At 40.3% G+C, this 144,179-nt stretch overlaps 1 protein-coding gene across 1 annotated transcript; it reads left to right on the top strand.

The window, feature by feature from the left end:
• Window positions 1-47,344: 47,344 nt before the first annotated feature.
• On the top strand, window positions 47,345-133,084 carry LOC126272581 (F-box only protein 28). The gene is made up of 5 exons (XM_049975507.1): window positions 47,345-47,567; window positions 88,066-88,314; window positions 121,276-121,471; window positions 121,551-121,648; window positions 132,597-133,084. The coding sequence occupies exons 1-5, from the start codon at window positions 47,448-47,450 to the stop codon at window positions 132,924-132,926; spliced, it is 993 nt and encodes a 330-aa protein (XP_049831464.1). The 5' UTR covers window positions 47,345-47,447; the 3' UTR covers window positions 132,927-133,084.
• The last annotated feature ends 11,095 nt before the right edge of the window (window positions 133,085-144,179 follow it).

Here is a 144,179-nt window from a genome sequence, read left to right as displayed (position 1 = left end):
GTCAGTCAATCATTATGTGGTAATCAACAGCATACTAGTGGACAGATGGGACTGAAAAGACATCACCGATGTACTGTAATAATAAGCATCACTGTTGATAGTGTGATCAATTTTAGCAGTTTTATAAGTTTTTTTACATTGCCGACCAGTGACGTGGCAGCATGCTTCCCAATTTTGTTATCACTGTTAAACCGCCCCTCCACTACTTTGCGAGTACAATGCCAATGCAGATAGATGACTGTGCAGTACGTCCATTCATCGTTAATTCTCGAACATATACACCAAAGTATACCAGACAGTGATCTACATATTTCTAGCACTTCGATCATAGTGGGTAGTTTACAATCTTCCCTATGCGGATGGAGGTCACAAAGCATTCTCGCATTCTGAGGATAAAGTTGCTTACCAATCTTGCTCACAGTACCCATCCAAGTGCACAATATTCCACCAGATGAGTACATGCCGAGGAGGTTAGCACACTTCATCGGTGTATGAAAGTGGTGTGATGTATGAGCAGACGGTTAGGAAGGAGGAGAAACGGATGGTTTTTATGCATGATAGAGCTCTAGTCGAACAGAGTTTCAAACATTCAAAGTATGGTTCTAATGCCTGGGATCAGGACCAAGAAGGTACTGGTAAGACAGAAGAGAAGCTCATGCACTTCCAAGGCTGCTCATTCAGCACTTGAAAGACGCTATAGTGTTAGAGCTGTGCGTTTTCTAACCTCTCAGTCGTGTGAACGGCGACGCTGTTAATACTCCAATGTAAGAAATATATTTATAGTCCATGACATACATTCTCCTTGTAGGTTTCTCTATAATAAACTATGGTGACATTGTAAAATGAAAAAACTGCTTCCTTGAAACCTCGCCACCCGGGATTAGCCGAGCGGTCTTGGGGCGCTGCAGTCATGGACTGTGCGGCTGGTCCCGGCGGAGGTTCGAGTCCTCCCTAGGGCATGGGTGTATTTTTTTGTCCTTAGGATAATTTAGGCTAAGTAGTGTGTAAGCCTAGAGACTGATGACCTTAGCAGTTAAGTCCCATAAGATTTCACACACATTTGAACATTTTTGAAACCTCGATTCTTTGTGATACATGCACAATATAGCTTTGCATCGGTGTATAGCGCTCACTATTCACAACCGATCAGCGTTCAGAAATTATACTATGCTCACGTCACTCCTATAAAATGATCGTTAGTAACAAAGAATACCTTTTACAAGGCAACAGGCAAACGCATATGAGCGATGTTTGACATGTGAAATTTCACACCATACTTTATTAATTCCGTAAATAGGACATCTATCAAGCAAGTATATACATGGGGATTGCAGTACCTCATAAACGCCTATTGCTAACTTTAGAATGATCGTAGTTGTTAAACTGAAGACTCGATTTTAAGCCTAAGATGCGGCAGGGGGATGGAGTAAGTCGCATAAATCTTCGTTCATCTGGAGGAAAGTGTCGAAACAGGATGGACACGTTTCATCGTCATCACACATGGGATGGAAGTCATCTGATGACTGAGAGGTTTGCTGTTAATGATAGCAAGTAGACACTGCTCTAAGTCACACACAGAACGCACAGTTTCATACGAGTCAAACGCAGGTTATGTCACACAACTGATGCATCCCGACTGAACAACGTAAAAAATGGTCAAATGAGCTGCAGCAACATCTCCCTCTTCCTTTAGAATGCAACATCAGTCTACCATTAAATCACCTCGTTGCAAATCCATCTTAACCGATCACTCCAGCCTTTAATGCAGATGCAAGTACGAGGGTCACTCCAAAAGAAATGCACGTTATTTTTTTCTAAATCCATCTTTTATTCTACACGTTTGAAAGTTTTACAGTATGTAGATACATCCTTTAGGAACAATATTTTCATTTCTCCACATAATTTTCATCCCTCTCAACTGCCTTACACCATCTTGGAACCAGCGCCTGTATACCCACACGGTAAAATTATGGACCAACCTGTTGGAGCCACTGTTTGGCAGCGTGCACAAGGGAGTCATCATCTTCAAACCTTGTTCCACGAAGAAAGTCTTTCAGTTTCCCAAAGAGGTGATAGTCACATGGAGCTAGGTCAAGACTGTAAGGCAGGCGTTTCAGTGTTGTCCATCCGAGTTTTGTGATCGCTTCTTGGTTTTTTGACTGACATGTGGCCGTGCATTGTCGTGCAACAGCAAAACATCCTGCTTTTGCCGATGTGGTCGAACACGACTCAGTCGAGCTTGAAGTTTCTTCAGTGTCATCACATATGCATCAGAATTTATGACGGTTCCACTTGGCATGATGTCCACAAGCAAGAGTCCTTCGGAATAGAAAAACACCATAGCAATAACTTTTCCAACTGAAGGTGTGGTTTGACTTTTTTTTCTTGGGTGGATTTGCATGATGTAACTCCACTGACTGTCTCTTCGTCTCTGGTGAAAAATGATGGAGCCATGTTTCACAAATCTTCCAAGAAATTCATCTCCACCATTCTCATACTGTTACAAAAGTTCGCTGCATACCGTTTTTTTGTTTCTTTGTGAGCCACTGTCAACATCCTGGGATCCCACCTGGCACAAAGCTTTTTTAACGCCAACGCTTTCAGTATTCTGCAAACACTTCCTTCCCCTATCTCATCGTAGTGTGACAATTAGTTCACTGTGATGCGTCTGTCAGCAGTCACCAATTTGTTAACTCTCTGCACATTGTCTCGAGTGTGTGCAGTACAAGGCCTGCCGCTGCGAGGACAATCCTCAATATTACCTTGCCCGCTTTCGTCACGTAACCTGCTTGCTCACCGACTAACTGTACTGCGATTGACAGCAGCATCTCTATACACCTTTTTCAACCTCTAGTGGATTTTTTCCACTGTCTCGTTTACACAGCATAGGAATTCTGACAGCACGTTGCTTCTGACGAACGTCAAGGGTAGTAGGCATCTTGAAGAAATGCTGTGACGGGAACAGGTTGAACTAAATTTGAAAACAAGCGGGAAGGATGTATGTACACACTATTAAACTTTCACACATGCAGAATGAAAACTGTATTTTTTAAAAATAGTGTGCATTTCTTTTGGAGTGACTCTTGTAAGTTTAGAGACAGACAGTGCTTTTTTTTTTCAGGAAAGCACCAGACACAGTAGTCAGCTCGCATGTAACACTATTATCTCAACAGAAATACAGTAGAATAAGGCCTCGACGAAAAATGACTGTTTCCCTGGTTTCCAGTGATTCCATGTCAACCTTTTCTTGTATTCCTCTCACTGTCGCATACTTGTTCCCATGTACAAGAATTGTTGTGCACCAGCCAAAAGATATGCAAGTACTCCCTCAACTTCGCCACATCTCGACGTTTTATCTCTCAATTTATGGGTATTTTCGTCACTTTTCGTAATTTTATCGATTTTATGTCACTTCTACCTATGCACTTCTCGTTCTGTATTCTAAAATTGCTTGTAAATGTAGCACAGCTGCCAACATATAGGGAAAATGTACTATCTTTCTGATTGGGATGCATGGTATAGCACTATACTCGAATGCATCCAGTCACCTCCAACAGCAAATTCTACAGTTGCAGAACGTTTGCTCTGTTTTTAGAATGTCTGTCTCTGTGCATATATCGCGGCTGACTCTGCACAGATTGAAGCAGGTGGTAGATATTATGCTCTCCGACTTCTGCTCAGTCCCGATTTAAACTGCAGAGACGGCAGGGCAGTGTCTGAGGAACAGTTATAAGGTGTTTAGGGACTGTCTAAGTCTCTAAGACCACGCTGGAAATTTACTGTGGCGGATAGGCGCGAAATGACTGACTCGTTTCGAGATATAACAGTAGGACGACTATTATTCACCAGTGGCTGTAATCTTTAAAAGACGTCGCCATAGTATGTGGTTGAATGGAGATACTTTATTCTAAATTGGAGACAGCATTTCTACCAAAAGGCATCACACTGTCAGCAACTCGTGTGTGCCTGTAGAACCAAGACCGCTTTTTTATGCAGGATGACGGTAAAACAGACGTTGTGGTCGTGTTTTTAACGGCGCGGTCCTTAAGTATAATGTATGTTGCCGCAGTAGAATCTTTCTGTGCTCAGTTTCTAATGTCTGTTCTCAATAGAGGTCCTCGAAAAGAACATCGTCTTCTCTACAAGGCTTTCCATTTGAACTACCTGGTGAGTTTAATCCGACTGCTGAAAAAGAACAATTACTGGTCATACAGAGTGACTCTCATGATAAATTTAATTAATTAGCCTATCAATTTGTTATCAGTGACATGCCGCCCAGCGGGTGTAAGTGGTGGCTAGTGTAACGGTACTTTGACTACCGCGCTTCCGCCAGAACAAAGATGTGATTTACGATCGCGCATGCAGAAGAGCGCTGCGCCAGCGACAGATTTTTTTTTAACTTTTGCGTAGGTGCTTGTTTTAACAACTAGTTCGTTACTCTCTTGTTATCTTGTCTTCATACGTTTAAGACGTGTAATTTTCGGCGCTGATGTTAAAGAATGATTTTAAGTGGAAATTAAAACTATATTACGAAACGAACACACGGCGTCTTCAAATTATTTCAGTAGTGATTCGCAATGGTTATCGCCAAATTTATAAATTAATCCAGACAGTGAGAACTTCAATAAATTTTCATCAGACGGAGAACAAGAGGACCAGCGAACAATGAAAAAAAGGACATCCTACAAGAAAATTAAGAAGTATTCCAGACGCAGCCACGAAGAATATATTATAATAGATACTATGTTTCTGACAGAATTATAAGATAAATTTCAAGTTATTTCTGATGCTATTTCCTTACAGTCGCTTTTTGTAGTGTTGCCGAACCGGTCTGCCATTCACGGTCAAATTACAGCACTATCTCAATCAGTAATACGAAGTCCGCCTTATCCGTAACTTGTTGTTGTTGTTGTCTTCAGTCCTGAGACTGGTTTGATGCAGCTCTCCATGCTACTCTGAACTGTGCAAGTTTCTTCATCTCCCAGTACTTACTGCAACCTACATCCTTCTGAATCTGCTTAGTGTATTCATCTCTTGGTCACCCTCTACGATTTTTACCCTCCACACTGCCCTCCAGTGCTAAATTTGTGATCCCTTGATGCCTCAAAACATGGCCTACCAACCGGCCCGTTCTTTTTGTCAATTTGTGCCACAAACTCTTCTTCTCCCCAATTCTATTCAATGCCTCCTCATTAGTTATGTGATCTACCCATCTAATCTTCAGCATTCTTCTGTAGCACCACATTTCAAAAGCTTCTATTCTCTTCTTGTCCAAACTATTTATCGTCCATGTTTCACTTCCACACATGGCTACACTCCATACAAATACTTTCAGAAACGACTTCCTGATACTTAAATCTATACTCGATATTAACAAATTTCTCTTCTTCAGAAACGCTTTCATTGCCATTGCCAGTCTACATTTGATATCCTCTCTACTTCGACCAACATCAGTTATTTTGCTCCCCAAATATCAAAACTCCTTTACTACTTTAAGTGTCTCATTTTCTAATCTAATTGCCTCAGCATCACCCGACTTAATTCGACTACATTCCATTATCCTCGTTTTGCTTTTGTTGATGTTCATCTTATATCCTCTTTTTAAGACACTGTCCATTCCGTTCAACTGCTCTTCCAAGTCCTTTGCTGTCTCTGACAGAATTACAATATCATCGGCGAACCTCAAAGTTTTTATTAGTTATCCATGGATTTTTAAACTTACTCTGAATTTTGCTTTTGTTTCCTTTACTGCTTGCTCAATATACAGATTGAATAACATTGGGGCAGGCTACAATCCTGCCTCATTCCCTTCCCAACCGCTGCTTCCCTTTAATGCCCCCCGACTCTTATAACTGCCATCTGGTTTCTATACAATTTGTAAATAGCCTTTCGCTCCCTGTATTTTACCCTTGCCATCTTTAGAATTTGAAAAAAAGTATTCCAGTCAACATTGTCAAAAGCTTTCTCTAAGTCTACAAATGCTAGAAACGTAGGTTTGCCGTTTCTTAATCTAGCTTCTAAGATAAGTCGTAGGGTCAGTATTGCCTCACGTGTTCCAACATTTCTATGGAATCCAAACTGATCTTCTCCGAGGTCAGATTCTACTAGTTTTTCCATTCGTCTGTAAAGAATTCGCGTTAGTATTTTGCAGCAGTGACTTATTAAACTGATAGTTCGGTAATTTTCACATCTGTCAACAACTGCATTCTTTGGGATTGGAATTATTATATTCTTCTTGAAGTCTGAGGGTATTTCGCCTGTCTCATACATCTTGCTCACCAGATTGTAGAGTTTTGTCAGGATTGGCTCTCCCAAGGCCGTCAGTAGTTCCAATGGAATGTTGTCTGCTCCGGGGGCCTTGTTTCGACTCAGGTCTTTCAGTGCTCTGTCAAACTCTTCACGCAGTATCGTATCTCCCATTTCATCTTCATCTACATCCTCTTCCATTTCCATAATATTGTCCTCAAGTACATCGCCCTTGTATAGACCCTCTATATACTCCTTCCACCTTTCTACTTTCCCTTCTTTGCTTAGAACTGGGTTTCCATCTGAGCTCTTTATTTTCATACAAGTGGCTCTCTCTTCTCCAAAGGTCTCTTTAATTTTCCTGTAGGCAGTATCTATCTTACCCCTAGTGAGATAAGCGTCTACATCCTTACGTTTGTCCTGTAGCCATCCCTGCTTAGCCGTTTTGCACTTGCTGTCAATCTCGTTTTTGAGACGTTTGTATTCCTTTTTGCCTGCTTCATTCCGTAACTTATTCCATCAAAATTCAAAAATCAATCAGATTTTCTATTTTGTATTTTTACGGCAAACCCCGAGGAAAGGAAACACTACACTAGGGCGCCACGGAAATTGTTCTTCGCCTACACAGGGAGAGACAACCATCGTAATAAAATCAGATGTGTTACCGAATTTATAAAGTGATACGTAGTATAAAACTTATGTTTACAACATCTTGTGCTGTTACCTTAAGGGACTTCGTATGTGGGAAGACATTTGGTTACCTTAAGAGAGAGTTCGAAAGTGAGGAGGCATCCTATGACAGTGGTAGAACTTAGCATTCCGTCCTGAGCCAAGAGTGAGTTCGTGTGAGAAATTGGTGTATGGTCAACAACATTGCTGATTCGGATTGGGTAAAATAGAGTTTTTAAATTGGTGGGTCTACGTCAGTGTGGAATTGTTTAGAACTACCTTTTATGTCCAAGCTGAAGCTGCCTGCAAGAGTGCTCACGAAGAGTTGGCAAACGGAAGTAACGGACTAGCTCAGCCTTGGTGTATACGAAGAATACATCACCTGTCTGATCTTGCCCAAGGCAGTGAGGGCTGTTGAAGTGACCAGTGCGCTGGGTGAGCGCGACAGAAGCGGACGTGTGCGCGTTGCGTATAGATAACATCTGAATTCCTACCGCTCCAATCATCCCCGGATGTCCTCCATCACTTGATGTGGTGCACTCTGTCAAACAAGCATGTCCACGACTGCGGCTGCGGCCTCGGCGGTAACTTTTACTGAACTCTTACGTCGGTGCTGGCGGTATTTGGGGGGGGGGGGGGGGGGGGCACGCTATGTGTGGACCTCGACACATGAGCGGGCATGACGTGCAATTGTTTTCAGCTGTTTCTGACATCTGGCCACAGGAGCTTCCTGCTACAGACTGGATTGTGGTTTAAGTGTGTCGTGTTTAGCGCTTCGCAGTATACAGGGTGTTACAAGAAGCTCCGGCCAAACTTTCAGGAAACATTCCTCACACACATATAAAGAAAAGATGTTATGTGGACAAGTGTCCGGAAACGCTTAATTTACATGTTAGAGTTCATTTTAGTTTCGTCCGTATGTACTGGATTCACCGCCAGTTGGCCCAATTGAAGGAAGGTAATGTTGACTTCGGTGCTTGTGTTGACATGCGACTCTTTGCTCTGCAGTGCTAGCATCAAGCACATCAGTACGTAGCATCAACAGGTCAGTGTTCATCACGAACGTGGTTTTGCAGTCAGTGCAATGTTTACAAATGCTGAGTTGGCAGATGCCCATTTGATGTATGGATTAGCACGGGGCAATAGTCGCGGCGCGGTACGTTTGTATCGAGACAGATTTCCAGAACGAAGGTGTCCCGACAGGAAGACGTTCGAAGCAATTGATAGGCGTCTTAGGGAGCACGGAACATTCCAGCCTATGACTCCTGACTGGGGAAGACCTAGAACGACGACGACACCTCAATGGACGAGGCAATTTTTCGTGCAGTTGACGATAACCCTAATGTCAGCGTCAGAGAAGTTGCTCCTGTACAAGGTAACGTTGATTACGTCATTGTATAGAGAGTGCAACGGGAGAACCATTTGTTTCCGTACCATGTACAGCGTGTGGAGGCACTATCAGCAGCTGATTGGCCTCCACGGGTACACTTCTGCGAATGGTTCATCCAACAATGTGTCAATCCTCATTTCAGTTTCAGTGCAAATGTTCTCTTTACGGATGAGGCTTCATTCCAATGTGATCAAATTGAAAATTTTCACAGTCAACATGTGTGGGCTGACGAGAATCCGCGCGCAATTGTGCAATCACGCCATCAGCACAGATTTTCTGTGAACGTTTGGGCAGGCATTGTTGTCTTGATTGGGCCCCATGTTCTTCCACCTACGCTCAATGGAGCACGTTATCATGATTTCATACGGGATACTCTACCTGTGCTGCTAGAACATGTGCCTTTACAAGTACGACAGAACATTTGGTTCATGCACGATGGAGCTCCTGCACATTTCAGTCGAAGTGTTCGTACGCTTCTCAACAACAGATTCGGTGACCGATGAATTGGTAGAGGCGGACCAATTCCATGGCCTCCACGCTCTCCTGACCTCAACCCTCTTGACTTTCATTTATGGGGGAATTTGAAAGCTCTTTTCTACGCAACCCCGGCACCAAATGTAGAGACTCTTCGTCCTCGTATTGTGGACGGCTGTGATACAATACGCCATTCTCCAGGGCTGCATCAGCGCATCAGGGATTCCATGCGACGGAGGGTGGATGCATGTATCCTCGCTAACGGAGGACATTTTGAACATTTCCTGTAACAAAGTGTTTGAAGTCACGCTGGCACGTTCTGTTGCTGTGTGTTTCCATTCCATGATTAATGTGGTTTGAAGAGAAGTAATAAAATGAGATCTAACATAGAAAGTAAGCGTTTCCGGACACATGTCCACATAACATACTTTCTTTCTTTGTGTGTGAGGAATGTTTCCTGAAAGTTTGGCCGTACCTTTTTGTAACAGCCTGTATAGCAGTGGACTCTGTGTTGCAGTGGTATTTGCTGTTGTCTCTGCTCTGGCTCTGTCACGCAATAGAACCCTCCTACCTCCTTTCGGACATAGTGGAGAGAACCAGTTTAGGAAGTGTACAGTACTTTTAAGAACCCAGTCACGGCGTCGAATTCCCGATTGATCAATTTATTGTTTGCAATAGTTATACTGCGTGCACGCATTCGTGGGTGCAGACAGGCATGACCTACGCAAGTTTGGGTCTCTCTCTCCCAGCAGGCTGGACGGGTCTACCTTGCAGTCGGCAGATGGTGCACTTCGTGATCTCGAGTTGTGTTATCGTTAGGATTTTTTTTTTCATTAGATACGTTTAGTAAGATTGTTGTGGTGGAGGAGGGCGCGTGTAAGACCTCGGATATATTTACCGCTACGATCTACACTCCTGGAAATGGAAAAAAGAACACATTGACACCGGTGTGTCAGACCCACCATCCTTGCTCCGGACACTGCGAGAGGGCTGTACAAGCAATGATCACACGCACGGCACAGCGGACACACCAGGAAACGCGGTGTTGGCCGTCGAATGGCGCTAGCTGCCCAGCATTTGTGCACCGCCGCCGTCAGTGTCAGCCAGTTTGCCGTGGCATACGGAGCTCCATCGCAGTCTTTAACACTGGTAGCATGCCGCGACAGTGTGGACGTGAACCGTATGTGCAGTTGACGGACTTTGAGCGAGGGCGTATAGTGGGCATGCGGGAGGCCGGGTGGACGTACCGCCGAATTGCTCAGCACGTGGGGCGTGAGATCTCCACAGTACATCGATGTTGTCGCCAGTGGTCGGCGGAAGGTGCATGTGCCCGTCGACCTGGGACCAGACCGCAGCGATGCACGGATGGACGCCAAGACCGTAGGATCCTACGCAGTGCCGTAGGGGACCGCAGCGCCACTTCCCAGCAAATTAGGGACACTGTTGCTCCTAGGATATCGGCGAGGACCATTCGCAACCGTCTCCATGAAGCTGGGCTATGGTCCCGCACACCGTTAGGCTGTCTTCCGCTCACGCCCCAACATCGTGCAGCCCGCCTCCAGTGGTGTCGCGACAGGCGTGAATGGAGGGACGAATGGAGATGTGTCGTCTTCAGCGATGAGAGTCGCTTCTGCCTTGGTGCCAATGATGGTCGTATGCGTGTTTGGCGCCGTGCAGGTGAGCGCCACAATCAGGACTGCATACGACGGAGGCACACAGGGCCAACACCCGGCATCATGGTGTGGGGAGCGATCTCCTACACTGGCCGTACACCTCTGGTGATCGTCGAGGGGACACTGAATAGTGCACAGTACATCCAAACCGTCATCGAACCCATCGTTCTACCATTCCTAGACCGGCAAGGGAACTTGCTGTTCCAACAGGACAATACACGTCCGCATGTATCCTGTGCCACCCAACGTGCTCTAGAAGGTGTAAGTCAACTACCCTGGCCAGCAAGATCTCCGGATCTGTCCCCCATTGAGCATGTTTGGGACTGGATGAAGCGTCGTCTCACGCGGTCTGCACGTCCAGCACGAACGCTGGTCCAACTGAGGCGCCAGGTGGAAATGGCATGGCAAGCCGTTCCACAGGACTACATCCAGCATCTCTACGATCGTCTCCATGGGAGAATAGCAGCCTGCATTGCTGCGAAAGGTGGATATACACTGTACTAGTGCCGACATTGTGCATGCTCTGTTGCCTGTGTCTATGTGCCTGTGGTTCTGTCAGTGTGATCATGTGATGTATCTGACCCCAGGAATGTGTCAATAAAGTTTCCCCTTCCTGGGACAATGAATTCACAGTGTTCTTATTTCAATTTCCAGGAGTGTATTTATGACGGAAATTTCATTACTTGATTTGCATAATGAGTGCGTGAGATACTCAAACGTTGAAAATAGGTTTTATTATTAAGAAAGACCATCGTAAGCTGGAAGTGAGTGTTTTAAGCAATCTATTTGACTCCTATAAATTGTTAAACAGTTAATTTCACAGCGTAGTTCAAACATATTATTTCACTCTGTTTTTGATATCGAAATTGCGCAGCTTTCTCTTTGTCTCCAGCATTAGCCAATAGGAATACAGAGTTCTGAAGAGAGATGAGAACCTCCATCTTAGTGTCTGGATACAATGGTTCACACAGACAAGCTGGGAGCGGCTTCTTGAGAGCGACATAGACAGGAGGCGAATCTGGAATTTACTGATCAACAGAATGCCGCCACTTGATGCTCTTCTTGGTGCCTGCGCGACCAAAGGAGATCAATATACGGTCCGTGGTGGGTTATATTTTGTAACATGGCGTGCAATCAGGACATTGGTCTGAGTTGATTCATGGCGGCGCCCTGACTAAAGACACACATGCAAGATACCCAAGATGGTGGCTACTATACCGCACTTTATTCCATTCCATTGTAATTACAGTTAATATGTCACGGGGAGCATGGGTGGGGGGTGCAGTCTTGATGTCTACGCAAGAGGGGGGCAAACCCATCTCCTGCAAACTGATTAAATAAAGAATATGTATCAATATGTTATTTAATTTGATTTGAATTTCTTGTCGTGAGGTCCTTCCTCTCATGCACAGTGTAAGTCTGTTTCCTACCATATTTTGTTGTAGGATTGGTGAGTGAGGGGGCATGGGTAGGGGATGTGTGACATCCTCTGTTGGTGGCACTGTGCATTAGCCGAGTCGATCCCTGCATATAAAGGTGAGAGTACACACGAAAATTTTCTAATAAGACGACACCTCCAATCTGTGGCAGTGCAGTTATGCAATTATTACATGTAGTTGCTGGCTCTGAGTCTTTCCCACCATATGAAAGTGAGATCCAGCGCTTGTGATTTGAATTTTATAAATAAAAGTATATCCTATGCTGCACAGACAGCAGCTTATAGCCTTTGACAGAATCCATTCTCAGTCAGGCATTTGTCTGGAAAGGAGTTCTCGCGTGCTTCGGTATTCTGCAGAGGTTTACTGGGTAAACACTGCTTTGTTTGTGGTTCGTTTCGACCACGACCGACGGCGCATGCATGCCCGGCAGTGCTACCTTAAGTGTGCGAAGTGTCTCAGGGGCTGTTTCACAAGTGTGCCACGATCTTTTTTTAGAGTCAGTGGTGTTATACATCGCAAAATTGCAGCAAACTACTGTGCACGATTATTTTGATGGTGTATTTAAACACATATTTGGTAACTCGTGAAGCATCTCGTGCTCAAACATAAGGCTATGTCCTAAAAAAGCACTCGAAGGGCCTCAGTGATGGTTTCCCAAATATGCCTGTGTTCAAATATGGCGTTGGTGGTATTCCTCAGAACTGTTTAAATATTCTCATATCATCTGCAAAGCAGTCTCTCTCTCTCTCTCTCTCTCTCTCTCTCTCTCTCTCTCTCTCTCTTTGTGCAGCCATACATTTAGTCCCTGTGACATCTTCAAGTTATGTAAGTGACAATTACCGCAACTCCAGATGTAGTAACACCCTTAGCAGTTTGTGAAATGCAACACAAGAAATTGCACTGACAGGACTGGGGCAGCTTAGAGCCCATGGCGGAATCTATATTCAGACAGGTTTTGCCTTGGAAGAACTTCTTACGTGCTTCGGTATTCCACAGGGGTCTAACAGATAAAGGCTGCTTTGTTTGCGATTCGGTTCGACTGCGACCGACAGTGCGTGTAGGCCCAGCAGTGATACATTACAGAAGGAGAAATAGAGAGAGAGTACATGTTTCGACAGGAATTTCTCGGGAGCTTTTGTTCGGGGATTAGTGTGACGTTTAGTCTGCCAATCGCAGGTCTGAAGCAGCCGCCTCTTGGACACCGACGCATGGCACGGCCACTGACGGACACGTCACTTCAGTCTGTGCGGGTGGCATTCTGTGTGGGCAATCGAAAGACTTTTAAGAGTGTGATTACATGTGACGGGTGTTTTATCACAGTATTCCATGTGCGATCACAATAAAAAGGTGATCGATTTGATTACTTCTTTTCTATGTATTTTACAAGACCTGCATCTTGCCAAACAGCAAAGTATGATGAGCATGAGAGATTCAACCTCTGCAAACTGGGTTTTTAATAAATAAACAATATACCACACGCTTTCTAAATTGTTTAAACAATATTCCAGACACAGCAATCGTTTCTCCACCAAATTCTTTAAATAGGTAAATAAACTAGCTTGTCTAAATTGCTTAGGCAACATTCCATACTCTGCATTTGATTTCCCGCCAAATGGCCGATTAACTCAGTCTTTTTCCCGCCAATTTCCGGGAGAAGGAGGAGTTGGGGTGGAGCGGGGGAATTTCCCAGAGGGGGGATTTAATTGACTGATCGTTTTAATTAGTTAGTCAATCAAATTGATATCAGAAGCGTGCTTTTATCAGTGAGGAGAGTTCCCAGTGGGGGGAGGGGGAGCGAAGGAGGAGGAGGAGGAGGGGGAGGAGGAGGAGAGAGAAGGGTGGAGTAACAATAGGTTAAGGACCTGTCAGTTAAAAGGAAGGATTATCCCCAGGGGGTCAAAACCTCTATGTCTTACATAGCCCTGTTGCCCATAAAAATTTCCACGAGGAATCATGTTTTTCATGAAACGATGAGGACCAAGGAAATTAAGGCTCAAGAGATGTAGAAACAACTTCACATTAATAGTGGTAATGGAGGGACACTAGCTCCTAGCCAAGCATATTGAATAACCTAACTGATCAAAACTATAACTTACTAAGGATTTGCAGAAAAATAGTTGTGAACGTATGTTTGTTTCAATTATCACATTGCTGCTCAGAAATAGCTGACATTAACTCAAGGGCTACAATTGCAATAGAACTGAGCAGTAAGACGCTTACAATATGTATTCAACCAATTTTCATGTACGTTCTATAGGACAAGAGTTGCTAAGGCCATTAACATGATTCTTAAACATCAATAAGCGAAAATAAGTCACAAAACTTCTATGATATATCAAAAGATATGGTGTACACATAACCATAAGTTAGGGTTAAGGTTTGACATACATTGGTAATAACAAGTGTAAACAGTGTGACAGCCAGTGATCTAAAAGTGCAGATTTGTATTACATCTATACAATGCACAATATGAGGAGTTACATTAATCAAGGCATAGTTAAATTGAGTGAAAATAACTATAGACAACTCATCATCTGCACAGTGAAAAACCCAAAATAAAATTAGATCATGTAGAAACACTTGATTATTACGTAAATTGAAGGTGGAGAGGATAGAAAGGAAAGGAAAGTTAGTTAGTTAGTTATGTGTTCCATTGATGAATAACATGGAAAAACCGTTATGATGTGGAACGTGTCAAATGCACACAAAATGCGCACAGGAAACAAGTTTTTTTGTTTACATTATTGTGTTATACCTAAATATTTCTATTATCTATCCCATTCCCTTTAATGGCATAAAATGCATATATTATATCTCCAGATTAATTTACTCATATCCAAGAATTCATCTATGGTACAGAAGGAGTTGTCAAGGAGGTATGATTTCAATTTGTTTTTGAAACTATTACTGCTGTCTTTCAGACATTTTATTTCATCTATTAATTTATCAAAAAATTTTATAGCAGCACATTTTACCCCTTTCTGTGCCAAAGATAGGTTAAGTATTGGATAGTGTAGGTCTTTCTTTTTTCTGGTATTGTAATCATGAATGTCGCTGTTGATTTTAAACTGGTCCATGTTTTTGAGAAAAAATTTCATTACTGAGTAAATGTACTGTGAAGCAGTTGTAAGAATTCCTAAAATTTTAGACAGATGACTACAAGATGTGTGGCTATGAAACCCACACGTTATTCTAACTAGTTTCTTTTGAGCAGTGAATACCTTTTGCCTAAGTATTGAGTTGCCCCAGAATATTATTCCATATGACATCAGAGAGTGGAAGTATACAAAGTATGTTAGCTTACTAATTTCTACATCCTCAAAATTGGCAATTATTCTGATTGCAAAAGTTGCTGAACATAGTCGCTTTAGGATATTCAAAATATGAATTTTCCAATTAAGATTATCATCTATATGTACACCTGAAAACTTAATATGCTCTAGCTACTGACTTCTTTTGATGTGTTATGTTTATTGAAGGAATTATACTTTCTGCAGCAGAAAACCGGATGTACGGTTTCAAAGTTCAGAGCAAGCCCATTCGCAGAAAACCAATTAATAACTTTTCCAAAGACCTTATTTGTATCGTTTTCTATTGGACTTTCTTTTACTGCATTAATAATTATGCTTGTATCATCAGCAAACAGAGTCAGTTCAGCATCTTGTTTCACATAAGAAGGGAGGTCATTCATATATATCAAGAACAGGAGGGGACCAATGATCGAACCTTGTGGAACACCTAATTTAATTTCACCCCAGTTAGATGAAATGGCTAACTCCTTTGAATCACTTGGAGCATATAAAGAGACTTTTTGCTTCCTGTTCTGTAGATATGATTTAAACCACTCATATGCTGTTCCATTTATACCACAGAATTGTAATTTCTCTAACATAATGTTATGGTTCACACAATCAAATGCTTTGGATAAGTCACAGAATATTCCTACTGGTGACATTTTACTATTTAAAGACTCTGTTATGTGGACAGTGAAATTGTATATTGCTGTTTTAGTGGAACAGCATTTCTGCAATTCGAACTGTGATTTACTAAGTATCCCATTACTGTTGAGATGGCTAACCGCTCTTGAGTACATTACTTTCTCAAAGATTTTTGAAAATGCTGTAAGCAAGGATACTGGCTGGTAATTACTGACATCTGTGGTTTCCCCCTTTTTGTAGAGAGGCCTGACAATGGCATATTTTAACCTGTCTGGAAAAATACCCTGAGTCAGTGATGCATTACAGATTTGACTCAAAACATCAGCTGTAATTGCTCCACATTGTTTTAATAACTTTTTAGAGATGTCATCTGCTCCAACAGAACATTTATTTTTCAAAGATTTACTGATTTTCCTTTTTTCACAAGAGGTTGTTAGATGAAACTTAATCTGACTAAAATTTTTCAAAACTGACTCTTCCATGTACTGCCTGGCATTTTCTTTTGAACTATTCTCACCATTTTTTTCTCATGCACGTAAGTAGTGATTTCTGAATACATTGGCTACTGTTAAGATGGTCTCATTCTATTTAACAGTATTACTACCTACCCCAGTGGTTACTATTCCTGTCTCTCTTCTAACAACATTCCATATTGATTTGATTTTATTGCTGGGGTTGTTAATTTCTTCTCTAACATACATATTTCTTGATTTCCTTGCAACTTTTCTCAGTGTATTACAATAATTTTTGTAGTGTAAAACTACTTCTGTATCTTTACTAGTTCTTATTGACTCATACAGTTTTCTTTTTCTTTCTGAAGACACTTAAATACCTGTAGTAATTTCTTTGAAAAGATGTGTTGTTACATTCAGTAATTTTCTTTGGAAAACAGTGTACTAAAAGGGATATAAATTTATCAAGAAATATGCTGCATTTATCATTAGCATTTGGTTCATTGGATACACCTCCCCAGTGTACATTTCCTAAACTTTCTCTGAAGGGATCTATAAATACTGGGCTGATCACCCTCACACTTTTACTTAATTGTTTCTGAAGTGTACTCCTTGTTAGGTTTTGTAAGGTAATCAGTTGTGCATCATGGTCAGATAATCCATTTACCACAGGGAAAGCATGTGTTTGTTCTACATCCTCTTACTGTACAAATACATTATCTATTAGAGTACTACTGTCCTGAGCAATACCTGTAGGGAAATTGATCAGTGATTCTATGTTATTAACAACACTTCTACTTTACTTTTCCTATCAGAATTGCTTAGAGAGTTAACACTGAAATCACCACAGATTAATAACTTCTTCTTTTTGTCTGACAGACAGCATAATAGGGAGCCAAACTTTTTTATGAATAGCTCCCAATCTCCTAGTGCAGATCTGTACACTGTTGCTAATATCAACACAACATTATCTAGCTGAAGTTCACATGTACAAACCTGAAAGTGCTGATCAACACAAAATTTGCTTATTTCAACAGTTTTGTATTTATACCCTTGTTTTATGAAAGTGGCAACTCCTCCTTTATCCATACTAGATCTAAAAGTGTAAGATGCTAAATTATACCCATTTATACTGACATTTTCCATCGCCACAGTTACATGGTGCTCAGACAGACAAAGTACGTCAATCTCATTGTTATTTTTGAGATCATCTAAACACATTATCAGCTCATCTACTTTATTTTATTACCATGATATTTTGGTGAAGTAAGTTGATACTGTCCTTAGCTTTATCCCAATTTGCTGTGCATGAAGTTGCTTTTCTTCTATTTTCCTTTGTTGTTGTCTGTCTGGAATTTGGCTTTAATCTAAAAAACCTGTCTGCCTGGTCCCAATAATCACAGGGATCACCCCTTGTGTGACAATATCTGCTAATAGAGAAGCTAACTTATCTTTCCCCTTCTTATTAAAGTGCAGGCATTTGTAGTGCCATGTGTTGTGCCATGTGTAGTAAAAGGGAAGGAACCTCTGATATCAGCTGCAGATTCCACGTAATGCCTGTTCTTTCCGACATGTCTGAAAGAACAGACACCATCCACTCATATGACCATAAATACGACCAACTGATGGTGTAAATTGGATAAAATGAAATTAAATGATGATATGTAAATTGAGGTATGTGTGAATTGGGTGTGGATTAATGAATCAAGTTGGGGTGTTCTGAGAGAGGGATTCAAGTTGAACTGCTGTCCTTGCAGCATGCCATTATTTAGCCACAAACTAGTGCTTACCAGTTGTCAATACAGTGATGCATGGTGTGCTATCCACCACCTACCAGTCCTTCTACATCATGGTCAACTAACTTATTCATCCACGCAATTAGAGTCAAGACCATCTACAAACTCCTGAAGATTGGTCTAAGAAATTACAAAAAAAGAAAAAGTACAATGTAGCCAACATAATAATACATTTTTACGGAATACTAGCTTGGTGCACGCTTATTAGTACAACCTATCTACAAGACATCAAGGTTAATTGTCCTTTACATCATTTTTTCTGAACTACTACACTTGTTAAGAAAGCCCATTTCTCAAGGAATGGATCCAGGTGGCGAACCTGAAACAAAGACTAGAATCACTACAAAAGTACTAAAAATCCTAACAAAGCAGCAATGATGACGATGTGTGGTTTGTGGGGCGCTCAATTGCATGGTCATCAGCGCCCATGCAAAGTCCCAATCATTACAGAGTCCAATCTAGCCACTTTCACAAATGCTGATGATGAAATGATGAGGTCTGCAGGAACGCCCAGTCACAGAAAATCCTCAACCCGGCCGAGAATCGAACCCAGGACCCCGTGATACAGAGGCAGCAACGTTAGCCACTACACCATGAGCTGCGGACCCAAAGCAGCAAGACACATTCTTATCTTAATACTTTGTTAACATGAGGAGCGAGGCATACCTGGTTCTGGCGTTCTGGTATTCGTGATATTTGTTTCCAGTCAGTGCTTGACCCTTCTGGACATCTGTTCCCATTCACGTGTGGCTAGAAGTTCTTTATTGTAACAGAGTGCCCTATTTTAGATATTAATACAGAACGCTCAAGAATACTAGCTACTATCCATCGACCTTATCAGCCTATCACATGTCTCGTGTGTAGCCATTATCTGTACATCTCAACTTCCACAAAGCTCAATCAAAATTCCGATCATTCAGGCGCAACTCCTGACTTAGTTTAGTTGAAGATTCCAACTAAAAGATATACATCAACTATGTGAACAAGACCTACCACAACAACCAGAGTTCTGGTTGACTGAATGTCAACAATTATAGTACCATTAACAAACAAGTACCTGATACGGTCATCAAGTTGGGAACCATTTGTCTCCCTACCTCTAGTTCCGTGCCTCATTCCGAGATTTCTTTTGAGTGTTAACATGTTGTAAGCCCTTTTGCATCTGGTTATAAAAGTCTCCACCACAACAGTTAGGATGGATAATCCTTTTCCTACTGAAAAATACCACTGAAAAATTTACTAAAAATAAAGTGATACTTCCTTGAGAAATGACTTGTTTTAATTAGGACCTTCTGTTCAATACTTAAGTTAGGGTTCCTTATTTTTTCCTGTATGTGTTTGCTTTCTTTTGTTTGCTTGGCCCTTATTCTCACAACAGCCAATCTTATGACATACCAGTGCCTTTGTTTCTGAGCACTGTGGTACGCCACTTCCTCCTAGTCTGTTCTATTGCTCTATACTAAACACAGACAACATATCTCTCCTTCTACTCAAAGTCTTTTTGTAAAACAAATACTGCGTTATCTAAGGACTACGAACACCTTCTCCTAATATTTCTAGCCACATTCACAGATGATGTTGATGAAATGATGAGGTCAACAGAAGCCTTCCCTCATGTAGGCCATTGTGACGGGTTTCTGAATCACTAATGTCTACTCCTTTCTCTACAACTTCGTCTAATCGTACCGCACCACAGCGCCCAAAGTTTCTTTGGTCATTGTACCAGTTTCACTGCTATCCAGAGTCTCTCCACGCCCATTATTACATCTAGAATAATGTGGCTGCTAACATCTTTATGTTTCGCAGGTCCCACAGGAATAGCCAGATTGATTTCTCTTTGGTGGTAATGGGGAACGACCGAGCGAGGTGGCGCAGTGGTTAGCACAATGGACTCGCATTCGCGAGGTCGACGGTTCAAACCCGTCTCCAGCCATCCTCATTTAGGTTTCGCGTTATTTCCCTAAATCGTTTCAGGCAAATTCCGGAATGGTTCCTTTGAAAGGGAACAGTAGGTTTTGTTCCCCATCCTCCCCTAATCCGAGCTGGTGCTCCGTCTCTAATGACCTCGTTGTCGACGGGACGTTAAACACGAATCTCCTCCTCCTCTCCTCCAGTAAAGGGGAACATGGTGTTGCATTTCGGTCATACTCCAATTCTTGTACTAGAGACTGAAAACCTTGGATATCGCTCATATTCCTGTCAGCAGTCATGATTTCTCCTTCCACTCTGTGCGGCAGCTTGGTAAAACAGATTCTAATTAATTCCAGAAAGTAGAGTGGCGCGACGAGATATTGCTTACATGGAACCATATCATTGAAATATAGTGTTGGACTCTGGTGTCTCACATCGTGATATGTGTCACTCATCAGAACGCCAAGCTTGGCTTGATCCTCCTTACTCTTCGACCAATATTCGGCCAAGAACGCATATGATTTACAATCTTGCATGCGAGTGCGCATCTGTGCCACAACTGCATTTGTCGGGTGTGCGCACGCGAAGTTCATCTTTAATGATGGGCTCCACGTTAATGGATACGAGCTCTGCAGTCATATATTATCGGTCTCTGGATTCTAACCAAACTCTGCTCTTTCCTCAAAGTCTCTGAGCTCATGTGGATGGTGTTTTCTCTTCATCATATCAACATTTTCGGAGTACTCTACTCCCTACGATTTCCGCACTTCCTCATCGGTGAATGGCTAATTTACCCAGTTCGTCTGGAGCTTCAAGGTGTCTCCTATTAATTTCAACCTGATTTTTCTTAAAATTAAACACAGATTGTCCTTTTTGCGTTTCTGCTGTTTCCTCATGTAACATGTAACATGTTGTTTGTTGACTTCTTCCAGCATTTAGTGTATAATGGATGGATCAAAGGCAACATTAACCACACAGCTTTCCTCATTACTTTCAATCGCTAAAATACGGTCCTCTAGATTTTCAGCTACTTTTGCATTGTCTTTCCTCATTTCGTCTTGCCACTGGTTTGTTACGTATAACCCCAATTCAACACTTTGTACTTCCTGCCAAAGGTTTTCAGTTATCTCTCTTGTTAGTGCTATTTCTATGATCTTCTACTTTCTTGGAATTTCCTACTGTTTTTTTTCCGAGAACTTTTATAAATTTATTTATTTGACGTATTTTCTCCTTACGATTTTATATCCGACAGTAAGGCTTTCAAACAAAGCAGATCAAAGACAGATGATGGAATTTGTGCCACTTCTGACCTCTCCTCTCCTGCTATTTATTCTTAGAAATGGTCCGTAATTTATTCCCATGCTGCAGGTGGTAAGCAAACCTCTGGACCCTCATTTCTCGAGATAGTCATTTGTGCATTGACCCTGATTTCTTGTGTCTGTCATTTATGCATTGGCTAGCTCACTTACTCCGCCTGCTCACACAAAACCGATTGGATTGGCGCCTGCTGTTCCTACATCCATTACACTCTCAGTTGGCATCACTTCTTGGGGTGTGTCAGCTTCCCCAGAGACTGAGCCCATAGAGCATTACACTCGCGATCGTGTGGCTACAATCATTGTTAACCTTTACCATTTAACACCAAGAGGTGATATAGCTCATTTGAAACCTGAACCACTATCAACGCCTAATTCAATCCCAAATTTACCACAATACATTAAGTGTCGACAAAAAAGAAACATCACAAACAGGGCTGCATAATCGTCAACGCTGTCTTACAATGTTTATCAGTTCAGAGTCCAGGCAAGACAGAATTTTCTGATGTGTGTTGAAAAGGAAGAATCGCACACTGCATGAATAAATTTACGTTTAAGTTATCTTACTTTCTTGATCTGACTATGGAAAGCAGAGATGTCACAAAATTCTGTCTTAAGATTGGAAAGCCACAGTAGTGGGACAAAGTTCGTATCACCCCACTCTGCAGTGTAGCCAAATTTATTCAAGATGGCGGATCCAAAATGGCGGCGGTAGATATGGCAACGTTGCAATGACATCAAGGCGGGAGGTTCAAATTTTGGCAGGAAAATAGGTCAACTGGGCTATCTCCACTAACCTAACTCCTCCTCTCCCCCCTCCCATTCCCCATAAAATGGCAGGAAGTCCAAATTTCGGCGGAAACAAGTCACTTGGGCTACCTTCACTAACCTAAGAAAATGGCGGAAAAATATGTCACTTGGGCTACCTTCAATAACCTAAGTCATCCAACTGCCAGCTATTCCCTGGAATTGGCAGGAAAAGGACTCAGCCCGTGTCCAGCTGATGGGGGAGGAAGGAGTGTACTTTATTTAGCTCCATCCAGTGTGTTCACCATGAGGTCCAGAGTCCAACTGACCTAGTACACAGTACTGCCATTAGAGTGTGCTGTTGTCCCTTTTGTGACATAATCCAAGATGGCGGTCTGTGGGAAAAATGCTGGGAACCAATAGGAATCTTTAATCCAGTCACGTGTTAGACTACAAACATTAGGAAGGGGATATCTGGTAATGTCATTGGAGGCGTATAAGTAGGCTCGGTAGCTCTGGGATCTCAGTCTTGCTTAGTAAACTAACAGCAGCAGCTGCTGCAAGAGAAGAAGAAGAACCATGAAGTGTCAACGGTAGTCACAATCCAGCACGGCCCTGCAGAACAGGAAGAAGTGGAAAAGTAAATATCCCGTATCACATCTCTGTCTGTGGTTAGCACTATCATCGTTATTGGTTGTTTCTGCATCTTGGACCATATGTAACGCTTCCTCCTCTTCGTTCAGCAGTAGCCCTAAACACGTACAGGCCTGCAGGGTCGATCTCTGCCGCCCCCAGACCTACAGTAACCTCAGCTGCCATCTTTTCAAGACATACACTGGCTTCTGGACCTGTGGCAGCAACAACCTCCAACACATCTCAACCTGTAGCGACCACATGGGATCCACCAGCGCACATAGCCCACTTGCTGGAGCAGGACAAGAAGGTGTTATTGTCTGTCCCACTCATCGATTTGTTTCCGAGTTCGACGGGGACGAAATATGTCATGCAGAGCGCTACATCAATCAGCAGATGACTACAGAACATTATCCAACTCGTACCTCTACAGACATTCGCCTTACTGGTGTGGCACTACATATTACAACAGTGTATGATGGCTGTGCACTATGTGTGAAATTGGGTGACAAGTATGTTTGTCTATGCCACACCTCAGTTATGAACTTATACGATCTGGATGTTAAGCTATGCTTTCCATTGGAGAGACTGAATTATTGGTTGCCAAACTTAGACTCTGCATAGAGTGGTGTTGTGAACTTCCTATGTGTGCTTAGTGTACATGTTGATGATTTGGAGCAGTAACTTTATTTGTATATGAACGCTGAATCAGAAGAGAAACAGATTAAATGTGTGTGTGAAAAACTCAAGTACTGTGAGGTATCCATTGGCTTGAGGGATATATGCGCCGAATTTATTGCATATGAAAAAGCTTTGTTTGGGAAGTACTGTACAGGTGTGATAAGAAGACAAAGAAAAAGTCTGATGCCTTTTTGAAATTCTGCATCCTATGTATGATATTTAAATAAATAATGTATGTATATATAATCTCAAACTGTGTTTGTGTTTTATTTCATACCTCTCTCATTATAGTTCAAGCATTATGCTTATTAATATCATTATTTTTCAATGCTACACCTACAACGATGCAGCAGCAGCAAACAATTATCAAGTTACTTTTCATGGGTAAAATATATATGGCCGATTTCTCTGTGTAGCCAGTATAGTTCAGTTGGTTAAGTGATGGAGCAATAGTGGCTATACTATTACTATCCCTTCAAGTGTATCATTGTATATATGCCAACTACTTGTCAGTATCTGGTGTAGTTAGAGTCATGGCAGGGTGGGTGAAATATCCTCATCACAAGGACTTTTTTGTCGGTGACTGGTCCTGTGAAGATGCAAAAGAAGATCAGAAGAAGAAGAAGAACAGAATTTCTCTTCCTGATAATATACAAGCAATAAGTGTAGGTCCATCCAATTGGGGCAAGATATTGCACAGTCTAAAGGGTGTTACATACACAACATTAAGTAAAAGCGGTGGTATCCTCCCACCTGAAAAAGCAAAGCCAAACACAGTCTTCATATTGGATGATGTTGCTGTGGAACACAAAGACCAGATTCGAAAATATTTTTGTTACGGTCGTGATATGGGTGCTAAAGTATTTTACCTAAGCCATAAATATTCCAGAATCCCGAAACAGTTGATTAGTAGGGAAAATGCAAACCTCATTATAGCAACAATCTGAATTTAAAACACGTTTACCAAGCACACATTTTGACTGAAATGTCGTCCAATGATTTTGTAAAGATATGTGCTGATTGTTCGAATCACTCACTGTATGGGTTTCTCGTTATTGATAAAACAGGAAACCTGAATGATGGTAGGTACAGGGGAAACTTTCAAAAGTTTCTGCATATATAGCCTGGTAAGAGAGGTTAGCACATCACTATATGATGTACCATGGACAAATTCGGGTGCATGTCTAGCTCTCAACATGAGAGAATGGATGTACACAGACAGATCATTCGCCTGTACATGGATGCGAAAATTCAGACTATTGTGCATAAAGTTGGAGGTATCTGCAGGGTTCTGGAGACCTATTACCTGACTCTTCTGAGAATGATCAATGCGTTAAATGAGTTAGTTAATGAAATTGGTAAGAAAGTAACCAACTTAACTGATGGTAGGTACAGGGGAAACTTTCAAAAGTTTCTGCATATATAGCCTGGTAAGAGAGGTTAGCACATCACTATATGATGTACCATGGACAAATTCGGGTGCATGTCTAGCTCTCAACATGAGAGAATGGATGTACACAGACAGATCATTCGCCTGTACATGGATGCGAAAATTCAGACTATTGTGCATAAAGTTGGAGGTATCTGCAGGGTTCTGGAGACCTATTACCTGACTCTTCTGAGAATGATCAATGCGTTAAATGAGTTAGTTAATGAAATTGGTAAGAAAGTAACCAACTTAACTGAAAGGGTCGAGGCTATTGAGGGGAAAGACGTGAAGATTAAAAAACAAGAATATTGTTTGTGTTACTGCAAATTATTTATTGTAAGTTCAATGTTACTGTAGACAAATAATGCAAAGTGAAAATAATAATGGCTTTTATGTATTCTCCATCATATACTGATAATAAACTTCCTGAGAAACAGTTCTCTTGCTTATAGTACTCATTGAATAGCACTGACACACATTCCCGTAGCTTGTTCCGTGTAATCTGTATTTATAAAGACATTATTATCATACTTGGCGAATCTTAAATGTGATAATATTTCTTAAAGTTGCATATTAGTTGTTTGATGTTAATATGTTATACATCAGCAGCCATTAAGTTAAGAATCGGACAAACGTAACTACTTGCATAATTTCATAAACTTTTTCATTAGTATCCATATAGTGACTAGAATATGTAACACTGTCAATGAAGTACACTTTTTATTTAACATAGAAAGGTTTGTGAAAAACTGTTGGAAAGTACTCAGTTTTTTCGGCAAAATTTTTAAATCAAATTATCTCAAAACACTGTTTTCGGAGTTATGTTTCTTTGATCCTAAATGGGCGCATTGTTCCAGATGCAGCACAGGGGAGGTATATAGAAATATTGGACTGTCTGGATGCATGGCAGAATATAAAACGAGCATATTCCAGCAGAACTCATTGGCGCGCTTGGAGAACGCTACATTCTGTGGCGTTTGTTTAAATAGACACATTGCAATTGTTTGTAAACTATTCCAGCAATTTGCGTTGTATCATATATCGATACCATCCACTTCGCTGTGCAGACACTGATAGTCCTGTCTCTGATTACGTCTTTCGTGCCTTACTACAGTGAGCCTCATCCTCGTTGAGATTGTGATAGCTGGAATCTGTTTCTCGCTGCATTTTTTTTTTTGCAAAGTATCAACAACGATATAAAGTTGTAGTAACTACATCGCCAATGCACCTACATCTAAACACGCGTTCCACAAGCTGCTTAAAGTACACAGTGGAGCTATGTGACAGCAATATTTTACGTCGCTATTTAATGACTTGTAGATAGGATGTGTACTGTATTTGCCGGAATACACTCAGTCCATTTGAGAGTTCTCAGAACCTCCATATATGGAAATCCGAGGTAGGTTTCTCCTGTCTCTGAATTATAAATGCTACTGTATGCGTTTTAAGTGGTTTTAAGTGATATTCTGTTCGATTTTAAAATGATTCTGTATGATTTCTATCATGAACAGCGCCACCATTCCATTAGATACAATGCCATCTCCACCTGCAATCCATCGCTGACTATGTAAGACTGATAGCATGGTGAGGAAAAAATAAAGAGCAAAACTCTCTGCAATTCGCTACTCCCTCTGCTTTTATAGCCCTCCTATATCTAAACACACATGCACCACAAGCCACTGTGTACTGTATGCTGGGAGGTACATCGCATTTAATATGCTGTATAACGCAATTGCCCATGAAATGTCGATTCTGCACTGAAAACTGAACTTCTGCTGGTGCTATCCCTGCCTGCTCAATTTGTGAATGGCAAGTGAAGGATTGTTTTCTCACTGTAATCATTTCTTGAGACAAGTCTGGCATATTTTGATCAGCCGAAAACATCCTTTGTGGATGATACCGCTTTTCACCATATTCTCGCTTTCAACAATTTCTCCATTGAAACTTCAGCCATCGATATATAGCTGTACAACACAGCAATATTATCAACCTTTCTTTCCTAACCCACTCTAACATACTTATCGAAAAACACATTGACTGTGTACATGCCTCTGCACGTACACAAACTTTCTTTATGATCACTTCACCAGATATAGTTTTTTTAACACCAAGCATATATGGAGATAGTTACGCACAGCAATGACCAAAAAAGTACCCCATGAGTCACTGTACAACACAGCTGTATTATCGCTTTTCTTTCCTACTCCATCTAACATATTTATTGAGAAACAAATCGACTGTCTGTATGCCTCCATGTGTACACACTTCTCCTTTATGATCTATACACCAGATACGTCCGAGAGGGATAGTTCCCTAAGCAATGACCATAGAAGCATCACTGCTGCATCTTTCATTTACAAGAAAACCTGATGAATACACCTGCAGTTTACCACTTTCAAATGATTGTTCATGTATATGTGTCTGTGTATGTCCTAATCCCCTTTAATGTATTCCCATGATGACTACACTGAAAATGCTATGCTAGATATATGATGGTGAAGCCATAACAGAATCAGAGTCTTAGTTGATTCCACAGCATTTTGTGTGAAATTGAGTGTCTCTTTTTTTCCTAATGTGATATACTTACATTACACGATCCTGACAGTGCCACAGAGTTTTCAGCACTATCCATCAGATCATTCTTACGTTGTGCAGCTGTTTCACCGACCATACACAATTCAGAGGTACTGTAAGACTACAGAAACATTCTTGGTTTAACGACTGAATTGTTCATTTTTCTCCCCACAAGCTATTCAAGTGTTCCTATACATGCAGTTGCTACCTACTCTATCTGATGTCTATGTCTCATGATAACCTGTGTCAGCCTGGAGTGGTAGATTTGCTACCGACATGAAAGCCTGTCTGAATGCTGCACTTCTCATATTTCAAAGCACTTCTTATCAGATGACACTGAACTGTGTACCACAGGTCTTAACAATAGCACTCTGCTGGGGATAAAATGATGTTTTTTTTAACCCTGTAGAACACTGTACACATTAGTAAACAGTGGTAGTGTCTCGGTAGTACTACGTTTCAACACTAAAATCACGATTCTTTCATGCTGGTCAGTGCTTTTTGAAAAAGGAGGTGTTAAGATCATACAGTAATTACAGCTGTCATATTAAGAGCAGAGCCAAGTGTGGTTGTTTTCTGCAGAAAAAGAATGTATTTTAATGAAAGCACTTTATTTTCCATGATACATATTAACACCTCCCCCCATGAACCACGGACCTTGCCGTTGGTGGGGAGGCTTGCGTGCCTCAGCAATACAGATAGCCGTACCGTAGTTACAACCACAACGGAGGGGTATCTGTTGAGAGGCCAGACAAACGTGTGGTTCCTGAAGAGGGGCAGCAGCCTTTTCAGTAGTTGCAGGGGCAACAGTCTGGATGATTGACTGATCTGGCCTTGTAACAATAACCAAAACGGCCTTGCTGTGCTGGTACTGCGAACAGCTGAAAGCAAGGGGAAACTATGGCTGTAATTTTTCCCGAGGGCATGCAGCTTTACTGTGTGATTAAATGATGATGGCGTCCTCTTGGGTAAAATATTCTGAAGGTAAAATAGTCCCCCATTCAGATCTCCAGGCTGGGACTACTCAAGAGGATGTCGTTATCAGGAGAAAGAAAACTGGCGTTCTACGGATCGGAGTGTGGAATGTCAGCTCCCTTAATCGGGCAGGTAGGTTAGAAAATTTAAAAAGGGAAATGGATAGGGTAAAGTTAGATATAATGGGAATTAGTGAAGTTCGGTGGCAGGAGGAACAAGACTTCTGGTCAGGTGACTACAGGGTTATAAACACAAAATCAAATAGGGGTAATGCAGGAGTAGGTTTAATAATGAATAGGAAAATAGGAATGCGGGTAAGCTACTTCAAGCAGCATAGTGAACGCATTATTGTGGCCAAGATAGATACGAAGCCGACACCTACTACAGTAGTACAAGTTTATATGCCAACTAGCTCTCCAGATGACGAAGTAATTGAAGAAATGTGTGATGAAATAAAAGAAATTATTCAGATAGTGAATGGTGACCAGAATTTAATAGTCATGGGTGACTGGAATTCGGTAGTAGGAAAAGGGAGAGAAGGAAACATAGTAGGTGAACATGGATTGGGGGTAAGAAATAAAAGAGGAAGCCGCCTGGTAGAATGTTCCACAGAGCACAACTTAATCATAGCTAACACTTGGTTCAAGAATCATAAAAGAAGGCTGTGTACATGGAAGAAGCCTGACAGGTTTCAGATAGATTATATAGTGGTAAGACAGAGATTTAGGAACCAGGTTTTAAATTGTAAGACATTTCCAGGGGCAGATGTGGACTCTGACCACAATCTATTGGTTATGAACTGCAGATTAAAATTGAAGAAACTGAAAAAGGTGGGAATTTTACGAGATGGGGCCTTGGTAAAGTGACTAAACCAGAGGTTGTGCAGAGTTACAGGGAGAGCATAAGGGAGCAATTGACAGGAATGGGGGCAAGAAGTACAGTAGAAGAAGAGTGGGTAGCTTTGAGAGATGAAGTAGTGAAGCCAGCAGAGGATCAAGTAGGTAAAAAGACGAGGGCTAGTAGAAATCCTTGGGTAACAAAAGAAATATTGAATTTAATTGATGAAAGGAGAAAATATAAAAATGCAGTAAATGAGCAGGCAAAAAGTAATACACACATCTCAAAAATGAGATCGACAAGAAGTGCAAAATGGCTAAGCAGGGATGGCTAGAGGACAAATGTAAGGATGTAGAGGCTTATCTCGCTAGGGGTAAGATAGATACTGCCTACAGGAAAATTAAAGACACCTTTGGAGATAAGACAAAAACTTGTATGAACATGAAGAGCTCAGATGGAAACCCAGTTCTAAGCAGAGAAGGGAAAGCAGAAAGGTGGAAGGAGTATATAGAGGGTCTATACAAGGGCGATGTACTTGAGGACAATATTATGGAAATGGAAGAGGATGTAGATGAAGATGAAATGGGAGATACGATACTGCATGAAGAGTTTGACAGAGCACTGAAAGACCTGAGTCGAAACAAGGCCCCCGGAGTAGACAACATTCCATTGGAACTATTGACGGCCTTGGGAGAGCCAGTCCTGACAAAACTCTACCATCTGGTGAGCAAGATGTATGAGACAGGCGAAATACCCTCAGACTTCAAGAAGAATATAATAATTCCAATCCCAAAGAAAGCAGGTGTTGACAGATGTTAAAATTACCGAACTATCAGCTGCAAAATACTAACGCGAATTCTTTACAGACGAATGGAAAAACTAGTAGATTCTGACCTCGGGGAAGATCAGTTTGGATTCCATAGAAATGTTGGAACACGTGAGGCAATACTGACCCTACGACTTATCTTAGAAGCTAAATTAAGGAAGCGCAAACCTACGTTTCTAGCATTTGTAGACTTAGAGAAAGCTTTTGACAATGTTGACTGGAATACTCTCTTTCAAATCCTAAAGATGGCAGGGGTAAAATACAGGGAGCGAAAGGCTATTTACAATTCGTATAGAAATCAGATGGCAGGGCAGTTATAAGAGTCGAGGGGCATTAAAGGGAAGCAGCGGTTGGGAAGGGAGTGAGACAGGATTGTAGCCTGCCCCAATGTTATTCAATCTGTATATTGAGCAAGCAGTAAAGGAAACAAAAGAAAAATTCGGAGTAAGTTTAAAAATCCATGGAGAACTAATAAAAACTTTGAGGTTCGCCGATGACATTGTAATTCTGTCAGAGACAGCAAAGAACTTGGAAGAGCAGTTGAATGGAATGGACAGTGTCTTAAAAGGAGGATGAACATCAACAAAAGCATAACGAGGATAATGGAACGTAGTCGAATTAAGGTAGGAGACGAGATACTGGCAGAAGCAAAGCTGTGAGTACCGGGCGTGAGTCGTGCTTCCGTAGCTCAGATGGTAGAGCACTTGCCCGCGAAAGGCACAGGTCCCGAGTTCGAGCCTTGGTCAGGCACACGGTTTTAATCTGCCAGGAAGTTTCATATCAGCGCACACCCCGCTGCAGAGTGAAAATCTCATTCTGGAGAAATTTTTGTGTTTATGTCACGCAAAATTTTGGGTTCTGTCGCGATTATGGGAGCTTCAGCAAAAGAACAAGTTTTTTCAAGAACAAGCGCTGCAGGGGCGCTAATTCCTCAGTTGTGTGACAAGAACGGAAACTACAGCAGTTGTACAAAAGAAAGAAAATTTAAATTTGACACTATTTCCTCTTAAATAAGTTCTTTTAGCGAATGAAGAAAATACCTGTGATCTCACACGGCGGACATTTTTTTGACAACTATGGCCAGTGCACTACATTACATTTTTCTTTAACAGGTACTGGCCCCTTGGACCGCCTTGAACTACATTATCCTTATGCAATTCTAGAGTGATAAATTGTCGTAAGCGTTATAATCCCAAGAACGTGTGCCATCTTGTCTCTCAGCCTCTTACAAGTCGTGCATATCCTCAGAACTCCTTTCAGCACCTTTCAGCTTCTCAGCACCCTGCTGAAAACTATCAAGTACTTTCCCTAGCCGTCTCACCTCGTTCCACATCTTATATGCATTAAATACCACCTATACCACACCGCATTACCTAGTGATAACCACACATTCTAGGTTCACGAACACAACTTCCCCTTTCGGGCACAGGTCCCAAATGCTTCTACTCACGATGATCAATAGTAGGGCTACGGTCCACACCATACTGTTTCCTGAGGTACCTAACATGAGGACCGGTATAGACATTGCCCTTTCCTCCCCCTGAACTCCCCTGCTGCCCCACAGCAGCTCATCTCGCCTTCACTATCCTTTATGCTTTACTTATGCCTAATAGACACAAAAGCTAGTCTGCTTTTATCTCCCAGGCCTTAAAATGTACGGACTTCTTACCATTGGTTCGTCTGAAACTACTCGCTCGATCTCCTGCACTTTCATTTTAACTTTACCATTCCAGTCTAAAACTGTAATGCCTGGCATAACTGCCACACTGCCTCGAAATGGTTTCAAACTTCCCACGTGTCGTCCTTGGCTGCAACTGAATCTTAACGTTCATTGGAGATGTAGTTACTACAACTTTATATCGTTGTTGATACTTTGCAAAAAAAAATTCGACTTCCCGTTTGGAGTACAAGAATCTGATAACATTACCCATTTGCGAGTCTTGTATTTCAGTGGTCTTGCTGTACAGCCCACTGCTTCCTTTTGCGTTTCTAGCTCCCTGTTGTGTCCAAATGGGTGTGAAATCTTCTGGGACTTAACTGCTAAGGTCAACGAACCTCCGCCACGACCAGCCACACAGTCCATGACAGCAGCGACTTAGACCGCTCGGCTAATCCCCCGTGGCTAGCGCCCTGGTATTAGCTTTGTACTCCCTGTCCCACATTTTCCTTATTACTCTCATGAATTCTTTAACAGGCTCTCATCTCTTACCCTTCTTGTTTTGAAACACGTCGAATGGTGCTGGCATCTTACGACCATATACTGCCTCATAAGGTGACATGCTGGACATACCGTATTTATGTATTGTTTTAAGTTGTATGCTCAGACGAATACCTCAAACAAACATCCCAATTGGAATCGTGTGCGTCCACGTAGTACCTTATTGAAGAAATCCGACATAAAGTTGGTTCACTGATGCATCACTATCGTCTCAGGTACCCCAAACTTCAGTATCCACTTGTTTACTAGCGCTTATGGCATGTTTCTGGCTGTTGGCTGGCACTGCGATGATTTTCACGTACTTCAATAAATTTTCTATAATTGTGGGTGCATAACTCCGAAAACAGTGTTTTGAGATAATTTGATTTAAAAAATTTGTCCAAGAACGGAGTACTTTTTAACAGTTTTTCACAAACCTTTCTATGTTAAATAAAAAGTGTACTTCATTGACTGTGTTACATATTCTAGTCACTCAATGGATACTATTGAAAAATTTTATGAAATTATGCAAGTAGTTACGTTTGTCCGATTCTTAACTTAATGGCTGCTGATGTGTAAAATATTAACATCAAACAACTAATATGCAACTTTAAGAAATATTATCATATTTAAGATTCGCCAAGTATGATAATAATGTCTTTATAAATACATATTACATGGAACAAGCTACAGGAATGTGTGTCAGTGCTATTCAATGAGTACTATAAGCAAGAGAACTGTTTCTCAGGAAGTTTATTATCAGTATATGATGGAGAATACATAAAAGCCATTATTATTTTCACTTTGCATTATTTGTCTACAGTAACATTGAACTTACAATAAATAATTTGCAGTAACAGAAATAATATTCTTGTTTTTTAGTCTTCGCATGTCAAACATAGGAAAAATTATTGTAACGAAACACAGTGCTCCCTCATACCTGTTTTTGTTTTTGAATTCCTGTTTCAAAAATAATACAACACAGACATTTAAACGAGCCAAATTAGTGGTTTACATGAAATAACTCAGGTGATGAACTAGTAACAATAATAAAGAAGACAAAAACAAAAAATAAACATGAAGTCTATTCCAGTGATTCTTCCAAGTTTTCCTCATTTTCTAAATCATTACCAGTATTGAGTGCTTGATATAATGTGTGTTACCTAGAAGGTATTACATAAATCTATAAGATATTTTTCCTTTTATTTACTTATGCAGAGACGACTGTGATATGGTGGGTGCAGAGTATTGTCTTTAAGTGCTGATTTTGAAGAATTTCGTAGGCCAGGTCTTTTCTTGGTGTGCAAAACTTGAAAGTCACGATCACTGTAGGAATACTTGAAAAACATCACGTCAGGCTGATCCTTCAAATATTGCATCCAAACAATCTTAAGCCAATTCACAGATTCTCCATTCTCAGCAGTTTATCTGTCCCAAGTTATTTTCTTCTATAGCTGGTTGAAATCTAAAATTTGAGTGTTATCTGTTTCTGTCACTCTGTACTTTTTGGAGGTCATTCTTGCAATTGTATACCAGCCAATGGGATCAAACACATCCACATGTTTACTTTTTCTTGCACTAAGTCTACTTCTGCTTGTGAATGTCGAGTCTCAAAAAAGCATTCGCCGATAGTTGGATTGTACAGTGTATTCACTGCATGCAAACACATAATGCTCATGGTGTCATTCCTGTTCTGGCCCCCAAATGTTGAAAGGGGACTGTACCTCCCGACATTGAAAATAGGTACAACATTCTTCGTTATTCTTGCCAGAACTACATATTTTTTGTAATAATAACTCAATTTCACTTAATACACCGAAGCCGGATACTAGTGGAGGAAAGAATTACAATTTATTTATTTAACTGATCACATGTGCACTCCCACAGAATAAATGCCTACATCGAATTTGGTGAGATCTGTGAAATGAATGAATGTATGGTCATCTGCTAACTGCAGATAGTGAATGTGAATATATGATCATCTTTGAGATGGTCCATTGGTCACCTTTGGTGGAACCAAAGAGATGAAATTTATCGCAGCTTTGAGCGCCTGAAATGTGTCTGACCAATACGGTAGCAAGGTGCTGCCCCCCTTCGGCAGGGGTGCAAGATGACCTGAAGAACGGCCATGTTTTCAGAACTCTGCCCCTGGATCTTGTGTTGGTAAGACCTGTCTTAGGTGTGCTCCGTGAAGACAAAAGGGTGGAGACATGGTATACACATGAAATACTTAAGAGTAATTTGGAGTAATAATTTCTCTACTTCAGGAACTTTTGTGGGGAGAATTAAATGTCAGGCAGGTAATATTGAGGGAATCGTAGTAATCTTCGGAACTGACCAACAGTCACAATGAAACCACATGAAGCAATAAGTTGAAATACTTCCGAGTGCTTAAATTAAGCTGAATTACTGGCGTGTGTACTGTAAGTTGGAAATTTTTAAGAAATGGGTGTGCAGGACTTGAAATTAGAGACGAGTGCTTCCACGTTGTGAGTGCTGTGTGAGTCTCAATCTGTATGAGACAAAGGATAAAGAGAAGTACTCGTCCCTGGTATCAGTTGAGGACTCGAGTGTGTGATGAATATGTTCTTAATATTACTTTGCGTGTTATGTTTCCGTGTGACGCTTGATTCAAACTATAATACTCTGAAAGAGAAGCAAGGTGTGTCAGCCGTCTATCCAGCAACGCCACTTGGCTTGCATTGCGCAAGAAGACATGCTTATATCCTCCAGAGTTCATAGTAGGAAAGAAAAGTTACGAAGTGGGGCAGTGTCATGTGAAACTGGGGTAAATACTAATTGAAGTGGGAAAGCTGAAAGTGATGTGATTATAATGTTGTGACTATTCTTTGTATTCTATGTTCCCAGTGTGATGTATTTCATGAAATTTAAGTATATGTGATTGGCATGGGAGAGTAACAAGATAGTTTCAGAGGCAGTGGGTTATGCATGTTCCTTTTTGTACCACTTGGTCTGGAGGAAATTTTCGTGATGATGAGTGTGAGAGTCGAGGTGTGAGATATAGCAAATGATCCACCATTCTATCCAGAAAGTGCGCTGTAGCGTTAAATAATTATGAGACCATAGGATAGAGAATCACCATTGCAAAGCCATGCCCACTGGGCGGAATTTCTCATGTGTTATTGTTGTAGGGTATAGAATTTGTGTGTTTAGGTTACAGAATTTATCGGAAGAAATAAGATAGTGAAAAGAAAAAGATTGGAGGCCTTTTCCTTCGAATAGTATGTTGTCATGATACCCAGAATTTATAATGTGTGCGCCATTCATATTCAGTGCGATGGAATCATGTTGATCAAAGCCATTAAATAAGAAAGAAAATGTGGTATTGCCACTGCATAGTGAACAGTCAGTAAATTACTAAATTACTAATAGTCGGATGTGCGTTTCCGTTGCGTAGTATTCAAACAGGAGAATAACTTGTAACTTAATTGTGAGTACTAGAGTTCATGTTACTCGATAAATAACAATGATTCCACTCACTTGGCAGACCACTCATCTTGCAGGGCTGACTGCTTGATGCCTCAGTATGAGCAAGGCATGTGGGTGCTTCTCAATGTATCAGAAAACAAGATTATCGGTTTTCCTTGTGCATGATTTTTCAAAAAATCCTGCAGGCATGAAGCCACCTCTATGGACCGCCTTTATGCTGTTGTCTTGTTCCACATGTAGCAATCATTTATGTTTCCTCCTACATTATGAACTGTGAGATTGTATACAGAGGGCATTCTTTTATAGAACACTGCCTTTTCATTCACTTTAGGGCAATAAAGCACAGGATTTAAGTCAAATTCGCCTTTTTCTTGCACGTACTTTCTTAATGTTCTTAAATTCCCTTGCCTTTCTTTCCTTTTCAAATGCTCTTCCTGTTCTCTTTAAAAATCTTTGTCTTCCTTTTCTGCAACCGAATGGTGTGAAAATTTTAAACATTAATCACACATATCTTTTCGTGGCCTGTAGAAATTCAGATTAAATTCCTTTGTGAATATCTCCCAGTAAAGCTCAATTTCTTTCACTTCTCGACTGTCTTTTCTTCCTCATAACATTGTTCCCAATATAATTCATACATTATCTTAATACTCATATTGGCAGGTAAATAATCTGCTGTACGTTCTTTACTCCTGTAATGAGAAAAATGGATAAAAAACTCTTAATGAGTTTCATTACAGCCTCTTCATTTTCTTCTGGTTTCTTTATACCTGGCTCATGGCACCCTCTTCACTCCTTCTCAATTACATGATGTTCATCTCTTTTTTAATAGTACTTCTTAAGAAGGTTTCAGAACTGTCTAATGTCTTGAGAAAAAACTGCATACATACTTGAATCTTATCAAATCCCTTTATTAGATAGAATTTCTTGGTCCTCTTCCTTTGTGAGTTATCCAATTTGGTCCTCACATTTTGTTTCTCTTCTTCTTACACTAACTTATTTAGATAGTGCCTTTGAAGCTCAACTGATCCAAGGTCCCAGTAGGCTCTATGGATATTTTGTATGCCTTGCTCGGCAAACTTACTACTGCACTGTCATGGACATTTAAAGCAATATTTTGGCTTCACATTTATTGCATAAACTTAGGATTTCTTCATAGAAATGTATGACCTACCTTGGTGTCAATTTATTTTTCTTTGATTTCTTTTCCATTCCTTCTTAACCGCTACAATTTTTTCGTTTTCTTGTTTTGTTACTGTTCTCAATACCAGCATTCTCATCTGTAATTTCCGCATCCTGGTTGTGATGATTGACTTGAGCACTAGTTGCATCCTCAGCAGTTTTTGTGACATTCTTTAGAAGGGACATTCCTTGTTCAACACTGCTGTCTGTAACAATAACATGAGAAGTGTTCAGAGGAAGGGGAAAGAAAATTAACTGGAACTGCTATAGTGTCTAGTAATTGTTTCGCCACCCTCCAGAATCTGTACTGTTGTCTTGTTCATGGGAAGGATCATCATCTGTATCTGAACCAATGAATGTCCTGAGCATCTCCACATATCGTCCTTCCTCAGCTTTGAATATAAATAATAATAATAATGACAATAGTAGTAATAGCAATAATAATTATTATTATTATCATAGTACTTACTACCGAAATATATACAGTAAGAAACACGTCCTAATACTTACAAGATTCCATTAAATTCTGTTCCCTCTCTAAGCAGATTTTCACCATCCTTCTTCCACTGTACTCCATAGCGCTCCTACTTGTTTGTAAACCCATTCACAACTGAAATAATATTTATCTTCCTTGTCAGGAAGTCGCATTTCATTGTTGTCACAGAGAATTGGTGACAATGCATCTAAAGAGAAGTAGCGGGAAAAGCAACTTCTAACAGTTCTGTTAGGAACAGAGAAAGGTAAGAGCTGTTCCGTTTCACAAATTTAACACTGGGTCCTGTGGTCTAAAAACGGATCAGCTCTTTCGTAAAATGTAGATACGTTGACAACTAAACCGGAAACCACATAAACGTGGGTCTTCATTCCGTGTACCTTATGGTACTAACGACTCAAAAGTAGCAAAAATGTAGTTATGTCTATCTGATCCTAAACGGGCGAATGACCCTCTGTGTATAAGCGGCGCCCACCCGCCCCACCTACCCAGTCATAGACGTGTTGCAGAAGCCAGTTGCAGCGACCAGTGATGTATCAAGCTGCCTCATGTTCTTAAACGCACAGCGAGATGGCAATATGTGTAACAAAATCTCATTTAATCATGGAACTAATTCGAGCATTGCACAAATTTGCAATAAGCAATTTATATTCTACAAAACCTATCTAACCAATCTAACCTAATAATAATAATAATTGTTGTACCAGGTGAAAATACTCGTTGGTACAACGATGGGTTCTTTAGCTTCCTCTGGGAGAAAACATAGGGGCGCATGTATCGGTTTCCAGTGGGCATCGGGTGGAACATAAGCAATGAAAACCACCACAGTATAGAGCGGGTGGAGGAGAATCGGGGGGGGGGGGAGGGGGAGAGGTAAAGATATCACACCATAGGGATCAGTAGACATAAATTTTTGAATTTTTGCCTGGGTGAAGCTCGGTTCAGATGTTGTGTAGAGACTGTGTCACACATGAGTGGGGGCTGTGAAATGATTCTGGGTTTGGATTTCTTGCATCATCATTGTGCGAAAATTGATCTTATGCAACACATGTCTGAGCTTGATGGAAAAATGTTTCCGTTGGAGTTGGGTGAAACCACTGCCATTGTAGCAATGTCAGGAAGTAAGTTTATCGAGTATGATAGACCGTTCGAACCCTAAGCAATCACACTAAAACTTGATTCACACTATTGTGTACCTAAAAGTACTGGGAAATCACTTTTGGTTGATGTTGAGTCTAACTTACAGCTAGGTGTGTTGTGCATGGAGGAATATTTGGAAGAATATGGAGTATTGGATCAGGCAGGTTATGTGTGCATACAAGAGATCAATGGTAATGAAAAGATAGCTGTGTTTGTGAATAATTTTAGGACCGAGGATTCAAGATTACTTCAGGGGTTGTTGTTCATTAATGTGTATATCCTGGAGAAGTAAGAGTGGGACAAAAGCGGTATTGGCCATGTAAAAACGCCAAAAGTCATTGAAACTGCGTTATGAGTGAAAGTGAAGCACCTAATGGGAAGTAATATGGAATGAATGGAAGAGTTACTGTTGGAATTTAGAGCTTTGTTTTTTTTCCCAAAAGGACCAATGCCACCTACGCATATTACACAGCACTGAGTACCAACAGGAAATAAATCACTTGTTTCCACATACCATACTGAGTCCCAAGGTGCTTGCAGCCCACGAGGGGCCGGAATTGTCGTTGTGCCCAAGAAATCAACGGATGGATCACGGAAATATAGGTTTTGTTGCGATTAACGACACCTAATGCCAAAAGTATAGCGATTGGCTACCCACTGCCACACATTACAGAAACAATAGATTATTTAGCACAGTGAAAGTATTTTTCAACAATGGACATAACGATTAGTTATCATCAGCTAGAAGTCGCTCAGGAGGATGGACCGAAAACAGCATTTCCTTCGCTGTGGGGACTCTATCTATTCAGGATGCCCTTTGTGTTAAAGAATACATGTATGATGTTTCAGAGGTTGTCGGACAGAGTTTTCAGAGGACTCAAATTATCAATGCATGGTGTATCTTGATGATATAACCGTCTTTGCAAGTGACATGGAGCAGCAAATAAAAAGCCTAAGGGAGGTATTCTTAAGACTGAGAGCCGCTAATTTAAGGTTGAGAACAGAGTAGTGTAACTATGTGATGGTTGAGGTGGCATACTTTGGTCACATGATTTGTGTGGATACGGTTAGGACAGACTCAATGTTGGTTAAAGCCATACATGAATTTTCTGAACCTGATTCATGAAGGAACTAAAATCATTTCTTAGAGTCACAAATTATTGTAAGAGATTTGTGAGAAGGATTTGTGGATGTTGCCAGATAATTGAGACAATTACTAAATAAAGTTGAAAATTTGCTTGGTCAGAAGATTGTCAACAAACTTTTGTGAAACTGAAGAAATCTTTTACACATAGTTTGATTTTGGTGCCTACAAATTTCAATAAGGAATCCATTCTGTTATGTGATGCATCCAGCCATACACTTAGTTGTATGTTGCATCAAGAAATAGGTATGTAGAGCGCCCATTAGCCTACGCACCAAGGCAAATGAACTCAGCAGAGAAGTAGTACTCCACGTTGTGAAAGAAATGTTGAGCTTTAACTGTAAACTCATCTACTTCACTATGTGGGAAAAAGTTTCGAGTGATAACAGATCATGCAGCATTGAAGTGTTTGCTTGCGTTGAGGGAACCATCTAGTAGGTTGACACAATGGGCAGTATGATTGAGTGAGTTTTATGTTGAGGTCGTACATAAACCTGGGAAGAGACTGGGAACACAGGCAATTAAGTAGGAAAGTAGCAGTGTTACAAAAAGGACGCGATGAGCTTAAGAAATGGCATACAGCAGAGAAAGTGGAGAGTGAATATAAACAGTTTAGTACGCAGTCACAGTTTTGTATACAGGATGAGTTGGGACTATGGGTGGCAGTGCTGCCAAAACCAAGGAATAGAGTATTACATGAGACACATAATCACATGTTAGCATGTCATGGGGAATGTAGGTCTAGGAACAGGAGAGTAAAGGATAGAAGAATAGGAAGTCAGATGTGGGTGGTTTAAACGGTTTATCATACTCAATAAACGCACCTCGTGACATTTCTACACTGGCAGTAATTCCACCCAACTGAAACATATTTCCATAAAGCTCTATCATGTGTTGCCAAAGATCGATTTTTGCGCAATGCTCATACAAGAAATACAAACCCAGAGTCTTCTCTTAGGTCTGATTCATAGTGTTTGGGGACATGGTAGTGACGTCACACACTAATACTGTGAGAGATAAGTTCGTTTAGGTGAAATGTAGAACTGATGCTTATTTATTGCTAAAAAGAATTGTGTAATGGTGAAGATCTGTGCATATTTGTTAAATTATCATGCTATGATGATTGTTTAACCTATATTTTTTATGTGTGACTTCCTGAAAAAAGTGGCTGTTTGTATAACACTGGGAAAAATTCGGTAAAACTATATTTAGCCGTGGTGTGGTAATAGAATGTACATAGCAGGAGTTTGTTTGTTGCTAAATAATACAGTGTGGAAAGTTTTAAACATTCACAGTCCAATATTTACTTTCGTATTCTTCAAAAATCGGCTAAATTGTCCCATACACCATACTTATGTGCATCTTCTTAAAAAATCGGTAAAAATGCATCAAAACCCATATTAACATGTATCTTCTTGAAAAGTAGGGAGAAAATCTGAAAAATAGAAGCGAATCCTATATTTACATGTGCTGTCTTATAAAAAATCAGTAAAGTAAAGATGAAACCCATATTACATGCATCTTCTTAAAAAATCGGTAAAAGGCAAGGAAACTGTAAATTGCATCATATGTTGCAGAAAATGGCATTCAGTGTGACACTTTGCCAAAAATTTGCGAAGACTAAGCCTACAAGATTGGGACCCATACTACACTTGAAATTTCCAAATATCAAAGGTATTTGCTGTTGTTGCTAATGTAAGGTGCAGAATACAAACGCCTAGTTCCCTCTGAGGACGCTGGGGCACTAGAGGGGTCTGGACCAATAGGAGCAGGCTGCACCAGTGGGGGAAGGCTCACAAATTACCATTTTTATGATGTAAGTTATCAGTTCAGACTAAAAGCATTTGACTGTTAAGTAAGACCTGCATAAACATGAACACAAGTGCAATACTCACCTGCCAAGTTGGCTATAAATTATGATAATTGTAATGATAGCTACAGTCCATTAATTGAAATTATTATGACAGTTATAATCTATTAATTATTTCCTAAACAAAAAAAATAAGGGCCCAAGTGTATGGTTTGTTTACATAAGTATGCTAGGACAAGTGGCCGGTTTCTTTAAATAAGAAAACAATGGACCTTTTGTCACTAAACTCGCCTTGGTACTCTACTCACATTCACCTCAAAACGAGATAATATCAGAACATTTATCTGATGTACCAAAGTGAGAGAGTATATCTCGTACATGATGCTGATGATCATGTCTCTCATGCCACCCTTCTAATTGTTCTTCTGACGTTGACAAGTGAATCTCTATTTGTGAATCTGGATAACAAATATGCATGTTCATAATGTACACTGAATCAACAAGTTTTCCAGTTGCGACTGATTCGTTGCGCTACCGAATGATAAAATTTATATCATCATATATCATATTGTATCCAGGCTGAGCAACTTGTTGAACAGAGAAAACGCTGGTATCTGGCATCAGGTACATACTAAACATTTTCAAGCAAAACAGGCATCCACTTACTGTTTATGTACACTGATGAAAAAAAACATTATGACCATCTGCTTAATATCTTGTTTTCTCGTCTCTGGAACGAATACATCACTGATTCTGTGTACCAAGGGTCCGACAGTTCGTTGGTAGGTTTGTGGCGGTATATGGCACTAGATACCTATGCACAGGTCATGTTATTTGCGTAAATAACGGGCCGCCGATTCGCGTATCCGGCGATGGCGTGACACAGGTGGGTTCCATAGGATTTACATCATGCAAATTTGGTCACCGAGACATCAGCGTCAGTTCACCAGAATCCTTCTCAAACCACTATACCACAGTTCTGGCTCCAAGACATGGACAATTATACTGCTGAAAGATGCCATTGCCGTAGCAGAGGACATCAAGCATGAAGGGATATAAGTGGTTCACAACTATCAGAGTGTCTTCTATTACTGCCACGTATCCCACGCAAGAGCAGGAAAATGTCTCCCATACCATAATACTGCTCCCACCAGCCTGTGTCCGTGGCGAACTGCACGTTTGGAGCAGGCGTTCACTTCGATTACGCCATTTACGGAGACGGTCGTTGACCTAGTGTAACACAAAACGTTAACATTGATCGATGGTCGAATCCCGAAGGTCCCAACCCGACTGCAATCGTAACTGGCCAAGTCGTTGGGTCAACTTATGAACACCTAGGGGTTGTATTCTGCGGAGCCCCCTGTTCAACAATGTACGATGAACAGTGTGCTACAAAGCACTTGTGCGTGCACCAGCACTCTGCTCTTTCGGCAGCTTCCGACAAGACAAGATTCCGAACCCCACGTTCTGTGAAGAGTTGTGGACGATCAAACTTTTAGCGCCTAGTGGTAGATTCATAGTCCTTCTGCCTTTTTCTGTAGGTGTTCATGACAGTAGCATGTGAACATTCGACCAGCTTCTCCGTTTTCGAAGTACTCATTCACAGGCTCTGTGTAATATAATCTACACTTTGTCAATGAATTTCCTCATTAGCAGCCCATATCTTCGCTGGGGTGATCACCGTCCGTTCTGCTACGCTTACATACTCTTGTTACCGTGTCATGTGCCCGCGACGCCATCCAGCGTCGCTGTGGGCAATGGTCATAATGTTTCGACACATCAGTGTGTATTTCATTATTCATACTGCTAGTCCCATGTGAAAAAATGTATTTGGTCTGCTGTGCACTTTTCAGCTGGAACTATAACTTTTATTGCTAGCAGTCGCCTTTATTTCTTCTGTGGCCATGTGTTTTCAGCAGTTTGCAATAATATGTCCAACTTTTCTTGCAACAGAGACAGGTACGAGCTTCTTTCTTCTTCGAATGACTCCACTGTGTTGTTGATTTCTTCTGTTTTCGCTTTTGCTCATCCAATTTTCATTTTGAAAGTGCCAGCTGCCGAGTATTTCCATGTGTAGCTAGCAAATTCTTAGTCAAACGCAGATTCTCAATAAAAAGCTTTGTCATCTGCTAAAATTCAGGAAAGTGGTATTTAAGACACAATGTTTTGAGAATACGATGATGAAGTAGTGAAAGAGGCTAGCTTGCATTTGGATCACTCTTTTCTCAGTTCACTGCGTTAAGTCATAGAAAATGTCCGCAAGCAGCGATGTGTGTTCTGTTACAGACATGAAGTCATGTTTTGTCATTTCAAAAAACAGTCGAACAGCGTGCATAATCGTTGCAACGAAGGGTATTCAGATACTAATACAAGGATGTCCCAGATTTCAGTTTCATCTATTTTATTAGAAGAATGACAGATTCCACTTCAAGTGCCGTTCTGATGATACAACCTGCCCGTGTATTGCCCCGTTGCCTGTATTAATCACGAAAACAAAGTTGACACCTGGCGAGCTGACTTATGGGAGGTTGTTGATTCGATACAAAGCGAATGCATCCAACTGTCACTGACAAAAAATGGTTCAAATGGCTCTGAGCACTAAGGGACTTAACATCTGTGGTCATCAGTCCCCTAGAACTTAGAACTACTTAATCCTAACTAACCTAAGGACATCACACACATCCATGCCCGAGGCAGGATTCGAACCTACGACCATAGCAGTCGCGCAGTTCCGGACTAAGCGCCTAGAACCGCGAGACCACTGCGGCCGGCACCGTCAGTGACAGCTTACCCTCGCTGCCAACCTAACCCGAGCGCACTAGTAGAAAGCATTACAGTGTTAGTGTGTTGTGTGTTTGTTTATGGTAGCAGACGTGAGAGAGTTAGCGATAGCATCAGTGTTATATGTATTCTTTCAGTGATTATGGTTGAAGAAGTCTTAACTTATTGAACGTCATGCTTATTAACATTTCCACTGCTACAATTTGCGCAATTCTATAGCTATGAAATCTCTGTAGGAAGGTATTTAGGCAGATGTGATAAATGGAGTAGAAGTTCACTACTGATTTTTACTTATGTTCTTATATACACAATTTACAGTATGAAAATGAAACAATGAAGAAGAAACAATATGGACTCTGTGCAAAGTCATTCAAGGTCAGACACCCCACTAACATCTTCAGCTCTATCTGAACTGGATTCTGACGATTAACAGGAGTCACCTGTGCCAACAATAAAATTAATGTTATCAATGGTTCAAATGGTTCTGAGCACTATGGGACTTAACATCTAAGGTCATCAGTCCTCTAAAACTTAGAACTACTTAAACCTAACTAATATAAGGACATCACACACATCCATTCCTGAGGCAGGATTCGAACCTGCGACCATAGCAATCGCGTGGTTCCAGACTGAAGCGCCTAGAACCACTCGGCCACAGCGGCCGGATGTTATCAATGACAGCTTCCATAATACCATCGTTTGTCCAGTACTCCCTCTCCAAATGCTCCACCTTATATCAGTAGCCTACCCAGTCATCCTCAGTGACTGACATAAGGGAATCGTCCGCAAGTTTAAGGAGATCTTACGCAGACATGTCCCCAAAACATTTTTTCCCCTAAACACTCTCTTTACTTTCGCCCAAGCAAGTTTTATTGCACTTAGGTCACAGTTACAGGGTGGCAAGCGTATCTTTCTGTGACCTTTGCTTGCGGCTAACGTGTCGACAGCACAGCATTTATCCGCAGGCTTTCGTAGCCGAATTAACGAGAAGAGAGCCACCTTTCTCATGCTCGCGCCGCACTCGATGGTTTTTTTTTCCCCCTCAGCCACTCGAGCATTTCCCCTTGGAATCGTAGTATGTGGGATGTTTGTCCAGCTGCCTATTTTGATAGGACGCATTGTCTAACACAATAACTCAGCTACAGGAAAGATTGGGTAAAACCATTTCCTCAAAAAAGTTATTGGAGTTCATCTGCCCATGGTAATCTCCTTGGCTGGTTCTGGCCTCACAAAACCGTTCTTAGAACCAACATATGGTACTATTAATCTGTTAGAAGCTCTTCCCCAAGCTGTCACACCAACCATGTCTTCGCTTTACCAACATTTGCCGCAAGTAAGATTGTTATCGAGCCAAGATTCGTCTAGGTAGAAAATTTCGCTTCTTGCCTCCCTAAAGGCTTTCATCTCAACAAGAAAACGAGATCTCCACTCCACAATGTCCTCACGTTTGAGGAACAATGTCCTCTTGTTTTGAGACGTTTTACACATGAAACCCACTGACTTCAAAATTCTTCTAAGCGAAGTACCACAACAGTTCCATTCTATCTTGAATGTTACAGCTGGCAACAGTTTCGTTACGCTGGGAGCAACTTTCTGCATAGTATAAGTCTCCTATCAAGTCACGAATGACACGCTTGTCAAATTCATCTGGCTCCTCTTGAATATTACTACGTCTCCTATTAAGGAAAGAAATTCCTCAAAACTTTGATCACATTGTACAGTGACTATATCGAAATACAATACAGTATTTATACACAAAGTCATTTAAGTGTAATAAACGACACGTGAAAAGAAAAAATAACATCCAATAGAGGGTTGTACCGAAGGACAGTGGAACAGCAGACTACTAAATTAAACTAATCTTTTCTTTTTTGGCGTTCTTGGAGACTTGTCAGGATTAGTTTTCGTAAATTTTACCATTCTCTTCATACTCGACACACTTCGTCCTGTGTACTTAGCAGCTCTCTTCCCCGCCTGTGAAAGCGGGTGGAACAATTTCTTCTGCTATTTTTCTTCTTTGCTGCACTTTATGACAATCAGCACTATTTTACGTGCTTGGCTACGCAACATTTTCACCCCCTTTGCATTTAGGAGTGGAAGGAGTTAACAACCCCCCTAGAAGGACCAGCATCACTCATTACGAAACAAGTTTAAAAACAGTATTTACTCACAACATAAAACTCAACACACCGAAGGCAACACAGATTGACAACAACAATTACAATATTGCCCAGCACCTATATTAGACAAAGGTTAGCAAACATCCGAAACAAATGAATATCGGATCAAAGTCGTACACTGTCTTTCGACTTTGGTCGATTTCAGTGATCTCTTGAGCGATTAATATTGATATACATCAGACGATTCTTCTCCTCCCGCAAGTGATGGACACTGACTGATACAGTCGGAGAAAGAAATGTTCCTTTAAACAAAGTTCACTCTGCCATTTACAGGTTTCCCACTAATCTTCATCTGGCAACTTGGAAACGTTTGTACGGCAGCTGTCATCATACTGAAGTGTCACGCCTGCCACATTCCATCAAACTAATCGTTTTACCAAGATCCTTTGTAAACAAGAAATAATCCAGTGAACGAATGCTGCTCCAATCCTCGCAATCTGAAGTTGTTAAATTTGAGCCCTTAACCTCTTGTGGTGAACTGAGCGTATTTTTGTAGCAAGAATAGAACACGAAAGCCTTAAGAGAAAGGTGCACTTCATGTTCTATAACTTGGATAATATAAACAGTACAGTCCAAGCAGAAAGCAGAAACAATGAATGCATACTTTTAGAAGAGGGGTTTCACAGAAAACAGAACTAGGTGCCACAGTAGGAGGGAACAGAAAATACAAAGTTCAATCTGTCTACATAACTAAAGGGTACAGCACTGAGCCACATCCTCTACTGTAGATGTACACCTCTCTTCAGCTATTTCCAGCGCTTTTGGTTCGTCTACATTTTGTTTGACGAAAAAGGTAATTGCAAGTAAGTTGCAAAATAAAACTGTTGCTGAGAAACGGTGTTTGAATTATCAAATCTCACACATAAATGTAATAGGCCCCCTCAGCTCACTTAAAGGAACTAAAATACTGACCACGCCCCACGGTATAATGTACGCATGCGCTCACCAAACTTATACCAAATATTATCTTTGTCCGTGTGTTAAAGGGAAAGGGACGATGCATCTGCGACACATACACAAAAGAAATAGAAGTTGATGTTTTGCTAGATGTTGACGTTTTGATCATTATGAATGAACGTAAAGAAGTGTGTGCTGAAGAAATAAGGGCGTTACATGATTTGCCTGACATAGTGTTGGAAAAGATTTTTTTATATCTGAGTTATGATGAGATCGCAAAAAAGAGACAAGTGAGTCCTTCCAACAATTATTGATTTTTACTAAATGTTGGTTATGAAGACATTTCGGATAATCTGGCCGTCATTGAATAAAGAGTTACCGTGAATTTAATATAGAACAGTGACGCGTTTAGACAAAAATGCGAAGAATTTAATTATATTACCCAGAAGCATGACGCAGTTGTGTTTAAATTGTTCATGTGAAGTACCCTTCACCATCAAGAATTCCAAAACTATTTATAATTAATAAATATTTAAATTCTGCGCATAGCGACCTGTTTTGTTTATGCTGGTGTTTCCTACAGTATACCAGTGCCCTACAAAAACTGCAACTTTTGTTGGATTTTCAGTTCAAAGTGTAACAAGGCGTTTGTGAAGGCTGTCAGTTAAACAGGAGTGCAGTGGGCCAAAATTGCATGCGGATATCTTTTTTTTTTTTTTTTTTTAATCTTGTAGATGCATGCACTGTGTATTACGATTTGGAATTTAGCCTATCTACTTCAATGTGGCTAAGGCCTAACATTTAAAAAACTGTTATTATAAGGTGTGAAACATAACCTCTTTTTGTACGTATTTCCCACTAACTGCCTAGCCCTTGATCTAGGCTAGCGACATTGACAAGCCACAAAAATCTTAAACCCCCCCCCCCCCCCCCCCCCACACACACACACACAAAAAACACTAAACCTTTTTTCCTTAAATCTATCTTGAACTAGACTAACTCACATATGTTATGTTTAGTACCATTTTCAGTGACAGAAGTTGCTTAGGTAAGTGAGGATTTGAAAACCAACATCAATTAAAAAAAAAAAAAAAAAGATGTTCAGCCTGATACAGGCAATCTATTTTCCAACTATAGTTCAGAGAAAAAAACTGCACAGTTAGAAACCATATCATTATGTTAATTATTCTGTCATTGATTACTATTACCAAGTATTATGGGCACAGTTTTACAAAAATTAGTAATGGCTTATGTTGTTGTGACACAAAGATAGTAGCTAATACTGAAAGGAATCAAGGCAGAGGAATATCTCCAAGTACTTAACAAAATATTTAGATATAGTCCATTGTCAATGAAGACTTTTAAACCCACTCCTGAAGGACAAATTTGGTAACAATATAGACAAGCTTAATGACAAATATAATACATTTCTGCAGACTTTAATGTTTTTTCTTGGATAACTGCTTCTCATTAGAAAATTGCAGGCAGATACACAGTACTAGTAAGCAACCAGTCTACAATTGATTGCATTAGGATATCATGTAGAAGAAAATGGGAACTTCATGATAATATTAGGGACAGTCCTAGCCCAGTTAAATATTTACACAACTGACAGTACTGCAAATTGTGAAGAGAGTCGCCAGAAAGGTTAAATCAATGCATTGCACCTAGAGAATAAAAGTCTTTCAGAACAAAAATAAAACTATATGTTAAATTGTGAAAGAAGTATCAGGGCAGAATGTGATGGTGCTCAACATATTACCTGTGTTTTGTATGAGAATAAAATGTTAATGATGCTAGTCAGCCATTAAAAAAGTTTATTGGTAGAGATGAATATGCCACTAAACATGACAGATGATTCAGAAATTTTTCTCGTTGTCAATCACACAAGCATTATTGTGAAATATGTGAAATGGAATGTCAATGGTCTAGCTAAAAGGTAATTGATAACATCGGAATTGGGTTTCAGAGAACAGATAACACCTAAGTGCAACAAAACACTATGCATATTGTTTCTGACCTGGTACATTTATATAAGGGAAATTTTACAGTCACAAGGTGGTCAGTCATATAAATCAAACATTTAAATTCTTAGGAGTGAGGGTGAAAGGAAAGTTTTCTGGGAAGTATGACATGCCTGCAGATGGTTCTGGGTGAATAAGTATCATAAATAAACAAAAAAGAAGTAAGTGCTGTGAATGTTTTCTTAAGGTATTTGTCTGGACCATAGCCTTGTACAGAAGTGATATTAAACAAATCAGACAAGAAGGAAATATAAGCTTTTGAAGTGTGGTGCTGCAGAATAATGCTGAAGTTAGATCAAATGACTCGTCACAATTGTCAGCTGCAACTTGATTCCAAATATGCAGGACTTCTTTCTGTGTAGAATGAGCATTTCAACTCAGCTTATGGATGTGTTTCTGATGACTGGATGGACCAATCCTGTCATAAAACTTGCACCCACACAAATCACACTGAGTGGTTGGAGGAGAGCTTGCTTCTCACTTGATTTCTTCTTCAAACAAATTGACAGTGGTGGACGTAGTGTTCCTCCACAGTAAACTGTCAACAGCACATTCTTCCCATGTTTGTATATTTACAGCATTCATTTTCATGATGTGTTTCAGCTGGTCCTTAAAGCACTTACGTGGAGCTCCATGAGGTCTACTACTAGAGCAGAGTTTGCCATAAATGACTTGGCGTGGGTGCCTGGTAGTACTCATACGGTGAACATGGCCTGACCATTTCAGTTGATGAGAGATGATGGTTGACTCAGTGCTGTTTAGATGCCCTTTTTCAAGAAACACTGTGTTGGTCACATAGTCCTCCCACTTAATGTTCAAGATGCATCTCATTTTTTGTTGATGGAAGCACTCAGGTTTCTTGATATCATAGCGATATTGTGTCCAAAGTCACAGCCATTCAGGAGTGTGGAAATAGCCACAGCTGTGAACACTGTGAGTTTAGTATGCAGCTTTACGTTTTCATTCATGAAGACTCTGCATTAACTGTCCGAATGCCGCATAGGCAGCCCCAATTCTTTTATTAACATCCTGTTCATAGATAGGTCATCAGGCAAGATGTGTTCAAGATATGAAAATTGATCAACCAGCTTCAGTGTTGTATGTTAAGATGTAGGCATTGAACTCAGGAAGAGTTCATCTCAGGGCAGTTTGTGCGAGTACCTTCGGTATTTTTTCTCCTTTTCATTCTTTCTTTTATACATTGATGGTAATACTGTGATTCTGTCATCCAGGTAACCTGGGAACATCTTTTTGAACGAAGTCTTGCCAGAGTGAATAGACCTCCACCTAAACAAAACTTCATCTCCATGCTTTGATTGTTTATAGGTAATTCGTATAGCTATTTGTACAGCTCGATAGCCATGTACAGAGCAAATAATGTTGGAACAAGCACACAGCCGTATTTCAAAGTCTGAGTGGTTGAGAATGAATCCAATGCAGAGTTACTATGAAGAACCTGTCGAGACAAGCCATCATGAAGAGCTTGAAGCAATTCCATGTAGCATTCAGGACATCCAAAGTGTCTCAGTACTTTGCACATAGCAGATCTAGGTACTGAGTCAAAGGCTTTTTCCAGATCATATAAAAACTAAGTTTAGCGGCTTCTGTTGTTATCTGCATTTGTCATGATGTCTAGCACAGAAGGTCATATTTGTTGTGCCTCTGGAGATTCAGAAGCCGCATTGAGATTCAGGCAAAAACCTCTCTGAAATAATATGGGGCCGAATTAATAAAATTATTGCAAGAATTTTACCTGCAATTGTCACTAGCAATATACCATAGTAGTTCCTACATGCACCACAGTTGTCATTCTTGAAGCTAGTGATAACAGTGACATGCTTCAAGTTGTCAGGTACTTCTAAAATTTCCCTAATTAAGAGGATGAGTGTAAGAAGCTTAGTCTTCAAAGATATACCTCAATTTTGTATCAGTTCCAGAGGAGTGTTATCTATAGGACCAGGAACCTTTATTGGTCTTAGTCGATTGAATGCTTTGGTAAAGTTCCTGTATGTCGGTGGAACTGCCATCAATAATTGTTGCAGTTACTGACGGACATTACAGTGAAAGTCATAAGCAACTTTGGAGGCATGATTCAGAAGTGTGGAGAAATGTTCTTTCCAATGCTCCAAGATTTTTTTCACAATCAGTTAAGGTCATAGAGTTGTCAGTAGGTTTCAGTGTCCCTGATGAGGCTCATATTGGCTCTTATATCTCCTATCTGCGTGTATAGAAGTTTTGCAGTCTTTGGACATCAGGTAGTCTTTGCAGTTCTTCAACTTTTTAATGCTTCCAGTTACTCTTGATTTCTTTAATTTGTGTGTCACATTTACTTTTAAGTTCTATTAAGTATTATTGTTCCATGCTAGAAGGTGGATCTTGAAAAAAGGATAGATGGTTTTCGTGTTTGGCATTGATCAGACACAATTTTTTCATTATTTTTAATCAGACCAGTAGTGCCTTTTTTTCTGCACAGAACCAATTGTTTCCCCAGGTGACTCAGCAGTGACCTCCTGAAGTGTGGCCACTCCTGTTTTGCATTATTAGTGCTGGCTGGATGACTAGCTAGCTTATTTGAGACTACATTCCAGTAATCTCTAGTAGTGCATTTAATTTGAAGTGTAAAAGTGTCGTATTTCCGTCTGGCAGGTTGTTGATTGATCTTTTTGGGCTAAAAGGAACATATGATCATTGAAATTACTTGTGGTTCTAATGACAAGGACATCATTTTTTTTTTCACTGCCTGCTGATGCAGTAGCTCCATACTTAACAGTCATATACAACAACTCGCAACAGAAGATCTATACGCACAAACTGGAAAGTTACACAGATCACACCAATGTCCAAGAAAGGCAATAGGAGTAATGCGCTAAATAACAGCTCCATAACATTAAAATTGATATGCAGCAGGATTTTCTAACATGTTATGAATTACCTCAAAGACACATAGTCAACACAAATTTAGAAAACAACATTCTTGTGAAACAGTACTAGCTCTTTACTCTCACAAAGTGTTGAGTGGTATCGACGAGGGATTTCAGATTGATTTGGTATTTCTAGATTTCCAGAAGGCTTTTGACGCCATACATCACAAGTGGCTGTAATCAAATTGCGCATTTACTGAATATTGTTTTAGTTACGCGACTGTGATTTCCTGCCAGAGAGATACAGTTTATAGTAATTGACGGAAAGTCATCGAGTAAAACAGAAGTGACTTTTGACATTCCCCATGGTAGTGTTATAGGCCTTCTGTTGTTCCTTATGTATAAATGATTTAGAATACATGTCATCAGAAGATCAAAACCAATTGAAAAACCATTTAGATAAGATATCTATATGGTGGGAAAATTGGCAATTGATCCCAAATAATGAAAAGGGCGAGGTCATCCACATAAATGCTAAAAGGAATCCATTAAACTTCAGTTACATTATAAATCAATCAAATCTAAAGGCTCCAAATTCAACTAAATACCAAGGATTTACAGTTGCAAGCAACTTAAATTGGAAGTAACACGTAGAAAATGTTGTGGGGAAGGTGAACCAAAGACTGCATTTTATTGGCAGAACTCTATGAAGGTACAATAGATCTACTAAAGAGACTGCCTACACCATGCTTATCCATCATCTTTTGGAGTACCTGTGCTGTGGGGGATCATTACCAGGTGGGATTAATGGAGTACATTGAGAAAATTCGAAGAAGAACAGCACATGTTGTGCTACTGAGAAATAGGGAGAGGATATCATGGACATGATACAGGATTTGAGGTGGACATCATGAAAACAAAGGCATTTCTCGTTGTTGCTGGATCTTCTCACAAAATTTCAAATCAACAACTTTCTCTTCAGAATTCGAAAATACTTTGTTGACACTGACTCACATAAGGAGAAATGATCGTCACAGAATAAACAGGGGAAATCAGAGCTCACACAGGAAGATATAAGCACTCATTTTTTCCACACACTCTTCAAGAATGGAATAATAGGGAGCTGGTGTGAAGGTGACTCAAAAAACCCTGTGTCAGGCACTGAAGTGTGATTTGCAGAGTGGCTATACAGTTTTTGGATGTAGATGTAGAAGGGTGTGCCAGTGCTGCGAGCAGGGACGCATCCGAGTGCTCGTGTAGCACGTAGGCAGCAGCAGCTGAGTGTTAGGGATAGGGGGCTCATGTTTAGCATATAGAACAAGGAGCAATAGACCATTGGTATTGCAGTTGCCAGATCCTTTCTTCCTTATCACATTGCTCCCCAACTGATGATTCAACCAATTCTGGCATTGAAATCACCAAATACTAAGAGCTGGTCTCTAGGCGGTACTTTGGTGATGGTTGTGCTCAGCAGGTTGTAGAATTTGTCTTTAGTGTCTACATCAGCATTGAAGGTGGGAATGTATGCAGAGATAAGTCATAAATGCACCTTCAGAGAGTGGGATTTTCAAAGACTATTCTTTCGCTGACAGCAGTTGGAGTTAGGTGATGATCATTCACAAGTTAGTCTTCACAGCAAACTGAAGACCATGCGTGTGACATTCTCCTTCATCTTTTCCCATCCAGAAGATGGCATAAACTGAACTCAACTCTGTAATTTTACTTACACTTGACAACCTGGCAATGTTCATTCAACCAGGCTCATGTATGAAAAGTGCTGTTCTGCTCTCAGGCCTGTCATTTTATTTCAAATGTAAAGTAATATTTTATTAGTCTGTATCTTAGTCTCAAAATTGATGTCGCCTATGTCACAGTCTTTGATTGTATGAGGCATGTTATGTGGTAATAAAAATTTGATTTGAAACCAAATAATGTTCAATCATTCCAGGTTCCTATTAGTAAGGGCTCTGTAAATGATCAAACAATTTGTCAAATTTTATTATGTTTGCCAAATATTTGATTGTGTACAGCCCTGTTGCACATGTTTGTCAAACATAAAGTGTGTTCGACATATTTACCGTGAATTTTATTGGATGGAAAATTTGTCAAGGTGGTGAAAGTTGTTTGTGCTGATGTTTCACCACTTATGTTTAATGGAAAATAGTTGTATTACAATTTTTCTCACTGTATCAAAAGTTTTCACACCTATGGGAACTATGATCAAGGATAAAAACAAAATAACATTGGCAATTACTAAAATGGTAGAGCCTTCACATCTGTCCTTTAACATACAAGGAGGAGTCCAATAATAGGAGGAGTGCTGTAATAAAACTCTGGTTCCTCCATGGACAATGTAGGCTAAATGTTTCCACTTTGTGATATTTTAACTCGCAGAAAGTTGACGTATTCATCAGGTATCGAGTGCTATATTTCCTTTAACAGGTTTTCATGTGCATATTTCTCTCATTTTAAACCATTCTCTGGGACAGCATTTTGTTTTCTCCTCATCCTCCTCCAAACACAGTGCTAGAGTTAATGTTAGAAACCCTTTATCTGTGTTTGTAGCCATTCCCACTATTGTCAAAATACAGCATACATGAACAGCCTCTACTTGAAAAGTGAGGTTAAATTGACAAATTTTGTTGGAATGTGTGTGGGCTCGTTCGACAAATCCACAGCTAGGTAGAAGCAAATTTGAAAAACAAGTCTGATCCTTTATGAGAGTCTTTAGAGCTTTGGTAATCTTCATTTTTTCGAGTGCATGCGGGGAGACCCGCTGAGTGTGGTGCAGCCTCTCAGCCGGCTGAGAGTGTGACTCCCGATGTTTAGTCCACATTTTGTATTGCCTTCCCCATTCAGAGTGGGAAGTGGTGATCCTAGATAGGCCTGCCCAAACACAAATTCAGGAACTAATTCCTGAGTAGGCATTGGGACTCTCAAAAAAAGATGACTGTCACACATCTGCTGCCTATCTGATGAGCTAGAGTTTTCCAGTTTTACCTGAAAACCTGCTTCCACCATCCTTATCTCATTGCCATTTGACTTTAGTTGAAGTTTTGACAGCAGAAAAAATTGCCCCAAGTGGGTTTTGTTAAAAGTGGATCTCAGCTTGCAAGGAAGTGATCCACACACTATGATCTGAGAACTATACTCTGCAGCTCAAAAGAAATGAGATATACAGGTTCTAGGATTGGGACTGCTGCAGACTTGAAATGCAATTGACTTGCACCTTCACACCCAGTCCATCTGGTGTGACCCCATCTACCTCTATGACTGTTGAGAATCATAAAAAGGAGATTTCTCCTCCACCTGTTTGACCAAAAACACAGGCTTGCTTCATCTGTCAACTCCACCATTCTGATGTCTCTATCTCCCCTTTGCTGCCATTGAAGTCTTCACTGTACTGTGGCAAGGGGGCCCCATGAGGTATTGTTACCAAGGCCAGGTGAACTATGGTTTTTTAACTAGATGTTACTCCCGTCCCGCCTTTCTCAACGAGATTGAACTGGCTATGGCTGCATTAGATCAAATAAACAGCGAGAATGTAATGAATTAAACTGGGAAAAAAGGAAATTTATTGCACAACTTGAGTAAAAGAAGACTACAGGTGATAGGACACAGTGAGACATGTAGAGAGGAATAATCAATTTGGTATTGGTGTTGTATGTGGGATTTAAGAATAGTAAAGAGTGATGAGCACTTGCATACAGTAAGCATGTTCAAATGGATTTAGGTTGTAGTAGTAATGCAGAGATGAAGAGGCCTGCACAGGGTAGACAGATGAGGAGAGAGGCATTAAACCAGTCTTCAAACTTGAGACCACAGTACGACATAAAGCATTGTGCAAAAAAGTGAGCACTATTCAGCAGATGTCAACAGGATTCCAGCAGAAAAAAAGAGTGAGAAACACCCACGTCTTCAAAACTTATTTGAGCTGAAAGCTTTGTTGTGACTCACTCCTTTTCTGTACAAGAGGTCCTTGTAGTAGTTATGAAGTTTTCTCTATAATTTGTAACAATTTTATTGTGTTTTTCATAATTATTTATTTTCTTTTGTGTGTAAAAGTTCTAATTAGCATTTTGTAAACTAAGCCATTGTACTGACTCCTTCTATGACTGAGTAACTTCAGTTTGCTTGGTTTCTCAGGATGTGATAAATAAATAAAATTTATGAAAAGGATTAATTTGAGCTAATAGCCCTAACCTTTTCCATTTAGACCTACACTCAAACCTCCAGATATCAGACACTCAATTCGGTTGCAAACGTTGTATGTCGTGTCGATAGAGTATCAACTAAAACACCAATATAGTTTGTGATGTGTGCTGTTGTCCAGTAGAACATGTGCAAATGGTAATTAAAAGTAACACCAGAACTGTGGAGTGTAGGAAAAGCATATCTTTGAGCCATGAGTGGGAATGTCTCTGGTAGGTGAGTTGGTAGAACATCAGATGGGTCCCGAGTTTGAAACCCACTGATGGTGTTTTTTCAAAAAGTTTACTCATGAAATTGTTATATGGCAGAACATTTTTATGATATGTAAAATGACCTTTCGGAATTTGTAGCAATGTTCTTTTGGCAGTCTACTTTCGCTTAGTTAGTTGAAAGTAGCAAACCTATAACATATATTTGCAAAGGTAACAGCACTCCTATCTATACATATGTACTCTATATGTTTGCTACTTTCAACCAACGAAGCAAAAGGAGACTGGCAAAAGAAAATTGCTACAAACTCTGAAACATTCTCCCATATAACAATTTCACATGTAAACCGTTAAAAAAAAAGGCATCTTCAGTACGATGATCTGTTGTTCTACCAACTTGCCTACCTGATATCTTCAACTTCACAGCTCACAGATAGTTTTCCCTATACTAAGTAGTTCTGGTGTCACTTTTAATTACCATTTATTCATCTTCTACTGGAAGACAGCATACCGAACGAGCTAAATCAGTGTTTTGGTTGATCCCCTAGTGACACACAATATTTGGTACCGATCTGTGTCTGACATCTGGAGGTTTGGGTGTGACAAGACTGTTCATTCAATTGACTGGAATCTGTGCGCATTTAAACTGAAGCTTTGTTTGGAACCTATGAATTGAAAAGATTTTACACTAGGCTAGTTATTTGTTTGTTCTATGGATCATAATTATGATCTCAGACCGTGATGTGGAACAGGCCTGTTAGTATATATTCTTTGGAGTAGTTGTCAAGTAGATATGATTCCAGCTTGTGTTTGATGTTCATTTTATCATCTATTAGAGTCTTCACCATATTTTATGGGTAAATGATGAAATTCTTTTGTATCTGAGTTCCTCACTCCTCTCTGTGCCACACAAAGGCTAAATGATTAACAGTTTATATAATTCCTTCTTTTGATTTTAGTTGCATGAATGTTGACGTTATTTTTATACTACGATTGATTCTTCACTATAAACAAAAAATACATATTTTTTTTATCATGGGGTGGACTTTAAAATTACTAAAATGTTGAAGTAAGTTCTAAATGTGACTTCCTGACTATGCAGATGTGTGCAACGCCAGCTGTTATAAATGTAGTGTTTGATCTAGAGTAATTTCACAACAAGCAGATCGATTTTCCCATCTTGAATTTCAATGAATTTTTGCACAGAAGTTCCCAGTACAATAAAACTAACTAGTGAAAAATTTGAATTCAGGACATCAGAAATTCATGATTTAGGGGGCCAGGGGGTTGGGGCATTGAAAAGTCATGTGAGGACTACTATAGACTTAAATTGAAACTAATAGTGATGAAGTGCATCAAACTCAAGTATCACTCAGCACACTATTTAAATTTCAAGCTCTCTTCATAGACTTCATGCTACATAATATCAAAGTGTGACAAGAAATTAACTGTGACAATTTTTCAGTTATTTTGTTAGTGCAGTAACTTTTTTGGAAACATGAATATAGAGTGCCCTCTAGCAATTGCACAAGAAAGTTACTTGTTATCAGTTGTATCAAGCTGTGACAGTCTTACATGAATATTCTAGAAGTTACTGTCTAGAAATGTGCCATCTAAAATTTTCGCCGGTAATAAATACACATTTCGATATTATACTGTTAAACATTACCTATATTTACGTTGCATGATAAGAAGAAGAAGCTATTCTTTTATGAGAAAAGGTTTGTTTGTGTTAGAGATCGTGAGCTTAAGGTTAAAAAATGAGCTTGAAAATGATTTCAAATATTTGCAAATCATTGTTATACATAGTGTGTCTTCTCCTGCTGACATTTGGTGAGTAGATTTTTTTTAATCCATCCAGTATTTGATAGATTTTAGTTACATTCAGACACTGTATTTTTTAGATGTAGTAATTTTTAATATTGATCTCTATTTGATGATAAAGTAGAAATGTTTACATCTGTTGCAATTCAGGGTGGAGAAAATAAATAATAATAATAAAAAAATAGACCATGTTGTCAGTTTCCTATACATGATTGTCCAGATGGACTTCAAGTACTATGTATGCTGCATTTTAATTGTTAATGGCAGTCTAGTGTTCAAGGAAGTAGTTTTTGGTGTCTACCATTGACAATTAGTACACAGCGCACTTTAGCCAGTGTGTGTGTGTGTGTGTGTGTGTGTGTGTGTGTGTGTGTGTGTGTGTGTGTGTGTGTGTGTGCATCCGTGGGGGGGCAGATAACTTCATCTCCTTTTTTAATTGTAAGCAGTTTGTTGTAAAGCAAACAATGAAAATAGCACCATTCTATTTACTAGGATGTTTCAGGGTGTTCTAAACACAAGTGTGTCTAATTAAAATTTATTTGGTGTGAGGGTAAGTGGATCTAGAGTTAGGTCCTGACTTACCAATTGCAAAATTGGTTGTTTGGAAATGTTGGAATGTCATTTAACCTTTTTCAATAATTGTAAAAAATGGACCCTTTAACTTAATGCATTCCAGTCTGATCAACAAAGACTGCTGATATTATGTTGTGGTCATAGCCACAAATCAGATTCATGATCTGATTTCATAGTGAAACCTATTTCTCACTCAGTGACCTTACTAGCCTTTCATTGTGTGAATCATAAAATTCTACTTAACACACTAATGTTTTATGGCATTGGTTGCATCCCTCTTGCACAGATAGAATCTTAACTCCCTTACATTTAGCAGAGGGTCTCATTAACAGACTCTTATCACAGGCCTGAAAATAACCTAAGAATGGAGGAACATAACATGTGGAGTGCCACAGGGATCAGTACTGTTTCTTTCTAACCTGCACAAATGATCCTCCATTATCTTTAAATAAAGGCTCAAAAAATTTAATGTTTGCTAATGACACAAGCATGTTATCCAACAATTCAAACTCAGCCCCAAAGGATACTCAGATGATAGCCCAGCAGGGTTACAAATGGTACACAGCTAACAGTGTGGATCATAATCTCACAAAGACTTCTATTGTGGTGTTTCAAACAAGCTATTTTACCGTTTAATATGGAAAGTAGACATTAATGGTCATACACTGAATTTAACACATGGTATAAACCTTCTTTGGATCAGCTGGATAACAACTATAAATTGAGTTAGCACATGGATAAAGTCATCAAGAAGCATAGTTCAGTTTATTAAGCTCTTAGAATCACCTTTCATTGTATTGACCTAAAAATAAGAGTACAGCCTAATTTTTCATTTTATCATTCTCTGTTGTGTTATGGAATTATTTTCTGGATTATTACACCTTAGACATGGTTGAGCAATAAGAATGTTGTGTAAAGTGAACAACAGTACATCTTGCAGAAACATTTTTAAGGATCTTTGAATTCTTACACTCACTTCCCAATATATTCACCCCTTAAAGTTTTTTGTTGCTGATAATAAAAATTGGTTACAGCTGAAATTTGATACACATATTCACAGTAAATACACAAAAATAATTTTCATGTAAACTCCAGGTTCCAGAACAGAGTTATGTACTCTGGCGGTAACATATTGATTAAACTCCTGTCTAACATAATGCAAGAAACTGGGAATCACTACCAGTTTAAAAAAATTATTAAAAAATATCTGTGTGTCTGGACTCAGTGATATATTAGCTAGATTTATTTATTTATTTATTCTTTGCCCATGGACTCCAGCTGAAAATCTATCTGAGACTATTGTGCGTGTCATTCAATAGGCTATTAACATCAAACTTGATTTCATTATATATAAATGAAACGAACAATTAAACAGAAATAGTCCATAATCATACAAAGGTATTACATGTTTCACATTATATGTACACACAAATCCAAACAACGAACAGAAATGATAATTTTAAAGGTACATTTCAGTAATGATATAACATATTTAAACACCATCTTAGTATTCACTCAAACTATATATACATTTCTCTGTGAGATATAGTTTCAAATGATTTTTAAAACATTTTAGATCTGTTTCTTTTTTAATGATTTTGGGGAGTTTATTAAAAAAACCTTTTGCTTGCTTCTTCTGGGGCAGTCATAGACAGTTTAGATTTATGTTTATCATTTAGTAATTTTCATTTCCTCTTGTACCGCGTTTGTGTACATCTTTATTTAGGAGGTGTTTATCGCTTGACCTTACCGCCATTATGCTATGGTATATGTACAGTGAATATACTGTCATAATATTATAGTGTACAAAAGCTTGCCTACAGGTTTGTCTTGGTGGTATTTTTGCAATGCATCTCAACGGCCCTTTTCTGAATTGTGAATATTCTTTTTAGGTAGCCAGCTTGTGCACTTCCCCGTATATGAACTGAATAAGACAAGTCCGTAATACATTGATCTGAGGACTTTATCATCCACAGTCTTAGCTGTTTTATGCATGATGCAGATCTGTTTGTTTATCTTTTTACACAGTGCATCTATGTGCTCCCCCCATGCCAAATGTTTGTCTATTATAGTTGCTAGAAAATTTGTGCTGGTTACTTGTTTAATAATCTTTCCATTTTTATTAACATTTATATTATAATTTTCACTATGCTTGGTCTGAAATACTAAATTCATTGTTTTAGACTGATTCATAAACAGGTTGTTTTGTGTTAAATATTTATTTGCATTTTCAATAGTCAGGAGTGCTTCCTTCTCAAGCTCCTCCTTTGTGTCAGCTGTACAAATGATTGTTGTGTCATCAGCATACATTATAAGTTTCTGATTTATATAGCTAGGGAAGTTATTTACATAGAGTATAACTAGTATTGGCCCAAGCACAGACTCTTGCGGCACACCGTGTTTAACTGTTTGTAATTCTGATCTGTAGCTTGTTATATTTCCCCCACTAGTATGTCTGATTTCTGTGCATTGTTTCCTATTTGTAATGTATGATTTAAGTATGTCATAACATTTTCCTCTAATTCCATACTGATATAATTTCATCATTAATTTTGAGTGGTTCACACAATCAAATGTCTTAGATAGGTCCATAAAAATCCCACAAGCCTTTTGTTGCCTGTCAAGTAAATTAAGAATGTGCTCTATTATATATGTTGATGCTGTTTTTGTTGACTTCCCTTCTCTGAAACCATGTTGTGATGAATGCAGTATACTGTACTTTGTTATAAAACTTACAATTCTATTCTTTACTATCATTTCATAGATTTTAGCAAATATTGAAATCAATGATATTGGCCTGTAATTTCCTAATTCACCCCTGTTCCCTTTCTTAAATATTGGCTTCACTTATTTTCAGTGAATCTGGAAATATACCTTCTTCTATCGCAGCATTCAGCATGTGTGTCAATGTTTTTAATATACATTCTCTGCATTCCTTTGTGAGATGTGATGTGACACCATCCAAGCCAGATGAATGTTTAATTTTAAGTTGTTTTATTAGGTTTGACACTTCTGTATCTGTTGTAGGTATGAAAACCATAGTATGATTTGTATGTGGGGGGTTTAACAATTTACTTACTGCATTTGTTTTATTTTGTCTTATTAATTTGTCCGCTACAGTAATATAATATCTGTTAAAAGTATTGGCTATTTCTAGAGGGTTTGCGTTGCTTTTCCCACTCATCAGTGGGCAGATGTCCTCTGCCTGATTTGTTACTTTTCCTCTCTCTTCATTAATGAACGACCATAAACCTTTTGAGTAGTTCTTTCCCTTATCTATAGACATCTTGATGAATGATGCTTTAGTTTCTCTAATAAAACTACAGTACTCTTTCTTTTTTGTTTTATACAGTGTGTAGTAGGCCTCAGTATTTTTTTATTTTTATTTTTATTTTTATTTATTTTTTTTTTTTTTGTTTGTTTGTTTGGAGAGGTCATAATACACATTTCTGGCATGGATTACTTCTCCAGTCACCCGGCTTTTCTTTTTTTGTTGCTGTTTGACAAGCCTTTTACTAACAGGACATATAACATCATAGTAATAATAATTGAATAAAGAAAAAAACTGGTTCCATTTGGTGTTTGCATCTTTAGCTGCATTTATTGTTTCCCAGTTTTCTGCCTGTTAACATCTTTTTTTAGCAGATTTATGTTATGTTGGCAGTTCTGTCTTCTCATCTCCCATATCTTCTGCACCAAATCACTAGTCTTTATATTTATGTCTATCATGATTGCAAAATAGTCTGCTAATGTGGAGTTTATTACCTGTGTGTCACAATAGCATGTAGGAATATTTCTTATTACATGATCAATTATAGTTTCACTATGCTTTTTACTCTGGTTGGTTTATCTATTTTGATTTTTAGATTGTATATGCACAATAAGTCCAGTAGAGTCTTAGTATTGTCTGTATTTTTACTCGTGTCTATGTTCAGATCTCCTGTAATGATCAAATAAGCATATGTTTTTGAGAGGTGTTGGACTATATCTTCCAGCTGTTCAAAGAAGGTTTTAATTACACCATTGGTGATCGATACAAACCTAATACACAACATAAATTCCCAGCAATTTTAGTTTCCAGTGCTGTAGCTTCAAAGCTCAAGTCTTATTATAAAGCTATATGACAATAATGTGCTGTAAATAGGACTTACTATTTATAGATGTGGAAATATATTATTTGAAAAATACTTTTGGAATCAAGTAAATGTTAAGCTATGAATACAGCTAAATGGCAACTATGTAGTAAAACTGATGAGGCAACAGTTTTCTTATTAATTTACTTGATCCATCTTAGATGGCATTAGTGTGAGTAGCATTAAGCAGTATACTCATGCAGGTTAAGTTCCTGTATCTTTGCTTTATGTTAATATGTACCGTGACTCATTCGGCTTCCATAATAGTTCTTCTTCTTGTTGAGATCTAACTAACACAGTCAATGAAGTAACTCAGTTGTAACTCTTGCAAAAGCACATACACAGTGAATAAAAAGTTCTCTGTTAAGTTGCCACATCAAATTTGCATTAAATCCAAAGTTTTTGACGGTGTTGACATCGGGGGCTACGACTGACTGTCATGAAACTGACGGGGCGAAATGACAGAATCAATTATGTCATGTTGACATCATGGAAATGGCCCATCTGTAGATTATGCTCCATCCACTCCAGTTTCTATATCTACATCCATACTCTCTAAGCCACTGCAAAGTGCATGATGGAGGGTATGTCCGATTGTACCAGTTATTAGAGTTTCTTCCCATTCCATTCACATATGGAGTGAAGGAAGATTGATTGTTTGAATGCCTCTGTGCATGCAATAATTATTCTGATCTTGTCATCACAATCCCTGTGTAAGCGATACATAGGGGGTTGTAGTATATTCTTAGAATCATCATTTAAAGCCAGTTCTTGAAACTTTGTTAGTAGAATTTCTTGAGATAGTTTACATCTATCTTCAAGAGTCCCCCGCTTCAGTTTTTCAGCATCACTGCAACACTCTCAAACAGGTCAGACAAACTTGTGACCATTCATCCTGCCCTTCTCTGTACATGTTAAATATTGCCCATTAGCGGCTCCTTCTACTGACCCCAAGACTCTAATGAAATAGTTGCTGAACAGTTCAGTGAGTAACAAATAAATACCCCCCTCATACGGTTATAGTTGGTGGGGACTTAAACCTTCCCTCAATATGTTGGCAAAAATACTTGTTCAAAACCGGTGGTACGCTGAAAACATCTTCCGAGATTGTCCTGAATGCTTTCTCCGATAATTATTTCGAGCAGTTAGTCCACGAACCCACGCGAATTGTAAATGGTTGGGAAAACGCACTTGACCTCTTAGCCACAAACAATCCAGAGCTAATAGAGAGCATCATGACTGATACAGGGATTAGTGATCCCAAGGTCGTTATAGCTAGGCTCAATACTGTTTCTTCCAAATCCACCAGAAACAAACGCAAAATAATTTTATTTAAACTAGAAGCCTTCCTAAGAGACAATCTCCATTCCTTCCAAACTGACTATGCAAATGTAGATGAGATGTGGCTCAAATTCAATGATATACTAGCAACAGCAATTGAGAGATTCATACCTCATAAATTGGTAAGAGACGGAACTGATCCCCCATGGTACACAAAACAGGTCCGAACGCTGTTGCAGAGCATGCGAAGTTCAGAAGAATGCGAAATCCCGAAGATTGGCTAAAATTTACAGACGCACGAAATTTGGCATGGACTTCAATGCAAGATGCCTTTAATAGGTTCCACAATGAAACATTGTCTCAAAATTTGGTAGAAAATCCGAAGAAATTCTGGTCGTATGTAAAGTACACAAGTGACAAGGCGCAGTCAATACCTTCGCTGCGAAGTGACGATGGTACTGTTACTGACGACTGTGCCACTAAAGTGGAGTCATTGAACGCAGTTTTCCAAAATTCCTTCCCCGGGGAAGACGAATGGAATATTCCAGAATTTGAAACACGAACAGCTGCTAGTATGAGTTTCTTAGAAGTAGATACCTTAGGGGTTGCGAAGCAACTCAAATCGCTTGATACGGGCAAGTCTTCAGGTCCAGATTGTATACCAGTTAGGTTCCTTTCAGATTACGCTGATAAAATAGCTCCCTACTTAAAAATCATATACAACTGCTCGCTCATCGATAGATCTGTACCTGCAGATTGGAAAATTGCGCAGGTCGCACCAGTGTTTACGAAGGGTGGTTGTTGTTGTTGTTGTTGTTGTTGTTGTGGTGGTGGTGGTGGTGGTGGTGGTGGTGGTGGTCTTCAGTCCTGAGACTGGTTTGATGCAGCTCTCCATGCTACTCTATCCTATGCAAGCTTCTTCATCTCCCAGTACCTACTGCAACCTACATCCTTCTGAATCTGTTTAATGTATTCATCTCTTGGTCTCCCTCTACGATTTTTACCCTCCACGCTGCCCTCCAATACTAAATTGGGTAGTAGGAGTAATTCATCAAACTACAGACCTATATCATTGACGTCGGTTTGCAGTAGGGTTTTGGAGCATATACTGTATTCAAACATTATGAATCACCTCGAAGGGAACAATCTATTGATACGTAATCAGCATGGTTTCAGAAAACATCGTTCTTGTGCAACGCAGCTAGCTCTTTATTCGCACGAAGTAATGACTGCTATTAACAGGGGATCTCAAGTTGATTCCGTATTTCTAGATTTCCGGAAAGCTTTTGACACCGTTCCTCATAAGCGACTTCTGATCAAGCTGCGGGCCTATGGGGTATTGTCTCAGTTGTGCGACTGGATTCGTGATTTCATGTCAGGAAGGTCGCAGTTCGTAGCAATAGACGGCAAATCATCGACTAAAACTGAAGTGAAATCAGATATTCCCTAGGGAAATGTCCTGGGACCTCTTCTGTTTCTGATCTATATAAATGACCTGGGTGACAATCTGAGCAGTTCTCTTAGGTTGTTCGCAGATGATGCTGTAATTTACCATCTAGTAAGGTCATCTGAAGACCAGTATCAGTTGCAAAGCGATGTAGAAAAAATTGCTGTATGGTGTGGCAGGTGGCAGTTGACGCTAAATAACGAAAAGTTTGAGGTGATCCACATGGGTTCCAAAAGAAATCCGTTGGAATTCGACTACTCGATAAATAGTGCAATTCTCAAGGCTGTCAATTCAACTAAGTACCTGGGTGTTAAAATTACGAACAACTTCAGCTGAAAAGACCATATAGATAATATTGTGGGGAAGGCGAGCCAAAGGTTGCGTTTCATTGGCAGGACACGTAGAAGATGCAACAAGTCCACTAAAGAGACAGGTTACACTACACTCGTTTGTCCTCTGTTAGAATATTGCTGCGCGGTGTGGGATCCTTACCAGGTGTGATTGACGGAGGACATCGAAAGAGTGCAAAAAAGGGCAGCTCATTTTGTATTATCACGTAATAGGGGAGAGAGTGTGGCAGATACAATACGCGAGTTGGGATGGAAGTCATTAAAGTTAAGATGTTTTTTGTCGCGGCGAGATCTATTTACGAAATTTCAGTCACCAACTTTCTCTTCCAAATGCGAAAATATTTTGTTGAGCCCAACCTACGTAGGTAGGAATGATCATCAAAATAAAATAAGAGAAATCAGAGCTCGAACAGAAAGGTTTAGGTGTTCGCTTTTCCCACGCGTTGTTCGGGAGTGGAATGGTAGGGAGATAGTATGATTGTGGTTCGATGAACCCTCTGCTAAGCACTTAGATGTGAATCGCAGAGTAATCATGTAGATGTAGATGTAGACACAAGTGATTTGTAAGCAATCTCCTTTGTGGACTGATTGTACTTCCCCCAGTATTCTACCTTTAAACTGAAGTCTATCATCTGCTTTACCCCCAGCAGAGCCTATGTAATCATTCGATTTACAGTGTGTTACACCCAGGTAATTGCACGAGTTGGCTGATTCGAACTGTGACTCATTGATGTTATAGTCATAGGATACTGTGATTTATCGTTTTGTGAAATGCACAGTTTTAATTTCTGGACAGTAAAGCAAGCTGCCAATCATTGCACCACTTTGAAATCTTATCTAGATCTGACTGAATATTTACGCATCTTCTTTCAGACACTACTTCACAGTTTCCTCAGATTTCGAGAAATTGCAAATGTTAACATTTTCTTTTAAAAGATGGGTGATAGAGCAAATGCCCTCAGATTTTTCAGTTTCAACCAGAATTATCAAGAAAAGCTAGGAAGCTTAATCAGCAACTGATGCCTTATCCAAAGCCTGGCATGAAGAAAAGTCCTTTGTGATTACATGAAATACAGTTTTAGCTTTCTTTGAAGACAACAAATTTAGTTACAATCAGAATGCATTAAATTGTATGTTATACTTTAACAGAATTTAAAAAAAATATTGTACTAGATAATTAGATTAATGAATGTAAATGCATTAAAAACATGTTAAGTTTGTTATACAGAATGCACTTGTTAAAAAGATTGTTTGTGAATATTTGATGTTAGTATTTCAAGCTCATTTCTGAACATATCCAGAGGGTCTCCTAACAAAATAAATCTTTTCTACTACAATAAAATCTGCTCTTCCTAATAAAATGTAAGTAAGGACAATTGCAGGTAATAGAACTAGTATTTAACAACATATCAATGTATGCACAAATTTTTCAATGTGATAGCAGTTGATAACAAGTATTTTCTCTAAGCCATTATTAAATATTGGTCAGTATCATTTATCACAAAATATTGTGGTACACATTAGTTAAAAAATTTATGCAAAAATTTTATGTGACATTTTTACACATTAATAACTTCTATAATACTCATAAGTAACTGCTGCTACTTGTAGAACTGATAACAAATAACTCCTCAATGAGAGTACTAAAGAGCAGTCAATATAATGAATTCTTTCAAAAAATTATTATGGTTGAAAACAGTTCAAAAATTATCATACATGGTTTTCCACCAACTTTGATGTCATGTAGCACAGAACCGGTGATAAGAGCGTTGCAACTGTAACAGAGTACTGAGCACACAAAGTATTGAATTTATAACAAGCATCTTCCATTCATTACTACTAGTTTCACTTTTAAGCTGTCTTAACTCTTGGGTATCTCACACAACAGTCCTCCATTGAAATCCTCCTGAAGCATTGGGCTCAAATTTTGCACAACATAATTATGAGGGCTGAATAAAAAGTAAGGCCTCCACCCTCATTAATTGGGTTTGGATAGGAATATTTTAATAAATCAAATGCAGAAATAATCCCTAGGATGTCATCTTTAATTACCAATAAACACAATAAACAATACAAGTTTTCTGAAGCTGTCACGGAAGAAGTCGACACTGTTTCTACAACCACAGTCTCACAATTCTCTCGATGTCTTCATAAGCATAATGATGTCCTCGCAGATCGTCTTTCATTATCGGGAACAGATGGAAGTCAGATGGTGCTAAATCTGGACTGTAAGGAGGATGCCGTACCGTGGTGAGATTCAGTCTCTGAAGTTCTGCTGTGGTGGTACGTGAAGTTTGTGGTTTTGCATTGTCATGCTGCAGGAAAACATTTCCCTTTTCCTTTCAGACCCCTGTTAGCCGCCATTTCAGAGTTCACAGCATTGTGATGTAACACTTTGAATTTATTGTTGTTCCGTGATGAAGGAAATCAACATGGATAATACCATCTGTGCCCCAGAACACTGTGGCCATGATTTTTCAAGCTGAGGACTGCGTCTTGAATTTCTTTTTCTGGGGCAAGTCTTTGTGTCGATATTCCATAGACTGACATTTGCCTCCGGGTCGTAATGGTGCACCCACATTTCGTCTCTGTCACAATTGAATGGAGGAAGGCATCACCTTCATTCTCGTAATGCAAGAGGAGTTCCTGGCAAATTTCAAGTCTGTGCACTTTCATTTCAGGAGTCAGCATCTGGAGTACCATTCGTGCACAGATCTTCCAATAGCCAAGCATTGCAATAATGTGACCCACACCTTCTTGTGAAATGCCGATTGTGCTTGCAATTTTTCTCTGAGTGATACAACGTTTGTCCTGAATCACTCTGTCAACATTTTTCTTGTGAAACTTGGTGATTGCTGTCACAGGACATCCAACTCTTTGTTTGTCGTGCAGGTCAGATGTTCCCACCTCAACATCTTTAAACTTACTCGCCCAATGACGCACAGTACTCACATCATCACAATCACCATAAACTGCTTTCATTCTCTGATGAATCTCCTTTGGGGTGACGCCTTCTGCTGTCAAAAATTCAATGACTGCACTTTGCTTAAATTGCTTTGACTGACTGTCTATGCAGGGTTCCATACTTTACACTGTAACAACACAACGGTTCAGTGCTAAGGCTTCCCACTGTCTGGAGCTGTACTTTTCAGTCAACCCTCGTATTTCCATGGGTAATGTCTGTGTGAAATTTCATTAAGTTTGGAAAGGGTCAGGCCTGGACCACTGGACATGAAACAACCCTCTGCAGTTGCTTAGGATTTCTTTTCAAGCACTTATAATTTCATACCTTCACAGAAATTCTCCTGTCACTATGACCATGTCAACATTTGATGTCTTGTCATAGTGCAGATGTTTCTGCTGAAAGTTACTACAAGATTATATTGGGATGGGTGGGATGGTTAGGTACAAGAAATAGTTTGTAGAATTTTAATCTAATTACAAAATATCTTCAATACAAATGGAAGTTACAGCAATCTTTCCATGATGGGCACCACAGAGAATACAGAAATAGAATGGAAGTTGTTAATTAGCCATGAGAGTTCTAGAGAGTTGTTGGAAGGGGCAGCAAAGACCATGGGTGGCAGGTGTGCATAGCCTCTATTCCAGCACCTTGTCAATGGTCTATTATTGTTATGTAATGGAATTAGTAGCAAGCATGGCCACTGCAAGTCTGACACCAAGGTAATGGAGGTCAGAGCATGCTGCTATCTTGTGTAGTAGCAGATTGTTGCACCAATGTTGACAGTGAATAAGCCATAGTAAAAGAATGAGGAAGTATTAGATGAAACGAGTCGGAGTGCACTGCCTTCGGCAGTTTTATAACCTTGTTAATGTGCCATGGTCAATTGAAGCGTCTTTCAATAGTAATGAAAAATCATGGGTCTTGGGTTCAAACCTAGCCACTGCTTAAATTCTGAATAAAAATCATTGGCAATGCCAGCAAAGGATTTCCAGCCTAGGAATTCACCCCTGTCCTGCCAAGGCCTTGTCACAGAGGGAGGAGCAGACAGAGGATATAGGCTCTATCTTGTGCTTAAGGTGGGTAAATACCCCTAAAAGGTGGTAGAATCGGCAATGATCAAAGGCATGAGAATGCACAGGGCACAGGAGATCACTACTTTAAAGACATGTAAGGTGTATGCACAGGATGTTGCCAGTAATTGAAAAAGTGTCATGATGATCTCTCTATTGGCAGAAGATTCCACATTAGTCCCCCATTTTGATATCTGTGAGGAGATTGCCAAGAGGAAGGTGGAAGAGAAAGAAGATAAGGTTTTCTGGTCAGATGAATACAGAGTAAAATCAGCAGCAGCAGAAAATGCTATAGTGGGACTAGGATTCATTATCAGTAGGAAAGTACGGCAGAGAGTGAGTTACATGGACAGTTCAGTGATAAGTTTTTTCTCATCAGGTTTGATAGCAAACCAATGCTGATAACAATAGCGTACACTTCTGTGTACGTGGGATACCTCCTAATATCATGTGGGACCTCCTTTTGCACAGCATATTGCTGCAACTAAATGTGACGTTTACCCATCAAGTCATTGGAAGTCTCCTGCAGAAATATTGAGCTATGCTGCATTTATAGGTACCCATAATTGTCAAAGTGTTGCCGGTGCAGGTTGTTGTGGAAGGACAGACATCTCAGTTGTGTCCCATAAATGTTCAATAAGATTCACGATGGGCGACCTGGGTGACCATGTCATTCGCTGAAACTGTCCAGAAAGTTCTTCAAGCTAATTGTGATCAGTGGAACAGTGGTGGCCCAGTGACATGGCACATTGTCATCCATTAAAATTCCATCTTTGAATGTATGCAAATGATCTTCTAGAAGTTATACATAACCATATCCAGTCAAGGATCAGTTCAGTTGGACCAGGGGACCCAATCCATTCCTTGTAAACACAGTCTGCACCATTACGAAGCCACAGACAGCTTGCACAGTGCCTTATTGACAACTTGGGTCCATGGTGGGGTTCCTGGGGTCTGCGCCACACTTGAATCATACCATCAGTTTTTACCAAGTGAAATGAAGACTCATTTGCCAAGGCCACTGTTTTCCAGTTGTCTAAGGTCCAACCAGTATGGTCACGAGCCCAGGAGAGAGGTACTGCAGGTGATGTGTTGTTAGCAAAGGCATTGACATCAGTCTTCTGCTGCCATAGCCCATTAACACCAAATTTGGGCACACATTCCTAACAGATATGTTTGTCATACAACCCACATTGATTTCTGCAGTTTCTTCACACAGTGTTGCTCACCTGTTAGCACCGACAACTTTACGCAGAGGGTGCAGCTCTTGGTGATTAAGTGAAGGCCATTGGCCACTGTGTTGTCTGTTGTGAGAGGTAATGCATGAAATTTGGTTCTCAGCACACTCTTGACACTGTGGATCTTGGAATATTGGATTTTCTGAAAATTTCCAAAATGGAATGTCGCATGCATATAGCTCCAACTACTGTTGAAATCAGTAATCATGGGCAATTGGAATATGGTTGTTGAGGAAGGAATAGATGAAAGAGTTAAGTAGGAATATGGGCTTAGCAGTAAGAATGAGAGAGGACAAATACGAGCAGAGTTCTGCAATAAATCTTAGTTAGTAAAGAAAATACACTGTTCAAGAACCACAAGAGGAGGGAATATTCTTTGGAGTGGCCTGGAGATATGGGAAGATTCCAATTGGATTATATCATGGTCAAACAGTGTTTTCAAAATCCAATACTGGATTGTAAGGCATACCCAGTAGCAGATGTAGACTCAGATCACAATTTAATAATGATGAAGGGAAGACTGAAGTTTAAGAGATTTGCACGGAAGAATCAGTGTCATAGAAAGTGGGATACTGAAGTGCTGAAGAATGGTGAGATGCATTTGAAGTTCGATAAAGATGTGAGTGCTGTGATAAGAAACATCCCAGTAGGCAGTACAGTCGAAGAGAAGTCAACATCTCTAAAAAGGGCAATAGCAGATGTTGGAGAGACAAACATAGATACTAGAAAAGTTCTGCAAAGAAACTGTGGGTAACAGATTAAATCCTTGAATTAAATGATTAATGGAAAATCTCATTTGAAGATGTGAAACAAATACTAACAAAGAGATAGAGTTACCTCATCTCAGTACAGCTGATAGATACACAAAAAACAGAACCGAATATTTTCGTTCCTAGTTTTCGGAACAAATGTTCCTTCATCAGGTAGGAAAGAGGGGAAAGAAAGGGAAGAAGGGAAAGTGGATTCAGGTACAACCCAGGTTATGATGGAACATTTGTTCCGAAAGCTAGGAATGTAAATTTTCGGTTCTGTTTTTTGTGTATCTATCGGCTCTACTGAGCTAAGTACTGGCCAGCCTCTCTATCTCTTTGTTAGTATTTAAATCCTTGAATTGATAGACAAGAGAAGGAAGTAAAATATGTTCAGGGAAAGACAGAAGTACAGCAATGTAAACTACTCAGAAATGAAATAAATATGAAGTACAGGGAAGCCAACTCAGTATGCATACAGGAAAAAGTGAAACAATTGAAAAAGAAATGATAATTGGAAAGGTGGACTACATATAGAAAAGTTCAAAACAACGTATGGTGAAATTACGAAGAGGAGGAATGGTTTGACAACATGATAGAAGAAGAAATGGGAGTCAATATGGAAGAGGTAGGAGATACAGCATTAGAGTTAGATTTTAAGATAGCTTTATAACACTTGATATGCTATAAGGCAGAACGGTAGATAACATTCCATTGGAGTTTCTTAAATCATTGTTGGAAGTGGCAACCAAATGGCTGTTCAAGTTGGTGTGTAGAATGTATGAGAGTGGTGACATACCACCAGACTGCCGGAGAAATATAATATATTCAATTCTGAAGAGAGCAAGGGCAGGTAGGTGCGATAACTATCGCGTAATCTGCTTAAAACGTCATGCTTCCAAGCTGCTGACGAGAATAATATACAGAAGAATGAAATAGAAAATTTAGTATTTGTTACATGACAATCAGTTTCGTTCTAGGCAAGATAAAGGCACCAGAGAATTGGTTCTGATGTTATGCGTGATAATGGAAGCAAGACTTAAGACAAATCAAGACACACTTTGTAGGATTTGTCAGCCTAAAAAGTGTAAAATGATGCAAGATGTTCAAAATTTTGAGAAAAATAGGAGTAAGCTATAGGGAAAGTTGAGTAATATGCAATATGTCCAAGAACCAAGAAGGAGAAATAAGATTGGAAGACCAAAAACAAAGCACTCAGATTAAAAAGGGTTAAGACAAGGATGCAGTCTTTCACCCCAGCTGTTCAATCTGCACATTGAAGAAGCAATGCCAGAAATAAAAGAAAGGTTCAAAGTGGGATTAAAATTGAGTATCAAAGGACATCAGTGATGAGATTCACTGGTAACATTGCTATCCTCAGTGAGGGGAGGAAGAATTACAAGATCTGTTGAACGGAATGAACAGTTTCTTGAGCACAGAGTAATAGATTGAGATTAAATCAGAAAAAGACAAAAAGTAAGGATAAGTAGCACAAATTAGAATAGTAAGAAACTTAACATCAAAATTGCTGGTGACAAGCCAGGAAATGTAGATTAGTTTTTGGAGAGGGTCTACCTTGAGTAAAACACAATTTTTTATTTTTAGTTTTATTCCCCAGATGTGTTTTGCTGAAGTTTCATGCTCATCAGTGTTTTTTATCTTCTATAAAATAGGAAAATGCTTTTTACTGCTGGTTCACATATAAATTTGAGTTTTTAAAGACAGTGTTTACATATTTGATAAACAGATAAAATTTTGTATATATACCGTGTTACTACATTCTTTGGAGTTGCTGGATTTCATGTAATTTGATGCAGTTATTTTGCTTCACAGTTTGTCATCTGCAGCCATATATAATGTATTGTAGAACTGTTATTTACTTCAAAAATATATGACTGTGCATGTTATAGCAAAATATATTGCACACACACACACACACACACACACACACACACACACACACACACACACACACACACACACACACAAATTTTCCACATAGTATTAGTAAATGGTAGGCATAACCATAACATGCCCAGTCATAAATTGTCAATTTAAATAACTGTTCTATGTTAAGTTGATATGGTTGCAATGACAAACTCTGAAACCAAACAACTGCATTAAATTACATAAAATCCAGCAAATACATAGCACATATAAAATTTTGTAATTTTTCAGATATGTGAATACTGTCTTTAAAAATCAAATTTATATGTGTACAAGCAGTAAACAGCATTTTTCCTGTTTTATAGAAGGAAAAAAAAGCTGATGAGGCTGAAACTTCAGCAAGACGTGTGTAGGAATAAAAATAAAAAATATAAAATTGTGTTTTGTTTGAGGCAGACCCTCTCCAAAAACACGGAGAGAAGAGCTTCAACCTCAAGATGATTAAGAAATTATGCTACATTGGAAGCAAAATAACCCATTACAGACAAAGCAAGGAGAACATAAAAAACAGACTAGCACAGACAAAGAGGGCATTCCTGGCCAAAGAAATCACTAGTATAAAAAATAGACCTTAGTTTGAGAACAAAATTTCTGAGAATATACTTTTGGAGTGCAGCATTGTACGGTAGTGAATCATGGACTGAGGGAAAATAGGAACAGAAGAGAAGCGAAGCATTGAGATGCATTGCTAAATTAGGTGGACTGATAAAGTAAAGAATCAGGAGGTTCTCAGAACTGATAAATAAAGGAACATATTGTAAATATAATAATGATGACTAAACTACAAAAACAAACAACTATATTGATTCCTTTGATAATTTAAGAGAAAAATTCATCTCAAACACTCTAATAATACTAGTCATCTCAAAATTTTTATCACATTAAAGTTGATGCAGTTCCTAAGAACAAACTTCCACCGTTGTGCACCAAAATACACATCAGTTAACTAAAACAAATTGTAAAGCTTTCAGACAAAGTTGTCTTTGGTTACTTTCCTTGGCAGTCTTCTTGTCTGTCACAGTCTCCTATGTGACCATTCAGTGTGTTTACCTGTGCAGAGTCCTAGGTCAGTAACATTTGTCATGGCTTCCACTAGCTTATTTGCCTACTCACCTGATACACTGGGGTGATGCTTACACTGTGTGTGCACATCTGCTGGTTCATCAAGCACTAGGTAAAATTACAAACTTTTTTCTTTCATTAAAGTGTTTGCCATCCTGTATTTAGACACATTGCTTGTGCTGTTACATTAGAAACTCATCATTCTGCCACAGTACAGAAAAGTTCAGAATCATACCTTAACAGGTCGCTAACAGCGCACAATTAATAGAACGCCAAAAATGCTATGAGAACCATAATGTGAGGTACCACTCAAACATGAATCAGTGCCCTTAGTTCTGTATATTATTATCATTATTGTTATTTTTGTTGAACATTTATATTCTTCCACTTTCATTGTAATTGTCATCCTTCATAAACTCCTGTAATCAAAATCTCCAACTCTGTTGGAACAGGGTGGAAAAGTGAGATAGTTCAAATCAACCAAATACCAAGGCATAGCTCACTGCAGACAGGACCAGTTCACACTTCCACATATTGTGCACAATGAAGAATTCCATTTTAGTTCCTAAGTTAGTGAAGTTGGTGTAATTCTGTGTGGACACTTATCCTTGGAGTGTGTCAATAGGGATCTTAATTTCTTCATGTCTTCGAAAAACACATGTATGTTTTCACTAGAGACATGAAAAGAATCAATTTAATGTACCTCTTTTGATTGGAAAACATTCACTATTGAGCCTTTGTGGTACTATCATCCTCCCTTACTGTCCTTTTGCTATTCTCAGGGGACCAACTAGCAATAGCTGGGTGTGAACTTTGGGGTACTGTAGTCCCTTAGCTTAGGCCTTGCTACTGCCAGCAGCCTTCTGATGCCAAATGTATGAATGTGAGTCAATGACCACCATTGGATGCCACACTTAATTGAATTCCATAGATCCCTAGCTGTTAATGGGAGCAACTTGATTTTCATTTATGTGTACGAAAACTGTGGTTGGTTATGGATATTAACGGGACATATTCCATAATACAGAACATGCTTGCAGTAAAAACACATGAAGAAAATTGGTTTGATAAATTATTACTGTTGTGTATGAGCAATTGGGAAAAAAATCTGGTATTCTGTGGGTCAGAGTATACCATATAAGACTCCTTAATCAGGTGGATTAGATAATTTAAAAAGAGAAATGGTTACATTAAAATGAGATATAATGAAACTTAGTTAACTGTTGGAGGAGTACAAGGTTATTAACACAAAATCAAATGGGGAGGGGGTGGGGAGAGGAATGCAGGAGGAGGTATGATACTGAAGAAGGAAACAGGAATACTGCTTAACAACTATGAACACCTTAGCGAATGCACTATCATTGCCAAGGTACACACACACACACAACAGAGACAAAGCCGACACTCACCACACTAGTCACTGCAAATTTATATGTCAACTAGTTCCACAGATTAAGATGTGATTAAAGGAACCTATGATTTAAAAAAAGAAGTTATTCATCTTGGTAAGGGAGGTGAAAATGTAATTGTGATGGGTGACTGGAATTTGGAATTAGAAAAAAAGGGAAGGAAAATTAGTAGGAGAAAGTGGATTGGGAGAAAGGGATGAAAGGGGAAGCTGTATGGTAGAATTTTGCTCAGATTGCAATTCAGTCATTTATAACATTTTGTTTAAAAATCATACAAAAAGATTCTGCGCGTAAAAGATATCTGAAACACTGGAAGGTTTCATATAGATTACATAATCCTAAGTAAGGCATTTCTAAAGTAGATTTCAAAAGGCATAGTATTTCAAATGGCAGATCTGGATTCCATCCATAATTAGGTTTCCCACCATAATTAATGGGTTATGAACTGCAGATTAAAAATGAAGAAATTGTAAAAGGTAGCAGATGAAGGATATGGGACTAAAGTGAAAGAATTGCTGGTAGTTGAGACTTACAAAGGTAGCATTAAGCCTCAGTTGACTGAAACAGGGGAAAGAAATGAATGGGTGACTGTGAGAGGTGAAGTAGTCATCCAGCAGAGAAACATATAGTTAAAAATAGAATGGCATTAGAAAACTGGATAAAATATGAAATTTTCGATTTAATAGACATAGAAGAAATATAAAAAAATGGCTAGTGGAGAAATGCAAAGTTGTTGAAGTATATGTGTCTATAGGGTAGATAGATGTTACATATAGGAAAACCAAAGAAACCTGCAGTGAATAGAGAAACAACTGTATGAACTTAAAGAGCTCTGGTGCCAAGCCAGTTCATAGCAAGGAAGGGAGGGCCGAAAGATGTGAACAGTTTGTGTATAGAAAGGCTATACAAAGGACACAAACTTGAAAACAATATATGGAAAGGGAAGAGGAAGTAGATGAAGTTGAGATGGAAGATACAGAACTGCAAGAAGAATGCTGCAGAGCACTGAAATGCCTAATTCAAAAACAGATGGCATTCCGTGAAGCAAACAATATTCCTTCAGAATTATTGAGATCCTTGGAGGACTGTACCGTTAAAAATCTTTTCCACCTGGTAACCAAGTTTGTGAGACAAATTCTCACACTTCAAGAAGAATGTAAAAATTCTAATTCCTTAGAAGAAAAATGTGAATTTCAGAATGAAATTCAATTGTCAGCTGCAAATATATTTTTATTTCACTTCACTGGTTTCGAAAAATTAATGTGGCATCTTCCTTTAGACTTTGGCTATACATTTATGTAAGGTAATACAAAAGTGTTATAGAAACCAGACTGCAGTTGTAAGAGCTGAAGGACAATGAAGAGAAGCTGTAGCTGAGAAGGGAATGAGGCAGGGTTGTAGTCTAACCCCAGTGGTCTTCAGTCTGTTCATTGAGTGAGCAGTAAAGGAGACCAAAGAAACAATTGCAGGAGGAATTAAAGTTCAAGGGAAAAAAAAATACTATCAGTTTTGCCAGTGACACTGTAACTTTGTCAGAGACAGCAAGTGACTTGGAACAGTAGTTGAATGGAATGGACAGCATTTTGAAAGGAGGATATGAGATGAACATCAACAAAAACAAAGCAATGATAATGGAATGTAGTTGAATTAAATCAAGTGATGCTGAGGGAAACAAGATGTGAAAGTAGTAGATGAGTTTTGCTATTTAGGCAGCAAAAAACTGATGATGGCTGAAGTAGAAAGGATATGAAGTGTGGACTGGCAATGGCAAGAAAAATGCTAATGAAGAAGATAATTTGTTTTCATCTATTATCAATTCAAGTGCTAGGAAGTATTTTCACACTAGTGAAACCTGAATGTTAAACAGTTCAGACAAGAAGAGAATAGAAAGTTTTGAAGTGCAATGCTATAGAAGAGTGCTGAATGTTAGGTACGTAGTACAAATAGCAAGTCAAGAAGTACTGAATTGAATTGGGGGGAAAAGAAATATATGGCAAACTTAATTAAAGAAGGAATTTTCTGACAGAACTTATCCTGAGACTTTCAGGAATAGTCACTTTTGTAATGGAGGTAAGTGTGGGAGGTAAAAAGTGTAGAGCGAGAGAAGATTTGGCTACAGTACCAAAATTCAAACGGAAATAGGTAGCAATAGTTGTGCAGAGATGAAGTGTCTTGCACAGGATAGACAGTTGTGGAGAGCTCACATCAAATCAGTCTTCGGACTGAAGGCCACTACAACATAATTGCATCCAAAGGTTTAGAGGCTTTGTGTGGCGCTCTGCTCTTTTTTTATTTTTTTGTTATTTTGTATAAAACACACACACACACACACACACACACACACACACACACACGTATCTCAGCAAGTACTAATTTAATGAAAAGTAATGAAATTTTGAGAGAAAATGACTGGCCAAACTTGCCATTAAGAGCGTAAAATTCTTACTATTGCTTATAGTCAAATGTGAAAGCACAAGAAATTATTCCTTGTTTTAGTAGCTGTTTGTTTCTTCCTCAAGGTGAAAAGAGGGATAGTTTGTGGAAGCTAGGAAAAGGTGGCAGGTCAGTCAGACACTAGGATGAAAGAGAGTTATGAAGATATCCTCACAGCAGGCGGGTTCTCTCACTTAGGGAAATAAGTGCCCTGTTAGACTGGGTAAGTCCTATACAGCTGAAGTGTGGTAGGTTACTGAAATGTTTTCCAATGATGACTGTTTCATCTCACAGCCACCCAGCTTTTGTTGTAGGTTTGTACTAGCGAGACAATCCAGGTTAGTAATTTAAGACCCCTGCTCTCTGTGACACATAGTATTACACCAGATGTTTATTGCTGAAACATGCGCTGAGTGTACGGTTACAACTGTGACTGTAATACAAGTCTTATGAGGGCAAAAACAAGTCTATGAGTGGTTGTTTCCACCGGGAAAGCTGCTGCATGAATCAGCATCTAGAGTTGTGTTATCAATTGAACCTTCTATAACTGCTCTAAAAGTGAATTAGGACCCTCTTTGACTGGATAAGCTCTATACAACTGAGGTGTGACAGATTATCAGAATGTTTATTCACCGATGACTGTTTCACCTCAACATCCATCCAGCCCTTGGCACAGTTTTGTACAAGCCAGGCAATCCTGTTGGTTACCCTAAGATGCCTGCTCTATGTAACCCAGGCTAATGAGCACTTCATCACATGCTCCAAAGTCTTCTATGCTGAGATAGATAATGTACTGCTATGATAACTGTGGCTTGTATGGGCAGATTTGGCTCAAATATGTCAACATAATGTTATGCTCATTCAGCAACAGGAGATACAGGAAAGGGTGATGTATATGGAGGCAAATGTGGGTGTGCACTTCACATTGATTTAAATAAACAGAATATTCTCTTAAGGTTAATGATAGACCCATGCTTACAGCAATTACTTGAAAATCTAAAGTGAAATGAATGGAAGGGGTAGTATATTGGCAATCATAAGGACAGAAAACTCTGCGTTCAGTATATTCTCACTATAATCATCTTCTCCCTGTGGATTGCCTTAAGGTGTAAAATGTGTTGTCTCTACATGAAGTATGTATGTTCTCAAGTTCATTTATGTTTCACAGCATAATGAAAGCCATTTATTAGTTATTAGTGATGTTTGTCTCTGCGCCATTTTTTTCCTTTCTGCAAGGTCAGAAGTAAAAGAACAGCAGCATACATCATTTGGCATAGCTGAATCAGCTTCTCTGCCTGCTGTTGATGGCCTGGATCTGAGTGTTAAGTTTAAACAGTTCCACCCTCTTTTGGTCATCGTGATGGCTGAGTGTTTGCTGTCACATTGCATCAATTTTGAAATGTGTGCTTCTCAATTTGCCAGGCAGTTTAGGGTTTATGGCAGAAGTAGAAGGTGTATTCCAACAGCACATATACGTACATGTGTACTGAAGACCTCTTTTTCTTTGGTGACACATTACATCTAAAAGGAATTTTATCAACAGTGCAACGAGAATATATCAGTTTTGTAGCCTAAATCTACAGACTCTTTTTTTTTTCTTCCTTTTTTTTTTCGCTCACCTCCTTCAAGGAGGCAATCTATTTACATTGTAACAGATAGCTGACAAAACAGATCACAGTCTTGTAACATTTCCATGCTCTGTTTGTGACAGCCAAGTGGAATAACAACTTGAATTAGGGTAAATCACATAGAGGAGGTGTTGAATGGCAGGCAAGCCCATTGAAAAGAAAATTGTTGGATATTTTTAGGTTATCAAAAAAGTTCTTTCTGTGTAGTGTATCTGAGTTGTGTGTGCATGTGTGTGTGTCCACTGTGTGATTACAACCAAGTGGTCTTCATTAAACTTCAGGCATTGTATATGCTGCCCCTCCTTCAGTTGGTATATGCCCAAACTTTAAATAATCAGGTGACTCTGACCAGTCAAATGTTAATATAAATGAGTGTGTTTCTCCACCATTATTTATTAATAATACTTTAATGCTGAGAATATGGTCAGAAAAAGTAAGTGAATAACCAAAAATGTTCATTTCTCATATCATGCAGTGAATGCCATTGTATATTTATGATGCTTATTTAAAAGATTGAGGACCTGGACTCAGAAGCATTATATATAGCACATAGAAAACTTAAGCTACCATAGTGTTTTCTGGCTTCTACAACATCACTGGAGCTTTGACAGCAATCTTAAGCTGGACTGCTGGTTATGTCTACCCCCAACTCCAAAGAGAGCTTGACAGGCCAGTTCGCCAGAGAAATTAATGACAAACATTAAACTGTGAACAGCAAAAGGGCAGTTGTGATTCTTGTGATTGTGTGTGTCAGTTTTAAAATGATTAAAATTTTAAGATGATTAACATTGTAGGAGTGGATTACTCTCTGAAATTATCCAAAGAGATGAATACAACTGCCTCTTCTCAAAACTTAGTCAGGAATTAACAACCGTTTCTTTGAACGGAATCTGCAGCACTGCAGTGTTTTAAAAAATGTGACTAGTAAATGTTGAAAACTGTCAAAATCAAGAAGGAAAATTATCTGAGTGTTTGCAGACAGTAATTGTGCAAATGGTAATAGCATTCAAACCTGCCACAGACAACTTGAATCACATTAGCAGTTCTTTCACTGAATTAGCAATGAAATGTTTTGTTAGGGCTGCTGATAATGCTCTTTTAGAGATATTATCATAACCATAAGAACCAAGATGCAGGTATCAAATGGAACTATGTGATTTTTTGATTATAGAACAGAAGTTCTTGATAAAATCTGCTGGTCTTTATGGATGCTCCGTAAGTTAGTCACAGGTAGCTAATTTTTCACTACTAAATGTAATTATAGATCTAAAAAATATTTGCAAATAGAGGCACAAAATATTGTATGAGCAGAATAGATTAAAAGGATGTTAGTGTATAACTCAACAGGCCTGATCTACACAGACTTTGACAGCACTGTATTTCATTAAAATCTTCCAAACACCAATACAAAATTAATAGATTACTTTCTATTTCCACAAAGCAATTTATTGAAAAAAAAAGAAAATAAAAAACCCTCATTGCTGCATGTTTAACGCACCACAATAACATTATGAAACCATAATTTTTACTACGTAATTTCTTTACAGCGTATGAAATTTTATGTAAGTTTCTTCATCTGTGGCAGAGGTCTGCCTGCACAAGCTACATGTAACTTGTTATTGGTCCTCCACTCTCAAAAAATTGCCTTATACTCTATTCACACTCACACTGGCAAAGCCAAGACAACCATCACATCAGCCCATAGAAAAAAAGAGGATGCTATAAATACAGACAATTAACTTCAAATAATAGATTCTTGTAGCTGATGAAATTGCAAATCGAATGATAGCAATCACGAGTCGATTGTCTGTATGTTAATCAAGTACATAAAGTTAATATGCAAATCTCTGCCACTAAATCAATTATGCACAAATTTCTTAAACCATCTGTATGTTGTAGAAGGCTATCGGCTTTAGGGAAAACCATTTCCATGGTCATGGTGAGGACATTCATCTGTGCCAAACTAATTTTTTATGTTTAACAGGGAAGAAGGGACACTTTCAAAGATGCTACCTTTTTGTTTTCAGAAAAATGCACTGGTGTCCAAAATTAAGTATGAAAGTAACTTTTGCACGTGGTGTCACTGTCAAGTAACAGCTTGGTGAAACTTGAACCATACATTAGAAAGAACTGCTACTGTAAGTGAAAAAGGTAACCAAAAGAAATACGTGATGAGATGAATAGAAATGACACTTTTATTCAGAGACAATTATTACACTGAAATCACCACAATTTATGATGATCTCATGCACATTACAAAAGGCAGGACATGGTTCTTAATAGGGTGTGTGATCGCCACAGATAGCAATGCATGATTTGCAATGTGCTTCCATCTTGGCCACAAGATTGGTAAGGGGTTCATGTGGTAAGATGTTCCAATCCTCCAACAGTGCAGTTGACAACTCCTGGAGGGTCACTGGTGCATGTGTACTTGCTACAGTGTGCCTTCTCAAAACATCTCTCATGTCCTCAATGCGATTTAAGTTGGTGGATTAGGCAGGTCAATCCGTTTGCTGAATATCCTTTCATTCCTCCACTTTTTTTTCATTCCTCCACTTTTGCAATTTGATGCAGTCACACATTGTCATCCATAAAATGAAGTCAGTGCTGAATGCATCCCTGAAAAGGCACACATAGGGAAAGGGTACATTGTCTCAATAACATTGACCTTTGAGTGTACTCTGTTCAAAAATATGGGGACACGTGTACCTATGGAATATGATGTCACCAAAACAATCATGTTAGTTAATGCTGGGTGCACCATCAAATTATGAGAGGTAGAAACACACAGTGAATCCAGGAACATTGTCAAACAAGGTTGTTTTGATGCTTCGGATTTTATGGTGTGAGGAGACTTAATGTTACATTGGCCTACTGGCCTCCACTCTTCAAACACAGTACACTTGCTGGTCAATTTTATTGTGACACTGTACTCCTTCCACTAATATGTGTCCTTTCAGGGGTATATTTGGCCCTGAGTTCATTTTTGTGCATGACAATGAGCAGCCACATTGAGCAGCGTAGGTGGAGGAGCTCTTGGAACGAGAGGATGTTCGGAAAATTACTGGCCTACTCATTTCCCCGACTTACATCTTATTGAGCCTATATTGGATGCTTTGGGAAGATATATTACAGCATGTCCACATGCACTAATGACTATCTGACAGTTTTCAACCACACTGATGGAAGAATGGAATGCCTTACCACAAGAACTCGTTACCAATTTTGTAACCAGCCAGCATGGGAGCATCTTGCAGAGCATGCATCGCCATCTGTGGTGAACGTGTTTCATAATAAGAACCTTGTCCTGTCTTTTGTAATGTTCAGTAGATCTTCTAGAATTGTGGTGACTTCAGTGTAATTATTGTCTTTGCATAAAAGGGTTATTTCTGAAACTTCCTGGCAGAATTAAAACTATATGCTGGAGCGAGACTTGAACTCGGGACCTTTGCCTTTCACGGGCAAGTGCTCTACTGACTGAGCTACTCAAGCACGACTCATGATCTGTCCTCACAGCTTCAATTTTGTAGTGTGTCATCTCCTACATTCCAAACATCACAGAAGCTCTTCTGAACCTTGTAGAACTAGCACTCCTGGAAGAAAGGATATTACGGAGACATGGTTTTGCCACAGCCTGGGGGATGTTTCCAGAATGAGATATTCATTCTCAAGCGGAGTGTGCTCTGATATGAAACTTTCTGGCAGAATTAAAACTGTGTGCCACACCGAAACTCGAACTCAGGACCTTTGCCTTTTGTGGACAAGTGCTCTGCCGAGTGAGCTACCCAAGCACAATTCACGACCTGTCCTCACCACTTCAGTTCTACCAGTACCTGACTCCTGCCTTCCAAAATTCACAGAAGCTCTTCTGCGAGCCTTGCAGAAGCAGTACTTGTGGAAGAAAGGATATTGCGGAGACATGGCATAGCCACAGCCTGGGGGATGTTTCCAGAATGAGATTTTCACTCTGCAGCGGAGTGTGCGTGATATGAAACTTCCTGGCAGAATTAAAACTATGTGCCAGACCGAGACTCGAACTTGAGATCTTTGCCTTTCACAGGCAAGTGTTCTAGAGCACTTGTAATGTTCAGATACAGTGTTACTGATGTCCTGCTTGACAGTCAAGTTGTTTAAAGACATGGGCATAATGTTGCAAAACGATATGAAGTGGAACAAGTGTGTGAGAACTGTGGTAGGGAAGGTGAATGGTTGACTTCAGTTTATTGGGAGAATTTTAGGAAAGGATGGTTCACCTGTAAAGGAGACCGCATATAGGACGCTGGTGCGACCTGTTCTTGAGTACTGCTTGAGTGTTTGGGATCTGTACCAGCTTGGATTGAAGGAAGACATTGAAGCAATTTGGAGGTGGACTGCTAGATTTGTTACTGGTAGGTGTGAACTACATGTAAGTGTTATGGAGATGCTTCGTGAACTCAAATGGGAATCCCTGGAGGGGAGGTGACCTTCTTTTTGAGAAGCACTATTGAGAAAACGTAAAGAACCTGTATTTGAAGCTGATGTTGAATGATTCTACTGCCGCCATGAGGACCATGAAGAGAAGATATGAGAAATTAGGGCTCTTATGGAGGCATATAGATGGTTGTTTTTCCTTTGCTCTGTTTGTGAGTGGAACAGGACAGGAAATGACAGGTAGTGATACAGGGTACCCTCCACCATACGCCATACAGTAGCTTGCGGAGTGCCTATGTAGATGTAGATGAAGATGCAGATGTATGGATGCGCTATACTATTGTGAACGCTATGTATACAATACACTTCCAGCCATTATCATTAACCAGTTGTATGAATAATTCCATTGTGAGTGCAAAACATTGATGATTATTAATATAATGTAGAAGGTTGTAACAATAACATTTCAGTCTATCTAGAAAAATATATTGTCATTGGGTCTGAGCAACATGTCAGAGGAGAACAAGTACTTAATATTTTGCGCAAAATATTTTATGTTGCACTTTTTCTTTTAAGAAAATTAATTATTTTATGATTTCTGTACAAGACATTCTACTAACTTAAAACTGATTGAATATTAGTGATGTTTGACATTGCATACAAAGTAATGTTTACAACATGAACCTGGCCTAAGTATGTTTTAAGTACACATTATAGTTTCACTGTCATTATATGTCCATGGGTATAAGGATTATTCAGTGTATATAACAAAGGTAATGATTTTTCTTGAAAACCTGGGATTCTCTGGGGATTACATTTAACCTGGAAAAATCAGGAAAATGTTTTGGAATTTCAGAAATTTTCTAAAATATCAGAGAATTCTGTGGTTTTAACCTAACATTGGAATTTAATTTTATTGAGCTGTGTAACTCACAGGTTTTTAAATATTTAGTATTTCAAAGTGGGTTAATTATTTGACTATTAGTCCATATGTATTACAGCAGTTTAAAAAGTGCAGTTAAATTACAACTGCAACTTTGTCCACAAAATTTTTCTACACTTACATTTCACTTATTGTGCTTGGCATCTTTTGAAATGCTCTCTTCCACAATTGATACCACCACTCCCAATGCCGTTTCCACTTTCGGAAGTAGTCTTGGTACGCCTTTTGCTGGATTGCATGAAGCGCCGTCTGCAAATTTTATTTTGTCACGTTTGTTGTTGCAAATCTTCGTCCTTTCAATAGGGTTTTCAACTTTGGAAATAAAAAAAATGTCCTTAGGGGCCAGATCAGGAAAGTATGGAGAATGAGGCAGCACAGTGATTTTGTTTTTTGTGCAATTGTCACACACCAGCAGGGATGAATGTGCAGGTGTGTTATTGTAATGCAAGGGCTATGAATTATCTCGCCACATTGCAGACCATTTGCTTCTCACATTTTCCCGCTGGCTTTGCAACATGTCCTGATAGTACCATTGATTAACAATTTGTCCCTGAGGCATGAATTCAAGTTGAACTAATCCTTCGAAGTCAAACAAAACTATCGGTATGGCTTTGACATTTGACCTTGGTCTTGGAGACTCCCCAATGCATTGTGAAGAGTAGACCTTGGTCTCAACATCATAACTGTGAACTCATATCTCACCACCAGCTATGATTCTCTTAAGGAACATCTCGTTCCCATTTGCGTGATCCAAAAGCTTTTCACAGATTGGGAGATGAAGGTCTTCCTGGTCTTGACTCATGAGTCATGGGATGAATGAGTGGCGACATGATGTGCTCCAAGATGCTTTGTAAAGATTTTGTGACATAATCCAGCTGAAATGTTACATTCTTCTGCAATGTCTTGGACAGTCAGTCTTTGATTGGCACACACAATATCCTTGATGTTCCTGATGTGAGTGTTGTTGATAAATGACAAAGGGCATCCTGAATGAGGGTCTTCTTTAACTTCCATGCCACCATTTATAAACCATGTGAACCATTCATAAGACCATGTATGGCTTAAGCACTCGTCACTGTAGGCTTGCTGCATCATTTGGTGTGCCTCTGTAAAAGTTTTTGTGAGTTTGACACAAAATTTAATGCAGACACATTATTCTTCTAACTCTGCCATCTCAAATTCACAAACTGTGTGACACAATGTTCTACTCAATACAACACTGAACAATAACTAACAGACATACAACAATGAAACTTCTCATGGTTACACATTAAACACAGGCGTGTGTAGGGATCCCAACCACATTTCTCTCTGACGCACCATTGGCGTGAAATTACGAATGTTCAGGAGTTTTTCGAACAGACCTTGTATAAACAGCTAATAGTGGTCTATGAAGTTAAAATGCTTCGTTTGAGGTGTTGTATCACAAAAGCAATCGAGTAGTATAAAACGAGTAGCAGTGATATTTTTTTAAAGTACCCTTTTTTCTTCTAAGTTATGTGTATGAAGCTGTCTAGAAGTAATTACTGTAATTATCAGTTTGAGCAGATTGGAGCTAGTCATAATTTTTTGTTAGTATATTTTACGGAATTTAATATGTAACTAGAGACTTTCCACATCCATGAAAGGTCTCCTTCATGATGGGATTGACAGAGTACAGTGTGCCAATAAATGTTGTTGTGTAGGCATTAAGATCCACCAGGAGTTTTTCAGTTATGCGGATTCAAAGTTAATGACTTTAGAATAATAAAAGAGAACACAAACACAGTTATTGATACAGTAATTTATCCTGCAAATTATACCTGTTCCTGTGTTCTTGTAATACATGTAGTGTGTTGTTAGTTAATAACTATGCTGCCTACATATGTGTGTTGTAGGATTGTTCTTTGACAAGTTGATCATTATTGCTTTTTTTCTATAATTTACATACTGCATGCTCAGACTTTTTTCTCTTTTAAAATTGTATGATTTTCGTTTTAATGATGTGTTACATAATTTGTTAAATGAATGTATTTTATAGGTGTGTCAGCGGTTTAATAGAATTTGTGGAAAATTACTGACCAGTGGGTTTTTGAAAGCTGAAAAATATCATTCAAGATGTATGAAGTCGATAAAATCGCAGCTTCCAAGACGTGAGTCTGAGAGAAGAAATCATCCTCTCTCAAAACACTGTGACATTTTGAGTGGTATAGAGACACGAATGTCTATGCTTTCAATGACCTTTATGAAGTTTATTTCTAATGGAATGTGTTGCTTCATACCAGGAAAGGTAGGTACATTTTGCATATAATTTTTGATTTGTTAGAAACCTATGGTATATGGAGAGGATTTTCTTGATTTGCTAGCTGATTTCATAATCACCAAATCAGTTACCTTTGCTGAATTCAGCCACTTCTGCATACGAAAGACACCAGTCTGTTCATAATTACTTTTCAGCCCCACAGGTTACTTTCAGCGAGGTTGTACTTCACCTGGTGCTAGGATAAAAGTTAGTGCCATGTACATAGCAAATAATTGGTGTGAAAGGCAGACGCAGTGGTCATAGTGAAATTGTCAGTGAATTTTTGTCACTTTTCTTGACTGATGTGTGTGTATGCATGCGGGCATGTGGGTATTCAAATCTGTACTGTCTCCTAGAGGTACAGTATAAATATTAGAATGATATGTACAATATGTAAGACGTGTCTCATAGAAATGTATATTTGCAAATTAAGAGAAAATGGGCCCTTTGCCAGTACATTGTTCTTATACTGTGTTTCCCTTTGGTTATCTGGGTGCTTTCCAATGTGGGCTCCTCAGTGGAAACAAGAAATTTTATTGTTTTGTTAAGTCTAATTATTAGATGTCTGCTGGTTCCTTGTTGTTAGTCTCTAAATGTAATAAAAAAATTAACGAGCAAATAAATAAATTGAAAAGGGCAGTAATTTTAGAGCATAGAGAAAATAGGTGTTGCTATGAAATGTCAGCATTTACAGTCATCTGCATCTACATCTGTACTCTGCAAGCCACCATGCTGTGTGTGGCAGAGGGTGCAGTGTGCGTCAGTATTAATTTCCGCACTTGCTATTCCATCTGCAGATAGTATGTAGAAAGAGACTGCCGGAACAGCTCTCTCAGAATTTCTTTAAATTGAGCATTGTGGCCAGTGTGTGAGATGTATGTGGAGGAAGCAGTATGTTTCTTGGCTCATTTTGGACAGTGAACACTCAAAATATTGTGGCTAAGGCATTTTGTGGTGTCCATTGTATTTCTTAATAATGTTTCCAACTGCATTATGTCGAGCTTTTCTGTGGCACTCTTGCACTGACTGCACAAACTGCTGATGTCTTGTGCAACTCCTCTTTGAATCTCTTTTATCACTCCTGAAAATGCAGCTTCATAATGGTCCCAGACCAACAAACAAAGAAATGATTGAACGAGGGTTTTGTAGTGACCTCTTTCCCATATGAACTACACTTACTTTGCAGTCTTCCAATAATTCTCAGTCTGACATCTACTTCACTAATGGTCAGACTTATGTTGTCATTCTACCTTAAATTGCTCTGTACAGAGACCCTGGACACTTGGAGGTTGAGACTGATTCCAATGACTGACTGCAAGTCACATAGGAAAATGATACGAGAGCATTTCGTCTACTTAAAAGCATCACATTTCATTTATTTATATTTAGATTCAGCTGGAAACTTCTACACCGAGCATTAATCATCTGCAAGTCTCTCTGTGCATCTTCCTGTACATAACTCCACCATCTGTGAATGGCCTCATTGAGCTACAGAAACTATATGCCAACTCATTTAAGGGGAGTTAGAACAAAAAAAATTTTTTTCACATTTTCAGATTTTTATCTCATTTTAAAATTTGCAATTTTCCAAATAAAATGATATATATATATATATATATATATATATATATATATATATATATATATATATATATATATAAAAAAACAAAGATGATGTGACTTACCAAAAAAAAGCACTGGCAGGTCGATAGGCACACAAACATACACACAAAATTCGAGCTTTCGCAACCAGTAGTTGCTTCGTCAGGAAAGAGGGAAGGAGAGGGAAAGATGAAAGGATGTGGGTTTTAAGGGAGAGGGTAAGGAGTCATTCCAATCCCGGGAGTGGAAAGACTTACCTTAGGGGGAAAAAAGGATATTGTAAAGGCAAAGAGTTTGGGCAGAGATGTCAGTCAAGGCGGAAGTACAGAGGCAAAGAAGTTGTTGAAAGACAGGTGAGGTATGAGCGGCGGCAACTTGAAATTAGTGGAGGTTGAGTCCTGGCGGATATCGAGAAGAGAGGATACACTGAAGGGCAAGTTCTCATCTCCGGAGTTCTGACAGGTTGGTGTTAGTGGGAAGTATCCAGGTAACTCGGACGGTGTAACACTGTGCCAAGATGTGCTGGCCGTGCACCAAGGCATGTTTAGCCACAGGGTGATCCTCATTACCAACAAACACTGTCTGCCTGTGTCCATTCATGCGAATGGACAGTTTGTTGCTGGTCATTCCCACATAGAAAGCTTCACAGTGTAGGCAGGTCAGTTGGTACATCACGTGGGTGCTGTCACACGTGGCTCTGCCTTTGATCGTGTACACCTTCCGGGTTACAGGACTGGAGTAGGTGGTGGTGGGAGGGAGCATGGGACAGGTTTTACACCGAGGGTGGTTACAAGGGTAGGAGCCAGAGGGTAGGGAAGGTGGTTAGGGAATTTCATAGGGATGAACTAAGAGGTTACGAAGGTTAGGTGGACGGCGGAAAGACACTCTTGGTGGAGTGGGGAGGATTTCATGAAGGATGGATCTCATTTCAGGGCAGGACTTGAGGAAATCGTATCCCTGCTGGAGAGCCACATTCAGAGTCTGATCCAGTCCCGGAAAGTATCCTGTCACAAGTGGGGCACTTTTGTGGTTCTTCTGTGGGAGGTTCTGGGTTTGAGGAGATGAGGAAGTGGCTCAGGTTATTTGCTTCTCTACCAGGTCAGGAGGGTAGTTACGGGATGCGAAAGCTGTTTTCAGGTTGTCGGTGTAATGGTTCAAGGATTCCGGACTGGAGCAGATTTGTTTGCCATGAAGACCTAGGCTGTAGGGAAGAGACCGTTTGATGTGGAATGGGTGGCAGCTGTCATAATGGAGGTACTGTTGCTTGTTGGTGGGTTTGATGTGGACGGACGTGTGAAGCTGGCCATTGGACAGATGGAGGTCGACGTCAAGGAAAGTGGCATGGGTTTTGGAGTAGGACCAGGTGAATCTGATGGAACCAAAGGAGTTGAGGTTGGAGAGGAAATTCTGGAGTTCTTCTTCACTGTGAGTCCAGATCATGAAGATGTCATCTATAAATCTGTAGCAAACTTTGGGTTGGCAGGCCTGGGTAACCAAGAAGGCTTCCTCTAAGCGACCCATGAATAGGTTGGCGTACGAGGGGGCCATCCTGGTACCCATTGCTGTGCCCTTTTATTGTTGGTATGTCTGGCCTTCAAAAGTGAAGAAGTTGTGGGTCAGGATGAAGCTGGCTAAGGTAATGAGGAAAGAGGTTTTAGGTAGGGTGGCAGGTGATCGGCGTGAAAGGAAGTGCTCCATTGGAGCGAGGCCCTGGACATGCGGGATATTTGTGTATAAGGAAGTGGCATCAATGGTAACAAGGATGGTTTCCGGGGGTAACAGATTGGGTAAGGATTCCAGGTGTTCGAGAAAGTGGTTGGTGTCTTTGATGAAGAACAAACCTAAGAAAATAAAATATGAGAGCGTAATCTGGCTAGGGCGAAGGCATGTTTGCGGAGGGAATGTAAATAAAAAACTTAATGGGATCGCTGTGGGAGTGTTGTGAGGGTGACAATGAGGGTGACATGGTATTAGAAGGTGGAAAGTGTAACATGAGGCTGAAATGAAAATGAAAATAGAAATATATGGAGAGGGATAAAGGTGAACTAGAAAGCAACTGGTGATATGGTGTGAAAAAAGGCAATTTTTTATATACATATATGACTTACCAAGCGGGAAAGCGCCGGTAGACAGGCACAATAAAATAACACACTTACCTTAGGGGGAAAAAAGGACAGGTGTACACTCGCACGCACACACACACACACACACACACACACACACACACACACACACACACACACATCCATCCGCACTTACACAGACACCTCACCGCTCATACCTCACCTGACATTCAACATCTTTGCCTCTGTACTTCTGCCTCAACTGATATCTCTGCCCAAACTCTTTGCCTTTGCAAATGTCTGCTTGTGTCTGTGTATGTGCGGATGGATATGTTTGTGTGTGTGTGCGACTGTGCACCTGTCCTTGTTCCCCCCTAAGGTAAGTCTTTCCACTCCCGGGATTGGAATGACTCCTTACCCTCTCCCTTAAAACCCACATCCTTTCGTCTTTCCCTCTCCTTCTCTCTTTCCTGAAGAAGCAACCGTCGCTTGTGAAAGCTAGAAATTTTGTGTGTGTGTTTTATATATATAAACTCAAATGGGAAGTATTTTATTTATTTTTAATATAATCTTCACTGGTAGAAAAAGTTAAAAGTTTTACGTGCATTACTTCAAGATCTAATAAAATCGGTAATTTTTTATATAGAAGGCTGCGTTATAAAGGTTAAATTATGTGAAACTTCCTAGTAGATTAAAACTGTGTACCGGACCGAGACTCGAACTCGAGACCTTTGCCTTTCGCGGGCAAGTGCTCTACTATCTGAGCTACTCAAGCACGATTCCTGCCCCGTTCTCACAGCTTTACTTCTGCCAGTACCTCGTCTCCTACCTTCCAAACTTTACAGAAGCTCTCCGGCGAACTGTGCCGAACTGGCACTCCTGAAAGAAAGGATATTGCGGAGACATGGCTTAGCCACAGTCTGGAGGATGTTTCCACAATGAGACTTTCACTCTGAAGCAGAGTGTGTGCTGATACGAAACTTCCTGGCAGATTAAAAATGTGTGCCGGACCGAGACTCGAACTCAGGACCTTTGCCTATCGCGGGCAAGTGCTCTACCGTCTGAACTACCCATGGTTCTGCACGGTTCGCAGGGGAGCTTCTGTAAAGTTTGGAAGGTAGGAGACAAGGTACTGGCAGAAGTAAAGCGGTGAGGACGGGCCGGAGTCCTGCTTGGGTAGCTCAGATGGTAGAGCACTTGCCCGTGAAAGGCAAAGGTCCTGAATCTGAGTCTCAGTCTGACACACAGCTTTAATCCGCCATGAAGTTTCATATCAGTGCACACTCCGCTGCAGAATGAAAATCTCATTCAGGTTAAATTATGTATTTGTGTTGGTAGCACTGTCAAAAACGGTATCGTATTGTTTTGTAATATAAACATGCGTTGCATGTCAATGTGCTAATGCTTTTCCAAGGAAAAGTGATTAATAGATTGGCAAATCTCTCAAAATGTAAGTATGATGCCAAAACGAAATGTTTTTAAGAAACATGGGTTCCATGCTAGTAGATTTTCAAATAATGGGAAACATTGTGTTCAACATGTGGCGTGTGAAGTTACAGACAATGCAACTCATCAGTATCTAGAGAAACACCCATTAGTGCTTTGAAGATTAAAATAAAATGTTGTGATACACAGTTTTCTCAAAGTGTAAGTGATGTAAATGGTAGGTTAGGTTATATTCTGATAGATTTACACGTCCTAACAAGGGTGTTAGGTGAATGTGTGTATTGTGAAATATGTGGAGAGGCAGCTAGGTATCAAATGGACTAGCCAGGAAACTTATCATTAATTGTGCCAGTTGTAAATATTTATTTCGGGATTCTGATAAGTGTAAAGATAATTATTTTGAAGTAAATGTTAGGTAGTTTTATGTATTGAGAGCTATTGGCAAAGGACACACTGCAGCAGAAACAATGTGTGCCATGTTGAATATGCCATGCCCACCTTGTAAAATCGACAAGTAAGCAAGATTTATCGGGGCTGCTGTGGAATCTGTTGCGTGTTAGTCAATGAAGGGTGCTGTAAATGAAGCTGTTGAAATAAATGATGGTATGACTGACATACCAGCAGCTTTTGATGCCACTTGGTAGAAGTGCAACTACAGTTCTAAGAATTCTGTTGCTATGGTGACCAGTGTGGATGCTTGAAAGGTAATAGATTTCCAGATTTTAACCAAATATTGTTATAAGTGTAAGGGCATATCTGTGACAGAAATTATAAAAGAACAAGTGGTGCTGCTATTGAAATTTTAAGTCGATCTGTGAACGAAAGGGGAGTGTGTTACACTAAGTTCTTAGGTGATGGAGCCGGCTGGAGTGGCCGAGCGGTTCTAGGCGCGCTACAGTTTGGAACCTCACGACCGCTACGGTCACAGGTTCAAATCCTGCCTCGGGTATGGATGTGTGTGATGTCCTTAAGTTAGTTAGGTTTAAGTAGTTCTAGGGAACTGATGACCACTGCAGTTAAGTCCCATAGTGCTCAGAGCCATTTGAACCATTCTTAGGTGATGGAGACTCAAAAGCATATAACAGTGTAGTAGCCACCCAGCTTATGGTGAGAAGATTATCACAAAGCTGGAATGTGTTGATCATGTCCAAAAGCGGATGGGCACCAGGTTGAGGAAGTTGAAACAAAGTTTGAGAGACAAGAAACTTTCTGATGGCAAAACCATAAGAGGCTGGCTGACAGACAAAATGATTGATGAACTACAGCAGTATTGTGGGTTGACCATTAGAAATAATACTGAGGATTTGTTGAAAATGAAGCAGGCACTATGGGTTATCTTCTTCCACAATCTGTCAACTGATGAATAACCAGTACACCACCTATGCCCTCCTGGACCTGATTCATGGGGCAGTTACTGTAATGCCCAGTACTCAAACAGTTCATACAACCATAAACATTCCATCCCAGCAGCAGTCATGAATATCATAAAACCTACTTACAGAGACCTGGAAAATCCTGAGTTTCTGAAGAAGTGACTGCATGGTCACACTCAAAATCACAATGAGTTGTTCAATAATGTTATATGGACTCGCTTACAAAATATGTTTTTTTGGAATGAAGACATTAAAGTTGGGGGTCAGTGATGATGTTATTGCTTGAAAGTAATATAGCATATGGGAATAATTCCTGGAGCAAATTGCATCAGAGAACTTGGATGGATGGACAAGGTTTGCATTGATAAAGCAGAGTATACAGCACCAGTTGGCCACTAAGGAGTCCAAAAAGAAGAAAAAACTTGGAAAAAGATCAAGAGGACGATTGACAGTATGGTGCAGGGTGCCTCTGAGTAAAAAAAAAAAAAAAAATAAAAAATTATGCATATATTAAGTGAGTTACAGTCTTTTGAAACTTTAGAAGCCGTTCCTGAAAACTTACATTTTCTGTTGCATTTTTCCCTAAATCTCTGTAACCACTTCGAGTAGAGTATTCAAGTTTCAGGGAATAATAACATACATATCCTGAGTGTACTGAACTAAAAGAAGAACATAATGTTACATATAATTAAAATTATTTAGGATAACATACAAAGAAAGTACACAAAAATTTAACTGTGTAATTAAAAAAAATTATCTCCAAAAGCAGTGGCTAAAATGCAATTATTGTACTTCAGTAGACTCAGAACATACAGTTTAATGTTCTGTAAAAGTTTCATGTCAATGGCTACAGTGGTTCTTGAAATACAGGGAAGCCAAGTCATTAAATTTAACATTGTTGGGATAGGGCATTCCAACTCCACTGTTTTAGGTACTCCGGAAAGTATCCAGATTTGAAAGATTCATTAATTATGTCTGTTAATGGGCCCTTTATGGAGTATATACAATCTTTAATTACGCAGACTGGGATCTCATCAAGTCCTACTGAAGTTTTATTTTGTAGTTGGTGTACTACTAGTGCCACTTCCCTTTCTGTATTTGGCAAGAGCACCATTGAGTTTGTTGGCTGGTTCTGAGTAGGTAAATCATACGTATCTGGAAATTTCTGCTGTAATTTTTTTGCAATGCTACTGAAATATGAGTTTACAAAATCAGCTAATTTTTTAGGGTTACCTACTGGTACATCTTTATTTTTAATATATGAATTGAGGTCCTTTTTAGCAGAGTTAGATGTTTCCTGTTTGACGATGTTCCAGGCTGCTTTGCTCTTGTTTTTAGCTTGAAGTAATATTTTGTTGTTTGAAAGTTTTTTTGCGGCTAGCAGCACTTTTCTGTATATTTTCCTGTACTTTTTGTAGAATTGCAGAACTTTTGGGTTTGATTGATTATTTTTTATGGAGTTGAGATGTCTAAGAGTTTCTGAGGATTTTTTGATACCTGTAGACACCCATTGATTTCTCTTTGTAGTTTTAATTTGATAAAGAGTTTTGGGAAACATCTCTTCAAATCTGAGTTTAAAAATTGACATGAACTTGATAAATTTCTGATTTGCATTAGTTTCTGCATAGACTTCGCCCCAATCTTCATATTCTAGCTGGGATTTAAACTCATACAGGGCTGATTTGAAAAACATTCTTTTGTATGTACACAGTTTAGGAGGAGTTTCTACATGAATGTTAGTTTTTAAGATCTGGCAGAGGTGGTCTGATAGGCCCAGGTTTTGGACGACAATATGACATTTTTTACTATCAATATCTGTAGCTACATGATCTATAGATGAGGAAGATTCTTTTGTTATTCTAGTTGGGCAATTAACAAGGGAGGATATTCCGTAACAGCTTAGAATATTCACATATATGTTCCTAGCCTTATCAGGCTTCATCATATTAATGTTTAAGTCACCACAGATAATTACATTTGCTTTTGGTCCAGAAACCTTGTCTAAGCTTTGATTCAGTTTTGAGAAGAATATATCAATGTCTCCACTTGGAGAGTGGTATACACATGAATACATACATCTCAAAAATGAGATTGACAGGAAGTAAAAAATGTGCAAGCAGGGATGGCTAGAGGACAGATGTAAGGATGTAGAAGCCTGTATCATTAGGGATAAGATAGATGCTCCCTACAAGGAAATTAGAGAGAACTTCGGAGAGAAGAGAACCATCTGTATGAATACCAAAAGCTTAGATGGAAAATCACTCCTAAGCAAAGAAGGGAAAGCAGAAAGGTGAATGGAGTATATAGAGGATCCATACATGGGTGATCTACTTGAGTGCAATTTATGGAAATGGAAGTGGACGTAGATGAAAATGAAATGGGGGAAATGATACTGAATGAAGAATGTGACAGAGCACTGAAAGACCTAAGTTGAAAGAAGGCCTTGGGAGTAGACAACATTCCATTAGAAATACAGATAGCCTTGGGAGAGCCAGCCATGATAAAACTCTTCCATCTGGTGAGCAAGATGTATGAACAGGCGAAATACCCTGAGACTTCAAGAAGAGTATAATAATGCCAATCTCAAAGAAAGCAAGCTTTGACAGGTGTGATAATTAGTGAACTATCAGCTTAATAAGTCACAGTTGCAAAATACTGTCGCGAATTCTTCACCAACAAATGGAAAAACTGGTAGAAGCCGACCTTGGGGAAGATCAGTTTGGATTCCGTGAAATGTTGGAACACGCGAGGCAATACTGGCTTATCTTAGAATGTAGGTTAAGGAAAGGCAAACCCACATTTCTAGCATTTTTAGACTTAAAGAAAGCTTTTGACTATGTTGACTGGAATACTCTCTTTCCATTTCTGAAGATGGCAGGGGTAAAATACAGGGTGCAAAAGGCTGTTTACAATTTGTACAGAAACCAGATGGCAGTTGTAAGAGTCAAGGGGCACAAAAGGGAAGCAGTGGTTAAGAAGGGAGTGAGACAGGGTTTTAGCCTATCTCTGATGTTATTCAATCTGTATTTTGAGAAAACAGTGAAGGAAACAAAAAACAAAAAAATTGGAGTAGGAGTTAAAATCCATGGAGAAGAAATAAAAACTTGATGTTTGCCGATGACATTGTAATTCTGTCAGAGACAGCAAAGGACCAGGAAGAGCAGCTGAACAGAATGGGCAGTGCCTTGAAAGGAGGATATAAGATGAGCAACAGTAATAGCAAAATAATGGAATGCTGTTAAATTAAATCAGATGATGCTGAGGGAATTAGATTAGGAAATGAGACACATAAATTAGTAAACAAGTTTTGCTATTTGCGAATCATAATAACTGTTGACTGTTGAAGTAGGGAGGATATAAAATCTAGACTGGCTATGGAAAGGAAAGCGTTTAGGAAGAAGAGAAATTTGTTAACATCGAGTATGGATTTAAGTGTCGGGAAGTCTTTTCTGAAAGTAATTGTGTGGAGTGTAGCGACATATGGAAGTGAATCATGGACAATAACTAGTTTAGACAAGAAGAGAATAGAAGCTTTTGAAATGTGGTGCTACAGAAGAGTGCTGAAAATTAGATGGATAGATCACTTAACTACTGAGGAGACACTGAATAGAATTTGGTAGAAGAGGAATTTGTGGCACAACTTGACTTGAAGAAGGGGTCAGTTGGTGGTCACATTCTGGGGCATCAAGGGATCACCAATTTAGTATTGGAGGGAAGTGTGGAAAGTAAAAATTGTAGAGAGAGAGAGAGAGAGAGAGAGAGACCAAGACCAAGAGATGAACACACTAGCAGATTTAGAAGAGTATTGCAGTAGTTATTCGGAGATGTAGAGGCTTGCACAGCATAGAGTAGCATGGAGATTTGCATCAAACCAGTCCCTGGACTGAAAATCATAACAACAACAACAACAACAATGTGTGGAACCCATACCAAATACGAGTAACAGGGTATACTGATTGTAAGCAGAGAAGATCAGCATAAATGGTCACAGGTTTGTTTGATTCATGTGAGAGTGTCACTGAGATACTGAATTATCTGAACTGACAGACCTGAAAATAAATGTAAACTGTCCTGATAAAGCCTAATTACAAAATTTCAAGAACCATCTTTTAGGAATCATGAGAACAAGATTAGATTAATTACACTGTGCACAGAGGCATTTTAACAGTCATTCTTCCCGCACTCCATAAATGATTGAATGGAATGGGAAAAAGCCTTAATAAATGGTGCAGTGGAATACATCCTCTGCCATTCATATCACAGTGGTTTGTGGAGTATGTATGTAGACATAGATGTAGAAGGAGATTGTATTCTGTTGGGTACTCGTGCATGTGTGAATTCTGGGCAATGAATTGGCAGGTGCAGCAGCAGCAGCAGCAGCAGCAGCAGCAGCAAAGGTAGTCTACACAGTACCTACAGTGTCCCAGTGTAATGTCCTACTACATGCCATGACCTCACTCTTGGGGCAAAAAGCAAAGTGCCATTTAGAGAAAAAGTGGCTGGAAGTGGCAGATAAAGGGTAGCAGTTGGTGAAGCCAACCATTTTACCATGGCATAGCTTCTTTGTTACTCCTGTCAACATGCCTTAATATTGGACACAGTCTCCTGACACACAAATATGTCCTCCAGTGAAAGGACCCTCCTAAAATTATGTGGCGTGCAGCACACCACTAACAATGTGGAGCATTTTATTTGAATTTACGCCATTTGCAGACATCAGGATCGCCCTATGACTGACTGAGGACTTGTCCTCTATTCTAAATGGTGAGTAGAAAAGTGTACCATGAATTTTATGATTTTGTGTGGTAATGGGATCATTTCCGGAATTATTAGGGCATATATTTTGAACGTCATTGAGGTGGTCACAACTCCTACCTCCCCCCCCCCCCCCCCAAAAAAAAAAAAAATCTCTCTCTCATCTCTCTCTCACACACATGCTTCCTGTCACTTCCAGTGAGTGGTCCTCTCCTGTTGTTGTCGTTGCTTAGCCAAATGGTGATATTTGTCTCTATGGCAATTTCAAAGCCACTGTAAATCCTATGCCTCGACCTGAAGAATTGTTCACTAAACTTACTGGAGGCAAGTATTATGCTAAACTATACCTGTCAGAAGCATATCATCAACTTCCTCTCGATGCTGCTTCCTGGCAGTTTCTGGTTCTTAACACGCCTTTCGCCTCTGTCAGCACCAACGATTGCCATTCGGGGTTGCCAGCGCCCCTGCTCCATTTCAGCGATTCTTGGAACAATTATTGCTCACTGTCCCTGGGTGTATAAATTACATGGATGACATTGTTGTCACTGGCTCCACCACTGAAGAACATCTTCAGACTCTCCGTCTTACAGACTGCCGGTCTTAAGTGTAATCTCCAGAAATCAAAATTTTTTCAGGCATCCATCATGTACTTGGGGTTTCAACTCTCTCGGGATGGTATTTGTCTGCTTCACCAAACTGTCGCTGCGATCGATGCCCTTCCTCATCTTACGTCTGTTAAGGAACTGCAGGTGTTCTTGGGGAAAATAGCATACTATCACAGATTTTTACCATTTGCTGCTTTGGTGGCTCAGCCATTACATCACCTGTTGCATAAAAATGTGCCTTTTCACTGGTCCACGTCATGCGATGCGGCTTTCCAGAAATTGAAGACTATGCTGAAACAGGCCCCGTGACTGGCTACTTATTGACCTGGCCAACATCTTGTTCTTGCCACGGACGCCTCTCAATATGAGGTCAGTGCAGTTCTTGTGCACTGTTTTTCTGACGGTTCTGAACAACCCATTGCTTATGCCTCCAAAAACGCTCATGGATGCCCTACAAAAGTACTCTCAAATTGAAAAAGAAGCTTTGGCCATTATTTATGCTCTTCATAAGTTTGGTGTTTTTCTCTATGGATCCAAATTTCATCTTGTTACAGATCACAAACCACTTGTTTCATCCATCAACGTCACTTTCTGACAAGGGTGCACACCGCCTCCAGCGTTGAGCTCTTTGCTTGTCTCGTTTCAATTATGAGATTCATTTCTGGCCGATGGCTCAACATGTGAATCCTGATGCACTGTCTCGCCTTCCCATGGATCCTGATCTGGCATTCGATAGGGACGAACTTTTGTGTTTCCACCTGGATGTTGCCAAGCAGTGGATTGTGGACGGGTTCCCCTTCACCGGGGACTGGCTGGCAGCTGCTATGGTTTCTGACCCTACTATCTCCTGGGTTTTACGCTGTATTCAGAAGGGTTGGCCAGATTGTCCATCCGCTAAGACTTATGATCCGTCGCGGAACTACTACACTTTGCATTACCGCCTCATGGCTAGGGATGGTGTTATCCTCCTTTCAACCAAAAATGCTTCACCACATGTTGTGGTACCTGCATCTTTGCTTGCTGCCATCTTGCGCCTCCTTCACCAAGGGCACTGGGGTGTCTCTTGCACAAAATCTCTGGTGCGCCGTCATGTGTACTGTCCTGGCATCGACTCTGAAATCGCACACATGGTCGCTGCCTGCGGCCCTTGTGCGTCACAGGCCGTCACCCTGAAGTCATCATTGTCACCGTGGCCTTCGTCTGAGAAGCCCTGGGAGCGTATTCATGCTGACTTCGCGGGACCTTTTTTAGGTATTTATTGGCTTCTCGTTATAGATGCCTACTCTAACTTTACTTTCATTGTCCGTTGCACGTTGCCTACCACTGCGGCAACCACAAATGCTCTAGCTCGTATTTTCTCTTTGGAAGGCCTTCCCTCTAGTCTTGTTACTGATAATGGTCGGCAATTTGCCTCTTCCAATTTTGTGGGTTTTTGTGCCCATCACGGCATCATGCATGTCACGGCCCCTCTATGCCATCCACAGTCAAATGGTGGGGCTGAACAACTGGTCCGCACATTTAAGGCTCAGATGAGGGAACTCCTGACTTCTTCTGCTGCTGATGATGCGCTTCTCCAATTTCTGGCTTGTTACCGTTTCACCCCCATGGGCAATCACAGCCCGGCTGAGCTCTTACATGACTGACAGCTCTGCACGCTACTTCATCTTCTGCGGTCTTCCGCCTCAAGGCCGTGGGTGCCTTCGCTTGGCTGGTTCACCGCCGGCGACCTCGTATGGATACGGGGATATGGCAGGCAGCCAAAATGGAGTCGTAGCAGCATCTTACGACACCGTGGGCGATGTATGTATGAAATCCAGACGGACACGGGTGTTGCAGTGCGTCATTCAGACCAGCTTTGGCCTCGTGTGCCGGCAATGCCTGTTCCGGATGCCGCTACAGCACCTTCAGCTCTACCTGACGCTTGGGATCCTGGAATCTCTCATTACTCACAACGCAGTCCTCTCACCATCATCTCGGTGCAAGCACAAGAATTGCCACCAACAGGAGATGTGCCCATGCAGGAACCAGACGACCAGCACCTGTCGGAACAACTCTACTCGCCTCCTCCTCCTACGGACGCGGACACATCGCCCATGTCTCCTGTTATAACAACCGGACTTGCCACAACGGACAGATTGGTGCACGGGTCCCCAGCAGATGCGACCCCCACGTCTCCTGTCATTTCGACCCGTTATCATCGGGGACACTTCCGTCCGCACCGGAAGCCTCCTCCTCCTCGAGACTTTACGGCCAGTCAAACAACACCTATGGACATGAGCAATCTACAGGCCTCCTTCATCAAGACAGGTGCAAAAACTTCAAAGGGGGGAAAAGTGTTGTGACTCGCCGATCTTTCAAAGTGGCGCCGCACAGTTACGCGCATCCTCTATATGCAGCGCTGTCTGCCAGCCGTGCAGCAGCATTACCACCTAAACGGCCAGCCAGCCAACAACCGCTAGACTCAGACTCAGTTTGGATTTGACTGTTAAAGTGTACACACATCTTACTTTGTTTACTTGATCTGTGACTTACATGTATTGTGTCGTCCTTGAAATATATTTGTTCTACTTAAAGTTATAACAGTCACTTTACAGACTACAAGAAAATACCATTAGAAAGAGAGAGAGAGAGAGGGAGGGGGGGGGGGGGGCAGTAAGTTTTATATCATCTCGTTGTCACTGTAGGCTTGTACCATGGGGAGGAAGGAGAGGATGTTATTTGGTGACTGGTAACCTCTTTCTATAACACAAACTGCACACAAGTATTAACTGGGTTCTTTATTAATAAGAATAAGAAAGCTACTTAAATCAAGATGGTCCAGGTGCTGTGGTACAAGCTCTCTGTAATAATCCACATTAGTCTCACTGCTAGTGAAGTACAAGTCCACTATGTACACTACTCTGGTGACTAGGTACTGCCTGACTCTGAGCTAGAGGCTGAGCTAACTGCTACTGTGACTGCAAGTGAGTGGGCTGCCACTGATGTCTCTGTGACTCACTGGATGACAGACTGGAACTGACTGGCTGTGATCTAAATATTGTTGGCTGAGAGGACATTGGTGGCACATTTCTTGCGAGTCTGCCTTTGGCTCAATCGATCTTCTCGCAAGCTCTTTGCCATGTAGTGTGCTGGCGACAGCTTATGTCAGCACATTCGTACCCCCCCCCCCCCCCCCCAAAAAAAAAAAATGCCACACCTTTGTCATGTAGTAAGGCTGCAAATGACAATGGGACTGGAGACAGGACACTGGATGTAGAGATGAGCTGGGAGCCATAGCTGTGGAGTATGGCGTACTCCTGACCATACCCTGCCATCTGGCTTGCGAGGCAACAGGAACATCCTCTGGAAAATTGCTGTCAAGGCACACGTCCAGGCTTGAGGGCACGTGCTGGGGCGATGATGGTGATGGTAACGGTGACGGCGAGTCCAGGTCCAACAGGTTGGCGAGCGGGGACAGTGGGGACGAGGGCACATTGTCCATCCACTCCTCCTGGGGTGCCCTGGTGACACCAGTGAGTGGCTGTAAAAGCCACACGATCCTGTGAGTCTGTGAACCAGGGGGAAGAAAAGCAGCAGTACCATGGGGCAAATGACGAATTTGGTTCTGCAGCTGGCACTGCAAACCATCAGGACCTGCAATCAAATACGTATATGAGCCAATGTGTCCTGGATCATGCTTCTTTCCCCCACGGTTGCCATAAACACTGAATAGAACAAGACCGCATGGCAAAAAGCGATAATTGCAGACCACTGGTGCCCCAGATGCTGTGGCGGGTGTAGCAAGTGTAGTATTGTCCAATGGCAGCGCTCATCGAGAAGTTCTGCCAGTGATTGTGCATTCTCAAAACTGTTCAGAGTCACCTGAAGTGAACTGTAGTCCATTGTAGTGATTGTGTCTTAGGCCAATCTGAGAATGTCTGTAGCGGAGTGATTGGTTTTCCATGCATATGTGGCACTGTAACGTCATCTGTTCAATGTGGGTGCCCATACCCTGCCAAGTACAGTGCCATTGTGCTAACTGTTAAGTGCAAACAATTCCCCAATGTCCTTGATGGAGAAACTGCAACACATCCTTTTTGCAACACTTTGGGAATAAGCTTATGTGATTGTCCATTGTCATTTTGGACTAGAATCATTTCTTGTTGCACTGAAAGGTTATGCTGACAAGCAAAGTATCGGTGCATAGCTGAGTTTTGGATACTGTTCAATGAACGAGGCCACGTCATGCGAATATAATGCAACAAAATCTGGAGATCTGGGTCTGCTTCCATGGCTTGTGCAATTTTTCTGTAGCGAAAGGGAAGAGATTCCAACAACTCAGTGTCCTGTGCATTGATTTGGCAACAAGATGTGGCACGTGCATCAGAATCAGAGTCTGTGCCAATCAGAGGCAAGATAGGGTGTCTGCATTGCCGAAGGTCTGTACATAATTTCATACTGATACTGCGAAGGCAACAAAGTCCATCATTGCAATTTTTGAGCAGTGCTTGTAGGAACCGGCTTTGATGGATGAAACAAGGACTGCAAAGGCTTGAGATCTGTCATTAAATAGAACCTCCGACCATACAAATAGTGATAGAATTTTGTCACACCATATACAATTGTGAGAGCTTTCGGTGCAAAAGCTAATACGGAAAGTATGTTGTTGTGGATGCTAAGGCCACACAAATCAAAGGCATCTGAACTGAAAATGCTCTCACTGTCTCTTGATTCCAACACAGTAAAATTCACTGTCCTGCTGTGAGATGGCAGGCAAACTACACTGTCCAAGCACTGGAATTTCCTGTCTGTTGTAAGCAGTGAAGTGCTTGCGAGATTTAGAAAGGCTGGTGAGCCTAACTGTTCATACGTGGCACGATTAAGCAAAGTTGCTGAGGCATCTGTGTCTAACTGAAAGTTCACATGATGGCCAACAATGTGTAATGTGACAAATAGTTGTTCGAATGTCATTGCACAGCACTAGGGTGAGAAGGAGCCAAAACCTTAATCTTACTTTTGTCAGAAGCTGTTGTAGGTTTGGGAATCGCAATGTTCACTGGATGTGCACGAGCCTATTTATTCTGCAAATGGCCAAAATTGGCGTTTGTGTGCTGTTGCAAACAAACTGCTTGGACATGGCCTTTCTTTCCCCACACGTGTAACATGTTGTGTTACATGATGGGCAATACAGTCTTTTATGGTGAGCAAAACATCTAGGGCAAGACTTCACTAAATTCACAGGCCTGTTTACCTGTCTACATGGCTGTCCGCACAGCTGTGTATGCGCTTGTTGCTGCTTGGGGCGGTTGCAAGCAAGGGGTGACTCAACCTGACAAATTGGGTCCCGGTCAAACTTACCAGCCACTATGGCACCCGAATCATATTGCTCTAAGATTTGCTACACCTGAGGAAGTGATGGATCAGAGTACTTTAGGATCCGTTCCCGTACTCTACTATCTGGGACATTGAATGTTATTGCATCCCTAATCATTATGCCACTATAAAAGTTGCCACAACTACACTTATGCCTGTTAATTCTGTGTACCACTGATGGCATGTCTGTTCCGGCTTTTTCTGCAAGTGAAAGAACTCATATCTGGCTGCAGCTGCTTGAACTTTCTGGTCATAGTACATGGTTAATGCAGCGATTACTTCGTCATAACTGAGTTCATCAGGAGATGCAGTTGGGAATAGTTTTAATCTGAACACTGGGGACCCCGCAATCGAAAGAAAGTATTGTAGCTTCAAAGTACCTTGTACATGATTAACTTCACAATGTGGTTAGAACTGTGTCAGGTATTTGTGACATTCCTCCTCAGTGCCGTTAAATTGCTGGAATGATGGCATACTGGTCGACGGTACTTGTTGGGCTAGTCGGTCAGTCAGTCGTTATTGTGCGGCCGACACTACATGTACAGCCATAAGTTGTTGTACTGTCATCAGCAAGGCAGCAATTTGTTGTTTCTGAAACTGCAAAGCTTTTAGATCCATCACATTGGCCAACTGTGGATGAGGCATGGGGGCAGGGGATGGGGTAACCATGGTTTACACAAATATGTTATAGCAAAAAGCAATTAAAGCCTGTGCAAAGAGAAATTTGATTAGTTCTGTGCCTCCCGTCCTGTATTATATGCAAGAACACAACAAAAAATTAGGAAACACTTGAGTATGATCACCCCTGCAATCTGAAACGCATGAGAAGCAAGCAAAATCTGCACTGAATTATACTTGCTGCGTTTTTTATGTATTCTCGTTGTCACTTTAGGCTTGTACCATGGGCTGCAAGGAGAGGATGTTGTTTGGTGACCAGTATCCTCTTTCTATAACACAAAATGCACAAAAGTTTTAACTGGGTTCTTTATTAATAAGAATAAGAAACCTATTTAACTCAAGGTAGTCCAGGTGTTGTGATACAAGCTCTCTGTAATAGTCAACATTAGCCTCACTGCTAGTGAAGTACATGTCCACTATGTGCACTATTTTGGTCGCCAGGTACTGCCTGACTCTGAGCTAGAGGCTGAGCTAACTGCTACTGCGACTGCAAGCGATTGGGCTCTGGCTGATGTCTCGGTGACTCACTGGATGACATATTGGAACTGACTGGCTGCAATAACAATGTAAATAATGGCAGCTGAGAGGGCATTGGTGGTGTGTTTCTTGCGAGTCTGTCTTTGGCCTGTATCAATGTTCTCGCAGACTATTTGCCGCCTGGTGTGCTGGTGACAGCTTATGCCTGGACAGTAACGATCATAACATTAAACAGAAAGTTGGACCACTATAAACACACATCTTCATACATCTAGACATATTTCTATGCCATCAGTGTTTGCTAAAGTTACTGAAAAGACTGTGTATGTGAGGATAATTGATCACTTTATATCACACAATTTGCTATCAAATGTACAGTACGACTTGAGAAGTCTTTTCACATCTGAAAATGCTATATTCTCTTTTCTCTGTGATGCACTGGATGGGTTAAACAAAAGGTTTCGAATGCTGGAAATATTTTTTGATTTAACTAGGGCGTTTGATTGTGTTGATCACAAAATATTGCTCCAAAGTTGGACTATTACGGAATACAGGGAATAGCTCACCTCTCATTTTAACAGACAGCAAAAGGCCATTATTCACAATGTTAAGAATGGCTGTGATGTTGTGTCTGAGTGGGGTACTGTTAAGTGGGGGGTGCCCCAGGGATCAGTGTTGGGGCCACTCCTATTCCTTATTTATATAAATGATATGCCCTCTGGTATTATGAATAACTAAAATATTTCTGTTTGCTGATGACACTAGCTTGGTAGCAAAGGATGTTGTGTGCAACATTGGCTCAGTTTCATATAGTGCAGTTCATGACCTAAGTTCATGGTGTGTAGAAAATAAACTAACGCTAAATCACAGTAAGCCTTAGTTTTAACAGTTTCTAACACACAATTCAACTAAACCTGACATTTTAATTTCGCAGAATGGACATCTGATTAGTGGAACTGAACAGTTCAAATTTCTACATGTTCACATAGATAGTAAACTATCATGGAAAGCCCGCGTTCAAGATCTTATTGAAAGACTTAATGCTGCCATTTTTGCTAGTCAAATGATATCTGAAGTATGTGATTGTTCAACATGAAAATTAGTCTACTTTGCTTATTTTCATTCGCTTATGTCATGTGACATTATATTTTGGGTTAACACTTCCCATTCTAAAAGGATACTTTTGACTCTTAAACGGGCATTTCGGGCAATAAGTGGTGTAAGTTCGCAAACGTCTTGTCGACCCCTGTTCACAAGTCTGGGTATTTTGATATTTAAGCAGCTTTCACTCAGTTAATACTCAGCAGAAATCAAACCTGCATTTGGATCGGACTTCCTTAACTCTTGTGCAGAAAGGTATGCAGTATATTGCTGCATCTATTTTCAATAAGCTACCACTTGAATTCAAAAATCTTAACAGTAATTCACGCACTTCCAAATTGAAACTGAAGAGTTTCCTCATGGGTCACTCCTATTCTGTCAAGGAGTTCCTTGAAAAATTAAGCTGATTCTTGTTGTATTGTTGATTACGTTTACTTAATCTTATGGATTTACTTTTTTTGGGTTCATAAACATTTTATTTTTATCTGTTATTACTTGTACACTGTAATTTAATTTGGTCCTATGGTACTTGACGTGTAAATAAAAATAAAATAAAATATTAAGACTGATGACAGTTTTCAGTCATTATGTCTACACTTGTCTCATTGGAGGGAAACTGAAGCATTCAGCAATAGGAGTGAAATCCACAACAACAACATGTGCAGTATGGAAAACATAGACACGCCAAGTTGTCAGCTCCCTATGACATGTGTGTGTTTTCCAGAAGTGTACGAAAAAGCAGTCCTTGGAATTGGTGAAATTTCAAGGAATCTGCGCCAATTCCCTGTACAGTGAAACAGCAAATTGGACAGTATAAAAAGTGTACTACTACTACTACTACTACTACTACTACTACTACTACTGCTACATTAAATCAAATGAACAATATGTACTTTTAAAAAAATTCTCACTCTGTATGCCATCAAGTATTAAGCTTTCCTTTACATGTGGCAAGGGCCTTATTGACCATACGCCTGCTCTATGAGCTTCCCCACTTCTATCTGTCCAATGCACTGTTTGTCCAGTCTCTGTCGCTGTTCGTCCTAGTTGTGTCCTCCCAAATGTTACCCCGCCATCTGATTCGGGGTCTTCCTTTACCTCTCATTCCATGTGTTGTTCTGCTGAATGCCAATCTAGGTAGTCTATTCTCTGTCATTCTTGCTATATGGCCTGCCCAATTCAACCTTCTCCTCTTGAGCACTTCGGTGATGTTACGGTGTTTGTACAGCCCTCTTAATTCTTCATTTCTTCTTATTCTCCATTCCATGTTATTTTCACCATATACAGGTCCAAAAATTATCCTTAGTACTCTTCTTTCGAATATTAACAGTTTTCCTTCATCTTTCTTTCTAAATATTAATGTTTCACATCCATATAACATCACAAGTATAATGGTTGGTTGATATAAGTGGATTTTGAAGTTACTGCTAAATGATCTTTTTTTTTTTTAGAATTTTAATAAAACTAAAAAGTGTCTTGTTTGCTGTTGCTAAACAGGCATCCATTTCTATATATGTTCTGTTGTTATTACTGAAAAGACTTCCTAGGTACTTGAAGTGGTGTGATCAGCTATACTCATACTAATTTGTTGTTGTATTATAATACCTGTGTAATCTAAACCTTGTAACATTGACACAGTCTACCCAGTCACAATTGGTGAATGATGCTGCTACAAAGATTAAATTGTAAAACTGTACTGCTTGTTTCAGGTTAGTGATCCAACCTCCACTAGTATAATTACTGGGATTTTTAAAACAGATATTTCAGTTTGATTCACCCTTTTCTTAATTTAGTAAAACACAGATAGTATATTGTTTGTTTCCACACTTTCATTTTAGGTTTCCATTCATTTATTACGTACAAAAAAGCTTATAATATTGGTGCTTTTCCACTTTTTTCACTATGCTATTACACCTCATAATGCACAGAATTCTAAGTAAACCACATTCTTGCTGCTTACTGACTCATTCTTGGCTAAGAAAAAATGGAGAGATAATTTCATTCACTGCTGGCTACATTATCACGGTGCATCAATCAGCCAGATTTCAGAAAAGTGCATTATAGAGACTTTCATTATCAAATTTGGTGCTTATTTGCAGCACTGCTTATGAAATTAATTAAATGAAGGCTGTTGTACACCACCTACCCAGTGAACACCACCCTTTGTTAGATCGCTAAGGTTGGCAGTAATTACAATGACGCCATCTTCTTACTTCTGCCAACAAGTATAGAGCAGCAGCCCTATAGTACAAGTGAACACATCTTCTGCAAATGAAAGGGAACATTACACTATATGATTCTATAAATTAGACCTGACAGTTGTTAACCATTACCTGAATTTTGAAAGAGTAGGTTTTTGTTGAGGGTGCTTTGCCATGCAAATGTTTTTTCACACCAGTGACCTTTGAAGATTTATGAAGCGCATAACTAGTGATATGAAAACTGGAAGGGTGATGAACTCTCACCATAGGTATCATTTCTAATGGGACCACATACACATATAGCTGTTTCATCAGTCAATCCATCGGCAGCTTTCTTTCAGTTTATTATAGCTTAGTCGCAGTGCCCTGACATTTAATCTTTGTTTCGTTATATGTTGTTGGCAAGGACTAAAATCCCGAATATTTTGGCGATACAGATGTAAATTTAATTTTTTGGTTTCATCATATAAGAGTCATACGACATTTAATTTCCCAAAAATGCTGTCATATTTAAGATTTTACATAATTTTTTACATGGTTGGTGTTTAACATCCATTTACGATAAAACAGTCCATTCTTTTCATGTTGGGAAGAACACACAGTGTATATGCCTCTACAATATTGTGCTAGAATATATTCACATGTGTTGAAAATAAAATATGGGTCACCTGGTTACTGTCATTGTCACATCACTTACTGTTGTTAACTTGTACCAGTTATGACTCATATGGGTAATGAAATAAAAATATTGATATTTTTATTAATATTGTACCATACATAATGTCCATTTGTTAAATATCAGTATTCATATGTCAATTTTTTAGATTCATTTCTGAAACTAAAGGAAAATGTCAAAGCACATGCTCCAGTTGTTTTAGCAAATGTTCAAATATTTTCTAACTACAAGCATGTGTTGTTCCCTCACTTTCAAGAACCTCTGCATGCATACTGCCATGGCTCTAAGATGCTTACACAGCAGTCTTTGTACAGCTCATCTTCAAAGCATGAGATTTATTAAAGAAAATCAGAGGTTTTATGATAATTAACCTTTTTGTGATTTCAGTTCCAAACTTCTATAGTTTTTCATTACTTTAGTTAATTTTTAACTCACTTTACATATGCTTTATACTATTTTATCAATATTTTCAGGTCATTTTAGTGATAATTTTCTAGGCATCATATTTTATAAAAATCCAGACCCTGTGGTAGTTCCTATTTCATACTCATAAACTAAATGAACTCTCACTAAGGTCACATGTGTCAGTTCTGAGTCAAATGATTGAAAAATTTTGATCAAACTGTGTATTTACTGAGTTTTCAAGCCTGCTTTCCTCAGAAATTCTTAATTTTTACTGAAAAATTGGGTTACATATGATTTGTTATACATCCTACTCTATACAAGTAGCTTACAAATATCTATAGAAGGTGGCTGGTGAAATCCTTCTTGTGTGGAGTATGTAGTTGCGTGAGCAGGTATGGTGGTACCAAGCTGCATTTGTTTTATGGAATACACACATTAGTTTCTTATTTCATTCAGTATCATTTTCTTTATTATTGTTAATCATTATTTATGAATTATCTTTATAATTAGCACTTTGAGAGAGTGATGACTGTGTCCTGTAACAATGTATAAGGGGCAATCAAAAAGGTCCATTTCAGGGGAATTCCTGCAGCATATATGGAGCGTAGTGTGACTCCTAAGTAGGTATATAAGCACACAGACAAGAGATTTGTGTAGCATTCATGTCTTTACAACATGTGTGCTGCAATGTGAACTATGGTAGTGTTGTTAACAAATGCGTCCAAATGGGATCAGTATGCTGTTATTCTTTTCTTGGCTGGGGAAGGACAACACCAGCGCACATCTATTGGAGAATGGAGAATGTGAGTGGGACAGCAGCATGTCTGTTGAAAAGTACCATTGTGGAAAGGTGTGCCAAGTTCCATGCTGGTTGTGATTTGACACAAGACGCAAGTTTTGTAATGCAGAAGTTATGCCAATTGAAGTGGGAGACACTCAAGCACCCACTCTGGTCGATGGTTAAAAAAACAACCACCTTGTATGGTGGATGGTTCCTGTTGGACAATGTTGTGCAGCAGGACATGGTGTTTTAGCAATTTTGTGTGATTGGCATACCGATTCTGGACTGTAAGGCCTTTGACCAGAAACTTCTTGATTGCCTCTTATATTTAATTGGATGGTATTGTGGACATTTGTAATTTTGAAGACTTATTTAATTGGATCAAAGTTGGTGTTATTTGACATATTTTTTGTGGCCCTTGCAATAAATTATTTTGAATGTTTAAAATATTCTTGAAAGGGACAGAGAAGATGTCGTATTCTATAAAACTGTATTCATTTGCCAAGCAAGTGTCACATATACATATGCCATTATGTTCATTGTTCGAGATAAGGTTCTGCAGCTACTCTTATGTACTACTGTGTGTTGTGTTGACACTAAGTTGAGATTTATTGAAGTGGTTGAAATTGTGCAAAACATCAATACAGAAAGAACACAATGCAGGGCTGATACCTGGCAGCAAATGTAACGTCAAAAATCCAGTCCACAGCAAGGAAGGTAAATAGACATCCACAAATAATCCAAAGTACATCCAGTTGCAGAATCCAGGTAATGTGCTAGTTCTTGTAAGATGGTCCACCCAGTAAACATTCAAAGGTAGCAGCTTAGTGAGGAGACTGACCAACAATTGAAGTACTGTTTTTTCCAAATCTTTATTTATCCACCACTAGATTGCAAGTGGACAGTATGGTCTAAGTGTGTGCCAGCCTATTCTCACCTTTCACTGTGCTGCCCTCAGACTAATTACCACCCTTAGGTGCATTGAAATCTGTAGGCCCATATGCCTGCCAGACATTAAATCCCTCCCTACAGGATTCAGCAAAGAGGACCAAAAGTTGCCCATGAAATGTGATCTGAATAAATGAATTTGATGACAATGGACATAATTTCCATCTTGGCAATCTGAGGCTTTGGTACAGGTAGTGAGTATCTGCCTTCACCTCACACCTGAATCCCCTAGCGAGGTGTAAGTGCTCTTGTCCTATGTTTTATAGCCTTGCTACTTCATATGGGAGTCACAAGTATTTACAGAGTCCAAAGGGAATATTAATCACCATTATTTCTTACCTAACAACTATGTATTTTCAACTTAAACCACAAGGATCTCAACAATTCATGTGTTGTGTGATTGGTCTGTTTTCTTTTGTGTGTGTTGAAAATGTTATCTAGATGTTAAAACATGCATGTATTTATGAAGATAGACTATTAGTAAATCAGTCAATGGAAAATCCAGGATGGAACGTTACAATATAATGAAAAAGATAGTTACTAATAATAAAAAGTTTAGTTACTACTCACCATATAGTGGACTGATGCGTCACAGAAGGCACAACAAAAAGACCATCGCACAGTCAGCTTTCGGACAGCATGGCCTTTGTGAGAATTAGACACACACACACACACACACACACACACACACACACACACACACACAAACACACACATGACCACAGTCTCTGGTGCCTGCTGCCAGACTCACCACCTCCACTATATGGTGAGTAGTAACTATCCTTTTCATTATTAGTCAATAAAATGTTTGTGTAAATAAGAGTCAGGGTTTGCACATGAGGGCAGTTTACATTAAAAACTGAAAAGTTTTCTGCCCGGACCACAGAAGAAAAAAAAATGCCCTTTTGCTACACACACCCATTAACTTGAATGCTATGAACTACTGCTGTAATTGCTTCAAACATAAGCCCCAATCTTCATTTTTGACACAGGGTGATGGGAACCTTGGAAGCAATTCTGTGGGTGATCAGGGCAGTGCCTGGATTGGTGAAACTGTTCTCAGTTGTTGTAGCTGTAGTAGGTACTTGTTTCTAAAGTTTCTGATTATGTGCTTCCCATTCGTGGTAATGTGCTTTTTGTTGCCGTTTCCATAAATTCAGACCTTCTGGATCCATATTGAAATAGAATAGTTTACTCATGGAGCTCAAAATTTGTCCATCATCATCATTGTTGTGTAGGTGTTACACTTCTGTTTATGTATTGCATGAGTTGCTCACAAGGTTAACACAAGAAGAACACAGTGAACTGTCTGACAGTTGGCAGCATTGTACAAGTCCATACTGTGTAAGTAATGTCTGATATCCAGTCCATAGCCAAGGCAGATAAATAAACACCAAACTGTGTAGGTTAGAACATCTGTAAGCATACTGTGTAGTCATTTTATTGAGAATCTAGAATATATTTGCAAGAAATTTGAATATTTCACCAAGAGGTAAGGACGAAGATGTGGAGCACAAATGAATAAAATTGTTCAATATTCCTTAGACAAGTATGCGCCAAACAAGGTTTTAAGGGATAGGAAAGGCCCATTGTTGTTTAATAGCAGTGCTAGAAAGATGGAATGAAAGCAAAGACAGCTTCATCACAGATTCAAGAGAAGTGACATCAGCAATGTTACAACTCATCTGCAGGTCATTTGGAAGGTGCACTGAGTAGTACATTCAGGAAAATAGGCACTCATTTGAACACTTCACTTAAATGAACATTCTGCCACCAGTAGATCCATCTGAACACAGCCAGTTATGTACTGCATGATGCACCCACCCGTAAAATTTTGAATGTTTCTAGCTCCTTAACTAATATTGATTGAAATTTGATTTCAGTTAATTTATATGTATGTGGTTTAAATGCATCAATTACATGATAAAGAAAAAATAATGTTATTTAAAAATTGTAAATTGTTACTGTAACTCTGTGCAAAATAACTAAATAGTCTATGGAAATAGTATGGTTTGTTATGTGTAAATATATAAGTAAATATTCCGAAGTAATGGTCCTCTACTTCTTGGAATGTTACACTCAAACAATTTTGATAATAAACCTGTCTGTGAAGCACACCACTTTTGTAGTTTCTGAAGCAGGTGTTGTTTGAACATCTCTGGAACAGAATGAGATTCATCTCTGGGACACTTTTGTGCTTGCAAAACAAACCTGTGACAAAATGTTTTAGGTACTTTTCTGTAAATTTTCTTTCTTTCTTGTACTAATCCTACCATGTAATGTATGTATTGAGAAGCAATAGTCACAAGTTGATCAGCTGAGTGTTTTGTTAACAACCTATTTGTGGGTGAATTACTTTTTCATAGGTTTCTTTCCATGAATATTTCCAGCATCTTTCCTTTAACAAGTTTGGTGTGGTTATTCAATCATAAATCTCTCTGGGCACATATTTGTAGATATTTTACTGTCTTTACTATTTTAGTGATAGATTGCCAGTCATATAATCAAACAATGATTGGGCTTGGCTCCTATTTATCGGCAATATATTGTTTAAGTTCAGGGTCTACAACCAACTCCTGCAACAAGTGTCAGTTCTGTTGCTGGTCTTTCTGCATATCACTACAATTTTATGGCAGGGTGACTTCTCTGTATGCGACAGCATCATCCACAAACAGCAGCACAAATGGTGTTGTCCACCATATCATTTGTATATAGCGTAAACAGTAAATACTTGGGGTGTTAGGCTACATAAGTTACTGTTTTTCTCAAAAATTATTATCTAATTATTAACATAACTTATTTTCTAATGACCATTGTAGCACAGTATTTCTAAAACATTTCCAACAACTTAAAATTTCTTGGTGGCTGTACAGGTACATGAAGCCTATGATGTTTGATTTCTGCTTTACTGCCTATAGATCTGAAATGTGAACTAATGGGATAAAAAAAAGTTAGTTTTCTGTTACTTATCACTTGGGTGTACTCACGATACAAATTTTGGGGAAGTGTTTCGGACAGCAGATATTGTAGCGTTACTGAAGTGAGTAAATAATGTGTCAAACACTATAGAATTTAAAATGCAGATGGAAAAATGAAACAGTAATTAAAATACAATGGCATAGTACATAGGAAATTAAAGAATGTGGGAGATGATAATGCACTGTAAGATATTTGCGGAAAGCCATCAAGAGCAGGAATACTTTATAACTGCAGACAGAGAGAGAACAGTGAGATAGATGAAAATGGAAATAAAGCTAATAAATGAATATAAATAATGTAAAAAGGTATAAACAGGATGCTGTGTTTGAAATTCAAAATAACACATCCTGTCTTTCACCTAATGGTCTTGGAACATGCAGCCCATACTGATGATGTAGTTATCTTCACTGAGCAGTAAACATTCTTTTTTGATAAGGTAATTTTTGTGAATGAAACATTCTTTTACTCACATATAGGCCTAAGATGCCCTAATTTCTCCAGTGAATCAGCTAAAAATGTCACCCATGTGTTCTCTTTCTGTCAGAGTTTCAAGCATTATCGTTTTGTATTACTTTCCTTCCCTGTAGCAAAATACAGTTTGCATATGTACAGAGATGAATTAGTTATAGAATGTTTATATTCCCTGCAGTATTGTTACTCTACAGTCCACCTGAAAGTTTGGAACCAATTCATGCATCATGTCAGTTTTAGATTCCGAACTGAAGTTATAATTTTATAAAACTTTGCTGTAAATTGAGTAATGATGAGTTTTGAACCCTGTTGCAGGTTAGTATTACATTTACAATGGCTGTGACAGTTAAATCTTAACACTCAGCATTTGACATCATCAGTATTTTGAAGTTGCTGGCTTCTTATTGGTTCATTCCATGTGAAGTCATCCAGTAAAAAGAAATTGAACCTCGATGGCTTAAAATTTTGTAATTTTTTGTCATTTTATTCTCTCTATCAAAATAAGATAACATCCAATATTAAAGCCTTTTGGACTTTTGTTTCTGAGTAATTAATTTTTAAGGTTTTTAATACTGTGAGATTTGTGTCACATTTTGAAACCTTAAAATGGCCACATCTCAAAAAGTATTCGTCATTGAGACCTGAAATTTATGTCATTTTATTCAGTTTATTGTAAGCTTTAAAAATATGTTCTGATTGACCACATTCATTTTCCATACCAAAACTTTTTTAAATTTTGAAACTTTCTAAATAAGAATTTTTGTTCTGAAAACAACGTTGTCATACACTATTTGTTAATCTGTATGCAAAATTTCATTATTGGGGTTCCAAGGGGAACATATGGAAATAAATTTTATTTTACTGCTATTCGCATTGCCAACTGTTTCTCAGCTGCATTTAGTTTACAAACTGTTTTATGAAACTATTGTTAAAATGAAATTGTTGAGTACTGATAATGTAAGAGAGAGTATGCATTTTTCAATTTTATGTAACTTTTTATTTACAGTAGTTGTGGTTCACATTTACAGAACAGCATGTTAGAGTGTGAGTGTGTGTACGTGTGCGTGTGTGTGTGTGTGTCAGCCATTAAATAAAACATTCACCTCTTCATTAAATAAAACATTCATTTCTAGTGACAGTAATTCACTTCAGTAGAGATGAACTGTTGGGACAAAATTAGGGAAGCACTGATGAGGGAAGGAGGAACAGATTGCTGTGTGAATGTGTAACTCATTAAGCACATGTGCGCCTGGGATAAAGTGACAGAAAATGTGCCAGTTCATGATTTAAAATGCTTAGTAGCCCAATAAAATGTTGAAAGGCGCATGTGGGAATATGACAAATACCAAGCACGGCCAATGAAGTGGAATAATGTGCTTGTCGTCATTTATGCCACTTTAACACCTGAGGATGTTCATACAGAATGAAACCAGTGGATTAATAAGTGCAAATAAAATAAAAGTCGAAGTGGTTTTCTTAACATTCATACTAATCCATTGTGGAAGCACAAAATGATCAAATATTAACTTCCTTCCAATTATTTGAATGGAGCAAAGCATATATGCCATCAGTCACTATTGTGGGGGACAAATTATGAGAATGCAGCATAAAAAAGGAGCTTGGCAAAAAGATTTTATAAAGCCTTAGTAGTCACGGGGGCACAGAAGTGATGTGCATTTATTCCTATGAGCAAACTCAAAGATAAAGCTAAAATTTTTGCTGATTTGAAGGATTTTTATGTTCCAAAAATTCAAATTGGTTCAGAGACTGCTGCTGCATGCTTTTGAACTGATTAAGGACTTCTTGCTTGTGTCTGTGACAAGAAGTGGTGGATTGTGTGTTATCAAGAGGAGAGGTAATTCTTTGCTTACACATCCTTGTTAACCAGCTATTTGTTTTTCCTAACCAAGAAGACCAGATAAATTGATTGCATTAAAAAACACTTCATACTTTGTAAATTAAATCTCACTACTGCCACTGGAAAAACACATAGACTACCAGATGAAGAACTGAGAAAACCCTCTGAGTATATTGGAAAAGAATTCATTGCTCCATCAATAATCTGTGATTACTGCTTAGGAGAACTAGGTTATGTCTTTTGAAAGAAAAGAGCAATACATAATCTTAGACTGTAATAAGATTGTTAATGGATCACCACAGCATGAAAATGAGTAAAAAATTTCTTTATCCTACATCTCACCTACACTCTGCAAACCATCATGAGGTGCATCATAGGGGGTACTTTCTATTCCATTCCAGTTATTATAGTTTATTTCCATACCATTCATGTATAGAATGAGTGATTGAATGACTCTGTGCGTGCAGTAATTATTCTAATCTTATTCTCACGAAACCTATGTGAGTGACACATAAGGGGTTTTAGTATATTCCTAGAGTCATCATTTAAAGCCAGGTCTTGAAACTTTGTTAAGAGACCTTCTCAGGGTAGTTTACGTTAATCTTCAAGAATCTTCCAGTTCAGTTACTGCGGTATCTCTCTTACACTCTCCCATGCGTCAAACAAACCTATGACCATTTGTGCTTCCCTTCTCTGTATACATTCAGTATACCCTTTAGTCTTATCTTATTTGGTACACGTCTCACACAATTAAGCAATATTCTAGAACTGGTTGTGAATGATTTGTAAGCAATCTCCTCTGTAGATAGGTGCACTTCCCCAGTATACCACTTTCAAACCAAAGTCTACAGGTTTCTCATTGCAGGGCACACAAATAACTCATTGGTAAAACAATAACAGCTTTATCATTGTTAAATTAATAATATTGATTAATATTACTATACAGTATTTGGAAAATGAAGAGATAATTAAGTAAATTATTAATACCCTTTCACAGGCATTTGTTGTTATAATACCCTCACAATTGACATGGGAAAGCCAAATGTGATTTTAAATTTAAGTCTATAGTTCTAATACTGTAAAACATTGATTGTCACTAAATAAAAAATAATGATTTGATAGCCTTATTTTCTTTTTGACATATTACAACTTAACAAGCCCAGAGCCCTACAGACTATCCATTGGGTGCTGCACATACTGGTAAAATAAAATTTGTTCCAATATGTTCTCTTTGGAACATCATTATGAAATTGGCACAAACATTAACAAACAATGTACGGTGAACACACATTCTTTTTTCATGGCAAAAAAAGGTTCCTATTTTGAACTTTTCAAAATTAAATAATAATTTGATCTGAGAAAGGTCAGCATTATTATGAGTATAATCAGTTATCACATATTTTTAAAGCATTAAGAAAATTGAATAAAGTGGTGCAAATTTTAAGGTTTTAGGTCAAATACACTCCTGGAAATTGAAATAAGAACACCGTGAATTCATTGTCCCAGGAAGGGGAAACTTTATTGACACATTCCTGGGGTCAGATACATCACATGATCACACTGACAGAACCACAGGCACATAGACACAGGCAACAGAGCATGCACAATGTTGGCACTAGTACAGTGTATATCCACCTTTCGCAGCAATGCAGGCTGCTATTCTCCCATGGAGACGATCATAGAGATGCTGGATGTAGTCCTGTGGAACGGCTTGCCATGCCATTTCCACCTGGCACCTCAGTTGGACCAGTGTTCGTGCTGGACGTGCAGACTGCGTGAGATGATGCTTCATCCAGTCCCAAACATGCTCAATGGGGGACAGATCCGGAGATCTTGCTGGCCAGGGTAGTTGACTTACACCTTCTAGAGCACGTTGGGTGGCACGGGATACATGCGGACATGCATTGTCCTGTTGGAACAGCAGGTTCCCTTGCCGGTCTAGGAATGGTAGAACGATGGGTTCGATGACGGTTTGGATGTACTGTGCACTATTCAGTGCCCCCTCGACGATCACCAGAGGTGTACGGCCAGTGTAGGAGATCGCTCCCCACACCATGATGCCGGGTGTTGGCCCTGTGTGCCTCCGTCGTATGCAGTCCTGATTGTGGCGCTCACCTGCATGGCGCCAAACACGCATACGACCATCATTGGCACCAAGGCAGAAGCGACTCTCATCGCTGAAGACGACACGTTTCCATTCGTCCCTCCATTCACGCCTGTCGCGACACCACTGGAGGCGGGCTGCACGATGTTGGGGCGTGAGCGGAAGACGGCCTAACGGTGTGCAGGACCGTAGCCCAGCTTCATGGAGACGGTTGTGAATGGTCCTCGCCGATACCCCAGGAGCAACAGTGTCCCTAATTTGCTGGGAAGTAGCGGTGCGGTCCCCTACGGCACTGCGTAGGATCCTACGGTCTTGGCGTGCATCTGTGCGTCGCTGCGGTCCGGTCCCAGGTCTACGGGCACGTGCACCTTCCGCCGACCACTGGCGACAACATCGATGTACTGTGGAGACCTCACGCCCCACGTGTTGAGCAATTCGGCAGTACGTCCACCAGGCCTCCCGCATGCCCACTATACGCCCTCGCTCAAAGTCTGTCAACTGCACATACGGTTCACGTCCACGCTGTCACGGCATGCTACCAGTGTTAAAGACTGCGATGGAGCTCCGTATGCCACGGCAAACTGGCTGACACAGACGGCGGCGGTGCACAAATGCTGCGCAGCTAGCGCCATTCGACGGCCAACAGCGCAGTTCCTGGTGTGTCCGCTGTGCCGTGCGTGTGATCATTGCTTGTACAGCCCTCTCGCAGTGTCCGGATCAAGTATGGTGGGTCTGACACACTGGTGTCAATGTGTTCTTTTTTCCATTTCCAGGAGTGTAGTTTTTGAGACATAGTAATCTTAAGGTTTCAAAATGTAACAAAAATGACATAATTTTGCAAGTTTTAAAAACTGATAACTGAGAAATTAAAGGTCCAAAACAATTTTAATTTGGGGTTTTTCATGCCGGCAACTATTAATATAAATGTACAAAAAAATTACCGAAATCTGAGATTTCAAGAACCAGTCCATACTACTAGTACTACTAATACTTTGTGAAACACAGCTTCATTATATGTACTCTGTACTACTACTGCTACTACTAGTATTACTACTCTGCCGCCTTATGTTATAGGTCATCGATGAAATATTTAGAATCCTCAGATACATGGAAAGCTATGGTATTGATGCTCCTCCTCCAAGGACACTTGAAACACTTCAAGAGTTAAGAGACATCTCATCTATGGCAATGGAGCATTTTGAAGAAAAAATTGTGCCCATATTGAAAAGCAGACTGGAGTGTCAAAATTATCCAAATTATCCCTTAGCTGGTATGACTTTTAATATATTGATGACATTTTGATTGTATTCCAAAGAATAAATACTTAAAAACATAATTTTTTCAAACAGGTCCGTCAAGGAGGATAGAAAATTTCCAGCGACAGTTCATGACCATTAGAAATCATGAAAAATATAACATGGATATATTGGCAAAAATGGATGAAAGGGTAGGTACAGTAACATCTAATGGGAACTATTGCTGTCATAACAGGAATGCATGTTCTGCATGGCATTCCCCTGTCATTGAGGGAGAAATGCTCATTTTCAAAGCCAGATAAACTTTATACTTTATGCAACATTTATAAATGTGATGACAACATTAAAGAGGTTAACTGTATAAAAAGAAAAATTGCATTCAGAAAGTGCTAAATTCACTGAGAAGGGTAGCTGGCTGGTACTTACTCTCAAGAGGTACAAATTTAAAGAAAATAGCTATAGACACATGACCATAAATGAAGTGGACTACATTATTCAGTAAATTACAATATGTGGAGAGATAGGAACAAGAAGTTTACTTTGTTTGATATCCATTACCATCTACATAGATAAGATACAAATACTACCATGATAATCACATTTCCCAAGTGCAAATTATTCGATAAATGTGAAGACAGTATGGTTGAAATTTTATGAGCCTAAATTGTTAGACCTGTATGGAGCTTATTATAAAATAGTGATTATGATAAGTGATGATTATGGGATATTGGAAGGCTGCTTCTGACAGCCATGATTTAAATAATGTGCCAGAAAATCAGTACCTAAGAAGATTCAAATAAGGAAACAAATTACTTTTACATTACTTGCTTGCTTGCTTACTATTTTAAACAGAAGGCAACACAAGAGCAAATGAGGTATTGGTTTGTATGAAGGAGCCTTATAGAACATTTTTAAATGATGATGATTCTTCATACATGAAACCAAATACAGGTAACCGGCGGGAAACATGGAAAGTCAAGGTACATACCAAGTGTCTTTAAGGCAAAGGCTGATATGTTTGAAGCAGATATCAAAAACAGTGGAGAAATTATGCACTGAATATTAATAATGCATGTGTAAGGCCCAGGTAAATTTGTCATTTTGTAATGCTTTCTGCTAACATTGTACTCCTCCAACTCCAATAGTGTTGAAGTGGTGATACAGGCATCAGTCTTCTACGAATCTATCAAAGAATCAATGAAATTCAGAACTGAAGAAACTGTAATTAATACTGGCTCAGGATCATCCTTTTAAAGGTCAACAGCAATAAACCAACGTAGAAAACAAGAAGATCCAGTGAACACTGGGGATGCATGTGCATTAGGTGGACAAAAATGTGGAAAAACCAACAACACAGCACATTAGCATGTCTAATATGATGTAGGAACACTGCTGTCAATCAAAATAGCTAACAGTCATCTTGACCCCCTGTGGGTTCGGGGGTAAGAATAGGCCCACGGTATTCCTGCCTGTCGTAAGAGGCGACTAAAAGGAGTCTCAAACGTTTCGGCCTTATGTGATGGTCCCCTACCGGGTTTGACCTCCATCTTCTAAATTCTTCCGAAGAGCGAGCTGATTGGGGAAGGGCGCCTTACAAGGTGCAATGTGTCCATCGCTCATTACCATCTCTAGCTTGGTTGGTCGTCGTCGCATAGCTGTCCCGCCCACTCACCATCTCTAGGGCGTGGCTTTGTTCTTGGGTGCGGTTTTTGCAGTCTGCTCTGCTGTGTCGCTTTATGCGCCAATGACGATCATGGGCTACATTTCACCTGAAATCCAGCACGGTAGCCAGTCCGTTGTGGTGGGGCCGCCATGTACCCTGTCGGTTGTAGCCCCCTGACAACACAGGGATCGCTCTACTGATGCCTGCGCCGTTAACTCCCCGCGTATGCCAAGGAGTAGATGCCTGTCTCCTTGGGGCATCGGGACTCCCGGCAATGGCCATCCCGCCAGGTGGTCGTTGCTGAGGCTGGGTGGCGCCCGTGGGGAGGGCCCTTGGTCGGAGTAGGTGGCATCAGGGCGGATGACCCGCGATGAAGCGTGGTACATCATCTCTTGCTGGCGGCCAGCCGCCAGCAGTCTCTAAGCGTTCTCGGCCTCAATACAACGCTCAGGCATATGATCCACAATCGTTCCCCTCCCTGGCCACACCATGGGAGGAACGAAAGGCTACGGTTGGCAGCGAACCTTATTCACCTCGCTATTTAGTCTGTACACGAGTCGATGGGGAATCGTTTATGGCGACCGAGCCTCAGTTTTTTGTCGAGCACTTGGAGGACAAGTTTGGGGAGGTGGAGGGCTTGTCCAAAATGCGCTCTGGGGCAGTATTGATCAAAACGGCATCCTCTGCACAGTCACGGCGGTTACTCGCTTGTGACAAGTTGGGGGATGTTTCCGTCACGATCACACCCCATAAGAGTCTCAACATGGTCCAGGGCATTATTTTCCATAGGGACCTACTCTTGCAGTCAGACGACGAGCTACGCGCCAATTTAGAACGGCGGGGTGTTCACTTCGTCCGGCGCGTCCATCGGGGTCCGAGGGATAATCAGGTAGCCACCGGTGCCTTCATCTTGGCCTTCGAGGGTGACGTCCTACCCGAAAAGGTCAAGGTGATGGTCTACCGATGTGATGTGAAGCCCTATATCCCTCCCCCGATGAGGTGTTTCAAATGCTGGAAGTTCGGCCACATGTCATCTCGGTGTACTTCCAGCATGATATGCAGAGATTGTGGACGCCCTTCACATCCTAATACTGCATGTGCGCCGCCTCCCATCTGTGTGAACTGCGGCGAACACCATTCCCCTTGCTCGCCAGACTGCAAGGTTCTACTGAAAGAACGAAGGATCATGGAATATAAGGCCCTGGACTGCATGACCTATACTGAGGCTAAGCGGAAATACGAGAGGCTACATCCTGTGGCTCTGACCAGCTCCTATGCCACCGCTGCCAAAACAGTAGTTTTGTCATCTGCTGCACCGATTCCACTGAACACTCTGAGCCGGAATACTACACCTGCCCCCTTGATGGTGGGGGGCACTTCCCCATCTGTTGCTCCTGCACCACCTACCTCAGGAGCAGAGACCCCCCAACCATCGGGGACACAAGTCCCCAACTCTAAGCCGGAGAAGCGTCCGACTTCTTCGGCGACTCTCTCTCGCAAGGGATCCCTCGGGTCCCTCCCTTCCCAGGTTTCCACCTCTGGGAAGGGTGACGTCAACCAATGGCTGAAAAGCAGGCCAGCGGCTGGTCACAGGGCTTCCCGCTCCTCCTCCGTCCCGGAGACTGACTCGGTGGAGCCCTCCCAGCCAGTAAAGCCCAAGGAGCAGAGAGAGAAGACGAAGAAGAAGAAGGCCTCTAAGGCCAAGGAACGCGCGGTGGCATCTACCCCACCGCTCCATACAGGCTCTGCGTCTGGGGATGAGGTGGAGATCCTGGCGTCCGCTGAGGACCTGGATCTCGCCATACCCTCAGACGCCAAGGACGCCGATTGTACTGGTCCTCGATCGGTGACAGCAGGTGACCCAGTGACGTGATCTGCCTCCTCGGTCCCTTCACGCCTATTTCGCCCATGGACAAAGTGATTCTCCAGTGGAACTGCAGCGGTTTTTTCCACCACCTTGCTGAGCTCCGCCAACTCGTCAGCAGTCACCCTTTCTTCTGCATTGCCCTCCAGGAAACGTGGTTTCCGGCAATGCGGACCCCTGCCCTACGAGGGTATCGGGGTTATTATAAGAACCGGGCAGCTTATGAGAGGGTGTCTGGTGGAGTGTGCGTCTACGTCCTTAACTCTATCTACAGCGAGTGTGTGCCTCTTCATACACCCTTAGAGGCTGTCGCTGTAAGGATGTGGACGCCTCAGCCTATTACTGTCTGCAGTTTGTACCTTCCGCCGGATGGTGATGTCTCTCGTCATGTGTTGGCTGCATTGATAGGACAACTGCCGCCTCCCTTTGTGTTGCTGGGCGACTTTAACGCCCATAACCCCTTGTGGGGTAGCGCCGCGATTACTGGCCGGGGCAGAGATGTCGAGACTCTTCTGTCACAGCTTGACCTCTGCCTTTTAAACACGGGAGAGGCGACCCACTTTAGTGCGGTCCATGGCTCGTTTTCGGCCATTGACCTTTCTATTTGCAGCCCCGGACTTTCACCATCCATCCACTGGAGGGTCCATGACGACTTATGTGGTAGTGACCATTTCCCCATCTTTCTGTCACTGCCACAGCGTCACTCTTCTGAACGCCCCTCCAGATGGGCTCTGAATAAGGCTGATTGGGACTTATTTACATCTGTCGCAGTGATCGCACCTCCTTCCACTGATCCGATTGATGCGGTGGTTCAGTCGGTCACCACCAGCATCGTTTCTGCGGCGGCATCTGCGATTCCCTGTACATCCGGGTCACCTCGGCGGAGGACTGTGCCGTGGTGGTCGCCCGAGATCGCAGAGGCGATTCGAGATCGCCGGCGGGCTCTTCAGCGCCATAAGCGGCACCCGTCGTTGGAGACCCTCATTGCTTTTAAACAGTTCCGCGCCCGAGCCCGACGCCTTATTCGCCAACGGAAGCAGGAGTGCTGGGAACGTTATGTTTCCACCATTGGCGTCCGTACCTCTGCATCGCAGGTTTGGGCCAAGATTCGGCGACTCCAAGGCTATCGGCCACCTGTCTCTGTCCCTGGGCTTTCGCTGAATGGAGCAGTGTGCACCGACTCCGACACGATTGCGGACCGGTTAGCAGAGCATTTTGCTCAGTGTTCCGCGTCAACGAACTACCCGTTGGCCTTCCGCTCCCGGAAAGAGCGGTTGGAAAGTCGGAGGCTTTCCTTTCACACGCGCCACGCGGAGTCGTACAATGCTCCTTTCAGCGAATGGGAATTCCAGAGCGCACTTTCTGCTTGCCCTGATACGGCTCCTGGACCAGACCGCATTCACAGCCAGATGCTGAAACACCTCTCAGTGCCTTGCCAGCGACGCCTCCTAGATCTTTTCAATCGCGTCTGGGTCGAGGGTGTTTTCCCGTCTCAATGGCGGGAAAGCATAGTCCTCCCCGTATTGAAACCTGGCAAGAACCCGCTGGAGGTGGACAGCTATCGCCCCATAAGCCTCACCAACGTTCCTTGCAAGTTGCTGGAACGTATGGTGAGCCGGAGGTTGAGTTGGCTCCTCGAGTCTCGGGGCCTTCTGGCTCCGTCTCAGGGTGGGTTCCGTAAAGGCCGCTCTGCCGTCGATAATCTGGTCTCCCTGGAGTCTGCCATCCGTACAGCCTTTGCGCGCTGCCAACATCTGGTTGCCGTCTTCTTCGACATGCGGAAGGCATACGATACGACTTGGCGCCATCACATCCTGGCCACACTTCATGGGTGGGGCCTTAGGGGCCCGCTCCCGATTTTTATTCAGAATTTTCTTTCGTATCGTTCCTTCCGCGTGCAAGTAGCTGCGTCGCATAGTTCCTCCCGGGTCCAGGAGAACGGGGTCCCACAGGGGTCTGTCCTCAGTGTGTCCCTGTTTTTAATTGCCATCAATGGGCTCGTTGAGGCGGTGGGGTCGTCCGTCGCGGCTTCTTTATATGCGGACGACTTCTGCCTATATTACAGCTCCAGTAGAATCGCCGCTGCTGAACGGCAGCTGCAAGGTGCCATCCGCAAGGCGCAGTCATGGGCTGTAGCGCACGGCTTCCAGTTTTCGGCCGCGAAGACCTGCGTTATGCATTTCTGCCGGCGTCGCACGGTTCACCCTGAGCCGCGCCTTTACCTTGACGGTGAACCTCTTGCTGTGGTCGCGACGCATCGGTTCTTGGGACTGGTGTTCGATACCCGGTTGACTTGGCTGCCCCATATTAGGCAGCTGAAGCAAACATGCTGGCGGCACTTAAACGCTCTCCGTTGCTTAAGCCACACCAGGTGGGGTGCCGACCGGTCCACCCTCCTCCACCTATATCAAGCGCTGATCCAGTCCCGCCTTGATTATGGGTGTGTGGCGTACGGTTCTGCCTCGCCTTCAGCATTGCGATTGCTGGATCCCATACACCACTGCGGGATCCACCTCGCCACGGGAGCGTTCCGGACAAGCCCCGTCGACAGCATACTTGTGGAGGCTGGTGTCCCTCCATTGCGGTTCCGGCGTGACCGCCTTCTGGCCGCCTATGCCGCGCACGTTTATAGCATGCCAGGGCATCCAAACTACCGTCTCCTGTTCCCGCGCTCGATCGTCCATGTTCCAGACAGGCGGCCCCGGTCAGGGTGTCCCATTGCGGTTCGCCTCCGGGACCTTCTCCGCGGCCTTGACTTTTTTCCTCTGCCGCCTGTTTTCCGGGCCAATCTCCATCTGCCCCCGTGGAGTGTGCCCCGACCGTGCCTTCGGCTCGACTTGGCACAGGGTCCGAAGGTCTCAGTGCCTCCGGAGGCCCTCCGCCGCCACTTTCTTTCCATCCTGGCCGAGTTTCCGAACGCGGCGGTGGCCTACACCGACGGTTCGGTGGTCTCTGGTCACGCTGGTTACGCTCTCACTCTACGGGATTATTGTGAGCAACGGTCATTGGCAGCTGGCTCCAGTGTATACACTGCCGAGTTGGTTGCCATCTATCGTGCCCTAGAGTTTCTCCGCTCCCGCTCAGGTGAGTCCTTTGTCATCTGTAGTGACTCCCTGACCGGTTTACGAGCTCTTGACCAGTGTTTCCCTCGTTCCCGTCTGGTGATGGCCATCCAGGAGTCCCTCCATACTCTCGTCCGTTGCGGCCGCTCTGTCACCTTTGTTTGGTCTCCGGGTCACGTCGGCATCCCGGGTAACGAGCGGGTTGACAAACTGGCGAAACAGGCGGTCAGTTCCCCGGCCATGGAGATCGGTCTTTTAGAGAGTGACGTCCGATCCGTATTGCGGCAGAAGGTCCTTGCTGCTTGGCGTGATGAGTGGCGCACCCTGCCCTCTCCCAACAAACTTCGGGCAGTCAAGGAGACAACCAGTGTGTGGCGCTCCTCCATGCGGGGGTCTCGCAAGGACGCTGTCGTCCTCTGCCGGCTCCGCATAGGACATACCCGGCTCACGCACGCGTATCTCTTGTGCCGTGACGACCCGCCTCTCTGTCGCTGCGGATTGGCCCTGACCGTGGTACACGTCTTACTAGACTGCCCACTTTTAACTGCCCTCAGGCAGACGTTCGCGCTGCCTGATACACTCCCTGCTCTTTTAACCGATGACTCTACTATGGCTGACTTAGTTCTGCGTTTTATTCGAGCAGGGGGTTTTTATCATTCAATATGAGAGTCCCTTTTTATTTTTTTTTTAGTGTCGACTGTGGCTTTTGGCCTGGGGTTTTAGTTTGTGGTGTTTTAATGTGTCCCTTGGTTGTTGGCCTTTCCAGTTTTATTTTCATGGTCGGCCAATGACCGTCGCACTCTGTGTGTCTTTTAATCTCTTTTCTCTGGTCTTCGTCTATGTCTTTCTTGTACTGTGTCGTCCCTTGTCGTCTCCGTTATGTGTTTATTGCTTGTTGGACTTTTCTTCGTGTATTATTATGGTCGTGGAACAAGGGACCGATGACCTAAGTAGTCTGGTCCCTTTAACTCCCCACAAACCAACCAACAGTCATCTTGAAATAGATACATACAGATCCTGTGTGGTTTTCAAGCAAATCTTAAAAAATTCTTCCTGCAAAATGGTAGTAGGTAGTAAGTTCAGGTAACAGTGATGGAGGTGGATAGCAATCACGCACTCTTCTCTCCAAATGGACCACAAAAGCTGAATAATATTGAGATCTGGTGACTGGTGGGCATAGGGGATGCAGCAATTCATTCTCGTACTCACAAAACCAGTCCTGGATGATGAGAGCTGTCTGAACAGGTGCCCTGTTGTCCTGGAACGTAAACATTTGGTGAACAAACATTGAGCCATGGGATCAACTTGATCAGCCAAAATAGTCACATAATCCTTAGCAGTAATGCAGCCTTGCAGAGTAACCATGCGGCCCATGGAATACCATGATACAGCTACCCAAATCGTCACCAAATCCCTGCCATGTTGCACCCTTGGTCAGAAGTTGGTAACTGTAGCGACATACATAAAAAAAAGTTTTTCATCACCTCGGTTCCCAGAACTCCTGAAGGTAGACATTGACTGTGGATATTGTATCAAAGATGCAGTCCCTTTTACTGTTCAGAGATGTCACTAAATCCGCCCAAAAATCTAAACCACCATGCGTAATCAGCGCCTATTAGACGGAGGAGGTCTGAGAGCCAATCAGTTCCAGTCATTCCACCAGGAAGAAGGTACACAGGTCAAGTTGTCTGTAGTTCAAGCATGCCTAGACGGTCAGTACCATTGTTCGATCATGTCCGCATTGTTACTTTGTGCCAGGAAGGGCTCTCAACAAGGGAAGTGTCCAGGTGTCTCAGAGTGAACCAAAGTGATGTTCTTCTGACATGGAGGAGATACAGGGAAACAGGAACTGTCGATGAAATGCCTTGCTCAGGCTGCGCAAGGGCTACTACTGCAGTGGATGACCACTACCTATAGATTATGGCTCGGAGGAACCCTGACAGCAATGCCACCATGTTGAATAATTCTTTTCGTGTAGCCACAGGACATTGTGTTACGACTCAAAGTGTGCGCAATAGCATGCATGATGCGCAACTTCACTCCCAATGTCCACGGCGAGGTCCATCTTCGCAACCATGACACCATGCAGCATGGTACAGATGGGCCCAACAACATGTCAAATGGACTGCTCAGGATTGGCATGATGTTCTCTTCATTGATGAGTGTCACATATGCTTTAAACCAATCGTAAGAGATGTGTTTAGAGGCAACCCGGTCAGGCTGAACACCTTAGACACACTGTCCAGTGAGTGCAGCAGCGTGGAGGTTCCCTGCTGTTTTGGGTTGGCATTATGTGTGGCCGACGTACACCGCTGGTGGTCATGGAAGGCACCGTAACAGCTGTAAGGTACATGTATGCCATCCTCCGACCGATAGTGCAACCATTTCGGCAGCATATTGGTGAGGCATTCATTTTCATGGACGACAATTCATGCCGCCATCATGCACATCTTGTGAGTGACTTTCTTCAGGATAATGACATCGCTCGACTAGAGTGGCCAGCTTGTTTTCCAGACAAGAACCATATCGAACTTGCCTGGGATGGATTGAAAAGGGCTGTTTATGGACCACCCAAAAACTCTGAGGGATTTATGCCATTGAGGAGTGGGACAATCTGGACCAACAGTGCCTCCATGAACTTCTGGGTAGTATGCCACGATGAATACAGGCATGCATCAATGCAAGAGGACATGCTACTGGATATTAGAGGTACCGATGTGTACAGCAATACGGACCACAACCTCTGAAAGTCTCGCTGTATAGTGGTACAACATGCAATGTGTGGTTTTCATGAGCAATAAAACGGGTGGAAATGATATTTATGTTGATCTCTGTTCCAATTTTCTGTAACTCTCAGAACCTTGGTGATGCCAAAGTTTCTTGATGTGTGTATAATATCATGTTTTTCAGTTACAGGAATTTGAATAATTGATGAGTGGTTGTAGAACTTCAGCTTGCCCTGCAATTCATTGCCTTTGCAGCTCCCTCTGTGTTATTTTGGTGCTCACAGCATTCAGAAATGCGGTGTTCAGTTCTGCAGTGACTTCTGCAGCTCTCCTCCTCTTATTTTTCAGTACAATACACATAAGTGACTGTTTGTCATGATCACTCAACAAACACTGTCGTCCATGCTGTGATTTGGTGAATGATGCTTTTCAGCTTTCCCTCTATTCAGTACAAATGTTTAATATAGTGCCTCTTGAAATACCAAATACTTCAGCTATCAGGTTTATGAAAGCAGCCACCATATGAGCACCAACAATTTGCCCATGTTCAAATTTACTTAGCTCAAATTTGATACAATCACAAGTACACAGAACGCTGTTCTAATCACGATTAACATTTGCAACATTTTGAGGACACTGCAAACACGGGTGCTGTTTGTTGTCAAATACAATAGTGCAGCCTGCAAACTTGGGTAGCATCTGCATTTAAACAGTGTTCGGAAGTTCCCATTACAAATTTCAAGGATTTGGAGAGCAGTGAGTACATAATATTTTGAATAGGAACCTATACATGGAGATACATTGTTTCTGTGCTACAACAATTTGAAAACATGTTGGTAATGAGAACACTTTTACAAGTAATTTATTGGGAATGACCCAGTACATCACTCATTTTACAGTTCAGTCATTAATAATCAAAGAAACAAAAAGGAAACTTAATTAGTTTTCACAAACACAGTTATTTACAATTAATCATCTTGCAGCACCACAGTGATGCCTACTGATGGTGCCTTTCTCAAAGCCATTTAATAATTGTGGGAAAAAAGGATATGCTATGGAGTCAGATGTCATGGCTAATGATCTTGATAAAGGCAATGAGCAGCTCTTCCATTAACATGAGCTTTGTTACTGAGTCAACCAACACTCGCAGACATGTGAATGAGGCTCGAACCAGGTCGGAGAGGTAGGATGGACGTAAGCACTGCCTGCCATGACTATCTGGTAACATGTTTTCAAATGGTACATTTCTGAACATGGGTTACAATTCAAAATATTGTCCACTAATTCCCCTTACAAGTCCTAGAAGTTTGTAACAGGAATATCCCAACACCCTGTATGTTCAAGCATGTATTTCTTGTTGCGTTTTCATATTTTTGTCCAACTACTGTATGTATGTTTAGCAGCAAAATTTCAAATCTCCATACTACTTGTGAAGAAACTAATTACGTAGTGTGTGTGTGTGTGTGTGTGTGTGTGTGTGTGTGTGTGTGTGTGTGTGTGTGTGTGTTTGTGTGTCGTCACTTGATATAAAATATGCTTTGTAGCAAGTGCATAAGTACCATTTGGTTGTGATTTAAGTGTTTGGCTTATTGTCATCAATTGCTGTCTGACTATGTATTTGTTCCAGTTTGTAGAGAATCTTTTGTCACTATACAAAATGTTGGAGGAATTGTTAAGACACTTATTAGGGAAGAGCAAGACTTAAATCTATGTCAATTTTTCAAATTTGCTGGTTTTCTTTCCATCTCCTTTCCACTCATCTGTAACAGTGGTTAGTATATTGTGATTGTGTGTATTAATTCATTGTTTACATGATTGTTTCAGCTGAAAAAAAGCAATATTCGAATTGCCAAACAGGCCAGAATGTTACAAGAGCAAAATGCTAAACTCATTGCACAAGATGCCCAGATTAATGAACTAAAGCAACATCTGGAGGAGTGGGATCATAAGTTACGAGAACTTGAAGCAAAGGTGAACAGGGTAAATGATGACAATGCATTGTTACTGGAACACTCAGAAGAGACAGTTGTTTCAAATGATTCTGGTTGCAAACGGAAATGTGAAACTGTATGTAGTGGTAGTTACTCTAATGAAGACAACTTGCCTGTCAAAAAGCAGAAAGTTGTCAACACAGTTGAGGAAGTTGGTGAATAATGAGCAAATATTCTGCTTAAAAAGAAAATACTCACCTGAAAGACTTATTGTCCATCAACCTAAAACCCTAAAGTAATAACATTATTAATACCCTCTTATAATACTGACAGTGTTGTATTACCTTTTCTGTTTATTAATAAAATTTGTGGATAAACTTACAGATGTATTTATTTACAGCTGTTTAAGACTACAACAATCAGTAACCTGTTTATAAACATAATTAGAAGCTCTGACAAAAATTACAGCTCTGCTCTCAATTTTTTCATTGATCCAAAAGTAATATTTATCTTCCACTTTCATGGAAGAGAGTGTTTTCATTGATGACTTCACCATATTATCAGCATGAATAATATGTGTAATGCTGCCTACAATAAGCATACCAGTGAACTTATCCAACAACGAGACACTGAAAAAATTTAGTCACTAAATTGTGTGGAACCGAAGTGCAAACTGGAGTGAAGAAAAAAGAACTACTCTGAATTGCACAAATGCTTTCCAAGCAATGGAAAAGATAATTCAACAGCAGAAATTCTAAAATACTGTGTGAGGGAAATGGCACTGGTTAAACATACGGAAAAATTTGAGAAGAAAATTGGCTGGAAACTAGCAGACAAAGCAGATGTCAAAAACTATTGGGCTGTAGCACATACATTATGTGATCTAAACCATCTGGACACCTGGCTGAAAATGACTTACAAGTTCGTGGCGCCATCCATCACTAATGCAGGAGTTCAATATGGTGTAGGCCCAACCTTAGCCTTGATGACAGCTTCACATACATTCAATCAAGTGCTGGAAGGTTTCTTGGGGAATGGCAGCCCATTCTTCATGGAATGCAGGGAGAGGTATCGATGTCAGTTGGTGAGGCCTGGCCCAAAGTCGGCATTCCGAAACATCCCAAAGGTGTTCTATAGGATTAAGGTCAGGACTCTGTGCAGGCCAGTCAATTACAGGGATATTATTATCATGTAACCAATCTGCCACAGGCCGTGCAATCTGAACAGGTGTTCCACTGTGTTGAAAGATGCAATCACCATCCCTGAATTGCTCTTAAACAGTCGGAAGCAAGAAGGTGCTTAAAACATCAATGTAGGCCTGTGCTATGATAGTGCCACGCAAAATGACAAGAAGTGCAAGCCCCCTCCTTGAAAAACATGACTACACTATAACACCACCACCTCTGAATTTTACTATTGGCCTACACATGCTAGCAAATGACGTTCACTGGGCATTCGCCATACCCATACCCTGCCATCTGATCACCACACAGTGTACCATCATTTGTGTCAAAAATGTTTCACTGCTGAAGGAAACATCATTCTTTTTTTTTCTGTGGAAGCTGTAACCATATTAGCCTTAAATATGTCAGCTTGTAAGGTATTAGTGAAGTTCGGTGGCAGGAGGAACACGACTTTTGGTCAGGTGAATACAGGGTTATAAATACAAAATCAAATAGGGGTAATGCAGGAGTAGGTTTAATAATGAATAACAAAAAAAGATGTGCAGGTAAGCTACTACAAACAGCATAGTGAACGCATTATTGTGGCCAAGATAGACACGAAGCCCATGCCTACTACAGTAGTACAAATTTAAATGCCAACTGGGTCTGCAGATGATGAAGAAATGTATGATGAGACAAAAGAAATTATTCAGGTAGTTAAGGGAGACAAAAATTTAATAGTCATGGGCGACTGGAATTCGAGAGTAGGAAAAGGGAGAGAAGGAAACATAGTGGGTGAATATGGATTGGGGGAGAGAAATGAAAGAGGAAACCATCTGGTAGAATTTTGCAAAGAGCACAACTTAGCTATGATTAACACTTGGTTCAAGAATCATAAAAGAAGGTTGTATACATGGAAGAATCCTGGAGATACTAGAAGGTATCAGATAGATTATATAATGATAAGACAGAGATTTAGGAACCAGGTTTTAAATTGTAAGACATTCCAGGGGCAGATGTGGACTCTGACCACAATCTATTAGTTATAAACTGTAGATTAAAACTGAAGAAACTGCAAAAAGGTGGGAACTTAAGGAGATGGGACCTGGATAAACTGAAAGAACCAGAGGTTGTATAGAGTTTCAGGAAGAGCATAAGGGAACAATGGACAGGAATGGGGGAAGGAAATACATTAGAAGAAGAATGGGTAGCTCTGAGGGATGAAGTAGTGAAGGTGGCAGAGGAACAAGTAGGTAAAAAGACAAGGATTAGTAGAAATCCTTGGGTAACAGAAGAAATATTGAATTTAATTGATGAAAGGAGAAAATATAAAAACACAGTAAATGAAGCAGGCAAAAAGAAATACAAATGTCTCAAAAATGAGATTGACAGGAAGTGCAAAATGGCTAAGCAGGGATGGCTAGAGGACAAATGTAAGGATGTAGAGGCTTGTCTCACTAGGGGTAAGATAGATACTGCCTACAGGAAAATTAAAGAGACCTTTGGAGAAAAGAGAGCCACTTGTATGAATATCAAGAGCTCAGATGGAAACCCAGTTCTAAGCAAAGAAGGGAAAGCAGAAAGGTGGAAGGAGTATATAGAGGGTCTATAAAAGGGCGATGCACTTGAGGAAAATATTATGCAAATTGAGGAGGATGTAGATGAATATGAAATGGGAGACAAGATACTGCGTGAAGAGTCTGACAGAGCACTGAAATACCTGAGTCGAAACAAGGCCCCGGCAGTAGACAACATTCCATTGGAACTACTGATGGCCTTGGGAGAGTCAATGCTGACAAAACTCTACCATCTGGTGAGAAAGATGTGTGAGACAGATGAAATGCCCTCAGAATTCAAGCAGAATATAATAATTCCAATCCCAAAGAAACCAGGTGTTGACAGATGTGAAAATTACCGAGCTATCAGTTTAATAAGTCACTGCTGCAAAATACTAATGTGAATTCTTTACAGATGAATGAAAAAACTGCTAGAAGCCGACCTCGGGGAAGATCAGTTTGGATTCCGCAGAAATGTTGGAACACGTGAGGCAATACTGACCCTACGACTTATCTTAGAAAATAGATTAAGTAAAGGCAAACCTACATTTCTAGCATTTGTAGACTTAGAGAAAGCTTTTGACAATCTTGACTGGAAATCTCTCTTTCAAATTCTAAAAATGGCAGGGGTAAAATACAGGGAGCGAAAGGCTATTTACAGTTTGTACAGAAACCGGATGGCAGTTATAAGAGTGGAGAGGTATGGAAGGGAAGCAGTGGTTGGGAAGGGAGTGAGACAGGGTTGTAGCCTTTCCCCGATGTTATTCAATCTGTATATTGAGCAAGCAGTGACAGAAACAAAAGAAAAATTCGGAATACGTATTAAAATCCATGGAGAAGAAATAAAAACTTTGAGGTTTGCCGATGACATTGTAATTCTGTCAGAGACAGCAAAGGACTTGAAAGAGCAGTTGAATGGAATCTATAGTGTCCTGAAAGGAGGATATAAGATGAACATCAACAAAAGCAAAACGAGGATAATGGAATTTAGTCGAATTAAGTCGGGTGATGCTGAGGGAATTAGATTAGGAAATGAGACACTTAAAGTAGTAAAGGAGTTTTGGTATTTTGGGAGCAAAATAACTGATGATGGTCGAAGTAGAGAGGATATAAAATGTAGACTGGCAATGCCATGTAAAGCATTTCTGAAGAAGAGAAATTTGTTAACATCGAGTATAGATTTAAGTGTCAGGAAGTCGTTTCTGAAAGTATTTGTATGGAGTGTAGCCATGTATGGAAGTGAAACATGGACAATAAATAGTTTGGACAAAAAGAGAATAGAAGCTTTTGAAATGTGGTGCTACAGAAGAATGCTGAAGATTATGTGGGTAGATCACGTAACTAATGAGGAGGTATGGAATAGAATTTGGGAGAAGAGGAGTTTGTGGCACAACTTGACAAGAAGAAGGGATTGGTTGGTGGGACATGTTCTGAGGCATCAAGGGATCACAAGTTTAGCATTGGTGGGCAGCCTGGAGGGTAAAAATCGTAGAGGGAGACCAAGAGATGAATACACTAAGCAGATTCAGAAGGATGTAGGTTGCAGTAAGAACTGGGAGATGAAGAAGCTTGCACAGGATAGGGTAGCCTGGAGAGCTGCATCAAACCAGTCTGAGGACTGAAGACAACAACAGCAACAACAAGGCATCCTTTATTTTCAAACTACATTTTATTTCCTCATTTTCCAGATTTACATTTTGTATCATGTCTGCAGGTATCAGTAAAATCAGGGGCAGCAATGCAGAATGCATAACAGGAGTAAGATTATGGTTTTCACACTGGCTGATGTGGTCATTGGACTATCTGGTATTGCCAGTAGATGGTGGGATGAGGAGCCGAGACTATCTGTGACAAAGACAGTTACACCAATGCACAATATCTAGAGAAACCACATCTATTCTGTTGGGAAGCAAGTGATTTTGTCAAAGAAATATTTACTAATAAAAGCCACTTGTTCCACTACAGATGTTATGAGAAGTCTATTGGTCATAAACATTTTATTACAATAACATTACAGCACAAGAAACTAGTCATTTCAATAAACAAATGAACCATATCTAAGATAACAAAGTTGTCTGAACTGGTGTCATGTTCCACAATTGTAAGAACGAGATCTAGACTATACAGCATAGTCGTCAATAGACTGTCTTTCAATGTAATTCTATCATAAGATCTTGCTCTCAAGACATTGATAGTTTTGACTTAGTAAGTAATGTATTGTTTTATTTATTATAAGATTATGGTGGTTTTGTAAATAAACACATGTCAAGGGCATCCGCAAACATTATTTCATGTAATATAGCTTTCCGCTTCATCATTTATATATCAAAGGGTATAGAATCACACTTTCTAGAGAATCCAATGGCACTGACACTGATTTAGTGGTGGACGTCAACTAGAGAGCTTTGTGGCAAAACAGGGAGGAGGTAATCCTACACAACCGTTCACCAAGAAATCGCAAGCTGGGCCAACCTTGGCTCACTTTTTCTAGTTTTTCAAGACTGAAGTTTATTGTGTTCCCCTGACCCCTCCCCCCTAAAAAAAAAGACCCTTATGATAAAAGTGATGGTTTCGGAGTATGTTTTAATACAGAGTGCAAAATTAATTGGGTTAGGGTAACTTCAGAGTGTAACTCAAACACCAGAAGTCTATTGATGAGATCAGAAAAGAATGAAGTTAGCCAGTTCCAAAACAGAGTACTATTCTCTCGTAATTTGTCTGGGTTCATTTATTCTCATTTTTATATCTGAAAAATCATAGGAATTACATCTTCTTTCCCTTCTGCAGGCCACTTCCAAAACTTCGTACTTTTCTCCATATACATCCCCCATAACTTTCTTGGTTCTGTCTTCTGTGACAAAACCAGAAGAGTAGTCTTTTACAATTGGTTGCAATACAGTTATTTTCTTTCTGGTCTTCCTTCCATAATTCATCCTCTTTTTTGTGTAGGGTTCTCATTAGTGTCACAGTCCTCCTGTCCACTATCCACATCATCAGTTGGAGAATCATCAGCACTGAAATCAGACTCTTCACTAGAGGATCTGATACATGAGTAATTTTCTCTTGGCCTTCTCACTTTTCTCTTCTCATTTACACATGATTCAAGCATTTGTATTTCCAAGTCTGCAGAGGTGATTCCTTTTCCAGGTCCCAGATTTATCAGTTTCCTTTTTCTTCTTACAACAGGTATAGCCTCTGCTCTCTTACTAATTACCATTTCAAGACATGCTTCACTGGCTCATTCAACATTCACAGACAGTTCAGCACTAAGCAGCATTTTCAGAACTGCATTTGCACGGAACCATGGTTTAATTTTTTCCATGAAGATATTCTGCCACTAGCTTCTTAAGAGATCTTGGAAACATCCTTAGGTACAGTTTTGAGTTTTTCTCCATTTGTAGTGCTGTGCCATTCATATAGGATACTGTATGGAGCAATTATATTTTATTTAATTGAAACTGGGGCAACTTTGGCCTGGGATAAAGTTGTCCTAGATAACCTATATTGCAACATCAAGTGTGATTCCAATATGTTGTAAGAAAGTACACAGAAATTAATGTTATTTTATATTAAATAATGTAAAGAAATTGGTAATAACTCGAATTTTAAGGGTGAAATTGAAAACAACATACAAGAAAGTAGTTACACTACTTTACCAAGACCAGAGAAGGGAGTACTTTGTGACAACACTTCCAAAACAAAATTGAATTGGAAACCAGTGTGACCAATTTAGACTGATGCTGTAAAAGCTAGCAGAGGGTACAGAACACATGGATTTCCAGGATCTTCAGTGTAATCTCTGGAGGAAAATAATTTATCTTTTTCCTGTAAGTGGGAAAAACTTGCTCCATAGGGTCAAAGTTGGTCCAGTTTACAGTAATCCAAAGACACATTCCATAAAAACATGGGAGAACTGCCAGATGTCAGTAACATCCTGCCACAGTATTTCGGCGCAGAGTCTTCTGGCCATCTTCAGGTGTGTACCACTGTAGTAGTACTGGCGAGTACGCGCTGAGCTCTGCTATTTAAAGCCAAACTGAGGTGACATTCTGCATGCGCTGCTCAGCATGCACGTTCATTACAACTCCGTGTGCTGCCCCTCGCACCCTCCATGGTGAAAGCTTGGCTATTGATTTCAGGTTGATTTTCATCTTTACGCAGATAATTACGTTGACTACAAAGTTTCTCTATAACAGGATTCCAAGCAGAGTTTAGCTAATAACCGTTATCTCGATTGATGAGAGTCTCGTTGTCAAACAATCTTATTTCCCTGGATTCATTGATAATCAAGCTCCAAAAGTTTGATGTATGGGCCAAAATTATCGTGACAGGACGTTACTGACATCCAGCAGTTCTCCCATGTTTTTATGAAACAATCAGTACACCGGGAAAGCTTTAAACACCACATCAAGCAACTTTACAGGGAGGAAGTGATGGAATGTATTCGAAGATTCGACAAGTTACGTGAAAGAAGAGCAAGGCTGCTGAACTCATTGGTATTCTTATTAAGTTGCAGGGACAAACAAACATTGCTTTGGTGAGATAAAGGATTTGTTTCAGTCGGCATGAGTTGGATTGTGTGTCAAAGGACATGTTCCACATACATTTGGAATTGGCAGCAAGACTATCTTCTCTGTCGTGGGACTGGGTGGATGGTGTGACATGGGCTAAAGCAAACTGGGGCCATGATAAAGCTGTGACGATGCAAACTGCCAAGATTGACAGACTTTCTACACAGCTGCAACAGGAAGTTCCAACTCGATGATCTGTTTTTAATTTGACAGAGAAAATTATAGATGACACAACTGTGTCCCTGCTAACAAAAGGACTGAATTTTGCTCCCACACCTGTTTCACCGCCACTAGTGGATTTCATCAGTGCCATCGAAGAAGCTGAAGTTTATCGAGAGTCTTGCCATGTGTTGACCAGAGGTGCACCAATGAAGAGTAACATATCGCCCCTGGAGAGGATAGCCCTCCGTAACTTACGAGCAGATGTGGATACAGTAATCTTAAAATCTGAAAAAGGAAACACTACTGTCTTCATTCCAAGGGATGACTATATTAATAAGATCAATGTTTTATTATGTGACTCAACGTATCGCAAAATCGATAATGATCCAACGTGCCGAGTGCTGCGAAAAACAGCAGAACTTTTATCAAATAGTTCTCTACTGAAGGAGGTCATCAAGAGACTGAAACCAAACAGTTCAGTTCCACCTAGGCTTTATGGACTGCCTAAGATCTACAAGGGAAATGTGCCGTTACATCCAATTGTGAGTAACATTGGAGCAGCCACCTACGACCTAGCAAAATTCTTGGCATCTTAACTCAAACCAGTGATAGACAAGTGTACACATCACATAAAGAACTCTAGTGATTTTATCAGCCGACTTCGGACTCACTACACCTCATTGGCAATGTGTTTGGTGCAGACATTACAGTGTTGTTTGAGCAGAGCAATGAATTTTACGAACAATCTGATGGTGTCGCCATGGGGAGTCCTTTGTTTCCCCTGGTGGCCAATCTTTTTATGGAAGATTTTGAGGAGAGAGCACTCGACTCTTCCACTTTTAAACCAACAGTATTTTGACGATATATTGATGACACTTTTATAGTGTGGCCTCATGGTCTGGACCGTCTCCAAGAATTTTTATGTCACATGAACTCCATACATGAAAACATAAAATTTACCATGGAGATAGAGAAAGATGGATGTTTGATATTTTTAGTCGTCTTGGTGCGATGTAAGAGTGATGGCACACTTCGTCACTTGGTGTACAGAAAGCCCACTTATACAGACCTGTATCTACAAGCTACTAGTTGCCACCATCCAGCACAAACAATGGGCGTTCTCAAAACCTTGATCCACCGTGCCCATACCATCTTTGATGTCGACAGTCTTCAAGCGGAACTGGAACACCTGCAAAAAGTATTTCTGAAGAATGGCTTTTCAACTAGGCAAGTGAACAAAGTGATGCAGACCTACAAACGAAGGAACAAGGAAGAGGATGAGGCCTTCAGGTCAACTGCTTATCTACCATTTATTGGGAATATATCTTCACCGATACGCAGAATATTGAGAAAGTATCAAGTGAGAGTCATCTTTCGCCCTCCTTCCAAAATTTCATCACTGGTGGAATCCGTTAAAGACGACCTGGGCCTGCGTAAATCAGGTGTTTACAGAATGTCGTGTGAATGCAGCAAATCATATATAGGGCGAACAACATGAACTGTGCAGGAATGCATTTTGGAACACCAATGCCATACTCGCCTTCAACCCACCAAGTCCGTAATCGCCAAACATTGTATTTCCTCAGATCACTCCATGACTTAAAATGACACAAAAATTTTGGACCATACATCAAACTTTTGGTGCTCGATTCTCAATGAATCTGTGGAAATAAGATTGACAACAAGACTCTCATCAATCGAGGTAGTGGTTATCAGCTAAACTCTGCTTGGAATCCTGTTATAGAGAAACTTCGTAGTCGACGTTGTTATCTGCATAAAGATGAAAATCAACCTGGTATCGACACACCAAGCATTCACCGTGGAGGGTGCAAGGCGCAGTGCACGGAGTTGTTATGAACACGAATGCTGAGCAGTGCAGGTGCAATGTCACCACAGTATGGCTTTAAATAGCAGAGCTCAGTGCATGCTTGCCAGTACTACTACAGTGGTACTCACCTGAAGATGACCAGAAGACTCTGCGCCGGGACGTTACTGACAACTGGCAGTTCTCCCGTGTTTTTATGGAACAATCAGTAGGCCGGAAAAGCTTTAAACATCACAAAGACACGTTGTCTTAATCGCTGTAAGTTCTGGATGAAAAAGGATGGCCAGTCATACTGTGTGCCTCTTACATCATCTTCTACAGACTCCCTAACCAAACAGATACTTCTGAAGGTTTAGTAAAAAGGGTGGGTGGATCTTACAAACTCCCTTCCTGTTTCCAAGGCCCTCATTTTATCAGAATCTATGTTAGTTTTACAATCTCTAAGGTATAAGAGGTGGAATTCTAAAACAGCACCCGTATTTTGGCAATGCATCCAGTGTGAAATCCAAAGGCAGACGATAGAATTCCTGCGGGTTAAATCTCATTGTGACAATTCATAATGAAGAAGTCAATATTCTTTGTAAGGAAGCCACCAAATCTGGAACTTCCATTGACCTAAAATTGTCACCCTGTGATGGAATTGTTGTAAAAAGGATTGCCTGTTCCTCTCCCATTTTGCACATGCAAAGAGAAAGTAATTGATGTCATCTTCTGCAGTGTTATTACAGTCACAGAGCAGATTTGGAGCAATTCCAATGTGATGAAAGCTTCCATGATTGAATCTCATATGGCAGACAGTATATATCAGCCATCTGGTTAAGCAAAAATTGTGAAACCACAGTCTACATGGGATAACAGGCTGAACACGGGCATATCTTCCCCTAGGTAGAGTTGAGATCTGTTCCCGTCCTCTTGCTATTGTTGAGAGGCATTATGTGTGACCAAATAGTACAGTACATCTGAAAGTAGACTTTCCTATGAGTGCCACCATTCTACTTTCTTTGAATAATGATGCATATACCAAGGAGCTTGCAGTATACTTGTAAGTCGTACATGCCATGCATGTCTACACCTCCCTTCATCTTATTGTACATAATTACTGTTTCTGCTTTCCCTGTCTCTTCATCAAAAGTCATTAAGGTGGAGAGTGGATACAGGTACTACATTTTTGCCTTTCTTAGGAAGGTATGATACAATAGCACAAGATTTTCTGCAGGCAAACTTGTCTGAGCCCTCTGGACACTTAACTAGACTTCATGAATCCAAGTGACAATTCCTTCTTGTTTTTCTTTAAGGTTCCTAATAAAGCAAGCCAAAAAACATGTTTCAGTGTTTCAACCAAGTGAGGACCGGTAAGCCAGTTACCTACTGTGATATTACTGCCAGTTCCTTCAATGGTGGTACACAGTCTTTGAAATACAGGAGCTGGAGCATTACTTACACACTGTGGCCCCTCTGCTTGTGTTCCAACATACACTGCCATATCCATATTATAATACATCCTGGCATCATGTAGAACAAATACTTCTTTTCCATACTTGTTTGGCACGTTGCGTATACACAGAATGTCCATAATTAAAGTTCCAGTTTCAAAACACTGTAGAAAGAGAACCACTGATAAGAATAGCAACAAATATGAACAGCTTATCATTGACATGGGATAAATGTCATGGAACATAAATAAATAAATTTGATGGACAGATGGCACTGTAATTGTCAGAGTACACACACCAACAGATGCATGGCACAGGGCTGTTCCTCAGTTTGTGTCTGAGACATCCAGTATGATGGTCTCCATGAAGGATCGCATGCTATTGGTGAAGCTCTTTTACATGAATGGTGACTGTGCTCCAGTAGCCTTGCAGAGGTTCCAGACACTCAAGAGTATGAAAAAAGCATTGGTCTGATGTCTGCTAAGGGTCTGGTGAAAACAGTTATAAAACCTGAAAAGACAGATTATCTTGAAGTGCAATGTGGCAAAGGGAGGAAAGTAGTTCATCTACATCTACATGACTACTCCGCAATTCACATTTAAGTGCTTGGCAGAGGGTTCATCGAACCACAATCATACTATCTCTCTACTATTCCACTCCTGAACAGCGACCGGGAAAAAAGAACACCTCAACCTTTCTGTTCGAGCTCTGATTTCTCTTATTTTATTTTGATGATCATTCCTACCTATGTAGGTTGGGCTCAACA

The sequence above is a fragment of the Schistocerca gregaria genome, chromosome 5, assembly GCF_023897955.1.
Source record: "Schistocerca gregaria isolate iqSchGreg1 chromosome 5, iqSchGreg1.2, whole genome shotgun sequence".
NCBI classification, from domain to species: Eukaryota; Metazoa; Arthropoda; class Insecta; order Orthoptera; family Acrididae; genus Schistocerca; species Schistocerca gregaria.
Note: the sequence above shows the minus strand (reverse complement) of the source record. Positions and strands in the feature narration are given on the sequence as shown.

Excerpts from the sequence above, each read along its gene's own strand:
- LOC126272581 (XM_049975507.1), top strand. The coding sequence starts at position 47,448 with ATGAATGAACGTAAAGAAGTGTGTGCTGAAGAAATAAGGGCGTTACAT. Across the intron at positions 47,568-88,065 it reads AGATCGCAAAAAAGAGACAA|GTGTGTCAGCGGTTTAATAG; the intron begins GTGAGTCCTTCC and ends TGTATTTTATAG. Across the intron at positions 88,315-121,275 it reads GTTGCTTCATACCAGGAAAG|GTCATCGATGAAATATTTAG; the intron begins GTAGGTACATTT and ends CTTATGTTATAG.